At 44.7% G+C, this 104445-nt stretch overlaps 1 protein-coding gene across 1 annotated transcript; it reads left to right on the forward strand.

The window, feature by feature from the left end:
- The first annotated feature begins 3664 nt into the window (after window positions 1-3664).
- Window positions 3665-68481, forward strand: LARS1 (leucyl-tRNA synthetase 1). The gene is made up of 32 exons (XM_083181909.1): window positions 3665-3843; window positions 5558-5676; window positions 6978-7065; window positions 8687-8767; window positions 8865-9005; window positions 10482-10643; window positions 18285-18397; window positions 19555-19618; window positions 22594-22661; window positions 26173-26398; window positions 30251-30338; window positions 30451-30527; window positions 30724-30777; window positions 33348-33488; window positions 33577-33654; window positions 37993-38078; window positions 38808-38873; window positions 39092-39174; window positions 39297-39435; window positions 39561-39773; window positions 41448-41505; window positions 41639-41702; window positions 43731-43914; window positions 44312-44402; window positions 46574-46714; window positions 56131-56271; window positions 56452-56562; window positions 57625-57735; window positions 58521-58625; window positions 60017-60112; window positions 64441-64573; window positions 67918-68481. The coding sequence occupies exons 1-32, from the start codon at window positions 3838-3840 to the stop codon at window positions 68121-68123; spliced, it is 3534 nt and encodes a 1177-aa protein (XP_083038035.1). The 5' UTR covers window positions 3665-3837; the 3' UTR covers window positions 68124-68481.
- Window positions 68482-104445: the final 35964 nt, after the last annotated feature.

Genomic DNA, 104445 nt, shown 5'->3' on the forward strand with positions numbered 1-104445 from the left:
AGCAGGGGGGGGCAGCAGTCAGTTGCACACGCAGCACAACCTTTGGTGCAACTGACAGGTATATATATATAAAAAAAAAAACCCTGGACCCCCAAAAAGTTGCTGATCAGTTAATTAATCAGCACAATCAGCACAAAAGGGGGGGCAGCAGGGGGGGGCAGCAGTCAGTTGCACAGGCAGCACAACCTTTGCGGCAACTGACAGGTATATATATATAAAAAAAAAACCTCTGCACCCCCAAAAAGTTGCTGATCACCTCAGATATAGTGATCAGCACAAAAGGGGGTGCAGCAGACACAAAATATAGCACTCTCTATCACTCTCTATCACTCTCTATCACTCTCTATCACTCTCTGTCACTATCTGTCCCTATCTCTCACGATCTGTGACTCTATGACACTGCAGCAGCAGCACACACAGAAGTCACAAGATCCAGGAAGTATCCAGCTGCTGGCAGCACGCTACCAGCGGTGATCAGCGGTGATCAGGTAAGTTTCAGGCAAGGATCAGGTATGTATCACGACAGATTGGCACGGTGACCGCTCTGCACGCAATTCCAGACCGGAATGGCGTCTGCAGCGCAGTCACCGTTAGTTTAAATCACGCGCCTTGGCTGTGATTGGTCCGTGGGTCCCACGGACCAATCACAGCCTTGGGGGCAGGTGGGGTGAGGTGTCGTCGTCACCGATGACCCCCTCATGCCCCCTCGCACCCGGCGGTGATTGACACCTGTGTTACCGAGCGTCTGATTCGCCGGTAACACAGGAAAACGCTGCGAATGGCTGTTCACATTGAACAGCCAATCACAGCGATCGCCGACGGGGGGGCGACATCGCCGCCCCCCCTGGGCATGCAGGGACATGTCTGCTGTCAGAGACAGCAGACATCGTCCCTCTGTCACTGCGTCTCTAGACGCAGTGGCACTTTGAAGTCATGACGTATATATACGTCAAATGTCGGGAAGGGGTTAAATGACTAATTTAAACTTCCAGGGGGAGGAGAGGTGCCCCCTTGGAAGCAGGAGCCCGGCGGCATATGACTCCATTGCCTTTGTACAGCACTATGCAACCCTGTTGCCTTGTCGTTGTCAAGTAGTGCCGCATCGCTGGCAGCAGCGATACGACAGTGCAGTCTGCAGAGCCCGGCACCATCACAACTTCTATTCGATGATGATGATGCCATCATTGTGGAATCAGACAAGACAGACATTGCGTCTGATGTAACAGCAACACAGCAGAGCCAGGGGGGAGAGTCCCAATCAGAGACCCAGGGAGGCATGCCGACACTGCACAATAACAGTAAGTACCCCTGCCTGCGGGTCCTTAAATGCCCCAAATGCTGACATAGTAGTGTCTACTTTAGTCAAGTCAAGTCAAGTTTATTGTCATCAGCAGCGGGAGAAACTCTCTCTGCAGACGAAATTGTGTGATACATAAAATACCAATACAGTAAAAGCAATATCTGCATAATACATATAAAAAGGGAAGAAAAATACATAAGGGATACATAAAATCAAACATCACTTCAAGCATTCAACATACGCACTGCTGATGGTAGGAAACTATTGTGCAAACGGCTTGTACGTGCCCTCATGGTTCTGAAGCTTTTTAGCGAAGGTAATTTCTCGAATGAACTAAAAAAGGGGTGGCTGGAGTCGGCTAAAATATTTTTGGTACGCTTTAAAATTCTAGAATTATAGAGCTCCAGTATGGTTGGCAGCTGCACTCCTATGATTTTGCCTGCAGCCTTTACAATACGTTCTAATTTTGAGCGTTCCCTAGCCGTGCAGTTGCCAAACCAAGGTCCTTGATAAAGATCGCAGTAGCGATTGAAGCGCGTTGGTATTCGGGCTGGAACAGGGACTGCAGGAGAAGGACTTTGGCATTACCAGCAGAGGGGACTCGCTTGGGACTGAATCCGGACGGGACCAGACGTTACCCCTGACATTTATGCTTTATATGAGAACATCCCTAATTGGATTTCTCATATATTTCTGGTAATAACAGAACTTTTACTTTTCCTCACCACCCCTGCCACAGCACTTTAGCTTTTACTTGTTTTATATGTATTTATGTGTTTTATATAAATAAAAGGACTTCTGCACCATATGCACTTTCCCTTTTCTTCACATACTGCATGTAAACTGGATGAAACACCCTGGAAAAAGGACAAGGATCCTAAGAATATATGCTGATCTAAGCCTGTCTGTCTGGTTAACCCCTGATTGACTGATACGGAGAAGAGGAACGGTACTCCCAATAAGGGATGCATTTTTCTTAAATTCCTCTTCCAATTAGTGGCGCCTACATTGGGTTTATCCCAACCCCCATTTCTTTTCTGTACCACATACAACAACATTGCCATCCCAAAACGTATATAGTCACCAAGCAGTCTCCACCATCATTTGCCCATGCTTCCCAGTATGTGCATGAAGTGTACTCTCCACCCTCATTTGTACCCAATTCTCAGCCACAATCTCCACCCTCATTAGGGGATAATGTGTGTGGAATGGGCAGAATGGACAGCATTCCCCTTCTCCAAACAGTAGAACGGAGTATAGCATATACAGAATTATTTACGTTAAAGGAGTACATAGTTTTTAGAAGAGTATTTCTTGTTCTTATAAAAGGTATCTAAAGGTCTGTTGGGAATTAATATGTGTCCTGTTTTTTTAGTATTGATATTTATCATTTTTGCCACTACTGAAAGTTGGCAGTAATATATTAAAAATAAAAATGTATGTACATTATATTTGAAAAATATATATGGTGTGGTGGATCGGCACTCCCTTTAATAGCCTCAACCTCAACTGCCCTAGGTACCTTCAGTAACTTGTGTAGGTACCCAATAAATGCAGCAGCACTCCAAGTGCTTGTAAAACAAAATTCTGAAATTCGGGATTGAAAAATGCTCGATTCCGGGATTCCCGGGAACCTGGCATTGGCTTCACATTCCCGGCCACCCCACATATTTGCTTACATTGGTGGTGTGGCTGGTAGCCTGGTGGGCTGCACGGTGCAGCCGGGCAGTGTGGCCAGAAGCAGGGTGGGTGGTGCAGTTGGGAGCCAGGTGGAGCCAGGCAAGAGGGTGTAGCCTGCGCAGAGTGACCTCTGACCACATCACGCTGTGCAGAGCTGCAATATAGGGGCCAAATCCCAGGATACCGATCCCGGGATTGCCTACCCTACTATCACTTGTCCACGCTGCCACGGGACTCTGACAGCCCCATGCGGGAAGCAGGAATGCCCCAAAACAATGCGGTGGCCCCATAAATACCAGGAGATTTGGGAGGAATCATGCATATACATAAGTGGTAATTAATAATAATAAATAAATAAATATGTTATCACCAGGCGCAGTGGGGTTCATGGGACTAATGCATAGAGCTCTCACATTTCCATTGTGCTCCATTTGCAAACTCTTTTATAGAGTATAAAGAAGTATTGTACTTGTATAAACAAACAAACAAACAAACAAACAAACAAACAAACAAACAAAAAAAGACTTTATTTTAAAATTTCTGTCTGCCCCTACCAACAATATTTCTATAACATTCTCGCTAAGGATGATGGGATTATATCTATTGGAGGAGTCAGCTAATGCTGCTGCTTGTCAATAAAGCGCTGATGCAAGCTCCGGGGCGTGTCATGTCGGGAGTTGTAGTTCCCCGGGTAGCCCGTTTGCGAGCAATACTGACAAGTATACTACAATGACAGGCATGCATTGCGTGTTAGAGTACGGCTTCCTTTTTGTAGGTAGCCGGCAACGTGTGCCGTAGACCGGGGAGGATTGCTCTTAAGTGTTCCAGCTGCCTGTGCCTTGCCGAGCTGCATTACAATGACGGTCAGTGACCTTAGCCGGGGTGTATGTTGCACATTACAGGCTGTTACAGGCCGGGCTGCATAATGGGGTAGCGGAGTGCGTGGTCCAGCTGTTACTTTCTTGCTAGCTGTCATGCTACCACCAGCACAGCAGGGCCAGGGTATTTGAGTGACATAAATGCTGTATGTAATTATCTTTTATCTCTGCAGCACAGCAGTTCTCACACTTCAGCTGCCATACATTAATTTGAGTTAAATGAATCTACAGATAACATTTGTTATCTGATTCTGATAGCAAGTTAACACCCTGTTAATGTGTCTATCTATGCTTAGTGCAGGTAAATGGTGCACGGTGACCATATTTAGATTAATCTAAAAAATAGTTATTTCAGGTGTATTTTCTTCCTTCATGGTGGCTCATGCTGTAGTATTTTAGATGGGAAGAAACTTTGTTGTCACTGAGCTCATGTGATCATTAGGAGCCAATGGACTGGACTGTTTAAAGCAGCAGCTTGAACAGGATTCTGTGTAGGTGACAGCCACTAATTAATGTAACTCTTTGGAAGCATATGCCACATGTTCCCTGCTATTTTGGTTATTCTTCAACATGACCATTATTTTTGCTATTATTTATTTATTATGCATACCCATTACATTATTAGTTGGGAAGGGTATGAGTAAAAACCGGAACCGGTCAGATGCTGGACCAAACAGGCTCCATTCATCAATTTCCCTGTGGTCCTGTGACACCTGTCATCAGGGGGAGGGGGAGGGGGAGAAGAAAGCTTGTCTGTAGTGTCTGGGCATGTAGAAAAAAAAAATGGAATGGTCCTCCTAACCACACGGGGAGGCTGTAATCTCCCCTTCCCCATGACCCTGGTGAAAGCTATCATCGGCAGCCCCTGCATCGGTGTTCTGGCGGCTTGTCCGTTTCCAGTTTTTACTTAGTCCCATTAGGAATAGTATGCGGTGAAATAAATGTATTGATTATTTTTACGTTGCTGAGAGTACTGTCTGACATCTAGGGTTATTTTTTTTGTCAGGAGCTTATTAACCTCCAAGTATGTTTTTAGAAGCCTGGGAGTAAACTTATGTAAACATGAAGACAATATACAAACTCCATAAAGATATTCAATGACATCGATCAAACCAATTATCGCGTTATGAAACGTCCGGTACCACCGCTAAAATGGGTGACATTTTGTGTATTTCAGCTCGCCACCCCAGGGGGGGGGATGTGTGAGCTGATATGCCAACGACAGCAGCCATATGCACCCGAACGGAGATACATTTGATAGCTCCATTGGGTCCTCTAGTGGCTGCGTGCACAAAACCATTTGAATATGGCCCTAGACCAGTGGTTCCCAAACTGTGTGCCGTGGCTCCCTGGGGTGCCTCGGGACACTTGCAGGGGTGCCCCAGGTTGGTGGTCCAGGACCAATTCAATTTATTTATGGTTAATTATTTATGGGCAAAACCAGTGCTGGAGGCTGCCAATCATAAAATGTGTACAAACAGAATTAAATCCTGCCCATTAGAACATAACTGACCCTAAGAATCGCATATAAACCCAATCTAATTCATTGTTTTTGGGCCTAGGGGTGCCGCGAAAAAATTCTGATAGGCTAGGGTGCCGTGATTCAAAAAAGTTTGGGAACCCCTGCCCTAGACTAATTTATGTTTTAATCTGATAGAATGCTATAAACGTCTGCTTTTTACATGTGCTTCTGTTTAAGGAACGGAAAGGAACTGCTAAAGTTGACTTCCTTAAGAAAATTGAGAAGGATATCCAATCAAAATGGGAGAGTCAAAAGGTCTTCGAAGTCAATGCCTCAGATCATCAGGAGCAGAACAGGTCAGTTTATGATTTTTTAGGTTATTGCATCTTGAATTTTCACTAATATATAATAACTTGCATATATTGTATTGTTACCTAGTAATACACTATCTCTAACCGTTATAAATGTTGTACTAACACAGTTATTTAATTAGATGCATGGAATAACTTTTTTTTTTGCTATGTTCCAAGATCGTGCAAAATGATCACCTTTTATGAATCAACAGCAACCTTTTAACTTTAGTTAAATATTGGGTACTTGTTTCCTAGCACGGCACCAGCGATTTTCATTGTATTGATCGGGACCTAAAAAATCGCGTCCATCGCGTGCAACCAAATCGCATGCGATGGACGCAATTTTTTAATTGGAATCAATGTAAAATGTTCCCTGAGACCCAATTTCACGCGTCCTCCAACCTTTTCATACCCCCGCTATCCACGTTGGCGTGGAGTTGATTTATAAAGTGTGGTGAGCGCACCGAGCCCGAAGCGTGGCGAGCGCACGCGCATTACTTCACAGGTATTATGTGTCCCCTTGCGGGGCTCGCTGCGCTCGCCACGCTTCGGGCTCAGTGGCTCGCTGTGCTCGCCACACTATATGAAATCCTCTCCACGCCGACGTGGATAGTGGGGGTATGAAAAGGTCGGATGACGCGTATCGCAGCCCCTAGAAGGCTCGCTGCGCTCGCCACGCTTCGGGTTGCTATCAATAGTGGGGTGGCATTAACAATGGGGGGGCATACAATAAAAAATGGGGTCTGGGGGCCATTTAATATTGTACCCTATGTAAAATCACGTTCTTCGCATCGCATGCCATTATAATGGCATGCGATGGACACGATTAACGGGATTTTAACATTGACAGGTAATTTAACATTGATTCCTATGTAAGATCGCGTCGGTCGCATGCCATTTCAGCCTTGCCGGCAATAATGTATGAAAAATGACAGAAAATCGCATACCTTAAGTTACCTTAACTTAAGGTATGCGATTAACCACGACGGGTGCCGTGCTAGGAAACAAGTACCAAATATTGCACCCAAAAAAAGGACAGCCGCTGTGAGCGATGCTGGCATTTCTAACTGATATTTTGAGGATCTCTCACAGCAACATTAGCGCTCAAAGGGTTTAATAAAAAGGTTTGCTCGGCAATTTTTATACCCATTTTGGCACTCAAAGGGTTAATGTTTGGGCAGGGCGCATTGCTCTGCTGAAATAGCTTAGTGTGAACACTATATTTAGTATAGTAAAATATCAGCTGTTGCTTTTATTGTTCAAAGGGTTTGTTTCTAACCAATTGTGTCCTCTTTCTATCCTAGGAAAGACAAGTACCTTGTGACCTTTCCTTATCCATACATGAATGGGCGTCTTCACCTAGGTCACACGTTTTCCCTGTCTAAATGTGAGGTAAGGCTGCATCTTCACATACCCTGCATTTGTACACACAGACAGATCTTGCATATGAGTCACTTGTGCTAAATTAGTACACGATCATCTTAATATGATAGTTGCTTATATACTGTGGAGGAGAAGCATCTGCCCTGCTGTTTTAATACGATTAGAGTATGTTGTGGAATAAGATTTTGTTTCCTTGTATCCACATGTAATTTATTCTAGCAAATTTACATTCAAAAAACAGCATTGCATTTATCTCCCTTTGCCTTGTAACAGAACTAAATTGTCCTTTTTTTTTTTTTTTAATGATAGCCATTATTTGTTCTAGTTCCCAAATGTCGCACATAGGGCCTGATTCAGAGTTGATTGCAAAAGCAAAATCTTTCTTAAGTTGGCAAAACCATGTGCACTGCAGGTGGGGCAAATGTAACGTGCATCGAGTTATGATGTGTACAAACAGTGCAATTCTGGATATCAATTTTGACTGTATAGTCCATATAAAATAGAAAGTTAGTCAGAATCACAGTGTTCAGCCAAATTCAGTGGAGTCTCATGCCCCCGTTTAGTCAGTTTCGCATAGATAGACTGTGCAGGCACGTCTATCTTGACTATCTCATCTGTAGGATGTATTTGGCCTGGGGCCAAATAGCAAGATAGTCTAAAGGCCCAATAGACACTAGACGATATTGTTCGCAGGCTTTCTAAATGATCTGCATTGTTAGCGATGCATGCTCCCGTGCGTTGTTAATGACCCTCTCCCTCGTCCAATTATGTTCACAGGAGAGAGGACATTGTTAACGACAGCCATTCCTTAATGAGACTAGGCATACACTCTAGAAGACATTGGACTCCATATCGCTCAGAACCCCTTTCTGAGCGATATTGAGGCCAATGTCTTCTAGTGTGTATGCGCCTTAAAGCTAAAGTACATCTAAAGTCAAAATTGGATGGTCAAAATCAGCCATGAGCCAGAATCACACCGTGTACATTTTTTTTTTTTTTTGTCATTTTGAAATTGCATGTCACAGACAGCACCATTTCTAGGTTCCTCACACCCCATAGAGGTGTGCAAAGAAAAGTAGCAGAGTCATGGCAGATATGTGCGCAGTGTAAGAGTCATATTGTCCTTTTGCATTCACGTGGCCTCTTCGCATTTATGGTAGCGTAGTAAAGGAATAGTAGTACGGATGGTGTAATGTTTAGCATTACTGCCTCACAGCGCTGAGGTCATGGGTTCAATTCCCACCAAGGCTTTAACTATGCGGAGTTTGTATATTCTCCCCATACTTGCGTGGGTTTCCTCCGGGTACTCCTTCCACAATCCAAACATATACAGGTAGGCTCATTGGCTCCCAACAAAATAAACCCTGGAATGTCTGTGTGTGCGTGTACATGTGGTAGGGAATATAGATTGTAAGCTCCACTGGGGCAGGGACTGATGTGAATGTTCAAATATCCTCTGTAAAGCGCTGCGGAATCTGTGTGCGCTCTATAGTAACTGTTAATAAATAAATAGTAGCAAAATGTTAATATTTGCCTTTATGATACTTACTGCTTTTTTACTTCAAGCTGCACTTGCCTTTTACTTCAAGCTGCACTTGCCAATATGTACAATTAAATATTGTATTTTTAGTTTTGTGTAGGATTCCAAAGAATGAAAGGCAAGACCTGCTTGTTTCCCTTTGGTCTTCATTGTACTGGCATGCCTATCAAAGTAAGTTCCAGCCAATCAGGTGTAGGTTATTATATATGTGCTCTAGTTGATCATTTTTAGTTCTAGACTGGCCACCTAACCCAAATATGTGTTTCAGGCCTGTGCAGATAAGCTGAAGAGGGAAATGGAGTTGTACGGCTGTCCACCTCAGTTTCCAGAAGAGGAGGACGACGATGAAGAGGTTGCGACAAAGAAGGAAGATGAGCTAATTATCAAGGATAAAGCAAAGGGGAAAAAGGTAAAATGCAAAACTGGAATGTCATTCAAAGTTGCAGATAACCTCAGGACCACTGAATATGTATAAAATTCTCACAGCAAATGCACATTTATATACGTTAATGCATCACCTTCTAAATAAAATAAAACGTAAACAAAATGTACAAAAAATGAAGGGTTCAGAAATCACTACAGTAATATACCTTTATTACACAAGCTTTAATATTATGTGTAGTATGACAAATTAGCAATATGAACAGTAGGATAGGTATCTATTCCTTTTTTTTTTTTTTTTTATATAATAATTTTACAAATGCAAGGAAGCATTGTTTGGTACTTTAGGTATAGCATCAGACTGTTACCTGACATACTGATGCTGTTCTGCCGGCGATGGCCTCAGTTTTCGGAAACCTGGTGGTGGAGTGGATTGGCCAGGATCTCTATCGGAGGATAAAGGTTTCATTTTTTTTTCATTCAAAACTCTGACCCTTCCACATCTGCGACAGAGACAGGCTGACTGAGGCAGGAACTTACATCACAGACCCTCCCTGAAAATGCGTGAAAAGTGCCCTGCGATTTTTATGGCACTCTGAGAAAACGGACAGGTTCTGTCCCCAAACAGCGGCTTCCTGTCCAAACAGTGGCCCCCCTTTTGACCCTTGTCAGATCCGCAGACAGCTAGTGGTCAGACAAGTTTTAACATTTATCCTTCACGCAATCTAACATAAGTGTAATGTGGCACAATTCTTCATTCTACTGATGCAGATCCGATTAACGGACATCGATGATCAGTGATCCGACGGGTAAACCGCAAAACCATTTTAAAAGATAAATGAAATTTGTAAAGTATACCTAATAGTTCGTGAGAGTGGTTATGGTATTAAGCAGGGGTAGCCAACTCCAGTCCTCGAGAGCTACCAACAGTTCATGTTTACCAGCTCACCTCGCAGGTACACAGGTGCACGCATTACTGACTAAGACATTTGAATAGATCCACAGGTGGAGCTAATTACTTCACTTGTGATTCTGTGAGGAGACCTGGAAAACGTTAACTGTTGGTAGCTCTTGAGGACTGGGGTTGGCGATCTCTGGTATAAAGGGTAGACATGCACATGGTCGACATGAGGTTCTTTGGGCTTTTTCAAACTTTTTTCCATCACTGTGGACTTATTTTGAGTCCACATGATGTAATCTAAAAATTTACACCAGAAAACTGTTGACTATTTTCGTGTTGACCGTGACAACCTTGTTGGTGTCGACCTTTTATTCTATAATTGCTCTCTAGCTTTAATTTATCTTGTAAGACCCTGCTACATAATAATGGCAGCTGGTGCACTAGCAGAATATACTTTTAATGCTCGTTCTAACAATGCAGTTGTATACCTATGTATTGAAATTGGTTCATTGTGTAATGTTTTGTTTATTTCCCATACTTCCTGAACGGGAAATGTGTTATATGTACATCTTTGCATTATAGTTGTATTTTGCTGTTTGACAGAGCAAAGCAGCAGCAAAGACTGGTTCATCAAAATACCAATGGGGGATTATGAAGTCTCTAGGCCTCTCTGATGAAGACATAGTAAGTTTTGCTGATGCAGAACACTGGCTTGGCTATTTTCCTCCTCTGGCCGTGGAAGACCTTAAGAGCATGGGATTAAAGGTAAGTTACACTAATATATAGTTCTCTTAGATCCCTTGAGTGAAGAATGCTGAGATAAAAGATTTTAAAGAACCGTTTCCAACTTGGGGATGGCCATCGTTGCCATTGATAGTGTTATACTATGCAATGGATGACCATCAATGTTTTACCCATCGATGGTCATCCTTTTTTTTTTTTTCTGGTCTGTGGTCCAATCAAAACACAGGGAGTGGGGTGTCGCGGCAGAGCTATGCTCTGTGTCCCGGCACCTTGGGGAAAACCCCCCCCCCAAAAGCAAAACATGGTTTTGCTGTGGCATTGATGGAGAAAAAACATCTGGTTCTTCCCCATTGATGGCAACAGTATTCGACTTCGGCCATAAACCAATGATGATTTCGAGACGTCAATGGTCGAGGGCCATCCCTATTCCAACCAAACTAGGGAGGTTATTCTGGTTGGTGCGTACATTTCCGAAATCTTTCGGAGCGGTCCGCACGCCACGCTGTGCGGACATCGTCCGAAGAACCGCCCACCGGACCTCCGCATACGGACGGACTCGCACTAGAAGAACAGGGCATGTTTACGGACGACATCCAAACCATGCGTGTGCGGTGGACACACACATATTCTGCACGGTCTTACAGCGTTTGCGCGGTCTTACCGCGTCGGAACGGATGGGACCCTGGCCGTACGCACCGATGCGGTGTCAAAAATGCAGCATATATTTGTGTGTTTAGTAATGGTCCATTTAAGCTGCAATGGTTCCATTTGAAGCAATGACAAGAGTGTAATTAATGAGTAATGAGTAAAGGAGTGGATTGTATTGTGTTCAGCTGACATTGGTTGAGGTGCGCCCATACTGATTGGGCATTCCGAATGCCTAGCGCATGACCGAGTGGTGTCTGCAAAGCAATACTTGCGTATGAACACCGCATGTTTCCTGCCTTTTTGTTCGTGTGCATTCGGTGTGCTGTCCGAATGTACGCGTACCAGAATTAGTGCACTCCCTCGTTTACGCCCATGTTTAACCCACTTTGAAACTACGCCCCTGTGTACTTCCGAATGACGCCCATATCTCCCGAGTGAATGCGGTGCACATTTCTGTTCGGTATTAGTGCGAACAAGTACGGAGACCTTGCGTGGCACATGCGCATAGCGTTGCACACGCATGCGCAGACGGCTAAAAACCGCCATCCGCAAGAGTTCGGAAAAGTACGCACAGACCAGAATAAGGCCCTAGGTTTTTCTCCCTCTTGGAGTGATTGGGGCTTGGGATTCAGTATGAAATCCTGGCGGTCGGGATCCCGGCGGTCAAAATCCTGACGCCGAAATCCCGACAAGGGGGGGACGTGGATCGCCCCCCCCCCCTTGCGGGCTCGCTGCGCTTGCCACGCAGCGGGCCCGGTGCCTCGCTACGCTCGGCACGCTAATTTATTCTCCCTACAGGGGTGTCGTGGACACCCACTGAGGGAGAAACTGTCGGGATTTCGGCGGTCGGGATTCTGAACGCCGGGATCCCGACCGCCGGGATTTAAACTGCATCCCTTTTTGTTAAATTCAAAGTGACCACAGAACAGGGAGTTTAACAGTTGCTTCGGTACTTGTTTCCTATCTGGGCGCCCGCTAAGTTAATTGCGCACCATGCTATTCTCCGTATAAAAATCGGATCGCATCGCATCGGATACCACAAATACACATAGACGATATTGAACGATGCGATGCGATCCGATTCGATTTCCCATAGGAAACAATGTTAAATGGATCAATTTACCCAAATCAGCATAGGGAAGAATGGTAAATGGGCCAGAAACCCCAAAAAAACCCACAGAGCAGTGGAATGTCCCCCCAAAAGTAGTTGACGCCACCCCGCCATCAACGTGAACCCGAAGCGTGGCGAGCGCAGCGAGCCCGCGAGGGGCGGCGGTACGCGTCCTCCGACCTTTTCATGCCCTACTATCCACTAGGGCGTGGAGTGAGAATAGGATAGTGTGGCGAGCACAGCGAGCCACCGAGCCCGAAGCGTGGCGAGCGGACGCGGATACCTCACAGGTAAACGCGTCCCTTCGCGGGCTTCCCAGGTGTCCGCGTCGCCATGGACACCTGGGAAGCCCGCGAGGGGACGCGTATAACTGTGAAGGTATCCGCGTCCCCTCGCTGCGCTCGCCACGCTTCGGGCTCGCTGCGCTCGCCACACTATTCTACAGTATTCTCACTCCACGCCCTAGTGGATAATAGGGCATGAAAAGGTCGGAGGACGCGTACCGCCGCCCCTCGCAGGCTCGCTGCGCTCGCCACGCTTCGGGTTCACGTTGATGGCGGAGTGGCGTCAACTACTTTTGGGGGGACATTTCAATGTTCAGGGGTGTTTTTGGCCCATTTACTATTGTTCCTATGATAATTTGGCTAAATTGAGCCATTTCACATTGTTTCCTATGGGAAATCGGATCGCATCGTATACCATCGTACATCATCGACTACCGAATCCGATGCGATCCGATTTCATTACGGTGCCGTACGTAGAAAACCTGGGCGCCCAGATGGGAAACAAGTACCGTTGCTTCTGTGTTTGAATATGATTATTTTTGTTCTGTACCGTTGCGATGGTAGTTATTACTAGATTCAGAATAGCAATTTGCTAAAACTAAGTGTTTCTGCCGAGTCCTTTTGTAAGTGGGTCGACTGAGTCACATTCTGCCCCGGTTCATACCAGGAATGTGGATGCTAATGTGCTGAGCCTTAAGAAGAAGTTGCAGATCTCAAATATCCTGTGCAGGTTTTAGTACATAGACTCAAGTATAACAAAGCAGACACCTTACCAACAGCTCTTCCTTTCCTGAGGGCTCCCAATTACAGGGAATCATTCTAGGGCTGGGGTGGTATTTCTCAGTGAGTTACTGTAATTTACCGGTAGGTATTAAAATACTATTTTCTATATGATCCATAAGGGATACTGGGGTCACTTAATACAATGAGGATGTCCCAAAGCTTCTAGAACAGGCGGGAATGTGGTGAGACGTCTGCAGCTCCACCTGCCCAAACAGTGTATCCTCTTTGGCCAGGGTATCGAATTTTGTAGAAACGAACAAACGTGTTCTTCCAATACCAAGTAGCAGCTCGGCAGAGCTGCAATGCTAACACTCCATGAGCAGCCGCCCAGGAGGAACCTACAAATCTAGTAGAGTGGGCTCGAACAGACTGCGGAACCGGCAATGCTGCCGATGTATGAGCCTGCTGAATAGTTAGGCGAACCATCTAGCAATAGATTGCTTTGAGGCAGGACAATCTCTTTTCTGAGCATCAGACAGCACAAAAATAGAGTCAGTCTTTCTGACTACTGCCATCATTTTAAGGTAAATCTTCAGGGCCCTCATGAAATCCAAGGATTTCGGAAAGTCAAAGGAACTGGATCTAGCCAGAACCACAATTGGCTGGTTCAGGTGAGAAAGCAGAGATAACCTTAGGGAGAAACTGTGGACGAGTGCGGAGCTCTGCCCTGTCCTCGTAGAAGACTAAAAAGGGGTTTTGCAAGCCAAGGCCCCTCACCCTCCTTGCGGAGGCCAAAGCTGGAAGCATTACCATCTTCCAAGGAAGGAACTTTTCTTCTACCAAAGCTAATGGCTTGAACCAGGGGGACTGTAGAAAAGTGAAAACCACCTCCAGATCACACAGCGCTGTCGGAGGTATAAAGGGAGGCTGGATATAGAGGACTCCTTGTACAAAGGTCTGAACCTCCAGCAACAAAACAATTTTTTTTCTGAAAGAACAGACAAGGACGAAATTTGCACCTTGATGGAGCATAAACGAAGGCCCATATCTACACCAGCCTGTAAGAAATGACCCAGACGAAAGAACAATTTCTCCCCTCACACCAAGACACGTACTGTTTCCAAATGAGATGGTAATGTTTGGACGTAACTGGCTTACTAGCCTGTATCATAGTGGAAATTACATTTCCTAGAATACACTTTCTGGCTAGGATAGTCCGCTCAACCTCCAGGCCGACCAACAAAGCCGCTGTTTTGATAGACGAAGGGTCCCTGTTGTAGAACAGGTACACAGGGGATCCCCGCCGCCGGTCTCTGGTCCTGGCACAATAACACTGAAGGTTCTTGTTGAGCCGAGATGCTATAAGGTTTATATCTAGAAACCCCCAGCGGATTGTGAGTAGATGGAACACCTGAGGATGTAATCCCAATTCTCCTGGATGCATGTTGTGATGACTGAGGAAGTAGGCTTCCCAATTTTCTACGCCTGATATGAAGATGGCCGAGATGGCGCTCTGATACTTTTCCACCTAGAGCAGCATCCTGGACACTTCTTTCATGCAGGCCCTGCTCTTTGTCCCTTCCTGATGATTTACGTACGCCATAGCATTGTTGGACTGCAACTGAACCACCCGGCCTAGAAGCAGATGGGAGGCTTGCTGCAGGGCTTTGTATATTGCCCTGTGTTACAGTATGTTTATTGGAAGGAGGGCTTGACCACTTGCCCTGAAACCCATTTTCCTTGGGTTACTGCGTCCCAACCTCTCAGGCTTGTGTCTCTAGTGAGGAAAACCCAGTCCTGGATTCCGAAGCTCTGTCCCTCCAATTAGTGGGATGACTTCAGCCACCATGTCAGTGATATTCTGGCCTGAGGAGAAAGGTGTATCAACCGATGCATCAGAAGATGTGAACCCGACCATTTGCGAAGGAGGTCCAGCTGGAACCCCCTGGCATGGAAACGACCATATTGAATTGCCTTGTATGAGGCAACCATCTTGCCCAGTAGATGGGTACACAAATGAACTGAGACTCTGTCCAGGCTCAGGACTTCCCTGACTATGACTGAAGGGTGTTAACCTGGTCCTGCGGTACCATTCCCAGAAACAAGAGCCTCTGGGTCTGCACTAGGTGGAACTTCTGGTAGTTCATAATGCACCCATGGTCGGTTAAGTTGTGGAACCGTTGAGAGGAGTTCCCTGGACCTCGCTTTTATCAGGAGATCGTCCAGGTATGGAATAATATTCACACCCTGCGACCTCAGCAGTAACATTTCCGCCATAACTTTTGTGAACACCTTTGAAGCTGGCCGAATGGAAGGGCCTGGAATTTAAAATGGTTGTTCAAAAGGGGCAAACCTGAGGTATATCTGATGAGGCGGCCATATTGGAATGTGAAGGTATGCATCCTTTATATCTAGAGATATAAGGAACTCTCCCTCTTCCAGACCTGAGATCACCCCTTTCAGGGATTCCATGCTGTCAGCAATGAGACCCGAGCTTCCGGAGACTCCTGCAGCCCGGATTTCAAAAATCTGCTGGGTTGTCGAACACCAGTTTGTACCATTGGGAAACTATATTTCTTACCCCAGTATCCTGGCAAAAAAGATCCCAGATATGGCTGAAAAACCACAATCTCACTCCTACCTCCAGACCATCCTGTGGCAGAGGCCTGGCATCAGGCTGAAGCTTTAGAAGCCAGAATTGGAAGCATGTTCTCTATGTTCCTGTCTGCTGAGTCCTTTTGGGTAGTGGCCCCGGGGACCGGCAACACTATTTTTTTGGCAGACGGGACACTGAGGCATTTACTGGTGTTCCCACTGTTTCCTGCACTCTGGGCGAAAGGAAATGTGGATACTAGTCATTTTGGGATCTGATATTTTTGTCTGAACAGATCACCCAAATCCTTGGAGTCTGGGAATGTGACATTAGCTTTGTTATGTATGAAGAAAAAACAACTGCTGAGTCCCAGTATCTTCATTAGGGAGGTGTAAAACATCTCTAATGGCAACAACATGGTTCTATGCCCTGTGTGGGGGTTTTATCCACAATTAGCTCAACCTCCTCCTGGTCGTTTTCATTATCAGTGTCAGAATCGACCACCTGCAAACTGCATTTACGCAGGGCCATGGAGGGGGCTTCCTGAGAATTAGATTTTCATATTCACCACGGACACCTTACTTGTAAGAGCTGTGTTTGTTGCTGCGTAGCAGCTACAGTATCTGCATCTATCTCCATAGAAATGTATTGAAGATGTGATTGCGGGCCGCAGTGCAGGGATTGCAGCAGGTATTTGATACTGTGTATCTGCTGCTGTCCCTCCTTCTTACATTGCAGGGATACATAATATTTGTGGCTAAACCCCCAAATTCCTTTGTTTTCAGGAACATTGCCACAAATCTAATTTGTTAATTGGACCTTTAAAACTGTTCTCCTTGTAATGGCCACATCCTGATCATTATCACCCTCTTTTGCAGAGATCCTTTATTATAGAGCAGTAGGGGACCCAGTTTATAGGTAAAAGCCCTTTGGGTCTGGATCAGAATTGTACTAGGAGTGTAATATAAAGTTATTTTTGTCCACAGAATGCTTGTACATGTTCCATATGCTAGCATCCGCTTTCCCAGTGATAATGTGTGCTTGGTGTGGCCATGTGCTTTCCTTGCAAACAGCTGTTGCCAGACATTGAAGCTTGTCTTGCCAAAACAATGTGACTTATGCCCCTTTCAGACCGCACTTTTAAAACGGTATATTGCCGTTTTTTTACCGTTTTAAAACGGTAATGTGTGCGGTCTGAAAGGTCCAGTCCCACTTAACCGGTTAGAAAATGCCGTTTTTTCTAACCGGTTAAAATGCAGGGTCCTACCCGTTTCAGACCCGGTATTTTTGCACAAAAATCGGGTCTGAAACGGTATTTAAGACCCAGCCAATAGTGGTCCACTCTGTGCACATCTAATGACAGCAGTGCAGTGAATATTTAATGAGCACTGCTGTCATTAGATATACACGGACCCCTACCCCGGCTATCCCCCGTGCATGTGCGGGATCTCCTTCCACACATACACAGAACGGTGAGGTCCATCTTCCCCTGCAGCACTCACCCAGTTCTCCCATGGAACTGCCGCAGCTCATCCAGGAACGCCAGACCCTTCCTCCGGTGGTCAGGCTCCTGTCTGCAGGGACTGCTGGTGGGAGTTGCTGCTGCAGGAGACCTGTGGTTCCGGGTGAGGGGTTGGCATCCTCCCGCTGCTCAGGTGAGGAGGGAGCCGGCGGTGGCCCCGATCCCGCTCATGGACCGAGGTGCTGGCAGGAGCCGGGACAGGAGGGGGGAACACGGGAATGTTCAGGCCGCAGGCAGAGGGGCTCACTCTCTGCGAGTCCGGCACTGCGGTCACAGCACCCAGACACGGGCTCCAGCTGTAGCGCGACCGCTGCCATTCTCCTCACTCCGTCCTGTACATCCTCGCTGCAGGCGGAGTACACGTCCTGCTGGTCCCCCATCTCCGGCACCGTGACCCGCACACAGCAGCATTAACGGCACGCTGTTGTGCTTCCAGGTCCAGCTGTGGGTAGGGTATTGGGGCTGTAAGGGCAGGTAGTGGGAAAGGTGGCTGTCGGGGGGGGGGCTGCAATGAACTTTTGCCCGTGGTACCGTTTTTCCGTAGTGCTTTCACACCGCAAACCTGCTTTAGACCAGGTATTTAAATGCGGTGTGAAAGGGGTTAAACTTGCTCTGACCAGTTTTAATAACCGTTTTAAATACCTGGTCTAAGCAGGTTTTGCGGTGTGAAAGCAGCATTATTGTGGTGATGTGTGCCATGTTATGCATTTAATGTTATTGAGATCTCCACCTGTTTTAGGGTTTCTCCATTGCATTCAATGTAAACTTTGTTCATTTCTAGGTGGACTGGCGTCGTTCTTTCCTCACCACTGATGTTAACCCCTACTATGACTCCTTTGTGAAATGGCAATTTGTAACCCTGAAGGAGAGGAACAGAATCAAATTTGGCAAGCGGTATGGTTTTTGGCATTAAAGTGAGCAGTTGTCTTCAGTGAGCCCTTGCAATTTTATTTCTATTCAGTAAAGGCATCCACATTTTAGTTCGTTTTATAGAGGAATCATTTCAAAATGTGGGCCTGATTCAGAGTTGATCGCAAATACAATCTTTCTCAAATGGATAAAAGCTTGCAGGTGTGGCAGATGTAACATGTGCAGAGAGTTAGATTTGGGTGAGGTGTGTTTAAACTGAAATCTAGATTGCAGTATAGGAATAAAGCAGCCAGTATTTACCATGCACAGAAACAAAATAACTCTAAAATCCAAACTTTCTGGACATCATCCCCACCTGCAGTGCAAATGGTTCCGCCCATTTGAGAAATATTTGGCTTTTGCAATCAACTCTTAATCAGGCCCTGTGTAACATATGCAAAAGTTTTTTTTTTTTTTTTGATTGCAGACTATGGGGGGTGTTCAATGTGTGATCCTGACTTTCGGAATTGCATCGCATGTCCCGCAAAATCGCGAAGCGGTGTGCGATGCCATGACATTAGGTATACAATAATATGAATGTATGTCCCAAAAATAGATTTAACGCACCCCCCCCCCCCCCCCCACTATCCACGCCACCCTAAAGGGTGGCGAGCGCAGCGGAACGTGTCCTCTGACTTTTTCATTACCCCACTATCCATGTTGGCGTGGAGTTGATTTTTTATAGTGTGGTGAGCCACCGAGCCCGAAGCGTGGTGAGCTGATGGGGATTACTTTGCTTGTATTCCGCGTCCCCTCGCGGGGCTCACCACACTATATAAAATCGACTCCACGCCGACATGGATAGTGGGGTAATGAAAAAGTCTGAGGACGCGTTCCGCCACCCCTCGCGGTGCTCTCCACGCCTTGGAGTGGTGTGGATAGTGGGGGGGGGGGGGGGGGGGGGTGCATTAAACCTATTTTTTGGGACATACAATCATATTATTGTATACCTAATGTCATGGCATCACACACCGTCTAAAATCACATGCGATTTTGCGGCCGATGCGATGGCCCGGGGCTGAGAGAGCAGTGATTAAATTACATAGCAAATTGCTTAGTGGGCGCCGTGCTAGGAAACAAGTACCGTAATGTCTTTAGGAAATGTGTGATGGTTATATAGATTATATATCATGTGTTTTCAGGTACACCATTTATTCACCGAGAGATGGCCAGCCATGCATGGATCATGACAGACAGACTGGAGAGGTTATTTTTCTTCATTTTCAGTTCGTCTTATGTGTTTGTATTAGTGATTTACTGGCTACTACTCCCTAATTATTCAAAGTATTATCAGCCATTTTTCCAAGCGCCTACACCAGGGGTGTCCAAACTTTGGGCCAAACACAGCCTGCCCCCTGCCAGGCTCCAGCCCCATATCCTGTCCAGGATTCCTCTGGAGTTACAGGCACATCTGTCCAAACTCTTGAGGTATAGATGTAGCCATGCTCATCACACCCGCAGCAGCCACACACATGATGCCGGTCCAATTTAATATGCCAGGCTGCAACTAGCCTACATTGTCATTCCTATGGTGGTGCATCATAGTCAGCGGGCACACTTGCCACACTAGCTTTGCCATGATTGGTGTGCTTGGCATCAAAGCTGAGAGCAGCTCCATCAGTAGCTTAGCACTTTGAGCAGCAGCATGACCCTACCAGACTGGCTACCTTTACACAGGACTTTGGGTGTGATTCTGATTAAATCGGTCCCCTGCACGTTCGTTTGGGGGACCGGTTTTTGGCGACATAGTTGCACATAGTTATTTATGCACATGTGCAGCCGCTGTGTGCGAGAGGTGACAGCACTCACACAGAAGTCTGGGCGGGGGATTCACTCATGGGAACGCCCACCTTTTCATCGCCATTCACATGGAAGTTCCCCCATGGTGCGGGGATTGGGAAGCTGACGTCAAGCGGATGTCCGCTGCCCACCCGCTTCCCGCACAGGGTGTTCAGAGATCTGAGACTCCACAGAGGTGTCACTGATCTGCGAGTGCTAGAGAAATCATTTGATGGTCGCCAACCCTCAAATTATTTCTCCCCCATGGTGTGCAAGGGGCGGCGCGCGGGCGGCGTCTTGGGGACCCACAAGGCTGCGAAATTTGCAGCCTTGCAAGTCAATCAGAATAAGGGCATTAGTGTCACACGTGTGTAGTCGGATCTCAGCAGCAACAGATGGACAAGCACCATACAGTCCTCAGAATCTGGCATAGTAACATAAGGGGTCTCTGGATTGGCACAAGATTTATGCCAAGTTGGTATTCACTAGGAAAAAGACAAGTACCATTGAGAATTGACTTTGTAGCAAGTTTCCCTGGTCGCTGCATTAATGGAGGCTTTAGTGTTTTGTAGTCTGATCTCCTATTTTTTATCAAGACAGAGGAATATATTGAGATCCCAAGCTAATTTGTGAGTTCTGCAAGGAGAGGGTTTGGGAGCCAAAACAAAAGCGAGAGAGAGACATTGGAGAAGACTAACCATTTGAGGATATTGGTCGTGACACGAGGAGGGAAAGCTAAGACAGTCCTTAAAGTCCGCATACGAGAATGGGGCAATTTACTTTTATTGTGCAAGTAGTGTTCAATGTCCCTCTTATGCCAGAAAGAGCCCATATCAGGAGGGAAGTGTAGGAGGAGTGGTCTTATCCCATAGTTTGACAGTAAGGTGTGTAGAATTGAATAAGCCAAAGCTGCTCTACATGACCTGAGGATCCAGACTAGTGAAGCAATAATTTCTCCCTGAAATGAGTCATCAGTATGTACAGTACCCTTTTCTTCATCCCTGGTGTAGAATGCTGGGATACAATGTGGAAGAGCTGACCTGCCGAATGGTAGGAATGCAGGATAGGTAGACCAAAACCACCTGCTCTTGGACAGACTAGTTTAAGTACTAGAGAAATTGTCATTTTTGTGGTTGCCTATTCCTTTGCGAAAAACTGTGCACCCTTCTTTTATGTTCTGTTATTGTGTCAATTTTTTTTTTTAACGTTCTTCATTGTTTGGATTTTTGTCTTTAGAGAACATGGTCTTTCTCCTCTCTTGCTCATTCTGTACTCTTGTTGTCATTTGGAACGTATACCTAAACGTACCGAATGTAATGCTTTCTCTTCACTCTGTATAGCCAAAGTAGTCTTTTTGATTGGGTGCTAGGACACCAGTGCTGTGCTGATCATGATCTGTCTAGACCAGGAGTGGGCAATAAGCTGCCCTCCAGCTGTTGGTGATCTACACATCCCAGCATGATTTGCCTTAGTTTGACTATTGGACCATGCTGAAACTGATGCAAGGCATGCTGGGATGTGTAGTTCCGTAACAGCTGGAGGGCCATGTGTTGCCCACCCCTAGTCTAGACCTTCTACATGCCTCCTTGACCTTCAAACTGCCCAGTGTATATTTGGGACAACAGCCACAATGCCCATAATACTTATGTCCAAATGATGCACTTGGGAAAGATAACTTTTCTAATGCTGGGTATAGGTGTGCATGCAGGACCAATGGAGGAGTGTTAGCAGATAAATGGATTATAATGCTCCTGCAACAGCCAGGACAGGGAGGTTGAATCTTATGTTCTGCATTACCGACCTCCCGATCCTCATACAGCAGAAGCTCACTTACGGCTCTACTGCTCCGGTAGCGTCTCACAAGGGTACACACTGGGTACACTATGCAGTTGACCGGGAGTGTCTAACCAGATCAGATGAGGAACGAGAACAGGTGCACCTAGATATAATCCGATTCTTATAAATATTATAAGGGAATATAAAGTTTCAAAATCTGTTGTTTCCCAAAGGTGCTTCCTTCTATTTGCTACAGTGCTTAAATGTGCTCATTAGCTGCACTTTTAACTACCCAAGCTTTTATTTTGGATCAAAACTAAGCAAAGTGTGGTATTAGTGCTGTAGTTCTCCCGAATGAAGGAGCTGCAGAATATTTGTATTTTGAATGACCAACCTTAGCAATCAGGCGTATACTCCGGCTATTGAGCTACAATGGATATTGATAATGCCATGGTAAAGTCCAGCATTCGCCACTGTTTATCTAAAAACTTGTACTGCTCTGGAATATTGTGGTACATTGTTTTAGATTTGTGATAAAATAATTGTTCATTTTTTGTTGTTAAAGTTTACTGTCTTTTTAAGTAGTTGCTGAACATTTTATAACGTTTTTGTTAATGTGTGCTTAGGGTGTTGGACCTCAAGAATACACTCTGATCAAAATGAAGGTCCTTGATCCATATCCTGCAAAGTTAAGGTAAATCTAATAAAGCATGGTATTGTTACCATTGTAGAAATCCAATAAACAAAACTAGATTTTTATTACAGTAGCTTGTGAATGGAGGGCTGGAGGTCCTTTAGCCGATTGCCCAGTTATGGTACTTGTATGGGGTGTTAATCCCATCTTCCCTTTTATGCCATGACAGGGGCTCTAGTTTGGTCCTCTTGGCTGATTACCCAGTTCAAAGGGCAGTATTCAATGCCTCAGATTCGCCGTTTTTTTCAGTGAATCTGGCAATTCGCTGGGTTAACGGCGAATTTTCTGTTAGAAAAAACAATTCGCCATATTCAATGGAGGCAATTCGCCACAAATGAACAGCGAATGTCTGCCGATTCGCCGTAAATGATTCTCCGCAATTCGCCTGTGATTCTCAATGGGGTTTTTAGTGGAATTCGCCGAGAGTGTATTCAATGCTCAAATGGAGAACTGCTTTCTCCATTGAAATTCGCCATGATTCTCCATTTAGCATTCGTCAGCTTTTTATGGAGAACTGAACATGTTTCTTTAGAAATAAATGTTTTTAAGAAATGTTTTGCTATCTTCTAGCTTTATTCTTTTTTGGGGGGATGGCCCATGAATATTTCATGTGACATTCGCCGCTGGGGGATGTCGCAGGGAGCCCCCGCACAGCCTCAGAAACAGGGACGGGTCCAGCAGCAGCAGACCTTTGGCTCCAGCAGCCACAGCACGGTGATGTCAGCGCTGGGACTGCTGGAGCCGGAGGTCTGCTGCTGCTGGACCTGTCCCCAGGCTGTACGGAGGCTCCCGCCTGCATCAGCGCGCTCCCCCGCCGGGACACCAGTCCCTCCCATCCCCCTGCAGACTCCAGACAGGCATGGAGCATCTGCGCAGGGGGATTCGTCACTGATGACATTTTTCGCCGTCAGGGGCAGCGAGTCCCTGACGCATTGAATAGTCAGGGCTGGAGGCAAATTGCAGGGGAGCGAAAAATCATGGCAAGCGCACTGCGAATCAAAAACAGGATTCGCTGCCATGCGCTCGCCATTGCATTGAATACTCCCCAATGTCTTTTCACAATCTCTCCATATATGGAACTAGACACACCCTTTGGGAGGAGCATGGACAAGCCCCTCAATGGGGCGCTGTGTAAAATTACACTACCAACTATAATCTCCCTGAAACTAGTTTTCAAAAGTAGGGAAGTATGCGTTATAATCGGACACGTTCTTACTTCACCAGGCTTAATAAATCCTATGCTGTCTGATCCAAAGGTCCCCAACTATCCTTGAACAAATGATCTGTATGATGTACAGTATGTGTGCTCCTGTGTTAAAGATACATACACACAGTGTGGTCTGTTTATGTACAGGCTGGCTGTACTGTGCTGCATCCCCGGCCATGGATCTCAGGACTGTGGTAATGACAGCACGGGCAGTGACAGGGGACAGCCGGACAGGAGTGTAGGAGATGACAACAACTCGGTTCTATAACAGCGGCTTTCCCCACTGCCGGGTGCACAGGCAGCTGCCGGTGCTTCCTGCTGCCACACACACATGATGTAACACGGGCAGTGATGTCATGGCGCAGGTGTACGGTGCGCTGTGCCGGGGCCATACCTTGTAGTAGAACACCGCTTCCTTGTACTTCCCTATCTGGTCGTTGACCACGGCCAGCTTCGCGAACTTCAGCGCGTCCAGCTCCAGTGCGGCGGCGTCCATGTCCGCGGCCGCCGGAGATCACTGACACCAGGGCACCGGGGATCACCGAGGCAGGGCTGTGGATGTGATGCGCTGCCGGGGGCTGTCAGGGGCGCGGCCAGGGGGCAGCAGCTGGACACAGGTGTGTCCTCCCGGGGGCTCCGGTACTCTGCTCATGCCTCCCTGTCCCCCGCAGCAGCAGCCCGAATCTTTTGCAGATAGCAGCCACTGCTGCTTTAGCTCCGGCAGCCACAGCACGGTGATGTCAGCGCTGGGGCTGCCGGAGACGGAGGACTGCTGCTGCGGGCTGTGCGGCGGGGGGGGGGACACACGGGGATTCGCCACTAGACATATTCGCTTACATTCGACGTCAGGGGCAGCGAGCCCCTGACGCATTGAATAGTGTGGGCTGGGGGAGGCTCACGAATTAAAGAGCAGCGATATTTCCTGGCGAGCGCACAGCGAATCCAAAACAGGATTCGCTACCTTGCGCTCGCCAGAGCATTGAATACCCCTAATAGTGTGCATAGTCTCCCCGCATAACCCTGCAGGATCAGCAGGAAGTGGCTTTAGCAGTTGGGCTGTCATGTGACTGACCCAGGTGATCCATGGAACTGCTGATACCTGGGAGAGGTTGTGCACACTATGCACAAGGCAAACAGCCAACAACCGGACCCTGCAGCCAGCTACAGCCCCCGGACCCATCAGAAGAGTATGGGATTGACACCCCCGGTAAGTACCATAACTGGGCAATCATGGCAGTGACTCCCAGTTCCCAGACTACACTACTCCTCAATAACATCAAGGCACTGATAAGATTCATTTGCAGGGGTGCTGGACTCCACTTTACCCAGGATTCATTAATCTGCAAATCTCCTTCTGTAGAGACACTCGCCACCATGGGTGTGCTATACTACTATCTCCCTAATCCTGTTGCTAGATGCCCTTGTCTGGAGAACTTAAAAACAATACAATTACATAAATCCTCTGGCAATATAACCACAAGTCTTAGTAATGATTATAATTTGAAATCATTTACTAAACTGTTGGTTGTCAACTGTCATATTTTTGCAGAAAAATATTTAGGTTAGGCATACATCCATGCCAGGATGTTTAGCCCTGCACATAGAAAGGATCTAATATTGCATGACGTCCACTGAAGTATACATGTGATTTTGCATTATCTGTGTATTTGATCAAAACATCTACCAGTTTGTGCTGTAAACACTACTTTTCTTGAGTTTCTTTATAATTTTTCACATACCCTTGATCTCTGAGGAAAAAAATATTTTGCAGAAATCCCTAAAGTTCTGGGTACCTCAGAAATTCTCTCTTTTTTTTTATTTTGACTTTATTTTAGTTTTGTAGGAATTAAAATGGTCACTAGGTGGCATTACGTCTATGTTTTGGTAAAGGTCTAAAGAAGTGGACACTATGAGCTAGTGATGTCAAAAGCCTTTCTATATGATATAATGGCTTAAAAACAGCTGCCACCTGTAGTGGCCTGCATGCTTTTAAGGGATAAGTCCAACAGATGTCGTGACACAATTAGCGCCCTAAGACAATGGACACACAGGAGTGAAATAGTCCTCATCATTTGACTACATTTTAACCTATCCAGATCAACTTTTAACAATGTCTGCTTACCAGTATCAAGTCATTATGTGCTCACATTACTTACAGTTTGTCTACATGTACTGTGTGTTTGAAGTGATCTTATTGGCCTTTAAAAGTGTTCAGAGAGGGGGGCTGTTGTAGTGTAAATGTCTGTTGTAGTTGCTGATAGTGTTGTTTACCAGATTCTCATGTCTGTTATGATTATTTTTCAGTGGTCTAAAAGGGAAAAATGTTTTCCTTGTAGCTGCCACTCTGCGGCCAGAGACGATGTTTGGACAGACCAACTGCTGGCTCCGGCCTGACATGCCTTACATTGCATTTGAGACGGCCACTAATGATATATTTGTCTGCACTCAAAGAGCAGCCAGGAACATGTCATACCAAGGTTTCACCAAAGATAACGGGGTTGTTCCAGTGGTTAAAGAGCTAATGGGAGAGGTTAGTGTTTTACTGTATTCCGTAACCATTATGCAAGGATTGCACTTCTATGTCAACATGCTGTTCTAGATTTTCTGCTGCTGCAAAGATGTGGCTCTCCATTGTCCAGAGATGCTCCCCAGACAATTTACCCAATGATACCAGTCATCCGCATCTAGTCACATGATGCAATCACAAATCCATTCATATCGAATGGGCCCTACGCACAGAGATTCATAATGGGAGATTCAGCATGAGAGAATTGAAATTTCTCACAGGTCCCCCCCAAAACATATGAACATTTGTGATTTATATAGGCCCATTTATGAAGGATGGCATCTTGAGATCTGGGTGGAATAATACTGATCAGGATCGCATTGTAATATATTATACCCCACACGCAGGGACAGGGCTCATAAAGGAGCCCGTCCCTGTGATGTGCTGAGCCAGATGCCAGGGAGTATGCACATGCACGTAAGTGCTGACCCCCCCCCCCCCTGCCGAGGCTACAATGTGCTACCGCCATCTAAGAATGGCGGTAGCTCAGGGACCTGAAGCGATGCTCCTGATGTGTTTTTTTTTTATTTATTTTTTTTTATTTCATTTTTAAAAAAATAAATAAATCGTTAATACAGACAATAGAGTTGCACATTTGCCTGTTAACATTTTTAGACAATACACATACAGATACAATGACTTGCATACATACATACATATCTCGACGATTTACAATTCTCGAAAGTCAGGGTTTACTGGATTAATAGTTTCTTCAATCTATGACACAACAGGGAGGAGTAGGGATAGGATAATTAGGGCTCTTAAATCTGGACTCCTCTTTAGGTTTCTCTTTAATGTCTATCTATATTCTTCCCCTGTGATTTATACTAGTATCTGGATCTTCTCCCACTCTCTCCATAGTTTACATATTTTAGAGTTTCCTGAATTATTCAGCGTTTCCATTTTAAAATTAAACTTTATTTTGTTTATTACCATCTGTAGAGTAGGGGACTGGTCTTGTTTCCATAGCTGAGCTATGGTTGTTATAATGGCGCTGAGGATTTGATTCAGCAGGTACTTCTTTGCCTGTGTGAAACTAGATACCCCGATGTGTAAGAGGACCATTGGGGCGGTTAGGCACAGTCTCGTTCCCATAAGCTCAGATAAGAAATTTTCCATGCTCCTGATGTTGATACTGTACATCGGGCATCTTCGCATCCCCCATAGACGCCTATGGGGGAGGCGACGGTGAAGGTGGGATTGCAGAAGGGATCGGAGATTCCTGCTGCAGTCCCTACATCTTACATTCAGGTGATAATGTTTGCGGCTAACCCCGAATAATATTTAGCCAAAAATATTGAATGATAAATGGACCTCCTAGTGTCCCGCATCCCCCATGTTGAGTATTGGCTGGGCAGGCGGCTGAGTCCTGCCTCCTTCGCAGCCTGCGCGCCAGCAACTCCTGGCGCAGGCTGTGGCTTACAGAATCCAGTCGTGACCCGGAGAGCAGGTCACTGTATGTGCCGCATAGTGCCAGGGTATACAAGGCGGCTTCAATCGCTCAGAAGGCCACCACACAAGTAGAGATGTGTGGGCCTCTGAGCGACAATAACTGTCAGGGCTGTTATACATCATGGCCGCACATTCCTATCGCTGTGTGGGCTACACACAAACCGATAGTCAGCTACTTTCTGAGTGATTTTGTAAATTTATGTAAAATCGCTCAAAGTGACTGAATATCACTCTGTGTGTAGGGCCCATTATGCAAATCTCAATCCACTTTTCCTATAAAACCATTCCCGTGTGAGACCTGGATGACCGGAGTCTAGATGCATTGATTGGTTTCAGCAAGTACAGTATTTGCATAATGTGATAAATAGCAGTACACAAAGGAAACAAGTTACATTTAATCATGAGTCCTCAAGTATTTGGTGCATCCACAATACTTAGCGAAGCAGACACAAATAAGACACTGACAATATCTTAGAATATATGTACAGGTCTAACCATCCCCAATTTGAGTCTCCTGCAGTCTTGATTTGTGTGTAGTGAGTGTAATGTATAATTACCTGATAAATCTGTTTTTGTCTGGTTCCACGAGGGGCACTTTAGAGACACTGGGGGTGTAGCAGGTGCTGGAGGAGTCTGGAAACTACAAATTATAGTAATACCTCTTCCCCCTAAACTAAGATGTGCAGGCCCGGATCTCAAAATGGGATCTTATTGGCTATCGGCTACCACAGTTGATAGCCTGAACATCTCTACCCTAAACCCTACCACACTTCTCAGGGCAGGCGGTTTGCAATAGCAAAGCTCAAAGAGCAGTGAAGAACAGAAGAGAAGAAAATCGGGCTCAATCACCAATGAGGGTCCATGTACCTGGAGCACCACAGCCTAAAACAGCTAGAATAGGTTTGGCCAGTAGGCACTAAAAGACTTAAAACCAAACTACCAATCCCTTAGCCCCGGCCTACCAATTTTTTCTTTTGCTACCAAGGCAGTGCAAGCACCGGTTTCGGATGCAGCCCATTCTCTTTATTAAACTTATTTTATTTTTACAACTGAGTCACGCGGCCGGGGGACAGGTCACCGGGCGCTGCTGCTCCAGCACCCAACGGTGGGACGGCAGCACCAGCACAAGACTGGTGACTTCCATTGCAGTCCTCCACGCTGCGCGGCCATGGTAACGGCTGCCTGGAGGTCCCAAAAGCCGCATCCAGTGCTGGGGGTGAGTTTTCCGCATGGGAACTCTGTGTATAGGCCGACACTCTCCTCAGCTAGGGACTGCGGGAGGGCAGACAGTGATAACCCAGTTGCCTGCATGTCCTCACTATACCACCAGGGCACGCATTCAGGTTCCCCGGGGTTTTTGCATCTGAGGGGGGGGTTGGCTTAGACTTTGGCTCCTCCCCTGCTTGCCAGTAGTTACTCAGCTCCTGCCTCTAACTCAGGTCTAATACATGAACTGTCTAATACATGAAATATTCTCAAATTGTATACTAATATAATTTAAAAAAAGTATCGTGTCTCACTGCTTATATATTATTTGTGTTTCAAGCGTTATTATTCGCCAAATACAAGTAGGCTATTGAGGCTGATGAGGGGCCTCAGGTTCTAACAACAGCTTCCTGAGAGCAGGAGAGTGCAGAGGACCATTGACGGGATGCCAGTCAGGGAGCGTGCCAAGAGGAAAAGGAGTAAAGAGCGAGAGTCTCCTCCAGTCGCCCCCAATATCATTAATCGTAGTTGCCGAGGCATCGTAGGATGCCTGTTATCTGTTTCTCTGGGCTCATATTGCTGCTGCATCACTGCCTCTGTGTGGGCAGAGTATCTATCTGCCAAATCTAGATCTATAATGGTTGGCAGGCAGGAGTGCTGCTAAGCAGCAGCACTGCAGCCAGACCCATATTAAAATAATAAAGTAAGATACAGGAGAAGCTAAGAACATTTGGGGATTAGGAAGAAACTGCCTGCCTTGTGTGGAGTATATGGGCAGCAACAATGTTTCTCCTATTGTGTCCATTTTAGTTGTTGCATAAATTGGCGTGATTCAGCATTTGTGTGCAGTCATCATTATTAACTTTACACTTACACCAGGGTAAGACCACAAGCACACCCAAACCCACTAGGAGACTGCAGTTGCTTTTTTTCACAGCCATTTTAGCCCCTTTGTGAATATATGTTCTTACTGTCATTTTGGCTGCTATTATGCGCCCACTGTCACTAATTGCAAGACGCCCACATTCTTTGACTCATACTGCTAAGATCCTGTTCATCTTTAGTCCAGAGATGATCTGTGAAACATGAAACATAGAAACATTTGTGCTCAAATTGTAGTTGTTACTGATAGAACTGTTCTCATGCTTACGCCTTTAGGATCTCCTCGGTGCTGCTTTGTCTGCCCCACTGACTTCCTACAAGGTGATCTATGCTCTTCCCATGTTCACTATTAAAGAAGATAAAGGTATAGAACACCTGGTTCATTTTTACAGGTCTTGTATTGTCTGATTTATTTTAAAAGGTTGCTCATTGTAAGCTGCTGTTCTTTGTAATTATTATTATTATTTTTTCTCCAGGCACTGGGGTGGTAACCAGTGTCCCTTCTGATGCTCCGGATGACATAGCAGCCTTAAGAGACTTGAAGAAAAAACAAGTTAGTTTCTTTATCTATTTGTTAAGAGTACTTTTGATTATTCATTCATTTTTACACGATAAATACAAGACCCAGAAACTACGAATTAATTGTTAAATGACGGTTCAGCTCATATGGCTTGTAAAATAAACACACATGCACATTCTATATTTTATATTTTCATTGGTGCTCTTTTTTTTTCTTTTTCTCTCTATAGCCACTTAGACTGAAATACGGGATAAAAGATGAAATGGTTTTGCCATTTGAGCCTGTGAGTATATTTTTTGCTTATACATTTTATATACCGGTGGGGTATCCCTTATTCCGGATATCCGATATCCAAAATATTCCAAAAACCATAGGTTTTCAAAATATTTTTATTATTTTTTTATTTTTTTTGTTCCTCCACCTTTATTTACACTTGCCTGGTCCCACGGCAGCCATCGGACTTCTCTTTTAGAGGCATCCCCGGTCCCAAGGATGCATTGCCCCGGTGACTTCACCTGCGCAATGCATCCTTGGGACCGCGGATGCCACTGAAGAGGAGTCCGATGGACGTCGTGGGGCCGTTGGGACACCGCCAGGGGACCAGGTGATTATGAAAATAAAAAATTATTATGAAATCCGCAATAATCCCTTATCCAAAATGCTTGTGGTACCAAGCATTTCGGATTAGGGATACTCAACCTGTTCTTGTTATGACCTTGACTGCAAATGCTCTTAGATCCACTCCAATAATGATAGAAGGTGTGGCAAATGGTCAAAGGGGATGTGGCCAGCTGGATGGTATAGCTTGCACCCAAGAAAGAGGGGGGGTTTAAGGTTTAGGCACTAGTGAGGTCACCGTGTTAGGTTGCAGGCTGGGGAGGTTAGGCTTAGGTGGTGATCGTTTTGGGGAGGTTAGAGTTAGGTGGCTGGTTAAGGGGGCACTAGCTGGGAGGGATATGGTCGGACTGAGGGGGGGGGGGGGTAGGCTGCTGCAAGGGAGGGTTGGTGGGGGGAGGGGTAAGTAAACTTACCTGACCCATGTTGGTCATCCGTATGTATCCCAGTTACAGTAGCCACTAGCCACATAAAGCATTATGATGGTTATTGTCATGGAGTGGACATTTCTTTTTTTTCATTGATCTCTAACTTCCTTTTGCACTAGTTTGCAAATAATATGAAAAGTGCATAAAAAGCTTTAAAAGAAATAACACAGCTGAGATAAAAAGAAAAGAAAAAAGGTACTTGTGTATTATCACGGCGCCCACTGCTCTATTAGCGTACAGGGGTATTCTGCGTAGGGAAATCGCATTGCATGCCGTGTACAATGCTGTACGATGTGTACAATGCGATTTAAAATCACGTCGCATTCTACAGCATTGTATACAGGATGTGATGCAAGCACCCAACACATTCTATACCACGGAATGACCTAAAAATGCCATTAGGGGGTGACTCCCCACAATCCTCTTCCCCCACCACTATCCACGTCCCCCCCCCACTATCCACGTAATCCCGAAGCGTAGCAAGCGGTGGCGGAACGCGTCCTTGGACTTTTTTCATACCCCCACTATCCACGTCGGCGTGGAGTTGATTTTATATAGTGTGGCGAGCGCACAGAGCCCGAAGCGTGGCGAGCGCACGCGGTATACCTGTGAAGTAATCCGCATCCCCTCGCAGGGCTCGCTGCGCTTCGGGCTCAATGGCTCGCTGCGCTCGTCACACTATATAAAATCAACTCCACGCCGACGTGGATAGTGGGGGTATGCAGAAAGTCGGAGGATGCGTTCCGCCGCCCCTCGCGGGGCTCGCTGCGCTCGCCACACTTCGGGATTACATGGAAAGTGGAGGCCACCCTAAATGGCATTTTTATGTCATTTAGTGGTATAGACCATTAAAAAGATAGGGTGCGATATAAAATCGCAAACCATCGCATTGTATGGCATACATGCGATGCGATTTCACTACGTTTCCGTACGTAGAAAATCTGGGCGCCGTGATAATACACAAGTACCGAAAAAAAAAATAATTGGAATAATTTCCCTGCATACTGTATATTTCATTTGGCGGTGAGCTTCTGCCCAACGCCTTATTGTGCTTGGAAGTGTCTTACACTTAACCCAGTATAATAAGATTGAATGTAGTTTAATCTACAAAATATTAAATGCACCTTTCTCAACAATATCCCAGGATCAACCTAGAATTTGGTAGCCTTTAGTAAATGGAAACAAAATGCTGTTACAACCCAGATCAGACCCAGGATAGATCCTATTTACAAAACGTCCCCGACCCAGATTTTGACCCCTTTACACTGCACACGGGTTCAATGTTAAATGTTATGCCGGCACTTGGAAATTACCTCTCCAATCGCTGAAGATCTGGCTCTCCCTGTAGTTGTAAATAGGGCCCAGGTCACCCGTTTACACTGCCCCATTACACGGGTGCCAAAGTTGCTACTAGACTTTGATTCATGGGTCACTAGACCCCGTTATTTTTTGGGACCCTTTCACTCGGAGCCCCACCCCAGGTCGACCGGCACTAATCCTAGTTATTTCAGCTGTGTGAAAGGGGTATAAATAAAATCACTGCTTGATCAATACTTAAAAGTCCATGTCCATGCCCACACTAATGTAATGTTCAAAAACATTTGCACGATCCTACCAGTTTATTTCGTGCATACCAGCAAGCGTGTGTGTTTGCCATTGCAATTCTTATCTCTGCCCATTGGCTAGATAAATTCCTCTGCTAAATGTTGTCTCTGTGAAATTGTGTAAATTAGGTAGTTCTGACTTTTCCATGGTCTCTGCTTGTAGAGTATATCCTCTATTTCCTTATCTTTATGGACCCTCTCTCTAGGTACCCATTATTGAGATCCCTGGATATGGAAACCTCTCTGCTCCCTTGGTCTGTGATGAGCTGAAAATCCAGAGTCAAAATGATAAGGAAAAGCTAATTGAAGCTAAGGAAAAAGTCTACCTGAAGGGATTTTATGAGGGCGTAGGTTTATGTTAATTTGTTTTGTTTAGTTTTTATGTTGAAGGCCTCTAAAGCAGATTAAATGACATAGGCGTCTTTTGTCCCCCAGGTCATGTTAGTCCCAGGATATGAAGGCCAGAAGGTGCAGGATGTCAAAAAACCCATCCAGAAGGTGATGGTTGATAATGTGAGTATCCTACCTTTTTATAAGCTATACCCTCATTCGATAGCACTGATCTGGGATCTTGTAGAGTCTACAGAAGACTCTACAAGATCCCAAAATCTGGCTAGCTCTCCATCTCTACATCCCACTCCTTCTATACGATACTGGGTATTTAGGTACCAGGTATTGTAGCTAGTTAGTGGACACTTACATTATTAGCACAGTTGTACAGTACGTTTTCTCACTTTCCTCTAAAACTCTGCTATTTGCTCCTGCAATTGTATATATCTGCTGCCTAGGGTGTCATTTGCTGCTATTTCTATAGTCCTAACTTTGGAATGCATTCTTCTGTGTTGGTTTAAATATTGCATCTTTCTGTGTTCGCTACCTTCCCTCACCATTATGACTGGGAGGTCGCTCACTGATAACAGTGGAGCTGTACAAAAAGTTTTTGTTTGTGCTAAGTGTATAACCAAATTTCTATTGCGTCCATGCTGGGGGACACTGGTATCATGTGTTGCTCGTTGGTCCACAGGAGCTGTTAACTCAACTAAAACTTAAGCTCCTCCCCTCTGTAACCCCCAGAAGGCCAGTTTGGTTTTTTAAGTACTGTTAAGAGTTAACCTGGTTCTGTGGGGCTACTGTTTTTCCTTTTTATTTGTATTTTTTCTTTTGCTGTTTTTGGACAGATCTGTCTACTTGTTGCAGTCTAATTTGGTAGCTAATTAAGTTTCCATGGTACTTGTTTCCTAGCACGGCCACAATCGCGGGCATCGGGTGTCATTTTTAGTGGTATACGACGCGACCGACGCGATGCCCCCGATTTTCCCATTGAAATGCATTGAAAAAAGTAAATATCGCGTCGGTCGCGCCGTATGCGGCTAAAAAAGGCTTAAATGGTCCAGACGCGATGCCCCCGATTTCCCCATAGGGAACAATGTTAAATGCCTCAATTTACTCGCGATGCCCCCGATTTCCCATAGGAATCAATGTTAAACGGCTCAATTGACCCAAATCATCATAGGGAACAATGGTAAATGGGCCAGAAAACCCAAAAAACACCCCTGAACAGTGAAATGTCCCCCCAAAAGTAGTTGACGCCACCCCACGATCAACGCCAACCCGAAGCGTGGCGAGCGCAGCGAGCCCGCGAGGGGCGGTGGTACGCGTCCTCCGACCTTTTCATACCCCCACTATCCACGTCAGCGTGGAGTTGAGAATAGAATAGTGTGGCGAGCGCAGCGAGCCACCGAGCCCGAAATGTGGCGAGCGCAGCGAGCCCCGCGAGGGGACGCAGATACCCTCACAGGTAAACGCGTCCCTTCGCGGGCTTCACAGGTATCCGCGTCCCCTCGCGGGGCTCGCTGCGCTCGCCACGCTTCGGGCTCGGTGGCTCGCTACGCTCGCCACACTATTCTATTCTCAACTCCACGCCGACGTGGATAGTGGGGGTATGAAAAGGTCGGAGGACGCGTACCGCCGCCCCTCGCGGGCTGGCTGCGCTCACCACGCTTCGGGTTCGCGCTGATCGTGGGGTGGCGTCAACTACTTTTGGGGGGACATTTCAGTGTTCAGCTGTGTTTTTTGGGTTTTCTGGCCCATTTCCCATTGTTCCCTATGAGGATTTGGGTAAATTCAGCCATTTAACATTGATTCCTATGGGAAATCGGGGGCATCGCGGGTAAATTGAGGTATTTAACATTGTTCCCTATGGGAAAATCGCGGGCATCGCGTCGGTACCATCGCACCCGATTTTTTAGTGCATGCGATGGCGGCGATGCCCCCGACTTTTCCTCACGATGCCCACGATCAAGATCTTTGTGGCCGTGCTAGGAAACAAGTACCGTTTCCATTATACAGCTGTTGTGGGAGTGCAATGACTTTTGCCTCGGAGGCCCAGAGTAGGGAATCTACCTGTGGTCAATCTGAGTTGGGTACACACACACACACACACACACACACACACACACACACACACACACACACACACACACACACACACACACACACACACACACACACACACACACACACACACACACACCCCTCTAATAGTGGGACACACACACCACCTACCTTTTTTTTTATATTTATTGGGCTTCTCTGTGCCTCCTCTAATAGTGGGAACCTCAGAAGCTCTCCTCTGAGTTAGCCTCTTATGATCCACCCTTCCATTCTTCTCCATCTGTTGAGCCTCCTCCCTCGGTTCAGGGTTTGGCCTGCTCGGTCCAAGGGTTGGTGAATGCCGCTTAATCGCTAGACAATCTTCTTGACCCTTCCTCGACGAGATTCATGGTATGCATTCAGGCAGAGACTTTGCTTCAGTCTTGGAAGGAATTCAAATTTGGATGGCTTATCACAAGGGGAAGATGACCATATAGATGAGTCAGACCTGAATCTCTTTGGTAACAGAGATGATCCTATATATTGTATATCTCAAATCCTACAACTGTTCCTAAAAGACAAGTACACAGGCATCTACCACAAGAGGAACTGGATGTGCTAGTTGCCTGTCATTGCTTATTTTGCTTATTGCAAAATGCTTGTTATCTAGTCTCATCTGTCTATGTCTGTTTACTTCTATGCAGCTCACCATGGGTACCATAGAACAGATCCCTGAAGATCTGACTCCTTGCCACCTTGCAGGAATGAAAGGATCAAAAAAGATGTTGCTGGTGTCTAGGGGACTTCCGTTTAATCTGTATGCACTTTATCTAGTGGTTTTGGGGAAAAAGATTGTTCAATTTAAGAGTGATCATTACCTCTTCAAAGCCTTCTTAATATGCCCATACACTGCGGCGACTTCTCCCCTTGGAGAAGTTGCCGGTGATCCCCCCCCTTGACTCAGGATCACACGCGATATAATGTGTGCGGTCCTTTTTGCATGCAATATATCTTGGAAGCAAAGAGGTTCTGCAGCTGGTGCACTTGCAGGCTTCGGTACGATTTACGCAGGACCACGCATTGCATCGGACCTGCTGCCATTTGCCTGCAATTTGGTCTCTCTTCCTGCTATTGATCGCCGCAATCACAGAAAGAGAGTCCACATTGCGGGTCAATTGCCTTGTGTATTCAGGCAGATCCTTTTCTACTCAGCATCCACCTCCCAAATATGAAGTCAGAGTGCAGAGGCCAAAAGCCTGGCCCCAAGACATTATGCAATGTCCATGTAAATAGCAGCTTTGCACAAGTATGGTCGTACAGCCAATTGTTCTGAAAGAACAATTATCGATGTAAATGTTTTCAGAGAGACCTGTATTTTCCTATCTGTGTTAGCTTGTACGGTAGTAGTGTGTTGCAGTAGGCATGGTGGTGGGTGTTTCGAGGCTAGCTATGAAAGCCTACGGTTCAGGCTGGGATTTCATTACGTAGAAATGTCACTTGGGAGAGGATAGTAGTATGGCAGTACGAGGAATAAATTGGATTTTTATCACATCTGTTCCACACTTGAGTAGTTCCTCTGACTTACATTTAAACTAATAAGTGTCTAGGATATCGTATTTAGTGATGTCCCTAATTGCTGTTGTGTGCCTGACAAATTCCCAAGGAAAACTCTAGGTAAGGGCTAATCTCCACTGCACTTTTCCTCAGTGTCCGGATGGCTCCCAGTGTCTAGGTTGACAGTCAGTAGATCGACATACATATGGTCAAAAGGTTGACACAAGCAATAGGTCAACATGGCAATGGTCTGAAGCATGTAGAGCAAAGCTAGCCATGCAGGGTTAAGGGCGACTCATAGATGATTTTTTGTTTCCTACAGTAACTATATAAAGCAGGGGTGGGGACCCTCAGGCCCGGGGGCCATATGCGACCCCCGTAGCCGGTCTGATTGGCCCACGCGGCGGCTTTGCCAGGAGTCAAGTACAGGGGAATTCTCGCGAGAGGTCGGTAGTTCTCGTGAGATTCCTCTTAATGAACAAAACCCGGAGACTGCCAGTCCTATTCAGCGGCAGCCGCCGGAGCGTGGGACGGCTGCAGCAGGACAAATTGTAAGGGAAACTTTTTCCCCATACAAACGGCCCTTGGCACAAAAAAGTTTCCCCACCCCTTTAAAGTTCTCTTTACAAGCTACAAAGTAAAGGTGTATTTTGTAAACTATACACTAGAAATGAATATGTCAATAGTGTACCTAGCTCTTAATGTTGCTGCAGGTCTCCACTCTTTTTGTTTCTGCAGTTGGGAAACAGCAATTGGGGCGAACAACTGAACCGCAGGCGATTTTCTTATTTTATCCTGAGTCTGTTTTATAAATTCATCACAAATACTTGAATAATTTAGAATTTCAGATGCTCCAGTTAGTGTATATGTGATAAATTTCCCTTTATTTGCCTGGTGCAGTCATCCTTCCATCTCCTCTTGCAGGGTGAGGCTATGATTTATATGGAGCCAGAGAAGCAGGTTATGTCCCGTTCAGCTGACGAGTGTGTGGTAGCACTGTGTGACCAGTGGTGAGTAGAGCATGAGGTCTGCATTTATGGTTTGGGACACTCCTACTGTTCTCTTTTACACTTATACCCTTTTCATATTGCAAATGCCGAGTCGGACCGGGGATTTGGACACTGGCTGATTGGGTACACTTTTCTTCTCAATTTCAAAAGAACAAAATATCACAAATGACTACTTTTTATATTTTAGAATTATTATTTTTTTTAAATCCAATTTAAACATTTATGTAATTTCTCCCTGTTCTATAAACTCCGAAACCGAATACATTACTTGTTTTAAAGTGAAACAGTGTTAATAGCGACTTGCTGATCCAGCTCTGAATACTCTTAAGCCCCGTACACACGGGGGAGATATATTGCTCAGTTTCTCCTTTTCATCAGCGACCAGAGATGGTCACTGATGTAAGGGAAGCTCTGCCGGCGGTGCCGCAGATGTAATCAGCTGGTCGCAGCGGCGATTATAACAGGGCTGAAAACGGGAGCACGCACCCGGCGATTTATCGCTGGGGCACACTCCCATCACTGGCAATATGGTCGCCAGCGACCATATTTCCAGCGATTTCAGCCCCTATCGCCCCCGTGTGTACACAGCTTTTAGAGAGATCTTCTTTTGTGCATTTTGGTTCGTGAACTGAAAGATAAAGCTGATGTGTCAAATCTGTGTCAGCGATTTTACACCAGGCGGTCCTGTGTTACATCCTTCCTCTTACCCCTCCGCCTTATTTTGTTAAGGTACCTGGATTATGGAGAAGAGAACTGGAAGAAACAGACTAGAGAATGCTTGAAGAACCTGGAGACGTGAGCTTGTTTTTTTAATTTATATTTGTACCTCTGTCCTTAGCTGAATCCATATTGATGACCATACATTTTACTGGAAACTCTGGACTGTACTGTGACAAACTAAATAAATAGGCTAAATTAAATCCTTAAAATGACTCGGTCATCTACATGCAGGCAAACACCACATTTCAGTGGCTAGTGTGTTTTTACATCATTTGCATTTTCAATTTTTAAAGGTTCTGTGAAGAGACCAGGCGAAACTTTGAAGCCACCATGGCATGGCTGCAAGAACATGCCTGCTCTAGAACGTATGGCCTAGGTATTTGTCATTTCTTGAGCTGTTTTATAAATATAGCCTAATAATTGTCAGTATGGTGCCAGAAATCTGGTTTCTTGTATTCAACAATTATTATTATTTTTTTCCCTTATTAATTATTTCAGGTTCTCGCTTACCTTGGGATGAGCACTGGCTTATCGAGTCTCTTTCTGACTCCACAATATACATGGCCTACTACACTGTATGTCATCTTCTGCAAGGGAATGACCTTTGGGGCCGGACAGACTCTCCTATACGTATCCGGTACAGTTAATACTTTCTCTTTCCCTTTTTTGCTTAGCCAGTGAGGACCTTCACTCAACAGTTTTTATAGACTAGTGTTTTTGTTTTTTTAGCATTACTGATGATTGCTTGCATTTACTTCACAGGCCCGAACAAATGACCAAAGAAGTGTGGGATTATATATTTTTCAAGAAAGCTCCTCTACCTAAAACCACTATCCCCAAAGAAAAACTGGACAAGCTAAAGAATGAGTTTGAATTCTGGTATCCAGTAGATCTGAGAGTGTCTGGAAAGGATCTGGTCCCAAATCACTTGTCTTATTACCTATACAATCATGTGGCTATGTGGCCTGAAGATAGGTGAGTGAAAAAATGTTCACTTTTATCTAATCATTCATTGGGGGACATTGGTGGTAAAGTCTGCAGATTACCTATTATGTAGCGACACCAAGGGAGAAGGAGAGGGCACTGATCACAATTCGTATACTTCTAAAAGGTCTGTAGATGGACACAAATGGGGAGCAGGGCTATTTATTGCAGAGTCCAGAGAGCTAGGAAGAGTTGTGGTAAGTTTGGATTCATTTTGAGGGCACATTTGAAGGTAGGTAGGTAGGCTGGGTGGCAGAGGCAGCATTTGCTGGAGTATGAGTGGTAGTGAGAGTAGCCAGTTGTGCCTGAGTAGTGCGTAAAAACGTGAGAGGTGAGCAGGAGGAGTTGTAATTTAATTCTGGGCAGGGCAGGGAGTCAGAGCTAAAGTGAGATCTCCAAAATTGAACGACGCAAGAGGAAAATGAGGCATACAGTGGAATTAAGGATAGACTGAAGAAGGGCAAAGTGGGATGTAGTTAGGCCATTGAGCAGTAGATTAAAATAAACCAGGCCAGAAATAAGGTCATATATTATGGTTATAGTGAGGGAGGGACTGGATGTGAAAAATTAGCTGGTCAAGTAAAAGATGGCACGACTTCATGCAATTTCGACCATTCGGGCCGATATATAACATTTATAAAGTGGCAAATCGGATGTTTTCCATTCGATCCGATGCTTGGTCCTGCAAGTGTCTGATTGAAGCCCTAAGATTGCTAGTGATTTATTGGAATTGGATGGAAAAAAGGAGTGTTATTTTTTTTTTTTTTTGTACATGCTATGTATTGCAGGAAGTTGGGCTGGCATTTCCAGCTCCCCTGGCCTACTAATCCAGCCCATCAGGTATATCCTATGGTGCAATTGTGTACCATAAGATATGTCGCATGCTATTTATTGTGGCTAGGCATGCATTATTCTATAGCGCTTATGCAAAACTAGTACAAAATAGGATGGAATCGTTCATGGGAAATCGTATCTGACTTCAGGGTCAGGCATATCGTTGTAGTGTATGGGTCCCACCACACTGCAGAGTTTGGTAACAGAGGAAAAGAGGTTTTATCAACCATGAAAGGGAGGAGAAAGGGGCGGGAGTATTAATGTGCTTGAGTTTAAGGAAGTGGTGGGACATTCCCAAGGAGATGTCTGGTAGGAAACAGGTAGGATAAGAGAGATCGAGTTGAGTGTAATGGTTGTACAGTAAAGGTGCGTACTGATTTATCTGTCCTATCTATCTGGTGGCAACAAAAACCTGGAAATGTATATGCATATGACCATCAAAAATTTCCACCCAAATGCAGGAAAACAGAAAAAAATATATATGCTTTGATAAATTTGTTATATCAGAATGATTTAAGTATTTGGGAACAATTTTTTGATTGTCATTTGCTCCCATACATTTCCAGGTTTTTGTTCCCACCAGATAGATCAGTGTTGTACGCACCTTAATACTGATGTATGAAGGTGGTTGCAAGAGAAGAACAGGGGACCAGAGGCAGATCTTTAGGGAACACGGACAGGAAGGGGACGAGATGGAGGAGTGGAGACTGAGAATTGTTAGAAACACTATTAACTATTAGTATAGTAAAGAATTTGAAATTTGCAGAGAGGTTGTCATTGGCGGACTCTTATTTATTTTTTTCTTAATTTTCTTTTCTGTATGTAATCTAGTGGCAAATGGCCAGTGTCTGTAAGAGCAAATGGACACCTGCTGCTGAATTCAGAAAAGGTACAGTATCATTTTTGTTGCATTTTTAATGCAATTGTATTGCTGTGACAAACATTTGCTGTTTTTTGCATATTTGCTAATCTGAATAGATTTCATAGCTATTGTAATCAAAATAGGCTTGATATGTTCTCAGATGTCCAAATCCACCGGGAACTTTCTCACGCTGAGCCAGGCAATTAACAAGTTTTCAGCAGACGGTAAGTGCATTTTAATCTCTTTGCAGTACCGTTTGTTTTGCGGTTTCGATTGTGTTTGAATTAAATTAATACTATAAAAGTTTGGTTTTATTTACAGTTTACTAATCATTTAATTATTTTCTATGAGAAAAAATGGGTAACAGCCTATCAGGGGGATACTCAATCTATTCAACGCAGCCTTTTTCAACCGCATTAAAGCCCGTACAGATTCAACCAGTTTAAAAGTTGAATCTGCAGCGGTTTTTGACTGTTGGAATACGTCTAGCAGTCTGAAGATTGAAAACAGACTATTGAATTGGATGGTATTTCTGACTGTCAGCAATTACTGTAAATTAAATATCTCCCTCAGTGAGTTAAGTACCATCCATAAGATGGCAACACTTTAGAAAATAGTCTATTCCGAATCATACTTAAGCTCCGTACACATGGAGCGATTGGTCGCTCAGCAATAAATCGCTGAGTGTCCCATTTTCATCAGCGAACAGCGATGGTCCCTGATGAAAACGAGGCACTTTTTTGGGGGAAGCCGCTGGTCACAGGAGCATGCTCCTGTGACCATTGCAGGGCTGGTCGTGGGAGTGCGCTCCCGGTATTCACGGGGATATGGTCACTGAGTGTGTACGGGATTTTACAGTAACATGGCAGCTTAGTTGTTATGCAAACATTAGAAACTCAAACACGAATGGAGCAAAACAAACAAATACACTACATGACGTTGGGTGCAAATGGAAAATATCCCAAAGTTAGGATGGTATGTGTTTTAATACTGTATGTTTACTGCGTTTCGATTTATAGTTATAAAATATTTTTATTTTGTGCATTGGAATACATACAATGGTAGGGTCCCTATGTATTTGTTATGAGTGGATAGAGATGGTCACTACCTTTCTGGTGGTATTAATCTCTGCTGACAACCTTAAATGTGTGATGGAGCAACCCTGAGGCTTGGAGCCTAGCTAACTGCTTGCCTCAGGCTAACGCTGCCTCCCTCTCTCCCTCAGCATGCTGAGCAGCCATTTTAGACTCATTGCATTTGCATTCTACAGTGCAATAAATACAGTTGATGAAGCATGTTTAGGGCTTGATTCTGATTTGGAGGTAAAGTGAAAAAAGCAGGCGCATTAACTATGCACAAGTGAAAAACCAGGCTGCATTGCAGGTGTGACTTGTAGAGACAGATTTGGATGGGGTGTGTCCAAACTGAAATCTAAGCTGCAGTGTAGAAATAAAACTTGACAGCATTTTTTGGCTTCATACAAAAGCAGGCAGCATTTACTATGCACATAAAAAATATACATTTATTTGCTCCTCTTGCATTGTTCCAGATACAAAGTTACTTGCTTTTTTTGCTTCCAAATCAGAACCAGGCGCACAGTGGAAAATAATAATTTGGGAGCTGTCTGCACAAGGTGACTAATCAGTTAGACTTTTAAACAGACAACTGGACCTCTCCCTACTTACAGTAGCACCAGCTCAGTACTACTTTGGTACAGTAGACCTTGGCACTCTTCTCATATGAGGCCCATTGTGTTAACCTCTGTGTATGTGTATAATATTTGTTTTTCAACAAAAAACATCCCAAATTGACTTTATAGTAAGAATTGATGATTATAACTTGTACACAATATCTGAGAGATTACAAATGTATAAACCATGCATATGGGCATAATTGCACTATATGGGGGGGGGGGGGTATTCAATATGGGATGCCGCCTGACGGAATCCCGGGCCGATTTTGTTTTTTTATCAGACAGTAACACGACAGTCGGAATTCAGTATTCCAGCTGTCGAGTGTCGGAAAGTCTGTGGATATTTGAAAAACGTTTTTCTGACAAAACAGATTTGACTATAAAAAATTGGGAACTGACACCCTTCAATGCTGTTGTTAATGGCAGCATTGAATAGGTGAGTGCCCCCCTATGTTTCTAAAAACCTGAGAATCAACAAGATTTGTTTACCAATCTCATACTTAAACCATATGTTAATGTTCATGGTTTTTGTTTTGTGTTTTTTTTTTTTCTATACCAGGGATGCGCCTTGCACTAGCTGATGCAGGTGACACTGTGGAAGATGCAAACTTTGTTGAAGCCATGGCTGACGCTGGCATATTGCGGTTGTACACTTGGGTGGAATGGGTCAAAGAAATGCTGGCCAACTTTGATAGCCTAAGAAGTGGTCCAACTCATACATTTAACGACAGGGTGTTTGAAAGGTAGATCTTAAAATACTGTATTATCTTTTAGTCTTTCTGGGTAAGTTTTTTTGTGAAGTAGGCCATGCACCATTGTAATTGTCCTTCTGTGTTCAGTTTGTAATGTATTCATATCCTTCCGGAGATATGGCACTTATATCTTACCTCCTAAATGACTCCCCCTATTCTTATGTACCTGGTGTTCTAGTGTTATGATATAGTAAGCTAGTGGCAATGGTGGGCAGCTTTAAGTATTTCAAGCCCTTGGAAAGAGGGAGAAGACTAGGTAGAAGGTCCCCTCTTTGTAGTGAGCAGATGGAAAGTATTGTTGAGTAGTGTATATACTATGTTCCTAAGCTGTTAGCTGTAAAATATTAAACCTAGAACTAAAAATTTAAATGTCTGATAATTTTTTTAGTGAGATGAATGCAGGGATCCTGAAAACTGAGCAAAACTTTGAAAAGATGATGTTCAAGGAAGCTCTAAAAACGGGATTCTTTGAGTTTCAGGTGAGACCTCCTGTGAGACTTTTTCTGATACAACTATGATTTAAATATAATTGCCTCTGAGATGTGTGTGATCACTGGGTAGACAATGGCCAGTATTCAATGCTCCCGATTCACCGTTTTTTTTTCGGCGAATCGGGCTGTTTTCACTCCTTGCAGTGAATCTTTTTCACTGAAAATGTGATTCACCCTATTCAATGTTCACTGTTCGCCGAAAGCGAATCCATTTCATGCTCTCTGCAATTCGCTGGTGTATTAATGGGGTTTCCACTGGGATTCGCAGAGAGTGTATTCAATGCTAGGATGGCGAATGGCTTTCTCCCTGATTTTCACTATGATTCACCGTTTTGCATTCGAAATCTTTTTAAGGTGAACTGGAAAGTGATCTTTTAAAGTAAAGGTGTAAAAAAAAAAATCTGAATTTTTTTTTTTTTCTGTGAAGGGGCGTGCTATTTTTATTCATGTGCTTGAAGCACATTAATGTGTATTTTTTTTTTTTTTACACATTCGCCAGCAGGGGGCCAGGAGCTGGTCATTAGACATTCATATATTCACTGCACACTGGTCCCGGCTTCTTACGAGCGGGACCAGTGGAGCGGCTCCCTACCCCTGTCACCTGCCAGCTCTCCGGGGGAGCAGCTTCTGCTGCCTGAGTCCCCGGGAGCCCTCCCCCCACAAATTCTGGTGCAGGCAGGGAGGCTTACATCTCCCTGCCTGCCTCCGTCCCCCCAGCTCCCTGCGGCATTCGCCACAGGGGGTTAAAATTCCCCGTCAGGGGCAGCGAGCCCCTGCGGCATTGAATAGGGTGATAGGGAGGGCTGACAGCGAATGCTGCAGCCCTCCTGAACCCTGTGAATGTGCAGCGAATCCTAAACAGGATTCGCTGCACATGGAGAATAAAACCATTGAATACTCCCCAATGTCTAGGTTAACAGTCACTAGGTGAACCACTAATGGTCGACATTGACAAAAGGTCGACATAAGTTTTTCAGGGTTTTTTTTGGTACTTGTTTCCTAGCACGGCCACACCGATTTCCATCGGGGTGGTCGTGTCGGAAAAATCGCGTCCATCGCATGGTGGTCCTATCTATCTATCTATCTATCTATTTTTTTGGGACTTCCTTTTGCTCAATTATCCTTTTTCTTGCTTATGAGGTACATAAGCTTTCCGGTGGAACAAGACTGCAATCTGCAATAGCTATTCATTAGTTCTTCTGATTTGATGGCATTCGGTCTTCCTTGGGTGTCCATGTAGTTTTTAAGCTGTTCTGTTTTCTTTACTTGTCCCCCTACTAGACTTATTGGGAAATTAGAGATTATTTTTTTTTTTTTTTTAGTAACCAAAGCCTCGCATGCAATACCTTGGCAGCTCACCCAGCATGCATTCCCATTCACCACCCTGGGATACGCTGTATCCTGGTGGTGACAATCTCTGGATCCACACATTGGATCGGAATAATAATTCTGACATACAGTACGATTTCACATTTTTCTTACACATGCGTCAAAATCATGTACAAAAGGGCAACCATTTACTAGTGTATGGCCACCTTAATACCTTGCTTCATGGTGGTAAAACAACCCACTTTAACTCTCTGAAAAAAAGACATATAATATGAAGCACAAAAGTCAGCTTTGTAATTGGCACTTTAACACACACATAAGAATGTGGCGGTTATAACTAATGACTAATCTTATCTGACGTTTATTTATATGCTGCCAGCACTGCTCCCCGATGTTCTTGATGCCATAGATTGTACAGTAAAGTTGCTGGGTACCCACCAGAGTGACTTGACAGTGTCCCTGCCAACAGAACAGACAATTCACGTAGGCATATACCTTTACCAACCATCTGCTAAATATGTCCTCACATCTCATCTGAGTGGGAAGCAAATCTAGGAGCGGCCAGGTCAACCAAACACACAGCCAGATGCGCCAATGTATCAGGCATTGGCTGTGCTGAACGGCTGTCGAGATCGGACTGTACAACAGATATTTGTGAATAACATTTTTCAAACACCCTCCGACCTTCTACCGCATTATCGTTTATTCAATTAAGTGGCTGATCTCCCATAATGCACCAGGCTTAAGATTCCGCTTCTCGCATATTGCTGTAATGCCGTCTATCAAATGAATCACTTTGTACCACTAATTCTAACCACTATTGTTTGCAGGCTACAAAGGATAAATACAGAGAGCTGGCCATTGAAGGCATGCACCGAGATCTAGTGTTCCGATTTATCGAGACACAAACACTGCTTTTGGCACCAATATGTCCACACTTGGGTGAATATATATGGTCACTACTGGGAAAGGTATGTTGCCTACATTAGCCACTTAAAGAGATTATCATTAATGTTTTAATACTTCTCAGTGAGAATTTCTTGTAGTGTTATTGTCATTTCATGCTTGTTTACTGCTGTGCAGCATAAATCCTATGATGGACTCTGCAGGTTACAGAAGTATGAATACTTATATCTTCAGCTCTTTCAGTCAGTTTTCCAGGAAGATCAATATTATTTCATGAAATCTAAGTCTATCTGAAAAGTGTTTTTCTCGCTTCAGCTGTACAAGATAAGAGCACTTTATGCTTGGCTCATTGGAAATGTAGATAAGGTTCAATAGAAATCCTGCGCGTACCAGTATTTTAAGGTGCTGTGCTTTAAATTGCTGCAGATGTCTCTCATTTCAGTTTCAATTGGGGAAAGTTCTGGCTTTTGTTGCAAACATCTGTTGGAGCTAAAGCGCTCGGCTGTACGTCAGATTATTTGCTGTTTTTACCATTTTACAGAAACTATGTCAATTATTTGGATCATGGTTTTGGCAATTAATGTAGTATATTGAACTGCAAGATACTAACCAATATCATCCGTAAATCTAAGATCTTCAGTTACATGTTTTAATTCTATAAATTGTAACATTTGTGTCATAGGAGCAATGGAGACCGTTTTAGTGTTATTTATGAAATGGCAGCTTCTGTAAAGCCGGCCATACCTCAGGATGACCAGCATCTGATCCGTGTCATCTCCCAATTTCCCCGGTAGCTTCCTGGGCACACACTAGATCTCGTGTGTAATTTCACATAAGATCTGCAACTCCCAGCATACTGGTCGTTGGCAGCATCTTCAGTTCTGAAGGTGCTTACACACGGAACGATGTGCAAAACTATCCAATATTGTTAACAATTTCCTCAAATCCTGGAGGAACGATTTGCTGTTAGGTAGTGAACGATTGCACAAACTATTACGCATGAACGATCAATCTTTATCGATGGTGGAGGGGAGTGGGAGCCAATCAATTAGCTTTTACCAAATCGTTTATCGTGCATACACATGAAACGATTTGAACACATTGCAAAGGATTGATCTATGATCCTACTGCCTGTGTGAAAGATCATAGACCTCTTAATGAGCAGTGGGTACGCGCATCAGCATCAATATTGTTCGTACACACCGAATGATTGGTTTTTCCGATCAATTGGGAATGCCCACATTGTATGCCAAATCGTTCCCTGTGTATGCAGCCTGACTTGCTGCACATAATATCTGGGTATTTTAGATGTCTTTTCATATTCCCATAATTTCCAGTTTTAGAGCCTAGCCTTATTGGCTGGTGACAGACCAAAGCTTCTAGGGAAGTCTTGAATACGGGTGTTATGGCTGCACTCCTAAAATCGAGGGGTGGGTATGAATATAGTTTCTTTACAGTTTCTTATATAGCGCAGATTCTGTTGTACTTTACAATTGTAGACCGTGATAGAACAAACTGGGTACCAGACAGACAGACCGACATGGAGGTAGGAGGGCCCTGCTGCAAGCTTACAGTCTATAGAGGGACATAGGAGGGAATCACAATGACAGGCACCAGTAATAGCATAGCAGTCCCACCAAGTTCCAAGTCCAGAGAAAGCTATATGATACATAAGTGCCTCAGAGGGTTATGTGTGAAGTCCCTAAATATGATGGTTTCGCCTGAAGAGGTGAGTTGTCAGGGAATGCTGGAAAGTTTGGAGGCTAGTGGAGAGTCGTATTGTGCGTGGACTGGCATTCCATAGGGTGGAAGCAGCCTGATGATAGTCCTGTAACAGTGAATGGGAGCTGGCGATCCGTGCAGAAGAGAGACGGAGATCTTGTGTAGAGCTGAGTGGTTGAGTTGGGACATTTTTAGAGATTAGTAAAGAGATTTTTCTATCATACCAATGGTGGTCACTGGGACAGTGGGGTGTGGGTGGAGCTTCAGCTACAGGCACCAAGAAGATTGACAATGTTTTTGTGCAGCCCAGGCTCCTCCTCCTCCACGCCCCCTACAGGCTTCAGTTTTTTCTTGGTGCCTCAAGGCACAGGTATCAAGGGACAGGGCTCCGTGCCCTGTCAGACTTTTCATTACATTTTTAACTTAATTTTTACTACAATATTGGGAGACAGCTTGCGTCAGCAGCGCTGCTCCCCTGTGGCTGGAAACGGCACGCTGACTTTCATAGCCAGACCTGCCGTTTTTTCCTCACGACACGGAGGAAGCTGCGCCCACCCACAGGTAAGCGGGTCCCTCTGAGGGACAGCCGTTCGCGGCGCACACCGCTAGCAGCGATGTCACCAGGGCATGGTGCAGCCCGGTGACCCTGGCAGTGGCACCCAGTTGTTTCTGCGCGGCCACTAGACCACCAGTATGCCGCGCTGTGGAGCGCCATTTTGGCGCAGGGCACTGTTGGTTCCAGGGGAGGCGGGTCTGATCCACAGCTCCCCGCCTCCACTCTCAGAGCGGGCGCAGTCACTGTTTCCCGCCTGAGCTCAGCTTCTCCACGCCCTCGCAGCGTACAGTAAGCGCCATTACAGGACTTCACTGAGGGAGAAGCGCACAAGGTTTTCCTGCTCCTCTACACGCTACAGGACCAGGTTTTTCAGCAGTCCTCTGTACCACACTATATTAGCGCTGGTCAGAGAGTATCGTGTCTTGCCTTCTGTCCCCATCTGAATACCTTTTTCTGTGTCAGAGGGTGATAGTATACACTGTGTTTTTTCATTGCATTAGTGTGTTTGAGGATTCTGTGAGAGTATGTCACAGAAACCTTCCAAAGCTAAGCCTGTCAGGGAAGCGCCTAAGCTGCATGCGTACACATGTACAAAATGTAAGGAAAATTATTCCTCTGTGCAGGACCAGGCTGGTATGTGTGAGCGCTGCTCTGCACAGGACCCTCTTGGGGGCCCCTCAGTCCCACAGGCAGTGGAGCCCAGTTGGGCTTCAACTCTTTCATCTGCTATGAAAGAGTTAGCTTCACAGTTAGCTGCATCCAGGGAGTCAGCTCAACCCCCACAACCCGCTGTGATGCCTGAACCTGCCTGGGTGCAGGGTTTCTCCTCCACCATTCAGGATTTAGTTCAGGTGTCGGCATCCTTACAGTCAGGTTTAAGGGCCCCACCTAAGCGCAGAGCTCAGGCTCCAGTGGTAGCCCATAACTCAGATTCTGGTGATGACATAGGTGACCAGGACATGGTCGACACAGACGATGATGTCGACATAGAGGAACCTGATAAGGAGGAAAGAATGACCCAATCCAGGGTGGATTCTTTAGTTAAGGCGGTTAGGATGTCCCTTAACATAGAGGACTCACAAGCCTCAGCGCCTGACGCCCTTCACTTCAAAAAGAAGAAGAAGGAATTAGCCATCTTCCCTTCAAATTCAGATTTAGAGGAAGTTTTGTCAGAAGCATGGCAACACCCGAACAAAAAGTTTCTGGTTTCCAAGCGCCTCATTTCTTTCCTCCCGTTTGCACAGGCAGACCGGCAGAAGTGGGAGACTCCTCCACAGGTAGATGCACATGTGGCTCACCTGGTAAAAGCAACCACTCTCCCCATACCTACAGTGGCTTCTCTTAACGACCCCACTGATAGGAAGATTGAACACTGCCTCAAGGCAGTATTCACCAATGCAGGAGTCTCAGCCAGACCGGCCATGGCCTCGGCATGGGTTGCAAAGGCTATAGGCGCATGGGCAGACAGCCTGCAGGATCAAATTACCTCAGGTACCCGGCGCTCTGAATTGCTGTCCACAGTAGACCTAATCAGAGAAGGCGCCACATATTTAGAGGAGGCTGCAGTGGATGCAGCTGCGTTGTCTTCTAAAATTTCAGCCTCATCAGTAGCAGCTCGGCACGCTCTCTGGCTGCGTACATGGAACGCTGATTCCGAGTCAAAAAGGGCCCTAGAAGCTTTGCCTTTCACAGGCGAGGTCCTTTTTGGTCCCGAGTTGGACAAGATTGTAACCACAATAGCCACGTCCAAAACGGCTTTTTTGCCCTCGGCACCAACAAAGCCAAGATCCCAGTCCTTTCGGTCCTTCCGACCTCAGGGGAGGCCCAGGGGTCAGCCCTCTTCGAGAGCTCAGCCATCTGCAAAGCGCTCTTCGGCCTCCAAGCCAAAGCAGTCCTGGGCAGGACGCCGTCAGGCCCCTAAGCAGACAGACAAGCCCGCAGCATGAGGGGGAGGCGGCTCACCAGGGCTTACCGGTGGGCGGTCGCCTGTTGTCATTTGCCGAGCCACATCCACCGACAGGTGGGTGAACACCATAATTGCTCAGGGATACTCCATCTCCTTTCAGGGTCGCCCTCCAGCTCGGTTCTTCACAACAGGCACCCCCTTAGACCCGGAGAAAGCAAGGGCATTGTCCGGCTCTGTAAGCTCCCTGCTATCAGCAGGGGTGATAATACAGGTCCCGCCTTCTCAGCGAGGGACAGGTTTCTACTCAAGCCTGTTCCTGGTAGGGAAGCCGGACGGATCTTACAGACCCATCCTCAATCTAAAGGGACTAAACGAGTATCTCAAAGTGCCCAGGTTCAGGATGGAGTCTCTCAGGTCCATCCTTCAGGCCCTGGAGCCAGGGGACTTCCTAGCATCCCTGGACATCCAGGATGCTTACCTGCATGTGCCAATAAGGGCAGACAGCCAGCGCTTCCTCCAGTTCGCGATCAAGGACTGCCACTACCAGTTTGTTGCACTGCCTTTCGGATTATCAACAGCCCCGAGGATCTTTACAAAGATCATGGCTGTAATGGCAGCAGCACTCAGGACCCAGGGGGTACGTCTGTTGCCATACCTGGACGACCTCCTGATCTTAGCCCAGTCCCAAGAGACACTCCAAAGGCATCTCAGGCTCACAGTGTCCCTCCTTCAGAGGCACGGGTGGCTCATAAACTGGAGGAAGTCCACCACAACACCATCTCAAAGGATGGTGCACCTGGGAGCCTTGATAGACACCAGGGCCCAAAAGGTCTTTCTTCCGGAGGACAAAAGAGTGGCTCTAAGAGATCTTCTACTGCTCTTTCTGAAACAGCGCAGGGTCTCAGTGCATCAATGCATGAAGGTCCTAGGAAAGCTGGTGTCATGCTTCGACATGGCAGAATTTGCCCAGTTCCACTCCTGTCAGCTCCAGAGGGAGATGCTAGGCCACTGGAACCGCTCCAGAACAAATCTGAAAGCACAGACCTTTGTTCTATCCAGGCAGACGCGCCTATCCCTAAATTGGTGGATTATCCCACACAACCTACAAAAAGGGCGCCAGTTCGTCATCCCCCAATGGATGATCCTGACAACGGACGCCAGCCTCAGAGGTTGGGGGGCGGTCCTGGCAGAACACTCCTTCCAAGGACGGTGGTCAGGGAAAGAAGCAAAACTACCTATAAACATACTAGAACTAAGGGCGATCCTCAGGGCTCTACAGACTGCAGGACCACTGGTTCACTCCAGACCAGTGAAGATTCAATCAGACAATGCCACAGCGGTGGCATATGTCAACCACCAGGGAGGGACCAGGAGTTCGGCGGCAATGAAGGAGGTATCCTCGATCCTCAGTTGGGCAGAACGCCATCTGATGGCCTTATCAGCGGTCCACATTCCCGGGGTCCAGAATTGGGAGGCCGACTTTTTAAGTCGGCAAGACATCCAGTCAGAAGAATGGGCTCTCCACGAAGAAGTCTTCCAGGAGCTGGTGGCCAGGTGGGGACTCCCACAAATAGATCTCATGGCCTCGAGATCAAACAAAAAGCTCCAGTGTTACGGGGCTCGCACCAGAGATCCACAAGCTTGCCTAGTGGACGCGCTCTCAGCCCCATGGCCATTCTCCCTGATTTACATATTCCCTCCAGTAGCCCTTCTTCCAAGAATCATCAGGCGCCTCAAGCAGGAGCAAGCCACAGCAATTCTTCTGGCACCCAATTGGCCTCAAAGGGCCTGGTACACAGACCTTCAGGAAATGTCCATTCAACCTCCTTGGATTCTACCAGCACGTCCAGACTTGCTGTCACAAGGACCATGCCTTCACCCCAACCTGCACAGCCTCTCCTTGACGGCGTGGCTCTTGAGACGGAAGTTCTAAGAGCAAAGGGGTTCTCCTTACCGGTCATTAAGACCATGATCGCGGCTAGAAAACCAGCCTCCTGCTTTTTTCGGCTGGTGCGCGGAAAGAAACCTCCCCCCGCGGGAGTTTAGTTTAGCCAGAATCCTGGCCTTTTTGCAAACAGGCCTCGATTTAGGCCTCAAGCTATCTTCTTTAAAGGTTCAGGTGTCGGCCCTTTCAATACTGTTCCAAAGGAAAATGGCCACACTGATGGCAGTCCGTACATTCCTACAGGGGGTCCTCCACATTCAGCCCCCCTTTACACCCCCAATTCAACCATGGGATCTAACCGTGGTTTTATCGGCTCTACATCATCCCTCGTTTGAACCGCTTGAGTCGATAGATCTCAGATGGCTAACATGGAAGGTTGTCTTTCTGTTAGCAATAGCCTCGGCCAGGCGAGTTTCAGACCTATCAGCCCTGTCACATGCTTCTCCTTATTTAGTGTTCCATCCGGACAGGGCAGTTTTGCGAACTCGTAGGGAGTTCCTACCAAAAGTTGTGTCCAAGTTCCATATTAATCAGGACATTGTTGTACCTGCGTTTTCCCCGTTGGAAGACTCTTTGGAACTTATTTCTCTAGATGTTGTGAGATCTCTGAAAGTTTATGTTTCCAGAACACAAAGCATTCGTAAGACTGAGACGTTGTTTGTCTTATATGATGCTAACAAGCGAGGTTGGCCTGCAACAAAGCAGACGTTGGCTCGCTGGGGTTAACAATTAAGCAGGCTTATTTATCCTCAAATCAGCCAGTCCCTTCTTCCATCAGGGCCCACTCCACCCGTTCGGTCGGGGCCAGTTGGACGGCTCACCAGGGAGCCTCTGCAGAACAATTGTGTCGCGCAGCCACTTGGTCTTCACCTCATACTTTTATCAAATTTTACCAATTCGACACGTTCGCCTCAGCAGACTCTGCTTTTGGACGCCGTGTCCTCAGTGCAGCTCAGGTGCGTCCCCTCCCGTAAAGGGACAGCTTTGGGACGTCCCACTGTCCCAGTGACCACCATTGGTATGATAGAAAAAAGGGGATTTTGGTCCTACCTGTAAAATCCTTTTTTCTGAATCCATGGTGGACACTGGGCGCCCACCCTAACGCACTAATCTGCAATGAGTGGGTATATACGTCACTCTCTGGAACCTTACACTTAGCTAGGTTTCCTTTTTTCTTTCTCTTCCTCTTCCTGTTCCTTGCGGATAAGCTGTTGAACAAACTGAAGCCTGTAGGGGGCGTGGAGGAGGAGGAGCCTGGGCTGCACAAAAACATTGTCAATCTTCTTGGTGCCTGTAGCTGAAGCTCCACCCACACCCCACTGTCCCAGTGTCCACCATGGATTCAGAAAAAAGGATTTTACAGGTAGGACCAAAATCCCCTTTTATGCTGGTTAATAGCTTTATATGCGAGTAGAAGTATTGTATATTTAAATACGGTAAAATACAGGCAACCAGAGGAGGGACTGGCAGAGTGGATCAGCAGACGATTAACATCTTGCTGGGAAGATCAGCCTAACAGCAGCATTCAAAATGGATTGCAGTGGTGAGAGTCTGTTCTTCAGAATATCCTTTAGCTTGAGAATTTGTTGGTCAATGCAGAATCCCAGTCTTCAGGCAGACTACAGATAAACAACACAGACCGTGGCGCTCTGCTGTAGGATTATTAGCCATTTCAAATCTATTCTGGTTTCTACCTATGGTTGGGTCTTGCTGAGACTTCTGTTGACTCTTGAAGGTGTTTTTGCTTGAAAGACCTGTTGCACAGACTGGTAAAAGTGTTTACTCTGTTCTCTGTGAAGGTTCTAGGGAAGATATCCTTAACATTAGAAAGCATTCAGTTTAATTCAAGGGTTTTCCCAAACTCCTCTTGCAGTGGGACAAGCCACACTATTACCTGATCACAGAACTTTTCACAAGTTTATTACTAATGCAATGCATGTTGAGTATCCCTTTTCCAAATATGCATTATCCAAATTATTCAGAAAAAGCATAGTCTCCAAAATTTGTTTTGTGTTGCTAAAAACCTACTGGGGACACGATATGTAACTGGTACTGCTGGGGACAATATATGTAAAGGAGCCCACACACGCATCGATCCCGGCGTGCGTTGTGGGCTTAACTAGCACACATAGCATCGCATCGTATGCCTTGTGCATGCGATGTGCATGCGATGCTATGCTAGAAAAAGCTAGTACAAAAAGTATGTGCAGCACATACTTTTTGTACTGTGCGATGAGGTGCCGCGGGAGCGCGCACCCCATCGTACAGCATCGCACCGCCGGCATCGGTGCGTGTGTGGGCTCCTTAAGTAGCACTACTGGGGACAATATATGTAACTGGCACTACTGGGGACTTTATATGTAGCTGGCATTAATTAGGACATTATATGTAACTGGCATATGTGCAAGAATATGATTGCTTGACATACAAGGTCAGTACCTGAGATAGTACACACACTTTTGTTTCATTTTTTTTTTATTTTTTTTAAACCTTGTTTCATGCACAAATAAAATATATTTGTGTATTTCATGTGTTTGTATTACATAATGCAAGATACCTCATTCAAATATAAAAATATTATGAAATACAGAACAATCCATTATCCAAAATTCTTCTGGTCCTGACCATTTTTGAGAAGGCAAACTCAACTTGTACTTGTAAACTTCAAATCCAACATTTACAGAAGCAATATTCAATATACTGTAGTCACTGAACCACATCTTTTATGCCTAAACCTTCCTTGATTGTCATACAGTGTTCAAAATGAACACCTAATTAGGTTTTATGTGCATAAAACTGAGATTTCCTGAGCATCACATGTATTGCTCATAAAGACAAGCTGAAGGGGAAATATGAATTTTGCTAAGAATTAAGCCTACCGTCATGCAGTGTTTTAGCCAGGTACATCTGCCCTATTGGTATCAAAGATCACAGCTTATGGAGTCCCAGAGAGCCCGCCCTGAGTCCCCATCCCAGCTGCAATTGGCCCTGCACAATTGTAAATTGCCAAGGCAGTTTGCAGTTGGGGTTTGTATCTGCAAAACCGCGACCATCGGGGCAGGGGCTGAATTCGGGTTCACTCTGAGCGAACTAGAATTGGCCCCCATGTGTACAGATGGTGTAATGCATGACCGCCTCACAGCAAGTTCATGGGTTTGAATCCCAGCACAGCCCTACGGTGGGGAGATTTTGCTTGTGTGTGTGTGTGTGTGTGTGTGCTTCCATAGCGAAGCATTAATAATTATGAGGGTGAACGTCTTAAAAGATAAGGATAATGAATATTAAGATTTCTGATTAAAACCTTTTGATTTGTCTCTATATATAGAATAATATCTTTATCTTCCTACTGCAGCCTGATTCACTAATGAGCGCCTCTTGGCCTGCTGCGGGACCTGTGGATGAGGTGCTGATCCGCTCCTCACAATACCTGACTGAAACTGCTCACGATCTACGACTACGTCTTAAAAATTACATGGCTCCAGCGAAGGGGAAGGTAGGACGCTGTGTGATTGTTATTTCTTTGTTCTGTACGTTGGGGTGTGTATTTGTGTGTGCCCAAATGGAGCTCTGTCTGGTGCCATCAAGTGTAGAATAAGTGTGCGCTTGTGCAGGACAAACACAACAAGTCTCCGTTATAATAATTAGTCATTTCTCAAACATTTTTTTCTTTTAGAAAGGGGACAAACTTCCACCTCAGAAGCCATCTCATTGCACCATCTATGTGGCCAAGACCTATCCTCCCTGGCAGCACATTACTCTATCCACACTCCGCAGGCATTACGAGGTACATTGTCTGCCGCCTTATGGAAATGATCTGTATTTATACATTTACTGTACTCTTTGCAGCAGGAGGGGGCGTAATGAGAAATGGGTTATTACATGTTTTTATTTCCCTTTTGTGTTTTAGTGACCGTGTCTGTAATAGAGATAAAAAAAAAAAAAAATGTACCCATTTATTATAGTTAAGGCTTTTAGCAAATGAAGAGCACAGTGGGGGATTATGTGTATATATATATATATATATATATATATATATATATATATATATATATATATATATATATATATATATATATATATATATATATATATATATATATATATATATATATATATATATATATATATATATATATATATATATATATGTGTGTGTGCAGAGCCGAATTTCCCATTAGGCACGTGAGGCACCAGCCTATGGGCGGCACATGTTTGGGGGCGGCACTTGGATGCCTGTGATAGTACTGTCAGCCCAAAATGTACCAATAAATGCAAAATATGCACTGTACTGTACTATATTCCATCTTAAATAGAGTGTAAAAGGATAGGACATGCAGATACTGCCCCTATAAACTGTCCTACTTAGTAAACACTATTGTTGTGCCTAGGGGCGCCCTCCTCCCTAAATCCGCCCGTGTGTGTGTGTGTATGTGTGTGTGTGTATATATGTCTAGTTTCCCTGAGTCTCCGAAACACTGCCATCTGCTGACAGAGAGTGAAACTGCATCTTTCTCACACATGCAGAGACACAGACGTAGCAGACTAGCTTTCGAAGCTTTTGCTTCGAGCAGGCTTACTAGTATGTATGTATGTATGTATGTATATATGTTTGTTACAAGGGAGAACATTTGGGTGTAAGGTGTAGTATGATGGGGTCAGCTGAGCCCAGGCCATTGCATTGGTAAGATGTCCATAAATGGAACATGCCGGCATTGTGCTCAGTGGCAATGTGACAACGCTAGAGTTTCAGAGAAGTATCGGGTAAGGCCAGTGTAATTAATGTGATGCCAAATAGCTGTATTTCTATTTGCGCGTAAACTGTTTCTGTGTGTGTGTATTTTATCAGGCTAATGCTGGCCAACTCCCAGATAACAAAGTAATAGCCACTGAGCTAAATGGCTTGCCAGAACTGAAGAAGTACATGAAACGAGTGATGCCCTTTGTTGCTATGATGAAGGTGAGCTTGTACATTTATGTAGTTGTATACAAGGGCGGCCTCCTAATTATGACGGTGATGTAGAATCTTAACCAATTTCCCTCTCCTTAATATATTCCCTCACATATGTCAGCTCGTGGTAAGGGAATTTCCCCCTCCACCTACCAGCAATGAAAATGTCCCTCCCAAAATGTCCGCTGCCTCATGAAGACCATTATTGTGATTGCTATAGGATTCAACAGCCATTTTGAGAAGGGCATATAAATATTTGCTGTATTGCGATATGACCATTCATTTTTATTTTTAACGGCAGTTTTTTTCATGTAAGCGCCATATGGTTCCTATAAAGGCCCATACACACTGGGCGATTTCCAACTGAATGCAACTCAGTTTCTCATTTTGAGCTGCTTCCAGTTTTAGAGAAGCCCAGTGTGTATGGAGCAGCAGTGAGCGCTGATGCATGCTGCCGCATCATTGCCGGTGACCACAGTTCATCTGCTGGTATTACCAGCAGATGAGCGACTGGGTGGATGGCTTTCCATAGCTTCCTGCTATGGGAAGTCATCCACACCTAGGAAAATCGTTCAGAAGTGTATGCACCGAGCAATTTTCAGCCCACCGATTTTCCCCATCATCATTGTCCATACACGCTGTGCAATATTGCCCAGTGTGTATGGACTTTAAGGACACATAATGCTAAACTTCCCATTCTTTTTCATACTTATAATGGACTGCAGAAGGAATAGAGGTATGTATGTATGTACAGTAATAGTTATACATTAACTTTACTCTCATCAATCTTGCAGGAAAATCTAGAAAAGAAAGGACCCCGTATTCTGGATCTACAGCTGGAATTCGATGAGCAAACGGTTCTTCTAGAAAACATTGTCTATCTGACCAACTCTCTGGATGTTAGTACTTCCATCACCATGTTCTTCTGGAACTTAATCAATTCCGTTTCTCACTATTCCTTCATATTTACAGTATCTTAAATAGGGAAGCAATTCCCAACCTTTTTTTTTCTTCAATTCCGGGATTGAGATGATCATGGCTCAGCCCCACAAGAAAAATATACAATTTTTAAATTCACTTTACCCCCCCCCCTCCATAGGAATAATATAGCTTTCATGGAGCCCCCCATCCATTCTAGTCCCACACAGCCTCATTTCAGCAATCTGACAGTCAAATCTGCACTTTTTGGCAGAGCAGTGAGCCCTGCCCGGATGTAAACATCCAAGGACTCCTAACCAAACATTTTTGGTCCAGGATCCCACTGATCCCAATCACAGAATTGGTCATTGCAATCTGCATAAAACCATCATCTAGGTTTTTACAGCAGCACAGCATGTGGTTTGTTAATAGTTTTACTAAATTAGAGGTTAATAGTTTTCCTGCTTGTAAGAGTCCCCAGTAACTTGTTCTGAAGGTTCCCATACAAGGTGCATTTTGTGCTGTCGATGCGATGCGCCCTCCCACGCACATCACACAGTCCATAAGTATGCGCTGCAGGTATTTTTGATCTAGATGGCATCATATCTAGTTCAAAAAGCACGCTGCTTTAGCACGTCAGATGCGTTTTGAACTAGATACGTTGCAATCTAATTCAAAACGCACAGTGCGCATTGTGGCTGGCATGAGTGTATTTTGCCTACTTGTTCACCGCATTACTTTCTATTAAATTTCAAAAGGTCAATGTTTACAATCCTCTTTATCCCTCTCTGTAGATGGCTGACTTGCCTCTTTGCAATTCAGCCACATTTTGGCTCAGAGACGGGGAGTCTTTAAACTACACATCCCAGCTTGCCTGGCTACAGTTTTTCTGTTTGACAATGGTAAAAATGTTGCAGGACGTGCTGGGATGTGTAGTTTAACAGCACCTGGAGGGCCAAAGGTTCCCTATCCCTGTCTATCCCTGGTCAGTCACTTCTGTATACTATTTAATGAATCAATAAAAGTTTCAGTTATTTAGCTACCAATGATCCTGTAGCTGCGTCCTTTGTCAATTTAGTAGATTAAAGGCCAAGCACAAAATTAATAGAAGAAATATTGACTAATCTAAGGGACAAGTTTGCAGGTTGTCAGAGCTGATGTCGGAGCTACTGCATAGAGTTAAAGTGCAGAAAGACTAGTGCAATCCTTTATTACAGCAAAGAAAATAGCTTTTCCAGACTCTTTAAAGCCCTGTTGTTTTATTTTTTCTACTTTTTCTACTTTTCTGTTTTTATAAATAAAATCATCCTCTTAAAATTATTAGTTATTTGGAAAGACTTATAGCTTAATATTTTGTCTTTTATTCCCCCAGTTGGATCTGATTGAAGTGAAATTTGCTTCAGATGCAGATGAAAAAATTAAGGAAGACTGTTGCCCAGGGAAACCATTTTCTGTCTTTAGAACAGAGGTATGTGTGAGGAGGCTTCTAGTAAAATAACTCTTACTATGTACTAAAAGCCTTTCCTTTTGCCTTTCCTTTTGTTAATTTTATGGTCTCCAATTCTCCTATCATTTTATTAACATGTATTTCCAGGTCTTCATCTGGGAGTATGGCATTTTACATCATACAATTACATGTAATTTATGCAGCACATAAAGTATTTGAGTATTTTGTTTTGCGCAGTAAACAAGGCCGTAATAAAACGACTTCAATAAAATAAATCATTGTTGCCCAGTGTTTTTGTTGTGAAAGGCGTGCATAGCTGTTATAGTTGCCATAAATACTTTTTGATTTAACAAAGTGTGTGGAGGAATTGGTAATCACTGATCAGATAGATGCTGCATGACTTGGCCTAGATACTAAATCGGATAAGACTGCTGGACTGGCTGGGACTTTGGATGCTGGACTGGCTGGGACACTGGATGCTGAACCGCCGACTGCTGGACTGGCTGGGACACTGGATGCTGAACCGGCGACTGCTGGACTGGCTGGGACACTGGATGCTGAACCGGCGACTGCTGGACTGGCTGCAACACTGGATGCTGAACCGGCGACTGCTGGACTGGCTGCGACACTGGATACTGAACCCAACGACTGCTTGACTGGCTGGGGCACTGGATACTGAACCGGTGACTGATGGACTGGCTGAAATATACATTATACTAAATTAGTGGCTGCCGAACTGGCTGAGACACTTGAAGTGAAATGTAGCAGTATCTTTGGTCTTGTGCGATATATTTATTTTTCTAAAGCAACAAAAACATCAGAAATCGCATGTTTTCCAAAAATCGCACGTGTAATACCATGCATATTGTCGTAAAATTCACAATTTTGATCTGTCGAAAAAATTGCATCCAGATGTTTTCTCATAGAAAACGTCGAAATCGCAAATGTAATACAGGTAGAGTATCCCTTATCCGTATATCCCTTATCCGAAATATTCCGAAAATCTTAGGTTTTCCGAATATTTGGGGATATTTTTTGTCTTTTTATTTTTTTTATTTTTTGGTTTTACCTCCACCTTTTTTTAATGCTCCCCTCGTCCCATCCAAATCTTCAGCTGCCTCCCCGATCCCATGACTGCATTCCGCAAGTGCGCCGGTAACATCAAGGCATAACCACCGCACCCGTGCAATGCATCTTTGGGACCGGGGATGCCGTAGAGGACTGATCTGATGGACGCCAGGGGACCAGGTAAGTATGTAAAATAAATATATTCCGGAATAATCCCTTATCCAAAATGTTCGTAGTCCAGAGCATTTCGGATACGGGATACTCAACCTATAGTGAGTGAATTCTCTCTTCGCACCTTACGTATGGTTTGCAAAACAAATAGACCAGGTCCGGGCTGGCAAGTTTGAGAGAACCATGCACAGATCAGTGAGAAATGTGCATAGTTTTCTTTTTAAAACGGTGAAAATGTAAAACATGTATTGATTTTTGTAGTATAAAAAAATAAATTGGTTTTCACAGTAGAACTACAAGTCCCAGAAGGCCTCTCCATCATGCGGGGCATAATTAGCCAGCTTAGACCTATACTTGTACTGTGAAAACAATGTAAAAAAAAAAGACACACACAAAAAGTATTACTTTAATGCACACACTACTGTAACACATACTGTACTCATCCTATCCACGTTACTTTGACCGGGGCCACTACTCCCATATGGAGTCCCTGCCATGGTAGTCATGGTTCAGCCAGGGGACATTACATAAAAAGTCTCCCCGGCGGTGGCATAACACCTCTGGCTGTCGGGGCCCTGTGCTGGTTACAAAATATGGAGGACCCCCAGTCTTTTTTCCCCTGTATTTTTGGACTGTTCCAAGATCCCGGTGTCATCTTAGAGGTAATCCCCCATATTTATTACCCCCCCCCCTCCCCCACCACCCAGATTTGGGGAACCAGGACCGGCTCACTGAGCCTGGGACTGGTTATTCTCGGGAGGACCCCACGCTGTTTTCTTAATTTTTAACACAAATCCGCACACACTTGATTCTAAACTATCCCGTTGTATTTCGGCATTGGTTGACCTTCATTATGGTGCTTTAAACACCAGAAGTTCATCATAGCTTTAGCTGACATTTGTGCAACCATGGGACATAGTTTTGCAATTTCTGTAGTCAGATATGTTTGAGCCCCTTCCACATCAATCATCCTACTGTGGTTCTGGTTCATTACTGGTTTTTAGATGTGGTCCAGGCCCTGCAGGTGTATATTCATTTCACTGCTGTGCTACATAAGAGGGACAATCTCCTTTTACTATTTACTGTATGATGCCCATAAGTGGGGCTGGCCTGCTTCCAAGCCAAACATTTCCAGTTGTATCTGCATGATTATTCGTCAAGCCAATGTAACCAATGGCTGCTTTTCGTCTGGGTCTATTTTGGCAAACTCATGGGCTGTGCATCTTTGGGCTTAGATGATTCTGCTCTGTTGTCCTGCCACCTGGTCTTTGGTTTTGGTTCCTGGGTCTACTGCATATCACATTCTTGCACTTAGAATACCCATTTTTTGGACATCTTTGCAAGGGCTTTTGCCACCTTGTGATAGAGTTGCTTTTCTTAGTTCTTTCTAAACAAATGTTACCATGAAGTCTTTGAGTGTGATTGATCTTCACCATCATGGGGTCTCTGCTAGGGTCCGCTTAATTGGTCAACATCATTGGACCACTAGTCAAACTGTACTTCCTGCTATAAAGACTTTTTAGTCAGCTACATTCACACTAGAATACACCCTTAACAAGATTTTCTCCTTGCCTTCAAAGTTTGAAGAATTGCCGCACTACAAACCTATACATTTTGGCAAAGTTATGTTTCTTTTTTTTTTCCATAATCAAGCCAGCTACTGCTCTCCAAGTTACTGATGTCTAAATTACACACCCGTAAGAATGTGACTATTCCTATAATATTTCTTAACAATGACAAGCGTGACTGGAAGGGATATATTAAACACTAAGTTGGCTTTAGGTACTCCTAATATACGTGTTGGATGCAGAAAATGTGGGCAGATGTAAAGACCGAAGTGGCTGTCAGAAGAAACAAATTATTATAGCCAGATACCTGGGGTAGAGAATCTTCATAAAGCAGAAAAGATCTAAAAATGATCAGGCAGCCTTTCGTTCTCTAGTATTACTTGAGAACTTCGTCCTGTAGAGACCCTTATTTTGGTTTTCTTATGCTTTCTCGTTTGCTTTTTTTTTACTGGCTATCAACCCTACTATGGTGGCTAGAATTGTAGATAACAAGTTATCATATAAGGTGCCTATAGAATGAGATGCTTTAACCAGCTGCAGCACTAAGTAAAGGGGGTGTCAAGCCCCTATATATACATACAAGGAATGGGCTGTGCATTCATAAAGGAAAGCCTCAGATGGCTTGTTTTGTTTGCCATGCTTCGGGACCATTCCTAGTCCGTGTGGATGGTAAAGTATGAAAAAAGTTCAAAGATTGAAGAAAAAAAATGTGAAAAACTCATGTCCAACCTAAAATATGTCAACCTATTGACCTTATTGCTGTCAACCAAAAGTCTGGATGCCTTCAGATTTTAAGGAGGTGACTCGTCACTGTATGGGTGCTATTCAGTTTGGTGTGTGATCCTTACATGACAAGACTGCATTAGGTTGGAGGAAAACATTGTTTTTGTTGTTTTGTTTGCTAACCTTTAAGGTGCCATAAAAATAAACAAAATGTACTTATCTATACTTAGTGTTAGCGTGCAGTTAAGTTACTCATCCCCCTAGACATGGTGCCATCTACAAATGTACTCATCCAGGACACATACTGTATACATTTCATAGACTCTCTTTGGCCATTATAAGGGATAAAGCATCATTGATCTCTGTATTTATGCATACAGCGGGTGGACAGGCTATTTGATGAGCACCTGTTCTTTCTGGCTACAGATCTGTAAAGCCCCATGCACAATAGGCTATATAATGAGCGATATCAATCATTTTGGCACTTACATCGCCCAGTGTGTGTACTCGTCCCAATAGCTGTTGGGCACTCCTGTGGGTCAATAACGATTCCCTCAGTCTTCTGTGTGAGTATACACAGGACACTGCTAGTTACAGTGCACATACAGTATCCTACAGTCACTGCTACAGAAACAAGAAGAGCTTCTTATACAACTCTGCCCACCTTGGCCCCAGCATTAATAGTGTTGTGCTTATTTATAATTGTGTTTTGACAGAAGCAAAAGTATTTGTTTTAATTTCATGATCCTCTTTTTTCTGCTTTCCTAACTGCACATAAGCAAAACTATCCAGTGATCTATTGTATTTTTTTCTGTGTAGCCTGGAGTGCCTGTGCTCCTAGTGAACCCACAGCCAGCTAACGGACACTTCTCCACGAAGATAGAGATCCGGCAGGGAGACAGCAGAGATTCTGTAATCAGACGCCTAATGAAGTTGGATCGTGGGATCAAAGGTAACTTGCAGACAGGAACGGGGCAATGTAGTGATGAGATGGGAAGGATGCTCTTTATGAGTCTCTGAGGATCTTAACAAATGATTGGCAGTAAGGATGGGTTTAATGAGCAATTATTGAGAGGACTACCGTCTCTGATTAGTATGGTAAAGACAGAAGACATATTCTATCAGTAACCATCTTGCATGATGACCAGATTCCCTAGAGAGCTCTGCAGGGCTCTCTGTAGTGGATAATGGGAGGCCTTGTCATTTGCTTAGATCATACAGAATAGGTTTCATTTTCTGCAGAAGAGTATAATTCCGTTTGAATAAAGCCTGCCTCTCAATTACTGTGTAACTCTCATTCAGCATTGAATGCTTTTGATAATATAAAATAATGAGCAGTAGTGATATGCAAAAAAAAAGCTTTATCTCCGCATCCATTCTTCCTTGGACTTGGAGTGCCAAAATGGTGAATGAGTACAGTTTATGGTATGTTACGTTACAAAAGAGACCAGGGCCTCTGTTTCAGTATTGAAAATTGCTTAAATTGGAAGTTCAGTACTGTAGAAAAATATTTGATAATATTGCAGTGGAAAATTGGACCCTGTACTTTACTCTCAATAAAGGAGAGTAATAATAAAGGAATTTAGGGCCTTATTCTGGTCTGTTCGAACAACCCAGAATATTCGCAGGGGCTCCGATGGTGGGCGCATACGCCAGGTGCATGCTTGCAGGGGCTCATTCCTGCGAATGTGCATACACCAGGTGCGTACGGCCACGGCGAACAGGGTGTTCGCCGGGCGCACACGCCCAAGTGTGCGGGCGTGTTTGGCAGGCTGGGCCATTTGCATATGCGAACGCCTAGCGTTTCATGGGCGTTCTCAAGCAAATGCCCAGATGGTGCGGGGGGGTGGCCAGCTGACATCACCTGATGTCAGCTACCCGCACACTTCCTCCAGAGCGTCCACGTATATGTAAGGGACTTTTTATATGCGTGCACCTTCACCATCTTTCGATGGTCGCCGACCATCGAATGATGTGGGTGGATCCCACTAGGCTGCGAATGGATGTAACTATGTAACATCCATTCGCAGGCCCTGCAAACGAATCGCCCTTGTGAATATTGGGCGGCCAGGCAACCATTCGCTAGGCGGGGTTTGGTGGACTCGCAAGGTTGCGAATTTGCAGCCTTATGAATCAACTAGAATAACCTCCTTAGTGTACAGTAAGTCAACGACACTTTTGGTCCATTCTATGCTATTGTAGAATGATTTATAGGCTCTTTGAGAGCATCTGGTCTGCAATAGCCATGTTGTGATCTCGAACACATAAGTGTTTGCCGCTCCACTTATGTGGCTTTGAATGCTGTGCCGCAGCCAGATTACACCCCTCATATGAAATGCATTTCCTCCTTATGCCCTAAAGACCCATACTGGCCCTAGTGGATGGAGCACACCCTCACTCTCCATCTATATCCCCAGGAACCCTTATCCAGATTTTTCTAAATTCTAGAAACTAGTTGGTAAGCTGTTCTATCTATGTTTCCTGGGCTTTTAAACACGTACAGTAGCACAGAGACCTAGAAAAAATATACATGCCCTCAAACACAATTCCAGTGCTTTTACCTCAATGTATATTCCAATATTACAAAGTTACAAAGCATGGAGGAGGCAAAAAAAAAGTAGTGAAATCTAATTTAAATAAACTTTGTGTTACCTAGAAATCAAATTGTGCTCACCTGAAAATTTTGTAGTGTGTTCTAGAAATGTGCTCCAATGTAAAGGGTCCACATACAGTGTCGTGTGTATTAACCAGGCAATGTAAGATACCAGTAAGGAGAAAGTTGCATCTCTATAACATAACCTATAAATATCCTTTTTTGTTTCAGTACATTTCTACAGTAATTTTGACATAATGGCATAGGGTCCAAGTAGTTTATTCAGTGTGTAGTCCGCTAGAAAGCACAATCCTATTTTAGGATAAAACCACCTAGTTTGTGAAACCGTATTCTATCCTCTATGCCCGCATATTTGGACAACGCAGGGATTGGAAATATTTTTTCTATTGTAGCGCTGTTGCAAGATGAATTAATACCTTCCCAATCCACAGCGGATGGCAGAAGCCCCCACATAATACTGACATTTTTAAGGATGATTTCTTTATGTAATCTAATACTGCACATGTGCAATACAGACTGCAGTCCTTTGCGCTACTATCGCATACTCGACCTGCCCTGTCTATCAAACACATGCTGCGGGATGTGATGCAGTTGGAGATTGCCAAAAGGTCCGGGATGCCAACCATGCTTGTAAATGATTACTCCTTTAAAAGACCATCTAAGGCATGGTTCTGGTGAACTCTGACTGTATTGCACCTCCATCCTCAAAGTTTAACATAGTTTGTGAAACTCTCCATTTAACTGTAAATATGCAGTCACCATGTCAGCAGCGGAAGGTTGTCATTGATGATGTTGACACCTGTAATATGTGATCACTAGCATAAAACATAGAAACATAGAATTTGACGGCAGATAAGAACCACTTGGCCCATCTAGTCTGCCCCTTTTTTAAACCTGTTACCTGAAACCATATTTGATCCTTATTTTTTTGTAAGGATATCAATATGCTTATCCCAAGCATGTTTAAATTGTACTACTGTATTTGCGTCTACCGCCTCTGATGGTAGGCTATTCCACTTATCTACTACTCTTTCTGTGAAGTACTTCTTCCTCACATTTCCCCTGAATCTTCCTCCCTCTAGTTTCAGTGCATGTTCTCGTGTTCTGTTGCTCCTCTTCCTGTGAAGAATGTCTCCCACCTGTACCTTGTTAAAACCCTTGATATATTTGACAGTTTCTATCATGTCCCCCCTTTCCCTTCTCTGCTGTAAAGTATACATATTAAGATCTTTAAGTCTTTCCTGGTACGTTTTGTGATGTAGGCCATGCACCATTTTAGTTGCCCCATAATGTCAGCATTTCAAAGATAAATGGTTAGGATTGTCATTAAGGTCAGGTGAAAGACAGAAAGAGAAGGCAACCTACATGATAACATTGAAACTATGACATCTGTGTCAACAAACTAATTCATCCTGGTCACTTTAAAAATGATGACCATGTCTACATTGTGACTGACAGCCCTTGACATTTAATAATGAAGACTTGTAAGTGTCTGTTGCTTACTAGGCGCATCTATAGCGTACTGTATGTGCCTTACTGCATCATGTTCTTATGAAGAAACTGCCTTTCCAGCTAGTCCCACTTCAGCCATTGCACCCAGCAGTTTGTGTTTGGCTGAGCAGTAAATCCTTACTATGTGTACTCAATTTATTTTGATCGTGATATAACTCATTTCATTATAGATGTCACAAAGGTGAAGCTTATGCGTTATGATGACCCACTGCTGGGGCCACGTCGTGTTCCGGTTCTTGGTAAAGAAGAAAGTGGTAAAACCATGATACCTCCGCAAGCTGCTTTCCACATTGACCTCAATGAGAAGAGAGTGCACATTGCAGACAATGGCCTGAAGACGGACATTGGAGACACATTGGTGTATATGGTGGACTGAATGGAAGCAGATGGAATGACTAAACATAGCATTTCCTAACGTGGAAGATTACAGTATTCTGGTTTTGATAAAGACAGAAATATTCAGTAATGGCCAACAATATGCAGACATCTCTTCATAGGAATCGTGAATTTTTATGAATTTTCCTGCCAAACCATTGGTTTATTGTGCAGTAATGAAGCCACTGCGGTTAGTGGTATCTATTGTTTCTAGATGGGACAGGATTTTGGTTACCAGCTCCACTGGCAATGCAGAGGTTGCAAAACATTTTAAATCATCTTCGTTTAATGTTTATTAACAATTGAAGCTCTATTGTCTAGTTTCCTGTTTAAAATAAAACCAGAACTTGTGTAAGTTAGTCTGTTTTATCATTATTCAGATCATAGGTTTCATGTTACATGCATCATACCAGCATAATTCATCCAGTTACTCGCCAGGTTTGATTTTAGCCAGTGCACTTACCGGCCTTCTTGGAGTATTGTGTGGTTTACCTCCATCAGACCGGATTTGATATGGATTCCCTGGTATTAGGAAGCCGGTGGTCAGGAGACAGACAGCAGAAACCCAGCACTTTCTAGGTAAGTATTCCAACCCTCGTTAACTGCAGCCTAAACATAACTGTACTTACTGCATCCGAGTACTAACTGTACACCCCTTAGTGCCTCATCACCCGCAGCTTAACCCTCCCTCCCCCATCCTAACTTGTGCCCTTTGTGCCTTACCACCACACTCAATCACCCAAAGATTAACCCTCCCTCCTGTAGCCAAACCCATCATGTTACAATGTATGACACAGGGTACATAATACTCTCAGGAATCTATCTTACTCTTAGCAGCCATGTTATGGTAAACACTGCTGCAGTACAATTATTTCTCGGGGTTGCAAAGTTTAAAGTAGTTCTTATGTAACTAGGAAAACTCATGGTAGGCTGAGTAGTTTGCATTAATTATAGAATGTTTGTCCTCTATGGTAATTTACTCTTTTTATGTTTGGCAAACCTTTTATATTTATTACATAATCTGAGCACCTTTTTGTGTTACCCATCGTATTTCATGTATTAGCTTTACACCAACAACCGGTATTCTAGAGGAAGGGTGCGCATCATTAGGGTGAGTGGTCTAGGTCCACAGTCAATAGGCTGACCCCTATTAGCAGGGCTATTTTTCAGCAGGAACTGAGGCCCTTATTCTAGTTCACTCTTTCTGACAAAATATTTCTTAGATGGACAAAACCATGTGCACTGCAGGTGAGGCAGGTGTAAAACCCCACCCAAATCTAATTATCTCTGCACAAGTAACATCTGCCCCACCTGCAGTGCACATGGTTTTGTCCATCTAAGAAATATTTTGTCAGAGTGCACTAGAATAAGGGCCTCAGTTCCTGCTGGAGCCTGCTGAAAAATAGCCCTGACTATTAGTAAATGAGCAAAAGGTGGACGCATGCAATAGGTCGACATGGATAAAATGTTGACACAAAAAGGTCAACATGTTTTTTTTCAGTTATTTTGGTGTCCATGTCAACATATGTCGGCAGGGACCTCCAATTATTGAAAGTGTCTCTTCAATTCGGCATTGCTGTGCTCGGCACACATATTCTCCCTCTATACCGACATGGATTTTCATGTGTCCACCATTACCATGTCGACCTTTGGTTTGTGTTGACCTATTGCATGTGATCCTTTTTCATGTGTGGACATATTGCCTGTCGGCCAATAGTGGAACATCCATCAATGCATCCTAATATATAAAAATAGGCACTTTGTGGTCCTGCGGCTTCCAGACATGATTTCTGATGTCACCCTTTGAGGACGGAAATGTCGGCTATCGTTTTACTGCATTTATGAGTGCACTAACACCACTAATTATCTGCTTGAAAGTAATGAGTGCCTATTTTTCGACATTTGTGCCGGGGTGCCATGTCTCAGAAGCAGTCCACGTCAAATATATATGTCCATAATGCGCATGGCAGAGAGCATTCACAGCATAAGTGGATGTTTTGGTCCATTGCGGAACCTTTGTCAAGACCACTAAGCACAGGAGGTTTCAGGTCTGTTATAGATCTAAGAAACCGGAATTCCCTCATGAAGAAAAGAGGTTTCAGAATGGAAACGTTATCTTCCATACTGGCTAGGATCAGAAGAAACGATGTCCTGACAGCACTTGTTTTGAAGGACACCTATTATCATGTTCTCATCTGCCAGGAGAACAGAAGGTTTCTAAGATTTTTGCCTGTTTAACAACCACTACCAATTTACATTTCTGCCATTTGATCTGACCTTTTCTCCCAGAGTGTTCTCAAAGGTGCTGATTACTCTGATAGCTGTTCTAATAGAAGGTTCAAGTATGGCCTTAGCTGGACAACATCCTGATAGCGGTTTGCTCAAAATTAGAACTAGAGGACAATTTGAGATCTGTTATAAAGTATCTGAAGGAGCATGGATGGATAATCAACATGCAGAAAAGCCAATTGTATCATGTATAGTTGAACCAGTTTCTGGGGGTAAAGATAGATACAGTACAATTTCAAGTCTCTTTATCCCAGGAAAGATGTCTAAAGATTTAGAGTCTGGTGGTAGAATGTTCGAAGAGCTATTTCATATCATTGGAAAATGGCTTACAGATTCTCAGAATGATGGTCTCAGCAATAAATATATTTCTCTGGGCACAGAGGAGAATGAGAACCCCAAAAGAGGGAAAAACCAGTCGCACAGGAGGGTATATTGAATAAGGAATGGGAGGCCCCTCTTATTGTGATTCCCATGAATTGTTATTATGGGGTGGAGGGTGTGCTGCCACTGGACATGCTGCCACTGGACATGAAATATGACAAGACAAAGAAGAACAGAAAGAATGTCTCTATGTGGCGCACCCAGAAGTATTAACAATAAAATATAGCTTTGGTACTTGTTTCCTAGCACGGCCACAATCGATGCCCCCGATTTTCCCATTGAAATGCATTGAAAAAAGTCAATATCGCGTCGGTCGCGTCGTCTGCGGCTAAAAAAGGCTTAAATGGTCCAGACGCGATGCCCCCGATTTCCCCATAGGGAACAATGTTAAATGCCTCAATTTAACCGCGATGCCCCCGATTTCCCATAGGAATCAATGTTAAATGGCTCAATTTACCCAAATCATCATAGGGAACAATGGTAAATGGGCCATAAAACCCAAAAAACACCCCTGAACAGTGAAATGTCCCCACAAAAGTAGTTGACACCACCCCACGATCAACGCGAACCCGAAGCGTGGCGAGCTGCGGCGGTACGCGTCCTCCGACCTTTTCATACCCCCACTATCCACGTCGGCGTGGAGTTGAGAATAGAATAGTGTGGCGAGCCCCCGAGCCCGAAGCGTGGCGAGCGGACGCGGATACCTTCACAGGTAAACGCGTCCCTTCGCGGGCTTCACAGGTATCCGCGTCCCCGCGCGGGGCTCGCTGCGCTCGCCACGCTTCGGGCTCGGTGGCTCGCTGCGCTCGCCACACTATTCTATTCTCAACTCCACGCCGACGTGGATAGTGGGGGTATGAAAAGGTCGGAGGACGCGTACCGCCGCCCCTCGCGGGCTCACTGCGCTCGCCATGCTTCGGGTTCGCGTTGATCATGGGGTGGCGTAAACTACTTTTGGGGGGACATTTCACTGTTCAGCTGTGTTTTTTGGGTTTTCTGGCCCATTTAACATTGTTCCCTATGATGATTTGGGTAAATTGAGCCATTTAACATTGATTCCTATGGGAAATCGGGGGCATCGCGGGTAAATTGAGGCATTTAACATTGTTCCCTATTGGGAAATCGCCCCCGATTTTTCCTCACGATGTCCACGATCATGATCGTTGTGGCCGTGCTAGGAAACAAGTACCATAGCTTTTATTATTTGCATATTTAAAAAGAGAAATAAAACAAACAAACATATACACACACAGTCAGTGGGACCCCCAATGTCTTTGTATTTCATTCAATTAATCATGATGCAGGTGGGTGTTTTAGATATGCGTTCTATACTGGTTGCGGCGAATGATCCTCTTATTATTTGGCCATCTATATGCGGTATACCCATTGATGCATTAAATGCCGCAGGTATCATAATTCACGGTACGACACTATTCTGTTATTCAATCTTTATTCATATTAAGGATATGTCCTCTCATTTTCCTTCATAATTTGTCCTCCCCTTGCTGTTCAATTGACAATAAAAGGGAACGTCGCTCCCCAATGACCAGGACACCAAAAGTCCGCACACTCACGTGATAAAACTATAAATATTGTTGCCTTTATATAAAGTATTTATTATATTTCCTGCATGCAACAGACTTACTTAATTAGGAAAGAGACTTATTGTGCAACAAATTGGTTACTTACGCACACACCGCAACTAGATTAAAAGTGAACACACCAACCTAAGCTGTGCATCATGCATATTCATGAGCAGATTAGTATTTAATGAGCTTCCGGCCACCCCTCCAGGTTGGTCCTAACGAAGCTCCCAGCGAAGCGTATGCTGACCACACACCTCTTGTGGGAACCCCCATGTCCCCTTCCCCACTTACAATGCATTTTGATCTGTTCAGATAGGGTGTTGCGTTCAGCTGTTCTCCAGCGTTCCGGAGTTACACTTCTAGAGAAGCGGCGCAAGACGTCTGCTACCGCTTTCTCTCAGTGAGCAACATTTGGGCTGGTACCGGCAATACAGCATACACTGCCGCAACCTCCCTAACTGGAGATTGCTACACACACACACGGTACTGAACCTGGGCATTTAGTGACCATTCTACGTTTGGCACCATACCCGGTTTGAGTCCAGTCACTTAGCCGATTCCTCATAATAACTTGTCCACGAGTGTGACATATAAGGACAAATACCTACCTGTTAAACACCATACACAGGTTTCCATATGAGAAAGTATACCACCCACGTTATATTCAGCCTGTACCCAACGAATAGCTTTATTTAAGCCAGTGTATGCGTCATCTTGGTGATCACTAAAATAGGGAATAAAGGCTGGAGAAATTCTCTCTATAGATAAAATTTGCCGCCACCAGTATAGAACCCATATCTAAAACACCCACCTGCATCATATGATTGATTAATTGAATGAAATACACAGACATTGGGGGTCCCACGTTGTAGGTATCAAAATATCCTGTTTTAACCACATGTCTGTGTGTATATATGTTTGTGTTTTATTTCACTTTTTAAATATGCAAATAATAAAAGCTATATTTTATTGTTAATTCTCCTTGGTGCGCCACATAGCGACATTCTTTCTGTTCTTCTTTGCCTTGAGAATGAGAACCCTTCATGGGAAGCTGCTTCCATTTAAAAGAGAAAGAAGAATCAAGCAGACCTAAAGGAGTCCCTGCCCTGGATGTCAACAGGATTGGCATCAAGGGCCACATCCCTCCAGTTACAGCGATTCGTAAGTCTACGACAGATGCAAGCTAAGTCGGTTGGGGTCATATCTTCGAAGTGACACAGCCTAGGGCAGCTAGTCACTAGAAGAAGGTCAGATGTCCTCTAATTTAAGAGATGTTCACGTCAAGAATCTTCTTACAAGCAAGCACGTAAGAGTCTTCTCCGACAACATGATGGTATTTGCTCACTTAAGTCATCAAAGGGCACAAGAAGCAGGGCACTTATGAAGATTACCAGAAAGATTCTAGCCTGTGCAGAAGAAAATCTAAGCTCCTTGTCGGCTGTATACTTTCCAGGGAAGGACAACATCTTAGCAGATTTCCAAAGCAGGAAAGAAGTCGTGCATGGAGAATGGGAACTGAACCCAGCTGTTTTTTAAATGGTGGTGAGAGAGTTTGGTGAGCCGGAAGTGGATCTTATGGTGACTAAAGTCAACTGCAAATTGAAAAGATTTTATTCAAGATACTATACAATGGAGATTTCGGCTGGGTTACTTGTTTCCACCCATACAGTTAATAGGTCGGGTACCAAAGAATATACAGGAAGGTTAAGTATCAGTGACTACAATTATCCCATACTGCCAGAGTAGGCCCTGGTTCTCTATGATATCGAAGTGCGCAATCCCCAAGAACCTTTGTCTCTTCTGGTAACGCCAGATCTCCTGAGGCAAGGACCAGTTTTCCATCCCAATCCAGAGGTATTCTGTCTAAAGTCTTGAAAATTCCAATGTATGTACACAGCCTAAGCAGATTTTCATTGTAAAGGCTTATGCAGACATATGAACTCCCTAGCAAATAGCTTTTAAAATATAGCAGGCTAGATCCATATGCTGGTCAGCTAATACATATACTGCCAAGAAATTTACAGTACTATGTAGACATACATATGGTCGACGTGGATCAAAACAGAAGAAGGATAGTTAAGCACTCACCTAGTGTGTGTTGGTAGTGGTATATATAAGATGCATATGCAGTAAGTAAAGAAAATATGTTTATTGTTTATAACAATAGGTATTTCTTCCATGATCCCATGGCAGCCTACACATTGGGATATCATCCCCTTCCTTGTAGTTAGACAGGTTACTTTTTTTCCCAGGCTCCTCCCTCTTGGGTATAAATCCCTGCTCCTCCCCTCCTCTGGTGTCTTTTTTTCCTGTCTCCTTGTTTAGTTAGAGGCAGGAGGTTACTTTATTTTTGGGCTCACCTTTAGAAACAGGAGGTCACTCTGGGTGGTTGCAGCATGGAAGTGTGGCTCTTTGAGAGTTTCTGTCCATGTCATCCGGAGAACAAGCAGGAGCATGGTATCTGTAAGTCTCCATTTCTCATATAAAACTAGCACCAAGTAGCGTGGAGCTGTGGTAGAAGCAGCTATTGCGCCGCCGGAATCCCCTGTTACAGCCGTTCGCGGCACCTTAAACCTGGACTACAGTATCCAGGAAGCAATGCGCCTTGCGCGTACTTCCGGGTTCGGCGGGACGCATGAACTACGTCTCCCAGAAGACATCGCGCCTGACGCGCATTTCTGGCTATAGCGTTTGCACGCTTCCTAGCGCGCTCTGGGTTTAAAAGGCAGACAGAGACTGTCACTGCTGAGGCAGAACAGCAGCGTGATCCGGTGAAGACAGCGGAATGGTAGGACACTGGGGATTTTTACCTTTGTATTGCATTATGTATCTGGCCATATCTGATGGGCTTTGTTCATGCAGATTTCTGGTGCTGTTGAGATGGATCTGCCTTCCCTCATTAGAGAAGATAGTGCCCCTGTGAGGTGAGCCTGGTATTATTTTTTTATAGGCAGTATAGAAGTTTGTTTTCAGTGTGAGTGATAGGCTTTCCTATTTTTTTTTGTCTTTAGTGTGCCTACTGGAGCTAAGAAAAAGACTAAAAAGAAGAATACTACTGTGAATTGCATGGCTTGTGATAGTGATAGATGCAGCTTTGGACAAGACTATATGTGAGGATTGTGAACCTCAAGCAGAACCACAGGATAGTCATGCTAAGATGTTGAAGGATCTGATGGATTGGATGAGGCAATCTTTTGTATCCAAAGAGGAATTTGTGGAGAGTCAAGGGCCTCATTCAAGGATCCAATGGATCGAAGGATGGAGGGTTCCCTAAAGAAACTGCATCTATCCACAGCAGTATCTCTCAAAACGGGTAGCTTTAGCTTCGGTGGCCAGAGCTTTAAGAATGTGCTGTAATGCGCTTCATACAGATATTGAAGAGAAGATCTCAAGACAATATATATTAAAAAATCTGGAGGTCATTCAGAAATCGGTGGAATTTCTGTGTGAGGCGACCATAGATGTGACTTTGTTTGCAGCAAGAGTGTAGCGACTAGAAGGGCATTGTGGTTACGATCTTGGTCAGCAGACTCTAATTCCAAGAATCGCTTGGTTTCCCTGCCTTTCGAAGGGTCTTTTCTATTTGGCACCAAATTGGATGCCCTGATTCACAGATTGACAGGAGGAATATCTCTGAAACTCCCCCAATAAATAAATCCCCTTACACAGGAAACCCTAAACAGATGTTTAGAGAAGCCAAGTCTTATAGGCCTGGTAGGCCATACAGTCAGAGAGGTACCTTTGCTAACTCCAGACAGTCCTTTCATCAGAATTATAGAAGAAGCGGAAGACCATGACAATCAAAGAGTTCCTCCAGTGGGAGCCCGATTATTGCAATTCCCAGATGTATGGGATTCTGTGATCCAAGACAGATGGGTACAGAAAATAGTTCAAACGATTATTTCATGCGGTCAAGGAAGCCAAGGTCTACGCTGGAAGAGAGAGAGTTAAGAAAGATTGTTGCCAATCTCCTGACCATCAAGGCCATAGAACATGTTCCAGAAAGCCAGATGGGAAAAGGAATGTATTCCAATCTCTTCCTAGTAGAAAAGAGCACGGGGGGGTTCAGGACGATTATAGACTTGAGACAGTTGAATCAGTACTTGGTGGTGAAGAAATTTCGTATGGAGACAATGAAAACCATAACAGCAGGCATAAGAAGAGGGGATTTTATGGTATCCCTCAATCTAAAGGATGCATACTACCATATACCGATTCCTCCACAACATCGGAAGTTCCTCAGGTTCGCTATAAAACAGAGACATTACCAATTCACATGCCTACCTTTTGGTCTCGCCTCCTCCCCAAGAGTGTTCACAAAGGTCCTAGTTACCTTAATAGCAGTCTTAAGAAAGAAAGGAATTCTTCTTTGGCCATACCTAGACGATATACTCATCGCGGCATCATTCAAGCAGGTACTACTAGAACACCTGCAAGTAGTGGTCAACTTCCTGCGAACGCATGGTTGGATATTGAACCTACAAAAAAGCCAATTGAAGCCCACTCAAAAAAATCAAGTTCTTAGGGGTGATAGATTCTGTAGAATTTCAAATTTCCCTGTCAGAGGAGAGATGTGCGAAGATCAGAGACCTCTCCCTTTCCCTGATCAAGTCGAAGTCAACATCATTGTAAAAATGTCTGAGTTTATTGGGGATGATGTCCTCCACTTTAGGGGTCGTTCCATGGTCTCAGTGGAGAATGAGGACATTCCAATGGACAATCCTTCCATTTCTAAAGAGAAAGGCTGGCAAAGCTCTAAAGATAAACCTATCTTTAAGGGTAAGAAAGTCTCTTTCCTGATGGACAAGCAGAACATTGATAGACAGAGCGACTTCCTTACAGTCGCCGAAGTTTCAGGTAATTACAAACTACGCAAGCCAGTTAGGTTGGGGGGCCCATTGCGAGGGAGAAGCAACACAAGGGGCGTGGTCAAAAGAAGAGAGCATGAATTCATCAAATTGGAGAGAAGCCGAAGCGGTCTGGAGAGCGGTGAGGGCTTTTTCTCAGAGACTCAAAAGAACACACTTAAGGGATCTTCTCCGACAATACTTCTGTGGTAGCATATATAAACCACCAGGGAGGTACCAGGAGCAAGTCTATCATGGAAGTGGTTGCAAGAATTCTAACCTGGGCAGAGGAGAATTTGAATTCAGTCACAGCCATTTATATGCCGGGAAAACAGAATCTCCTAGCAGACTTCCTCAGCCAAAACAAGATTCTCCCTGGAGAATGGGAACTGAATGAAAGAATATTCAAGGAGGTGATCGGCCGGTTCGGCACACCAGAAGTAGACCTCATGGCCACACACCTGAAATTTCCCCCATTTCCCTTGATACACAAGGTTCTAAAGAAAGTCATGGACGACAAGATACAAGTAATAGTAATCCTTCCGTTCTGGCCCCGAAGGGCATGGTTTTCGACAGTATTGAGGCTAGCAGTGCAAGACTCATGGACCCTACCAATAGTTCCAGATCTTCTATTGCAAGGACAGATGTGGCACCCAGATCCAGCAGCCTTAGCTTTGACGGCGTGGAAATTGAAAGGAGCCATCTGAGACAAAAGGGTCTCTCAGAACAAGTGATCACTCTATTACTTCAAGCAAGAAAGAAAGTATCTTCGACGGCCTATTAAAGAATATGGCGCACTTTTATTAATTGGAGAGGTTCGAAAGAAGCAATACAAGAAGTCCCAACTTCTGAAGTTTTACAATTTCTACACAAGGGGTTTGTGGATGGTTTGGCCAACTCGACATTAAAAGTTCAGATTTCAGCCTTAAGTATATTGTTAGAAAGGAAGTTGGCAGAAGAACAACTCGTCATCAGGTTTTGCAACGCAATAAAGAGAATGAGACCCCCAATAAGATCTCTTGTGGCCTCTTGGGACTTGAATCTATTACTAAAAGCGTTGATGAGACCTCCGTTTGAGCCATTATGTGACATTTCACTGAAATACTTGACTTGGAAAACTGTGTTCTTGGTTGCTATTACAGCAGCGAGGCGAGTGAGCGAGCTGCAAGCTCTCTGGGCAGAAGAGCCTTACCTGAAAGTGTTGTCAGATAGGATTGTTCTAAGAACTAATCCGCATTTCCTCCCTAAAGTTGTTTCAGAGTTCCATCTCAACCAAGAGATCTCGCTACCTACATTCTATCCTGAACCCAAGGACAAGGAAGAAGAAGCCTTGCATCATTTAGATGTGGTAAGAAGTATTACTTCATACTTTGGAAGAACAGTAGAGTTCAGGAAAGTGAAAAGTTTATTTGTAATCCCAGACAGAGCTAGAAGAGGATTAACTCCTTCCAAGCAAACTATCGCAAGATGGATAAGGGAAGTCATCTTGTTTGTATATAAGTTGGAAGGAAAAGAAGTCCCGGCGATTATCACGGCACACTCCACCAGGGCCACTGCTACATCATGGGCTTTGAAGGCGAAGGCTTCAATCAAAGATTTGTGTGACGCTGCTACATGGTCCTCAAGTCATATACGTTTTCTAGACATTATGAGCTTAATGTGTCTACACCTCGATTCGGAGGAAAAGTTCTTTATAGTGTAATAGATGATTAAAATCTTTACAAGAACTGGAACTGGCCCTCCCTTATAATTTAGCTTTGGTATTTTCCAATGTGTAGGCTGCCATGGGATCGTAGAAGAAAACATCGGATTATACTTACCGATAATTCCTTTTCTTCTTAGAGACCATGGCAGCCATTATTTGCCCTCCCTTATGTTTTTTTTTCCCAGAGCGGAAGGAGACACTCGAAAAGACACCAGAGGAGGAGCAGGGATTTATACCCAAGAGGGAGGAGCCTGGGAAAAAAGTAACCTGTCTAACTACAAGGAAGGGAATGATATCCCAATGTGTAGGCTGCCATGATCTCTAAGAAGAAAAGGAATTATCGGTAAGTATAATCCGATGTTTTACAGTAAGTGGGGGTAAAAAAAAATGGGGTGTGGGTGCCCTGGGCACAAATGTGACTCTGTAATAGAGTTGGTGGTGATAAGTCAATGACAATGAGCCCTGGTGGGGAATGAGGGTGTCAGCCGACCCCTTTTTACCATAAACCTCCTGTAGTTTGTCTCAAAGTAATGGTGGAGTGGGAAGGTGTGCTGGGCCCCTGTGGGGAATGAGGGAATCAGCGGATCCCTTTATTACCATAAACCTCCTAGGTTTATGTCCCATGCACTGCGGAATACGTGGTGGGAGCCTGAGGTGCGGTACGAGTTAATGTTATTGCGGTGAGGGGGTGTGATGGCAGTGAGCGGCGTCCCAACGTGGATCAAAAGGTTGACAAAAGCAATAGGTTAACAATATTTTAATTTTTTTTAACGCTTCATACTTTACCATCCCGTTTATTTCCATTGGGAATAGTAAAGTGTCTCGAGTGCAGGGGTAGTGGAATGAGGCAATAGGGATGAAGCATGGCAAGTGAAGAAGTACACTAATTTGGGCACCACGTGCTCAGGTGTCAACACTGACACCAAAAAAAAACGGAAAAAGTCATGCTCACCTTTCTATGCGTCAACCATTTTTGTGTTGACATTTTGCTTGTGTCAACATTTTTTCCGGTATCGACATTGTGTATGTTGATTTTTTGGGGTTGTGAGCTATACACCACACTCACACTTTTAAGCATAGTACCCTACCCTCCTGCATTCTGCAGGAGACTCCCTGAAACCTCTCTCCCTCATTAGTCTAGCAATCTCCTTCATGTCACCTAGCCCACATTACACTGTTACATTTTGGGGGGAAAAAGGAATGAGAGAGAGATACATTTACATTGAATCATCAGCACCATTTCCCAGCACTTTACTAAGTATAGTAGCTCTTACTAACTGCTTTGGGGCTCATCTACATTTGGATCTAAGCCATTTGGAACTAGACACGCCCTTTGGGTGGAGCATGACACGCCCCCTCAATGGGGTGCTGTACAAAATTCTGCTACCCTCTAAAATCTCCCTGAAACTAGTTTTCAAAAGTAGGCAAGTATGCTTTTAAGTATTCACAAAAGCTGATCTACATTTTTGTTTTCACAACACCACATTAGTGGTGAGTATTATATAGATTCACAGTTATCTTCCTATTGTGGTAATTTTGTTCATTATCCTAATGCACAGAGAACAGTTTTACATACCTCCCAACTTCTGTGATGATGATTGGTGCGTATGCAAATGAGGGTGCGGCTTATGCTAATTAGCCGCAACCTCATTTTCATACGAGAATAGACGCTGTGCGCACAGCGTCTATTCTATTAGATTGGGGGGTCTCCCAACTGCCACCCCCCGCAGCGGGACAATGCTTGCCGCGGGTGGGACAGCGGGACAGGACCCAAAAATCGGGTCTGTCCCGCTGTAATCATGACAGTTGGGAGGTATGGTTTTAGGATGTCACACTATGAATTGAGCTCTTGTGCTACAAAAGTGAGATGACAAGAAACAGGATTTGGATGGTTGAATGACATGCATAGAATTATAATTACACAAAACCCTTCTGTGGTGGGAGTGTGTATCACTGCAAATTTTGCGTTGCAGTAGCATGCCGCTCCTCTGAGCCTGGCATGTAAAATATAATATATATATATATATATATATATATATATATATATATATATATATATATATATACATATATATATATATATATATATATATATATATATATGAGAGAGAGAGATATGCAAATCCCTCTGGAGCCTGTGCAATGTGCAAAACTCCTGTAGGAATAACAAGGCGGCCCTCAGTATACATACCATAACTCCCAAGTGTCCCGCATTCTGCAGGAATGTCCCGGTTTTTTGGGGTCGACTCTGCATCCTGCCCAGGGTCGGCATTGTCCCGCGGAAGGGGGGGGGCATTTGGGAGTCATTCCCCCCCCCCCCCTCACCCGTGAATAAACACTGTGCGCATGCCCCCACAGCGGTGAAAATGGGGCGTCTATATTTGTTCTGGAATGTGTATATATATATATGTGTTCTCAAACACACACACACTCATGCCAGCCTTGAAATAACAGCATCGCTTTTGTTCTGTATGTGTCGTGAGTGCTGCCTCGTTATTCCCACAGGAGTTGCACAAGCTCTGAAAGGATTTGCATCTCTTGCTCTCCCTATCTCTCTCTATCGCTCTCTCTCTCTCTATTGCTCTCTCTCTCTCTATCGCTCTCTCTCTCTCTATCGCTCTCTCTCTATCGCTCTCTCTCTATCGCTCTCTCTCTCTATCGCGCTCTCTCTCTATCGCGCGCTCTCTCTCTCGCTCATAAAATCCTTGACACCTATTTTCCATTACATCAAATTTAGGTACACTACCATTTATTTTAAATTACACATTTCTTAGCAGTCACACACCTGGATTAGAACCCAGAACCTGCCACACTGGAGGATGACACCTTGCTGATAATGGTATTTGCCCCTGAATACTAAGCCTGCAGATTCTAACTATTACCCTTTAAGACCACACCTCGGATCCGGGTAATTACTGGGTTGGGAGCAGGGTTATAAGAAGGGTTAAAACCAGGCTACCCTCTAATGTGAAAGTGCTGGACCAGGCATTGTTATGTGAAAGAGGTATAAATAAAGTTACTCACAGCTAGAAGTTAGAATAGTGTGAATTCTCATGCTTCATTTTGCTAGAGATGGGATGCAGTAGGTCAGTGCAGGTGTTACACTTGCTAAATACATGTTCATAAATATGTTTGTGCAGGGACTCCAGGGGGAGGGATCCTGCACAGAAGCGAAAGCCCTGGCTATCAGTTATCCCTTGCCAAGGGAATTTGTCAAAAAAGGTGTGAAATTTGCCAAGCAAACATTTTTATTTATCATAATGACCTGTAATGTTTACCTTTTATATAGGAAATGTAATCTATTTTTACACAACATGTTTTTGTTTTAATTTATATAACAAATGTAAGCTGCTCTGGCATTTTTAGCAGCACTCAAAGGGTTAACTGAGTAAAACCGTTCATTGAATGGTGGAGGAGAGGTGCCCCCTTCAGAGCAGGAACCCCTTCCGCTCCTGGGGCTTACTACAATTCATTCCCATGTATCTGATTATATAGCCAGTATTTCTCACCCTAGTTCTGCCACAATTCTTTTCAGTGGGATCATCAGGCTTGTGTAGTTATACTTATTTATAAACGGTTATATAACACTGCTCTGTATTAATATTTCAGTAAAACACAGCAGTGAATTCTGCGTTTTTTTGTGCAATAATCACGGCAATGTTGTAGAGAGTTCTGGGATATGAATGGCATATTCCCAAAATGCTGACAAGAACTGGCCCTGTATGGTGGAAAGAGGGCATTAGATATCTGTGACTTATTTAATAGCACAAATTGGGGCAGATGTATTAAGCCTGGTAAAATGATAAAGTTGATAACGCAGCAGCCAATCAACTCCTGGAGCATTATCACCTTCCACTTTATGACTGATTTATCACTTTACCAGGCTTGATACATCTGCTCCATTGTCTTGGTACTGTACTGCTAACATAGCAATCAAGTACTGAAGTGAGGTGCAAACTATGAAAATGTGGACAATAGATAACAGGTAATGTTGGCCACATTAGGGGTTATTTATCAAAGCACAGATAAAGGTAATTGAGAGATAAAAAGCAGTAGCCAATCAGGCTGTGTTTGGAAATAAAAGTTAGGAGCGGATTGGCTAGTGCTTTATTTCTCTCAACTTTATTTTTCTCAGGGTGGGATGCTTGAATGCAGAAAAACCCACATGCTGGGTTTTCACTGTGGGGGGGGGGGGGGGGGGGGGGGGGTGGGGGGGTATCGTCAGCAAAAGCTGTGGATACCCCATAGAAGCCTATGGGTTTCTTAATGTGGCCCAGCGCTGCCCCGCACCCCCCACTGTCTGACAATCTTTCTGCTGTGAGAAATTTATTTACCTATATCATGTATGCTATATAAAGCACGGAAATTAACTGTATGTGTGTATATATAGCGTCTTTCTCTCAGCTCAGATCCGAGGTTCAGAGGTAATTTCAGCCATACGGGAACCTATGAAACTCAAACGTATTTTTCAGAAAAATTACGTATATTTAATTAGTTTTATTTTTAATTATTAGATGATATATGGGACTTGAACAGAGCCATCACAGTCGCACGTCTGGATGGCTGCCTGTTATTTGTCTGGGATGCGGTCAATATGCTGGCGGTCGAAATACAGACGCCGGAATCCTGACTGACACAATGCCGGCACTTTGTCCCTGTATGGGTATCCACGATACCCATAGAGGGAGAATAAAATAGTGTGATGAGGGTAGCGAGGCACTGGGCCTGCTGGGTTGTCGGTATTTCGGCGGTCAGGATTCCGGCGTCGGTATTTCGACTGCCGGCATATCATACTGGACCCATTTGTCTATTACCATCTATTTTTCTGTTTGTTTGTGTGTATCTTTTGCTCATTATCAATATTGCCCTTTTAAATGGATATTAATAAAAGTTATATTTTACTTTATTTTGAGAGCACGTTATGAAAACATATCTCAGAACCCTAAAATAAGTCAAAATAAGAGTGCCCCCCAAAAAGTCTTCTTTTCTCCTTGCACAAATAATATAATAACAAGAACTGTAAATATATCCCATGTTCAATGACAAACGGTTTCAAATCCAAAAAGGGAACTAGCAACAATTAAAGAAACAAGGATTCTCTTAATTTTTCCATCGAAAGGTTCACTAAGTTTTTCTGCAAATGGAAATATTTTTATTTATTTGATTAGTAGCTGCTATGTGACAAATTAGTTTCCATGGAAACGTCAACTTGGATTGTCGCTGGCTGGGCTGTCCAGCTGTCATGTACAGTGGGGTCTGATTAAGTTTTGTGCAGCGCTCAGAAATGGCTCAGCAGCTTTACTCGCCTGGTTACTTATTCTCCCATTGCTGAGAACCAGAAGTGACAGAGCTGCTTGTCAGAAACACACAGGTTTTTTTTTTTTACCACAAACAAATACAGTAATGACACCATGATTTATTGTTGTAGTGCAACTTTATGAAGCTTCTTCATCTCATTCTGCTAAACAAGTTTTATCTTTAAGAAAGCGCTCTATAAATCTTACAGGTTCTGCGGGGGCTCTCAGCACCCTGGGTAATTAGCAACACTTTAGTGAAGCTCTTCCCAGCTTTCACTGACACTGCTCTAATTAGGTTTTAGAGTTGGCGGATACAATGCATAGGTTATAAGTTCTACAGAAAATTGCAACTATTTTAGGAATCCTGGGACATGAAGTATTCTGCCCAAGATACCAAATAGGACTTGGACATCCCCATACAGTATTTATCATCTGTTACTGAATCTCAACAAGTTAAAAACAAAAACCATGGTACTGTATTCATTATGGATCAGGATACTGACAGATATACATATGGCTGATTTCCCAGAAAACTGGTAAAATACCGTTTTATAAAGGACTCCATATTCGAAATTGGGCAACATACAGATAAGCGGCGGTTAGGATGCTGATGGAATAAACATGCCTGCACCCAGAAGGAGGGGGGGGGGGGGGGGGTGAGTATACTTACCCTCCCCCTGCCCCCTTAACCCTAATCATCTGTTCCAGTGGACTAACCCTAACCTTCCCTGTTAGTGCCTCAACCTAACCCCCATACCCTGCTGCCTAAACCTAACCTAACTCCACTCCGCCCACAGCCTTCTATTTTGCTAAAACCATTTTAATCTCTACCTCTTCTTTGTCTCACGCACTGGGCCCATTCTCTGCTACCTCATGGTTTAATTCCATTTTTACACTTCAGTACCTCTTCTTGTCCCATTTCCCCCCTTTTTTGTTTTGATTTCTCCCCTTCCTTATATGTTTCATCTTAGAATAATTGTCTTTTTAATTCTGCCCTTAAGTCCAGTGGTGTATTTATAGAGGATTCAGGGAATACAGCTGCTATGGGGCCGGTGGCTTGGGGGGCCCCAAAGCCCAAAAGGCTATCTTTCTGGAAGTTTTTCCCGGCATTGATTTTTTTTTTAACCGCTCTGCCGCACAAGTGATTGTGTCCCAACCCTGCTGTGCCCCCCCCCCCCCCACCTTATTAGTGTATATATCTGGTCTCCTCTCCTATGCTTTGCACCTGACATTCTGTCAGTGATTTTGAGTAGGAGACTCTGCACTGATCAGGGGATGCTGCTGGGGAACAGCGCCGCCACCTAAGAGAAACCGGGGGCGAAACAGTGCCGCTGGAAAGAAGCGACCACAGGAGACCCTGTTGGGGAACAGTGCCGCTTTATTGAAGGGGAGAATTACAGAGGTACACAGTGGTGAAGGGCTTTGTGAGGTACTCAGTAAGGGGGGAAGAAATAGGTGGTAATAAGCCTGTGATGCCTGTCACAACTCTGCTCTCCCTCTCTTTTTCTCTCTCTCTCCTCTCCCCCATCTCTCTCCCTCCCCAGCTTCTTTGAACTGCTTCTGCTGCAGCCAATAGAAGGAAAGTCACAATCCCAACGCCTGTATAATGCAGATGACAGGCACTGAGACCAGCGCATACACAGTGTTGACCTTGGTACTTCACATGCGCATACCTCAAGTTCTATGGGCTGCTTTGGCTGCAAAGAGGAAGCCCAGAGGGAGGGAACACTTCCTAATGGGACTGCCTCACTATGAGTGACTGGTGGTTTAAAATCCAATAGGAAATCACTTTCAGTCACAGTGAAGCCAGTGCAGTCTCATGGACTGCATCTGGCTTCACCAACCCTGAGCACAGTAACGGATTTTACCTGGGGGGCTGCAGTCCTGCAGCCCATAGGTAAAAACAACCACTGGTTTTCGTGAATTTATACCTTCATCTTGTTTCTATTTTTTATGTACCGGTATTTCTGTTTTGCATTTTGCTTATTTTTTTTATATATAATTAAATAACAATTTAATTTTTTTTTTTAAATGATTGTAGGAACATAAAAATTATTTTCATTTTCATTAGATCCCACTTTCCCTTTCTCACACCTCCAAATAAACTTGAGGTGACCAAGTTTATTATAGTTTCATGATATAATATTCCCATTCCCGATGGCCACAAGGTGGCAGCATGAGACTGACAACAGCTACAAACAATGCCCATACAACTGCTAAATTATCAAGAATCTTTGTTTTTTGCGCTGTGGTCATGGGCATAACCTCTTCTGTGTAATATCTATTCTATTAGTAATCAGTGCAAAAATAGAAATTTTATTCACAATAGCATCAACAATGTTAAGCAAGTTTTTTTGTTTTTTTATTTTTTTGGTGGGGGTGAAAGTTCCTCTGCTTGCAAGATACTGTGTAGTTCTCTGGATTGTTATTTTTGGTTGTAAACTAGAACGCTGTAACCTGCTGCTGCGGGAACACCTGTGATTGTCCAAACTGCTGCGGAAAAAATAAAGTGCGTTTTATCCGGTTGGGTATGGGTCAAAGGGTTGACATGCATTAGGTCAACATGGGACAAGGTCAACAGGTCGTTAGGTCGACACATGCATTAGGTTGACATGGGCTAGGTTGACAGTCAAAAGGTTGACATGGGGTTTACATGCAGCCAGTATTTACCTTGCACAGAAACAAAATAACTCACACAAATCTAACTCTCTCTATACATGTTACATCTGCACCACCTGCAGTGCACTTGGTTTTGCCCATTTTGAGAACAAATTTGTACTGCGATCAGATATGAGTAAGGGCCCAAAGGGGAATTGTAAAAATGTAGCACAATAACACACAGTTGGAGCATCATGTGTTCTTGTACTGAGATTACATTTACAGATGCACAACTTTTACAGTATGTGACATATAATGCACTCCTTTCAATCTATGATTGAATTATCTTATTTCCTTGAGGATGTCAATCAATGTGAGGCAATACCTTAATTGTTTCTATTTATTATAGCAGATGGTTTGTACATTAATCACTGCTTATTTCCAGGGGAATCGGTGTGAATATTGGCTGCATATTACAGTGCTCCAGCAATTGAGAGAACTAAGTCACATGACCGCTTCCAAAGAATAAAAATCTATAAGACAAAATACAGTAGAGCATTTATATTGTCTGCTGTAATAAGTACAATATATGGCAACCTTATATGGATAAGAACGAAAAATAATTGTTACCTTTACGGTCACTTATTTTTACAGTATCTTTATAATCTTTCCTGCATTGTGATTTTAATTAATATACTGTAGATATATATTCCATTTTATAATGAGCACCACATTACAGATACAATATTAGTGTATTTTGCATTTAATGAGGACACACATGTATATTATGTTAATTTTTTATTTGGTTGTATTTTTTATTAAACAAAATTCTACTTGACCATTGGACCATACTTGAACAATTGAAATGATCCCAATACAATAAACTGTGTTTTATCCATAGTTACAGTGATCACTGACACATTGTAACCATACCTCTCAACTGCCATGAGTTTCGCAAGACAGTCACAGTTTATTGGGACTGTCCCGGATCCCCTCTGGGCTGGCAGTGCCCCACTGTGGGGGCAGCTGGGGGTCTGACATACATGTTGCTGCTCTGCTCAGCAGAGCAATGGGGAATACAAATTATGTGAAGCAGAGGGGCTGGGGCATGGCCAGCATTGTATACAGCGATGGCCATGCCCCCAACATGTTTGAAACGGTGGTGTGGCTTGCAGCCATGGTATCCCCACGACGCTATACCCCTTTGAGATGGGCCACACCACGCGGGCGTAATTTAAAAATTGGGAGGTACAACATTACTAAAATATCGTAACCATAGTCAAAATTCAGCTCATGTAAATCCTCATACAGCCAAAGATTAATAGGGAAATCCTGCCATATATAATAAATAAATAATGGTACTCTTTACTTAGAAGGGCGCCCATCTCGGGCATTGAATGCACTAAAAAATCAGGTGCGATGCGACAGACGAGATGCCCGAGATTTCCCATAGGGAACAATGTTAAATGTCTCAATTGACCCGATTTTCCTGTTCAATGCCTCAATTGACCCAATTTTTCCATAGGAAACAATGTTAAATGGGCCACAGAGGCCAAATAGGCACCCTGAAGTGAATAATGGCCACCCGAATTGTTAACGCCACCCCACGATCAACGTCAACCCGAAGCGTGGCGAGCGCAGCGCGCCCGCGAGGGGCGGCGGTACGCGTCCTACGACCTTTTCATACCCCCACTATCCACGTCGGCGTGGAGTTGAGAATAGAAAGTGTGGCGAGCGCAGCGAGCCACCGAGCCCGAAGCGTGGCGAGCGGACGCAGATACCTTCACAGGTATCCGCGTCCCCTCGCGGGCTTCACAGCTGTCCGCGTACCCTCGCGGGGCTCGCTGCGCTCGCCACGCTTCGGGCTCGGTGGCTCGCTGCGCTCGCCACACTTTCTATTCTCAACTCCACGCCGACGTGGATAGTGAGGGTATGAAAAGGTCGTAGGACGCGTACCGCCGCCCCTCGCGGGCTCGCTGCGCTCACCACGCATCGGGTTGACGTTGATCGTGGGGTGGCGTTAACAATTCGGGTGGCCATTATACACTTCAGGGTGCCTATTTGGCCTCTGTGGCCCATTTAACATTGTTTCCTATGGAAAAATCGGGTCAATTGAGGCATTGAACAGGAAAATTGGGTCAATTGAGACATTTAACATTGTTCCCTATGGGAAATCTCGGCATCTCGTCGGTTGATCGCACCCGATTTTTTAGTGCATTGAATGCCCGAGATGCCCGAGATTTTTTACTAACGATGCCCACGATCAAAATCGTGGGCGCCCTTCTAAGTAAAGAGTACCTAAATAATATTCTGATGTTAATGTAATAGCTTTAAATAAAGAGCAACATCACTTTCCCCTTAGGGCAGGGGTGGCCAACCAATCAGAAGCAAAGAGACCAAAAATATGTTCTGGTAAGAGCCGATACCATGCAGAAATGAGTGTGACCTAGCTCCTGAAAGGCCACGCCACATTTTAAAACGGGTTGTGTCCTATTTACAGATCGACCCAGTTTCATCTATCCAGCCGGAGCGCCATATCTTTCTGTCTCGGTGCGCCGAGAATGGGACGCATGTGAGACAATTGCCTATGCCCATCCCGGCAACCGGCGAGCCGAGACGGAAATATGTGGTGCACCAGCCGGATAGATGAAACTGGCTCCATCCGTATACTGTATGTATGTATGTATGTATGCATGGATAGATCAATCGATAGATAGCGGGTGGTACCATGGTACACAGGGCGACACTCAATGGACTTTAAAAATCTGAAATTGTAGACCACACCAGCAAATAGTTCTATCGTTTTGGTAATTTTAACAATTATCAAAGACAATCACAAGCAAAATTACACTTATCTAAATAGAAGAAAGGCACCCGTGCAGGACGCCAGAACCAGCCGGCTCGCTCCACAGTGGCGTCACAGAGTGACTTAATCAGACACTGCTCTCTGCAGAATTGTACTGTACTACTACAGTGATCTTAGGGACCGATTCTGGTTTGCTCAGTCCCTGGCACATTGACATTGGGGACCTATGTTTAGGCTCTGCACCTACATATATTCCCATACATGCATGTGCAGGGCCACTGTGTGGACTAGCACAGTTGCCGAGGCGTTCGCACTGGGGGGGGGGGGGGGGGGCTACAGGATGTAGGTGGGCAGGGGGATGTCATATGGGGACACTCATCATTTCTTGGGCATGCCCGCATAAATGGTGGGTTCATTCAGGAAATCACTGGGCATCCCCATGTGAATGCAGGCGGGCAGGAAAAGTCACAAGACGTCATTCTTGGACCCGGATGCCGCAAATATGGGTCCGTCAAGACTAACTTATATCTGCAAATGGGAAATATCAATCAATGGTTGGTGACTGGATGTTTATGCTAAACATCCATTCACAATGTGGAGGGGAAATTCACACGGTGGCAGGGGGAGGTCATTTGCTTGCCAGCAGACAGTGTTTGATGGCTTGCTAAGCAGAGATTGTATGCTGTTTAGTGAGTCAACCAGAGTCAGGCCCTTAATCTCAATGTCAGCACGTTGATTGGTGCTGCTCCTCCCAAAATTTTCAGAGGATGTGCAAATGGTGGAAGGAGCCTTCTCTTCCCGTACAGTGTTGGTAGGGCTAGGCCCAGATATCGCAAACGTGGACACAATTGGACTCTCCTAGGGGATTTGTGATATCTCTGAATGCACAGTTAGTTCATGTGCTTTTTTAAAAAAAAAAATCAAGAGGAAGGAGGGCTTCCATCATCTTGAGGAGCTGAACCACCAGTTATGAACATAGGCCAAGGCTTTAATCTTTCCTTGCCACTTCATATTGTAAATGGCATATAGCCAATTTGTCATTTCCCATAAGATAGTTTACATTTTTCCTTTGGTTATTCATTTTAGCTTCTTGGATTTTATATGCCCTCTTTGACATTGGGCAACGGCTTAGCAGACAACGTTGATGGACTTGAATTGCCAATGTCATGACTGGGGCAACAGCTTCAGCACTAATAGTAGGAAGTGGTTCATGGTCTTTTATAGTTTGTCCTCCATTACTATAAATACAAAGAACCCCTAGACTTATACAGCAGACAGAGCACCTCTTATTGTTGGGGTCCAACCAAACCAATCATTTCAGACCCTGTTGCTGAAATGATTGGTTTGTTAAACGGTGCATATCCTGTTGATACAACATAATGATGGGTGGGAGGATTCAAGGACAATTCCATCTTGCACCTCTTTTCTTAACATTATGTGCTTTTGGGGCCTAGTTTTTAAAACTGACATCCTGTCTGCCACTGCAGAGCCACTTCTAGATGTGTCATGTGTTTGTGTCACCCACTTGTGTTACTTACAGATGTAGTCAGCTCGCTGGAGGGGGGTGTGGGTGGTGGACGGAGACGGATGCGCAAGTGTCTGACATGCTGGCATGTCCCATTGCTGAGAATGTGGCGCGTGAGCCCCATTCTGGCAGGCCGGGGGGTTGGAGGAGATCAGATCACCCAGAGCTGCTCTAATGAGAGCTGCTCCATCTGTAGCTTAGTCATTCTGCTACCTCAGTGCAATCTTTTTGCCTAAAAACAATATTGTGAGGTGTGCATAATAGGCTGAAAATTAATGTTATTGAGGTTAATAATACTTTAGGGACAAAAAAAATTATTCAGAAAAAGTGGTTTTGGCAAAACCAATCCAGACCCAAAACACAAAAGGGATATCCAGGTCCAAAACCAAAACACAAAAAGTGTCTGGTGCACATCCCCAAATGACAGTATCAGCACCAAACTGGTACTACAGCAACTGTACATTGACTTCAGGGTGTTACTGTGCATTAATCTCCATTTAATGTGCAGCATGCAATTAGTCACTAAGGGCGGTGGCCTTGTTATAGATGTACTTCTTGGGAACACTCATTTCTGTGTTGAGCATAAAATTATATTGCCACTACATTCTGCATACCAGGCGTACACAGAGTACATTTCCTCTTCAAATGAACTGTTAGATAACTTATTGAGTAAAGGTTGATTCATTATGCCAGCACAAGACAACAGCTAAAATAGATCCCAATAAGAGTCTTGCACCCATATGCAAATGCAGGAGGGTTCTAGTTGTGACTCTGTAGCTCACCCCACACCACTCACTCCAGTTTGGTTAGCAATTTGAATCCTGTCTATAAAAGTAGCAGTGTACAGTATTTATGCCTGTATTACATCTGCATCTACAACATGCAGTATAAGGGATGGAATAGAAGCAGAGGTGCTGATTTTCCTGGTGGATGCTTCCCCCCAGCCATGGTTGGACACCCTGCGGACACTCTGCTATGCAGTGTCTTGGATCTTAGTGATTAATCAGTGCATCAGCTTGAGAGCAGCTGCCATCAAGAAGAGTCAGGTGTCTTAACATGAAGAGGGAGAATGTAGACTCAGAAAGCACGTTTCTGTCTCCTACTGGCATACAGTAGTTCCCTGCCTTTAGGAACTGCATAAAAAAATCGCGAGACTCCCACCACTTGCAGGAAAATAGGCAAGCATGTCTATTGGCTATATTACATATGTATATTTATTATGGAATGTTTAACCTTTTCCTGTTTTTCATATGAGATAAATAAGGGACAATTTTTTAGCTTTGAAGTCTCTGGGGAAATTTATTAAGATGGGAGATATATTTCAGAAGGGATGTTGCTATAGGCAACCAATCAGATCCTATCTATTATCTTCTAGAATATGCTAAATAAATAAGAAGTAGATTCTAATTGGTTGCCCATAGCATCATCCCATGTGAAATAGAACTCCCATCATAGTAATTGCAGCCAGGGGCGTCACTAGGGGGTGCAGCCTGCACCTGGGTGTCCTTCTCTCAAGGGTGACACTTAAGTGCAAAATCCTCTTCAGTGACAGAAGCTGGGTCCTGCACTGTAACGTTACGTGCAGCATCCGACTCCTCTTACAATGTATGAGCCACCACTGACGACTGACTGGTCCCCGGGTGCAGCCCAGCATCTCTAGGCTCACTGTCAGGAGCCATGCTTCATGGCTCAGTCCTGTTATGTCTGTTCTGTGTTGTTTTTCAGTCTGTATTTGGTATTTGACTCTCTGGTGGCCGCCAGTGGTGAGTCTGTGCCATTACAGCTCAATCTTCTGTGAGCTGATTTCAGTGTGTTTCTGGTATTGGACTCTCTGGTGGCCTCCAGTGGCGAGCCTATGCATTTACAGCTCAATATTCTGGGCGTTGCTTTATGCACAAGGCTGATAGGTAATGAGCTCGTTATCACAGCTTGGCAGCTGTCTTGATCTTTCCCAGGTGAATAATCACTTGAGCCCTTCATAGGGCATTCTCTCCAGCACTGCCCTGCCAGTGATAGTTTCCTGTTCCCTTTGCAGGTAGCTGCAATTTACTGTTCACAGCTGGTCACCTGTCTGGGTACTGCTCTGTTTGGAGCATACCAGCCATCTGCTGGTCATTAGTCCGTTTCTCCCTGTACTTAGCCCAGTGCAGCCTTCCTGGCCTTTGGCAGTTCCAGCCTGCTTACATTCTGATTCAGAATCCTGTCTGTCTGCTCCAGTCTGATCCAGCCTGCTCTTTACCATCCTGAGCTGCTGGATGTCCCGTGGTCCTGCTGTGCCTGTTGCAGGTCACGTAAGTGCTCAGTGGAGCCTGGTTCTGTTCTTTGTTTATTTATAAAGTGCTGGCAAGCTGCCATATTCCTTTGTTGTTCTGTATTTTCTGAAGTTCCTTTGAGTTGCGTACGGATTTGCAGTTGGCCACTAATCAGCATAATTTTTACAAACCATTCACAGACTTGCAAAGGGTGGGTTTTAACTCTGGAATGGTGGTGATTCTCTGATCATAGGGCTCTGCATAATTGCTCTGCTGGGATCAGGGCTGAATTACCCCCATTGTATCTTTCATGTATTGCACATAGGCACATACATGGAGGAGAAGCAGTAAACAACTTCCCCCAATTAGGACCTGTGCACCAACTAAGAGGTCTGGAAAACACACGCTGTTAAGGATTTCTAAAAACAGAGTTTGGGAAACACTGCTATAGCATACCTCCCAACTGTGAGATATTGTGAAGGAGTCAATTGCACAAGTACATTTTTTTGTCACATTTAGTTTAGGGCCGTGCTACCACAGACACAAAAAATTATTGAATATTAAAACAGGACAGAAAACTGAATTCCAGATGCACTCTTATGATTGACTGTTGGGAGGCCTAACCCCTGGTCTGTGCGCGGAGACCAAACAAGCGGATTGTGTGTGCAGTGTGTGTGTATGGAGTTGCAGAAGCACAGAAGATGGTTGGTGAGTATGATTTCTTTCCCCAGGAACCCATAATGTATTCTACGGGACAAGGGAACCGATCCTTTGTGTCAAGATAGTGTAGGTTAGTATAGTATGAGTGGGCTATGTGTGTAATAATGTTTTTTTGTTCTGGTGTGTGTGTGTTTGTTTTTTGGGCTATTGGTTCTGCTGTGGAACTAAGAGTCCCAGCATGACCATTAATGGCCCATATGCTGGGACTTGTGGTTCCTGGTATGTGGGCCAGGCTTGCTGGGATTCATAGTTCCATAGCAGAACCTGATAGCCATTGTGTAAAAAATAGATGTACTGTATAAACTATCAGCCTGGTTCCCCACGCCCTTGGGGCAATGTGGACAGCCCCGGGTATTCAACCCAGGAAGGGGTAATCCTGGAGGTGGGGGGCTTTATTGGGGGTCTACATTTCCCCACTCTCCTTGCCCGGCTGACAGGTCAAGGTGTAAATGCTTTGGCCGTGGGATCTTATATAAGTGTCCCCTGGCTGTGGCATTAACTTGCTGGCTAGTTGGCCCTGGTGCTAGTTCTTAAAATACGAGAGATCCCTACTCCTTTTGGCCTCCATATTTTGGGAACCAGCACCGGTCCTTGAGCCTGGTGCTGATTTAAAAAATTCAGGGGAACCCCTACTTGGTTTGTTCCATTAATTTTTAAATCTAGCACCGGCTCTTTTGGCATGGGGCTAGTTTCAGCTGTGGGGGGGGGGGGGGTATTTTTGTTAGTAAATTTCCACCTATGTCATGTAAAACATGAGCCTGAAAGCAATGGAGACTTGTCAACCAAGCCAAGAAACTAGAAGTGTGGATAGACCAGGATACCAAACACAAATGGAAACCAGAAGCTTATCTCTCCTTAATTCCTCAATCCCTTTCCCTCTCCCATGCCAGTTTACTTGCTTCCCTTGGCTCTCTCTCTTGTCCTCAACCTTGCTCTATTTCCTGCCAACAAGGCTTCTTACCACTATAACCTATCCTTACTTCCTCCCGTAACTTGAATCTTTAACAGACTTCCTGCCAGCTCTAGCATTCTAAACTTCCATGCCAAGAAGATTCCATAATGGACCTTATTCTGGTTGATTCACAAGGCTGCAAATGGAAAACCTTGGGAGTCCCCCAGACGCCTCCCACCAGTCTCCCCCCGATGCGTGTGCACACTTCACAACTATTGCACTCGCATACGAATTTGCATCTTTCTTCTGTAATTGTTTTATTTCTTTAATTCTTTCCTTTCTGCTGTAATGGTTTTCATTATTTCTTCTGTAATTGTATTTCTTTCTTTCTTTCTTTCTTCTGTAATTGTTTCCTTTCTTTCGTTCTTTCTTTCTACTCTAATTGTTTCCTCTTACTTTGTTTCACAACCTAACCTTTCCTTCTAACCTGTATATCTCACCAGAGATTATGGAGTGCACACCCTCTTCTTATTATCTTAGCCCTCCACATTTCCCCAAAACCATTCCCTAATACTTTGCACATCCTCTCTCTCAATGCTTTCTCCTTGCTCACCTCTTAACCTCTATCTTTTTACTGGAACTGTCCCCTCCTCCCTTTAAACATGCCCTTATCTCTATCATTCTAGCAAAAAAAAAAAAATTCTCTCCCTATCTAACTTCTGACCAATAACAGTCATTCTATTTGCCTTCAGGCTCTTAAAGCAATTTATCATCTGACACTTGTCAAGTTTCCTGTACTCCTATCCCCTCCTTGCCCTGTTTTTTTTTTTTTTTTATCTTTTGCTTCCTTCATTCAACTAGAATTGTTCTACCGGGTAACTAATGACCTTTCATTGCTGAATTGAAGGATCACTTTCACATTGTTATTCTACTTTACCTGTCATTTGACTTTAACACAGTTGACCACCCTATCATTCTTTAAACCATCTATTCTTGGCCCTCCTTATGCCTCATTTCTAACTGCTCCTTCTTTGTTTCTACTTCCAACTCTACACGTTTTTTCTGTTCCTGTCAATATTTATTTTGTTTTGTACCATACCACCCTCCAATTATCTATCTTCAGTCACTTCCTAGATAGTCCAGTGCTTTCGTAACTCATCGAAGACTAAGCTTATTGTCCACCAACCACTCCAGGACTCCTTTCCTTCTTACCTTTACGGTCAACAACACTTGCTTCTCTTCTGTCAAATATGTCTATTGCTTTGGTGTCATTCTTTACTTCTCCCTCTCCTTCATCCCCCACATTCATGCCCAATCCTGCTATTTCTACATCTCAAGAATCCATCCATTCCTCACCAATGAGGCTACTAAATATATTATTCATGCATTTGTCATTTCTCTGTCTTAACCTTTTTTCCATTGCATAAAGTCATCTTCTCCATCAACTAAGTTACTTCTCCTCATTCCCTTCCCTTCATCTTTACCTTTAAATCACTTCTGCACACTTCACCTTCCTACGTTTCAGACCTCATCTCAACCCATACTTCATTTTTCCATCTTCATTCTTCCTCTGATACATTGGGGGTTATTCTAATTAGGGATGCCAATCCCAGGGCATTTTTTTTTAAATCCCGGGCTTTGGGGATTGGCGTCACAAAAAAAAAAGTCCCGCCCCCCCCCCACAAACTGCCCGCCCCACACAATTATTTACGCAGGCTGTGCGGCTGGGTGCGGGCGGACAGCCACCAGGGGATTCCCCGGTGGTGTGGCTGTAACTGTAGAGCAGGCCGGCCTGTGCAGTCGGGAGTGGCAGCGGGTCCGGGATCCCCTGACAGTGAGGCCGGAAGCTGTATTAGGGCAGTGTGGGGGTGACCGGGTCACGGTACGCAGAGACACACAGCCAGGATGGGCATAGCTGGGCAGCATCTGAGCGATAGCTCAGATGCTGCCCGGCATTAGAAACTCCAATCCCGGGATTCAAATCCTGGCTATTTTGGGGCTGATGTCATCAAATGTCAGCTGCCCACAATATGCAAATTATCCATTCACAGCTGTGCGGGTACTTGTGTACTTTCACGGCTCCCACGATGTGCATCGTACAGGGAAAAATTGCATCGCATCGCATGCGATCTGATGCGATGCGATGTAATTTTTCACAGAAATTATGGACATGAGTAGACATCATGTAAAATGCACCCCTAATGTCATTTTTCACACTGTACCACCCCCACTATCAACGCCAACCCGTAGCGTGGCGAACGCAGCGAGCCCGTGAGGGGCGGCGGTATGCGTCCTACGACCTTTTTTTATACCCCCACTATCCACGTCGGCGTGGAGTTGAGAATAGAAAGTGTGGCGAGCACAGCGAGCCACCGAGCCCAAACCGTGGCGAGGGGACACGGATACCTGTGAAGCCCGCGAGGGGACACGGATACCTGTGAAGGTATCCGCGTCCCCGCGCGGGGCTCGCTACGCTCGCCACGCTTCGGGCTCGGTGGCTCGCTGCGCTCACCACACTTCCCTATTCTCAACTCCACGCCGACGTGGATAGTGGGGGTATGAAAAGGTCGTAGGACGCGTACCACCGCCCCTCGCGGGCTCGCCACGCTTCGGGTTGGCGTTGATAGTGGGGGTGGTACAGGTTCATTTTACATGATGTCAACTCATGTCCATAATTTCTGTGAAAAATGACATCGCATCGCATCAGATCGCATGTGATGCGATCGCATGCGATTTTATAAAAATGCATAAAAACACGGGAAAATCGCATGCCATCGCATGCCACTACATATGGCATGCGATGGGAGCCGTGAAAGTACACAAGTACCAAATTTTTTTGCCAAACGTCTTTCATGAGGTGGGCTGAATGCTTGGGTAAGGTTAAGTCATACATATTCTACTCGACAATGGTGGCATTGCATACAGTGTAACATCTCTGAGTGGCAAGCTCTCACTAGATCATGTTGCCATGGAAACAAGCCAGATGACTGAAAAAAAGATGATTAAAATGCTTTTACTTGTGTCACAGTAAATTATTCTAGAAAACATATATTTGCCAAGAAATCTTTAGTAGTTAGATTTAACATGTTCACTACCAGAGAGAGGGCTCTCCGATTATGTTATATTAAACTTTCTTCAATAGATAGGTCTGCTGCAGATTGGAAGCTATTAGAAACATTTGCAGCACATAATAGATATTTGTCCTGCTATAAACCCATGAAGAATAGACAGTAGGTTAAGTTAAGTGAATATGCAGTGATGCAGCTATAAGGAATGTTACCATACAGAGCCAATATTGTGTTATCTCTGTACAACACCCAGTACTCTCTAGGCTTCTCCATTTGAGAAGACTTATTGTATTGATGAGTGTAATGTATTTTCAGAGTCGCATCTAATAGGGCATACACATGGTTCTATTTGGTCTATTTTTCTATTAGAATTTGCTTATATAAGCAAAATCGAAAGGAAATTGAACACATTTGATTTGATCCCAATGCGTGGCCCCACGGCATCAAATTCGAATAGAAAAACAGACAGTGCAGGCATGACTATATACTGTAGTACATATCTGTACTATATAGTCTAAATAAAATGTGGGAATGTGGGATCAAATTGGGATTTAATAGAAAGTACACCGCACCCCTTAAGAAAACATAATGTCTCTTTATATTTGCACCCAAGGCCATAATTAAGGGTGTGCGAGCAGTGCCCGAAGGCCACTGCATGTGGCTATCTGTATTACCGGCATTGCATGGTGGTGGGCGTAGCCTTGATGATGTGACCATGCTGGCCACACCCCCTGCACATTTCTCATCATGCTGGCAGCCCCGCCCCCTGCCTCACAAAGCTGGCTGCCCACTCCCGGGGAGTGCAGTCAGAAAGTAGGCAACCCTTATCTCCACCAATCAGCAGCAGTGGCAGATACATACTCGATAAATCTCAATAGCAAAGTAAAGGTAATGGCTAAATTATCATACATTGAGAGAACATTTTAATTAGCTGCAAGGTAGCTCAACTCCAAAGTATGTGCATGCATATGCCACACTTACAGTAGTACTGAACTCACAGATTATATTTCTTTGTACCAAACCTTCAAGACCAGGGTGAAAATAGGTGACTAGAGGGCATGTTTAGGTGCCGTTGATGCCATTAAAGTCCAGTCCGGTGATACTATGGATGGTAATGTCCAGTCCAGTCAGTAATCGTGTTGTATAAGTACACTCCAGAGATACTGTCTTTAAAGTCCAGGGATACTGCTGCCTTTCCAGTTCAGTGATACTGCCATTAAAGACCAGTCCGCTGATACTGCTGCTGTTAATGTCCAGTCCGTCCGGTGATAATTCTGCCATTAATGTCCAGTCCAGTCAGTAATCCTGCTGTATATAAGTCCACTCCAGAGATACTGCCTTTAAAGTCCAGGGATACTGCTGCCATTCCAGTCCAGTGATACTGCCATTAAAGACCAGTCCGGTGATACTGCTGCTGTTAATGTCCAGTCCAGTCCAGTGATACTTCTGCCATTAATGTCCAGTCCAGTCAGTAATCCTGCTGTATATAAGTCCACTCCAGAGATACTGCCTTTAAAGTCCAGGGATACTGCTGCCATTCCAGTCCAGTGATACTGCCATTAAAGACCAGTCTGGTGATACTGCTGCTGTTAATGTCCAGTCTGGTGATACTTCTGCCATTAATGTCCAGTCCAGTCAGTAATCCTGCTGTATAGAAGTCCACTCCAGAGATACTGGGGGAGATTCTCTAAGAATCTCCGCCCCCCTTCGCCGCCCATCGCATTTATAATTATCGCATATGTTCGAACATATGCGATAATTATAGCAAAGGACAGCTCTTGCGTTAAGAGCTGTCCTTTGCGGTGAGAGTCGCCGGGTCCCAGCAGGTCCTGGCGGCTCCCCCCTCCCTCACACACCCGGGTCTCCTCCTCCCTGCACCCGGAAGAGGATCAGTGCAGGGAGGAGGTCACAGGTCTGGGCAGCACAGCTCTGTGCTGCCCGGACACAGGTGAGGGGGGAGGGGGCGATGCAGGGCGGCGGTGGGATGTGGTAGAAGCCCATTGGCTTCTAGGGGGCATCGCCAGATTTTTCTGGCGATGCCCCCCGCCGCGTTAACCTGGCGGGGGATGCTTAGAGCATCCCAAAATGCGGTAAAAACCCCGATAACGGGGTTTTTACCGCATTTATTGTTTAGAGAATCTCCCCCACTGCCTTTAAAGTCCAATAACATAGTAACATAGTAATTAAGGCTGAAAAAATACGTTAGTCCATTGAGTTCAACCTATCTAACTTGTAACTACTGACTTGAGTAAGTCATATCTATAGGATTCCCTTAGTGGCCAAAAATGTATCCATTAATTAACAGTAGTTTCTGTAATCAGCCCCTCCTGCAATGAGTTCCAGAATTTTACTGCTCTAATGGTGAAGAATCCTCTTCTTAATTCAGTACAGAATATGTCTTTTTATTATATTTGGTCTTGTTATGATGTACAGTATTCATTGTTAGATATATTGTTATTCTGAATACAACATGATTGTTGTACTTTTATGATATGGTTTATTTAATAAAATAAAATATAATTAAAACACACAATAAACAACTGTGCTTTTTAAAAACATGGTATCACAAATCCCCAAGGAGAGTCCAAAGGTGTTGTTGGTTGCGATAGGAGAAAACCCAAATGAAGCAGCGCTTATACTACAATGAATAACACTGAAACAATTTTAAGTAATAAGTTATTTATGTAAAAAACAGTTAAAGAATACATATACACATAACAATGACAGATAATTAAAACTGATTGATGTGCTCACTCCCAGGACGAACTGAGATTGTGGATGTCAATTGCTCAATATTAAACAACAAATTAACGGTAAGTGCACTTTACCAATGAAACTAAATTGAAGATCACTGTTACACAGGTCCTCTCTAATGGTACGGTGTCCTGATCTGGTGCTGCTGGAGGTATCTGTGAAGGGATCCAGATATTGGACCCGAAAGTAGCCCAAAGGTCCTTTTCTGGTGGTGCGGTGCCCCCAAAAAACGCTGGAGGAAACACATTAGGGCAGTGCAACAGAAGGTGAAGAAATCCTCTTTTTGGTGGTATTCGATAGAGAGTTTCACCTGGAGGAAATTCAGCTGGGCACATCCAAATGGTAGATTAGTGTACTTAAAATTGTTTCAGTGTTATTCATTGTAGTATAAGCGCTGCTCCATTTCTGTTTTTTCTTGTTCTATTTTGATAGGGATTGTGTGACAGTGCCCCTGTTCGGTGTGGTGCAAGATGGCGTACCTTAATCTGGAGCTGGTGACGGCGGCGGCTTCTGGATTCTTTGCGGCTTCTGCTGGAGAACCTGTGGCAGGGAACGGCACAACCCAAGGGACCCTCCGCGGTCCAGCTTCTCCAAGGCTGTCAATGGATGGCGCCCACTCTCACGATGTACGCATCTTTAGGCATGTCTCACCTCTCGATCTTGCCTCTTCGACCTCTGTATCGCCTGCTGGATTCTGAGGGCGAATTCCTCTCCTGAGATGGTCGTATATTCACCACTTGTTACCGGCTTCCCACCGATGAAACAGATCTTGGCCTTGTCTTCTCTCTCTGGTGCTTCTACCTTGGCCTTGGATTCAGGCAGTGGCACAACTGGTTCTGCTGCTGACGGCTCCACTGTCTGTGTCACGGCCATGTGAACCACAATCTCTGGGCTTCTCTGCTGGTCTACCATAATCGGCATCGTCCATCCTGGGCACATACTTCCGCGTCGGCTCCGGAAGTTGAGGCCTGGTCGCTTTTTGCCAGTTCTGATGGACTGCCTCACTCCGCACGACCGGTTTCTTGCTTGACCTCGTGATGTCAGGTTCTGGTGGGCGGGGCATCTGTCCTGGTCGAGGAGGGTTGGTGTTGAATCTTTCGTTCTCCTGCTTGACCACTCTCGGTTCAACTCTGCTTCCGCTATATTGGTGGTAGGGTGGAGGCTCTTTACGGTGCGGGTAGTGCCACTGATGTTCTGGGGCATGTCTGTTGCGTAGCACCGGTGTTCCATTCGGCCCCGTCACTTTTGCGGCCTTGGTGCCTTTCTTCCCGCTTGTTAATTCGAATTCGACGGCTTCACCATCGCTCAGGCTCCGAAAGCAATTCTGGGGGTCTTCATTCTGTATTGCGGTGTAATGGACATAGACGCTCCGCCCAGTATCTGCACGTCTAATGTATCCATATCCGCGTGGCACATCAAACCACAGGACACGACCTGTGATCCTTCTTGGGCCGGTTCGCGGCCTATCAGTCATCTGCGTTACACCGGATGCTCTTGACGTGTTCTGGAACACTGCCGGTGGACCTCTTCTCCCATGCCATCTCACAGTCTGTGGGCATACATCGGCTCGGTCACGGTGTAGTCGTTCCGACCTCCATTGGCGATTCTGTTGCCATCTATGCCTTCTGCCACCTTCACGTTGCTGTCTTTCCTTTTCATCCTCCGCCCATTCCTGACGCATCTCACGGATCATCCTGGTCATTTCGGTCATCGCTTCGATGATGGCCCCAATCGAGTTCTGATTGGCTTGGGCTGGTGGAGTGGCGGTTCTTCGCATCTCCAGCGGTTCTATGTACTGCGATCTCCACATCTTGCCATTCACAGGGGTCTTGTGCAATCCTGTTCGTAGATGCCAAGTGTGACAGTGCCCCTGTTCGGTGTGGTGCAAGATGGCGTACCTTAATCTGGAGCTGGTGACGGCGGCGGCTTCTGGATTCTTTGCGGCTTCTGCTGGAGAACCTGTGGCAGGGAACGGCACAACCCAAGGGACCCACAAAAGACACCGCTACTTCGGTTAGCAGCGACAAATATTTATTAAAGCAAAACAACTGCACTAGTCGCTGTGATATACTCCTACACATATGCAAACATCAATAAGAAAGATAAAAAAAAACACAAAGACAATGACATCAAAGAGAGCAATATTAAAGACAATAATATGACATCACTAGAATACTATACTGCACATATAACACAATACTGCACATATAACACTATACTGCACATACAACACTATACTGAACTATAGTCCCTGGTGCAAGGAAAACAGTCAATGAAGAAACGGTCCCACGAAGGAAGATCCTCACAAGTACAAGGGTAGGCCCTACCTTAGTGTGCACACTACTATATAAAGGCCAGAAAATATTAATGGTCCCCTATAACGGGGTACAGGCGAGTCCCCGTTACCTAGGGCAACTCCCTGCTAGACATACAACACAGGCTGTAGATATAGGCTTGGCAGTGGTGGCAAATCTGGCATGCAGCCAGAGGGGCGTTGCAGGTGTCTCTGGGCTGGTAATGTCGCAGGGTGATCAGCACCCCAATAACAGTTGTCCCCTATGCAGTGGAGAGCCACTTCAATAGCTGGGTAAAGTGGGCCAATTTGGGGTGCAGGCCAGCCTGGGGGTAGGGGAGCTCCTGTACCTTAACTCTCAGCTGCAGATGCCAGCTCCTGCTGGTCATGACTCTTCAGGGTCTCTCACTCCTCTCTGGGTCTCTCACTCCTCTCTGGGTCTCTCACTCCTCTCTGGGTCTCACTCTGCCTGGCACCTATCAGCAGCACCTGATCTCCTCTTCAGTGCAGGACAGGGGAACAGCTTCTCCATTCACTGCACACACACTGCTGGGCTTTCTCCTCTCTCTGCCTGACTCTCACCATGCTCCCAGCACGTCTTCTCACTCTCTGGGATCACCTCTGACCTCTCAGCTTCCTGTCACAAGTGCAGGGGAGCTGGGACACTAGCTGTCTGTTAACCCCTCACAGCCCTGCTGTTTCTATAAAAATGCAGTTCTTTCTCTGAGCAGCATTAGCTGCAATTTACCTTCTTTGAGGGCACAGGGACACCTCTGGGGTGGACTGCCACAATTGACTACCCCTATATTTGAGCAGCTGCTTTTGAGAAGGAAGGAGTACCCACAGTGCAGATCCCTGATATTGATATTGAAGGTGTCACTGTTGAAGTACACCAGGAGGAGGATATTGATGTATGTGGTGCTGAGGAGTAAGTTGATGAGGAGGGGATTGCTGATGGTGATGTGATTTGCTTAAATGAGGCACCAGGCGAGACAGTTGTTGTCTGTGGCATGCAGAAGGTCAAAAAATTCATCTCTTTGGTCTGGAATTATTTTTATCTAAATCTGGGCAACAATTTTCTTGCCATAGCTTATGTAAAGCTGCAATAAGCAGGGGTAAGGCTGTTGACCACCTAGGGACATCCTCCCTTATGCATCACCTGAAGCTCTTTCATAAATCACTGTTTAGTTCAGGAACTGTGGCTATGACCATACGTAATCTAGGGACACCTAAATCCCTTGGTCCTGTTGTATTCAAGTGCATGAAAATGAAACCAACAAGTCACTCCTCATCAATTTCCTCCTCGATTC

Source organism: Crinia signifera, chromosome 4, assembly GCF_055691185.1.
Source record: "Crinia signifera chromosome 4, ASM5569118v1, whole genome shotgun sequence".
NCBI lineage: Eukaryota > Metazoa > Chordata > Amphibia > Anura > Myobatrachidae > Crinia > Crinia signifera.

Bases quoted from the DNA above. Each gene is read 5' to 3' on its own strand.
- LARS1 (XM_083181909.1), top strand. The intron at 9,006-10,481 runs GTAAAATGCAAA...GCTGTTTGACAG, and splicing joins ATAAAGCAAAGGGGAAAAAG to AGCAAAGCAGCAGCAAAGAC. The intron at 18,398-19,554 runs GTATGGTTTTTG...ATGTGTTTTCAG, and splicing joins AGAATCAAATTTGGCAAGCG to GTACACCATTTATTCACCGA.